Genomic DNA, 137,737 nt, shown 5'->3' with positions numbered 1-137,737 from the left:
CCATAAACTAAACTGGTGTATTCGGCCAAAGAACAAAAATTAAACTATACAAGAAAGGAAACTTGTGGATTACTGGGAGTTTCACCAAACTATATTCACTGTATATTACTCAAACCTAAATGCATTTGCATTCCGAAGTTAAAATGGAGGATATATAAAGGCTATTTGATTCTGACTCGATTTTAATTATATTTGTGCCTATATATGAAATCTTCAGGTTCTTTTGCAGCCGAGCTGGAACTTCCGGACCTTCATTCTTCCATCCAATGCAAGTGCCAAGACATCATATTCCTCCACATACCAGAGTTCAGATACAACTGCCTGAATGATGTTAAGAAGCACAATGTCATTGTTTCTATATCAAAATAAAAGGAAGACTGTCGAGGGTTGGTTCAAGAAAACAAAAAGACTTCTCAGAATATAATAACAGACCACAAATCCACGAATTTGATTGTTTAGGCGTGCAACTAGCTCATGGAAAAGTCGGAGTTCTTCTGAAGGCTCCTGTGCAGGACAGCAACAAATAGACCGAGCCTTTAGTACAAACAAGAACATATGCGTGCTACCTATCTTACTATGACCTGTGCGGACTTAATGAGGATCACAAGAACAATAATAACAAGTCTTCCTTAAACATGTGAACAGACTTAATAAAAGAGGCAAAAGTAAAGCCATTAAGCAAACCACATATCAGCATCAGACTGCAACTATAGTGCAATCTTATATGAAAAGGTGTCTATTTCCTAAAGGATCATGAACCCATTTTTAGCCATCACACTTAAAAGTAAATGGAATACTTGAAAGGTACATGATATGCAAGAAAAGTCTACAGATGCTTACTGCGGGTGAATCTTTGGGGTGGCCCAGAAGCCTTGCAAAGGACGTGTGAAGAATAGCAGCATCATACTGCAGCAGGAAATGACAGCAAATTAGTAAGTGCCACGAACATTAGTAGTTTCAATAGCTGCTGTTAGCATATCATATACTCCTTCTCCATATTGCTGTTGATGTAAAGGAAAAGAAACCATTGATATGGAGCTAAGCAAGAATATGACACAAGGCATTAAAGACACCAATACATTTAAATAGATTTTAACATGCAAATTCAGCAAATTCCTGATGGGAATGTCTCACAGTCTCTAGTCATCTTGATTCAAATTAACAGAATGTGTCCATCACCACCAGAATTTCTAATTCCAAGAAAAAAGAAACCCCCAGCTAGCAGTAGAGGTGGCACCCAAGATTTTACTTCTCTCAACATTTCAAGGGCGGAGGTGCTGCAGGAATTCCATATGCAAAAAATGCAAGAAGAAGAAAAAGATGCCATAAAAGCTACAGGAGAAAGCGAGGTTAAGCAACATTTTGATGCATTTACAAGACTTAAGGCTGATTTGACCATAAAGATCCTGATATCCAGAAGTTTGCTCAACACCTCAAGCTATTGGAACTCTCCAGGAGGTTGCTTATTTCTCTTACAGTAGAAATAAGAAATGGTTCTTACAAGTTGCTTTTCTGGGGCATGTGGAAGTGCGGTTCTCAACTTAGCACGAATTGTTATGGGATCAGGTCCAGAGATCACCTACAATGCAAAAAAATAAAAATTGCAGGGTATTAACACTTCCATATATTAAGCTTCAGGATTATTTTTCAACCTTTCCTAGTAGATGCTATGTTCAAAAACATTGCAGAAATAGTGGCACTCAAATATGAGATCTATGCATATACTTGGTAAAATGAAGACTACTATGCAATTACAGAAAGAAATCGTCACAACATAAAAAGGAAGAAAAATAGAGATCAAATTTTCAAGCTTAGCTTGAATGGCAGATAAAGCTTTGCAAATTAATTAAAGAAATTTGGACCAAAGGATAAGCAGATCATTAAGCAGAATAAAGTCATTTTCTTTTTGGTTTCATAGGTTTTGGTTGTCAACCGCATCTCTACTTTCTAGGATAGAAATTTTAAAGGCTTAAGCTGAGATTCAGCAATACAGAATGTCGCTCCGGCTCCATACTTTTGCAAATGATAACCCATGATGAATGCATGCAGCTATGCAACTAAGAATATATGATATGCAAATCCAAGTGATTTCAATATTGTCAGACATGTCCCAGATGCAGGGAAGAAGCATTCCCCTTCTTTGATGAGTTTTTTTGTCATAGAAAAACAGCTAGACTTCAGAAGATCAAGATACATTTAGATTTAGCAACAAAAAGTTTCAAATAAAATCCTTATGTCTGGTATGATCATAATGCTCAAAAAGTCATCAAGGAAGCAGAAAAAAATGAAAACAATAAAAAGAGAAAGAAAGTGACCTGCCAACATCCAAGAAGCACACCAGTCGAAGTCAAAACCACTCTATCCAAAACAATTTCCAAGGGACAGAGGCCCTCAGCCACAGATCCAACAGCACTGGCTTCAGCTTCAACCTGACAAAATAAAAGAGGAATCAAGATCATTGATACTCCAACAAGGAATCAAAAGGCACATGGAATGAGCCCAATGAGCAAGTTACCTCATCTTCAGTTGCAGGAACAGGCCCAATATGATGTGAGGCATGGAACATGCTAAAATGGTACACACTAGAGTTCTGAAACCAAATCGCTAATCAAAACACATGTAAGCATGGCAACAAGTAAGCAAATTTAGAAGGGTGATTTTCATTTTAACTGAACTACTAACTCAAAATTTCAAAAATATCATTAACATCAATGAGTAGGCTGAACAATTTTTTACCTTTATCAAAGTACGGGCTAAATATACGTTTCACAGCCTCCCTGCGACCAGCCAAGCAGAAAACATCATATTTTCATCAACTAAGTAAAACAAAACAACTAACTAAAAATTTCCAAAAATGCCCCTCCTGGCCTAGAGACATAACATAGGAACACAATCAACTGGAGTAAAACCAACAGAGATTTGTAAATAAATCGTTGAAAGATCAATATAATCAACAATATTAAGCATGCACTCTAAGCGATTAAAGCTGCACAAATCTCCTAAAAGGACTCAATTTTTTTGACAATCTATCTACCATGGACGTTACTTACTGCCTCCCAACAACCCCTACTCCCCCTCACTCTCTCAGAAAGTAAACCAGTAATCCTCTTTTGCAAATCAAGTACTTGAGTTAGTCATGTAAGAGACTATGTTAGATCATTTCTATCCGAAAACAAGTACGGTTATATGAGTTATATTTCTAATTTGCAAATAATCTAACCAGTGAAACTGCAGAATTATAATAGATTGTAGTTTTAATGTAACATATCTAACCAGATAAATGATACAAAACTGTTCCAGAAATAATCAAATTATCTAGTTAAGCTCATTAAGTCCTGAATTTTATACTTCTTAGTTCGTAGAAGAGCCCACCCATGGTAACAACTTGGTTTATAACTAAGCAAATTACGCGGCATGAAAGGAACTTTGCTAAAATAATTGCAGAGGACCAAAAAAAGACAAGGTGATGAGTAATTGAATACCATAGGTAAGCAATTATTGTCAAAAATGAATGCCATGCGAGAGGAACTATACCAAAAAATGTAAAAATGCATCATAAGTAAGCAGATGCTCTGCTACGTGCCAAGTGCTCACAGGGACCAGGATTAACCATCTAGTGGATTTTAGCTAAGAAGTAATTGGTAAAGGGTGAAAAAGTCCAAATATTTGAGCTAAGCCACTTGGGCCACAACCATGTTCTTCCATCACTTTTTTCCCCCACAATCGTAAAGGACTGATAAGCTCATATACACCAGCCTTCTCTGACACTAGAAGTGCTTGATGTTTTCTTCTTATTGCTGAAACAAAGGATGAAGCAATTTCCTTAACACAAAAAGATACTGCAAATTGCCAAAAGCCCATTTTATCAGCCACGTCTCACATGCCTTTGTCTTTCTCTTCCAGCTGCCCCATCCCCTCTTTCATTTTTATTTCTATCTATATATATATATTGTTTAATTGAATGGCTAAATCTTTCTTCTTCTTCTTTTTTTGTGCCAATTCATTGCCTTGGATTGCTTCTTTGTTAAACGATGAGTTACGTCCTAATTAGACACTTCGAATCGCAATTAGTTAATCAAACGTTAATATAGTAAACCAGAAAAAGGCATAAGAAGCTAATAAAAAAAGACTTACGAAATACGCACTGAGTATTCTGAGCTTAAATACAAAACATTAGCCCGCACAGGAGGATTTGCCGCCTGTGCATACAAAAGGCAAGCCTTGGTTTCACTTCTCAAGAGAACAGAAAGATTGTTATCAAATCAATTAAACTTCAAATAAACTTACCTTAAGTACCGGTGTTACAGACCCATCTTTCAAGGTGAAAATATCTGAAAGTGACAATGACTGAGATGTTTGGCCATGTTTAAGGAAAGAAGGTCCATTATCATCCAAATCCCTTGCCATTTTATCATAAAGTTTTGATCTTTGTTCCATATTTGAAAGAGAATCTGATACAAGTATTTGCCAACTTGTTAGTACTCTTCCACTGTCCTTGCTGACCATAGATTTAATAACAATCAAATTCAGGTTAAGCAAAAAACAAAAAAGATGGTAATTTTATCTATGTACTTATTTATCGAGTTTTGATTGATCAATAGAAGATAATAAAGCAATGATCTCTAATTTAAGAAAACAATAATAACAAAGAATGTATAGGAAATTAATTATACCTGAAGAAGAAGAAGGGTAATTCTGGGAAGGCGAATTCTTGAGAGCAAGTTGGAGGATTGAGATGGAAATGATGACGCAAAAAGACCAGATTAAAGTTACAGTCTTTGAATGGCTCCACCAATTCTTAAGCATTCTTGTCGTTCCCATTAATTGGGCGATAGTATCATGCTTCTAAAACCACCACCACACCAGGGCAACACCACAATTCAATGTTGATGTGATTCAAGAAGCAGGTCTCAGTGACAGACAGTGACAGACTAACAGACTGAGGTCAAGTTTGGGCCTGGTCTGAAAATAGAACTCTATTGTTTAATTAAAAACTTGATTAGGCCATGTACCTTATTGGGCTTTCAAGTAGCTTCACCCAACTCTGTTGTTGGATTTTTCTATTATCATTGTTGTAATCAGGCAATGTTAGCATGAGCATTATTATAATTTTTTCTAATGTTTAAGATTTAATTGAATCAAATAGGCAGTAACAAGTGCATCAATAAATACCAACCAAATCAACCCTTCAAATTAAATATAAATATATATATATATATATATATATAGAATAATTTAATGGTGAAACCATATTGAGTAACATATAAAATATTTTTGTGCTTCTCCTTCAGCCGACTCTTTAGTATTAAAAAGAAAGAAGAAATATATTCTAAGTCTTTCTGTATGGCATTTCAAAAAAAGGAAGAAAGAAAGAAAAAGTAGGATATGGTAGTAGGCTCCTCCTCCATGTTTGGGTGGGAGGTTCCCAAGATAATGGTGTATGAGGTAGCAGAAGACAGTTAATTAGTTATGCATACAAATCATATTCCTACGTAATTATAGCCCACCTTTCATATACAGTAGTAGTAGTAGTTCACCACATGATGACGTTGATTAATTCTGGAGGATTTTTTTTTTTTTTTTTTTTTGTAAAATCAGAAAAATAAAATAATTGGTACCGACATCACACATGCACTCTTTACTAAACTTTACCCACCCCTTTTCATTTCATTTTGGTTTACTTCACTGTTCACTAGCATACATCATGTGTACTGCCATTGACATGTCTCAGACACAGGAGGCTCTTTGCTACGAATATTTTCATACCTTATTTGTTATCTCCACTTTCAAATTTAAGAGAAATGAGATGCACCGTGCAATTTCATAATCTTATTTAAATATTTGGATCCAACTGAATGAATGTAATATTCTTGCTGTTTATCTTCTTTTTCTTTAATAACATCTGATGGTGAGTAAGATCCCTGCTATTATCGAAGTTCCAAAGGAAAAAATGGTTTAATTAGCAGCTGAGGAGCCAAAAGAAAAAGAAAAAGAAAAGAAAAAGAAAATCTGAAATGAAGTTATTACTGTAAAAGATTCTTTAACTCATCTTGCAGACGCTACTCAGTTGGCCTGCTGCATGTATTGTGTTGGGTTAGGGTTGGGGGAAGGACTTTGACCCAGCTACTATTTATAAAATGTGGGACACCCTCCCCGCCAGACCAGTAATTGTATGAAAGAGGAGCCCTTTGCTTTGCTTGGTTTAAATGTTGCAATCATGATAGCAGGATATCTCATTTTCCATGCTTCTCTCATTTCTTAACACATTTCACTTTTCCAACTCACCTAATAAATGTCTCATATATCAGACTTTTTTTTTTTAAATCCCTTATGATGAATCTCTGACTCTTTATTTGCACATTTATTAAAAATAAAAATGAAAATATTTCATCAAAGGTCTGGATATCTCACCCTGCATTATTACACAACCACTAGAAAGAGAGACCATTGAGAAGAGAGGGAAAAAAGAAAAAGTTTAACCATCAATAAATCATAAATTAGAATATTGGATCACTAAGAACTAGTGACCCAATGGCTTAGAAGCGAAGCAATACTAATGTGCGAGTCGAAGGGGTGCACCCGAAGTTACAAACACAAAACATTTGGGAAGGGTTGTGGAGGAGGAGGTGGGTCAATACCCACTCTCATACATGCTAACAACCAACCTGCAGGCTAAACGCCAGAAGGCAGGCACATGTTTGTGTTATGCAACAACATAATCATCAAATCAAAGAAGGGATTAAGAGATTTTATGGGCCCGAATTCTAATCAGTATCAGAACTTAAAAGAAAAGTGGGAATTAAGAGATTTTATGGACCAATTTGTATTAGAATCTATTAGCTAGAGACTTAACACCTAATTAGAAATCTTTTGTTTCTTAAGCAGATGCCGACTTGTTTTGTTCACTATCTATAAGAGAAAAAAACAATTGGATTTAGATGGTCTAATCATTGTATTTTTTCTTTTAGGGATATAAGATTCTATGTTTTTGGAGGGCCCATTTGGCTCTACAAAATGGCTCATGTCCATGTGCAATTTGAGTGTACGAATGGAAGAGAGGATAGTGGTTTCTATTAAGCCATGATGGATTTTGACACCATTTGCCCACACACACATCGAAGATCAATAAATGCCAAAACATGTGCTATTCAATTGGATTAATGTCCTATACTCCATTGCTTTCAAGTTAGAACATCAAATTTCATAAACTTTTCTTAAGTTAATTGGTCTAAACTAGTATAGTTTAGTATTTCTAATTCAAAATATGAGCATATAGTAAAACCTTTTAAGCTTTGAGAACTCTAAGGTTATATTCTAAGGATTATTATTAGTTTAAGACTTACTAAGCTAATTATTATATATCCATATTAATGATTTTGTTTTCAAGTAATTTTATTATGAATTCTTCAACTAGGAAAAGAAAAAAAGAAAACCTAATTAAAGAGACTGAAGAGGAGATTCACAATAACAGTAGACAGGAGATTTATTTGTATTGCTTGATGCTTAAAAATGTAGAGTTTTTAATAATTCCCTTTATTTGATTAAAAACTCGATTTTCATATGATTAGAGATGCAAATATTAATTTCTAAAACTTTAGCTGTAAACATTGATTTTAATATATAAATATAAGATGTTAAGGTTCAAATGTTGCTGCTTCCCCTAATTAAAGAAATACGCTGCATTATTATTTTAAAAGAAAAAAAGTTATAGGAGACTAATCAACCCTTTTAATCACATTGTAAAACTAAAGGAAATGCAACAAACTAATTTATCAGCTGAAGAATATGCTATATGATTTCAATTATCTTCAATCAAACAGTAGTTCCTTCTTTTCTAATAATAAACAGTCAATAACTTTTCTATTGCACTGTTGCTATTCCTTCGCTTTCTTCATCATCTTTGACCGGTAGCTTCCCTAATGACATAACCCTTCACCACTAACCCAGCAGATTCCAGTCTGCTGAATGCTATTTCAAAGAAAGTTAAAGGATTCATCTCCTATAAGGATATATATATATATATAATAAGAACCATATATATTCATTAACTTATTAGGAAGCTGTTTACATCAATTAATCTTCACTAGACCATTTCCCGTTTGGTGTTGCTTCTTACAAGTTTGGAGTCTATACATACTTCTGCAATGCAATATAGGATATTTCTTGTACAAACGACATGGCCACATGAAATTGATGTTTTATCTTAAGCATGTACACCGCAATTCTCTCTCATTTGTGCTTTAAAAAAAAAAAATAAAAGGACCCCCCAGAAAAACTAATGAATCCCCATCCCCCCATTATGCCATACTTGTCATAAAAAAACTAGAAAAAAATTTTAAAAAAAAAAAAAAAAAAAAAAAGAGAGAAAAGTGCATGGCTGGATTGGTGCTGGCTTGGCATTATAAGAATTGCAAGAGTACACTGTGACGAGCCCTAAACCAAAATTACATTACAAGTAGTGTTGCAAGAATGTACCATATGAAACCCTAAACCGAAAAATGAAAAGCGGGCAGTAATTGATAGGTTAGCAACCTTAGTTAGGACCCATAGCAACAAACACCAGTTTCTCCATTAGAAAGGGGAAAGGAAAAGAAAAGAAAAGAGAAGAGAACTCAAATTGCCAACTGTAAGAAAGAAAGAAAGAAAGAGAGAAAGAGAAAAGGGGACGAAAGAAACAGATAGATATAATAGAAGGGAGACAGTAACAACTTATAAGGGATGGTATAATATGAATCGAAGTGAAAAGGAAAAAAACACTCAAGATTCCACAAAAATGTTTATTTCTCAGTAGCCTAGCTAAGACCCAATCATTCAATGTGCCCATCAAGAAAAAATGGCCCCACCAAAACATACGGGTCAGATTAATTTAAATGAATGGTGGGTCCAATCTATCTATCTCTCTCTCGCTCTTGTAGTAGGGTCACTAACACCCACCACCGATCTCTATGGTGCCAGCAAAACAAACTACTCTTTCCTTTTCTTTTTTTTTCCTCTCTTTGATACATTCTTTCTTGCTTTCTCTCTTTCTTTCCATTCATCTCTATAATATAAAAGAGAGAGAGAGAAAAGAAGAAGAAAGGAAAGAGAGAGAAAGAGGAATGATCCACCTGTTTGTCAGTGACATTGTACATTGGTTTGGGCAATAACCAGCATCTGGGTCCCACCACCTGAGCCAACACCTGGAACTGATAAGGGTTTGGGTCCCACTCTCTTATTAACCCTTCCCCTTCCCCTTGCCATCTCTCTCCCCCTTGAGATTCATGGCAGTGATTTTAGAATCAGAATGAATGTGAATAAAATTAAATAATTAATATAAAAATACTGCATTGCAGTAACACTGTTTTATCTCTTTCACTACACTACCTTTATAGCCTTTTCACCACCACCTCACAGTCCAGTCCACAAGAAAAGAGATAGAAAATTCAATTGCCAGTTTGATAGGAGACTTAGCATATATATAAAATTAATCCAGTTTCTCCAACACAATTAAAGCATTTAAGTATATGCATATATATATATATATATATATTAGCAGCTTTAGCCCTATAAATAAATAAATAAAGTTAATAAAAGAAAGAAAGAAAGAAAGAAAGAAAAGTTGCACAAACAATGATGATGATGGGATATTGTGTATAGTAAGACTAATTATAATTTATCAAAACCAGCCAATACCCATGTTAAAATAATATTGTCATCTCATCTCTCGATCAAACCCTAAAAATCCCATATTAATCACACAAAAAAATTTCTTTGGAATAATTAAAGATTAAGAAAAGAAAAGGAAAACAAAACTCAAATCCAAGAACAAATCAAACCTCACGTGTGTTACACATCAAACTACACAAGTGGGGGATGATGATGATGATGATGATAATACTGTTGCAGCCGCTCCGTGCTAATGATCACGACGATGCTTGATTTATGAGTGATGACTTGTTGTATCATGTCGATCATCTCCAGCGCAGCCGCCGCCACCGCCGTGGTGCGAGTGAGACCCACTTGCCTGTGAGTCTGACATAGCAGAAGGCCGATAAGGATTTAATCCGGCAAGCATATTTAAATGGCCTTCACTCATACTATTTCCACCACCACTACCAATACTAGTAGAACCACCCAGTTGCTGCCCTGGCAACAAGGCAACAGGAGCAGGAAAATTCATAAAATGCAAACCGCTGGACGTAGTGCTTCTATACAAAGCACTATTATTGACAGAAGGAAATGTCCATATAGGGTCTCCACTCATAACTTGATTATTAGGATTAGCTAGCATCCAAAAATTAGCCGGAATCTGACTATGGCTAGCAGCTGGAATTGCTCCCGTGCTTGATTGCAGCAAATAACTACCCATCTGATGTTGCTGCGATGATAAATCTTGCTCGCTCCTTCTTTTCCTGCTTAAACTCTCTTCAGTCTCTGTCGATAACTCTAATGAAGAAGTATCTCGCAGTTCTTGCTTTGCTTGAAGCACTGCATTTAAGTTACTAGATTGGAAATTTAGAAATGTTGGTGCTGGTGAAGTGTCTAGCCCAATTCCGGGGAACAAACTTCTTCTTTGTTGCATAGAAAAGTTTGGATTAAAGCTTGCTGACCTTAACTGAGAAGGGACTGACATGCTTGAACCTGAGCTACGTAGAGATATGTTTAAAGAAGTGAAATTTGCTGGGATAGTACCTGTCCCTGTAGCTGCGATCACTGCTGGTTCAGCTTGTTGAAGTAGCCATTCAATGGTTTCACCATCTGATTTGTGACCAAGTTCTCTAGTTAACTGGAAAACCCTAGCAGCACAAAGAGCAGGCATGCGAATTCTACGCCCACGTCCATCCACTTTCGTGTGTCTATCTTTAGTCGATGTTCGCTTTGGGGGTGGTTTCTTGGATGGCTCTGGAGCAATTTGGAGACCTGAAGAAGAAGAACGGTTTAGGGCAGTATTATTGGCGGTGTTATTATTGCTATTTTTGCTGTTATTGTTGTTTGGTTCATTGGAGATTGGGAGAGCAGAAGGGTAAGGAGAGGAGGAGGAGCAAGGCTCATCTTCTTTCTTTTCAAGTAATTGAAATGGGAAAGTTGGGCGGTGGTGGTGATGGTGGTGGTGGTGGTGGAGCTGATGATCATCTCCTCCTTCCATGATGGCATGAAAATATGTGGTTTCTCTAATGGCTTAATTTCTTCTTGTTTTTGTACGATTATTATTAATACTATTTGTTGGGTTTTTCCCCCTATTTTTAGAGATGAAAGAATGAAAGATTTTAGTTTAATATGTTCTGTGTGGGTCTTGTTTGTGTATAGAGTTAGAGAGCTATAGGGAGAGAGAGAGAAGCAGTATCCTCTTTCTTTTTATGGAGTTTTTGTTTTTGGGTGCCTGCCTGGACTGGAATTCTCTTGAGAATTGATGTTAAGAGAGAGAGAGAGAGAGAGAGGATAAGGAGGAGGAGAAGAGGGCAAGGCAAGCTTTAAGCAACAAAGATAATGAGTGGGAATTATATGAGTATACCTTTAAAAAGCAAAATTTTTTTAGAAAAAGAAATAGCTTTGTTGATGTGCTGGAGACGGAGAATACCTTTTTTTTTATATATAATTATTTTTCCTCTTAAATAAAAAAATATTTTGAAGGAAATAAAAATCAATAAATTATTTTCGTTTCAAAAGATTTAAGAGAAATGATAACAAAACTAAGAGGGGTTATTTAAATAATAAAAAAGAAAAATGAAAATTGTGGTTGGACAGACCCTTTGGTTCAGAGTCCACGTGAGGTGCTCTTTTTATCATTCAATCCATAAAGACAATGGTGGCCGAGAGTGGGACCCAATCCCAAGTCAAAAAATTGAGAGACTTAGAAAGGAAAGATTATAAAAACCGGGTCCCATCTCCATTCAAGTAATCATTTCATATTTTGCCTTTAGGCTTTAGCCCTTTGCCTTTGTTCTGCACCTTTGTTGGGGGACTTTGGGATTCCTCTCTCTCTCTCTCTCTCTCTCTTTCCTTTCCATTTGTCCCTTCGGTTATTTCTTTTCTTTTTATACATAACCATTAGGGTTAGGGTTTCTGATCACTTGCATTTTTTTTTCTTTTTTGGTTTTAATTAGCATTGCCCAATATTACTGTAATCATTCCTTTTAATTTATTCCATAATAACATCAAATAATATCATCATTTGTTACTCATTATAAAACCCATAAACTCCGCCTTAATAATAATATTACAGTAGATTGTAGCAAAAGAAATGGTCACTCAAGCTACCCTTAATCGGCTATGTATAACAATTATATACATTTATTATTTCATATACCGAGTAATGTGCTAGAGCACATCAAAGTGGCTTGGCTAAAATGGATGAAAAAATTAATTATTAAGTATCTTTAATTATTTGCCAGCTATTTTATATGACAATACACCGTTAGTTATCAATTATTTTTCTCAACACTATTTTGATTTTATTATAATTAGCATGAGTATAAAGGAGCACAAAAGAGAAAAATAAAAAGAGAGAGCACAGTTGGTATATTTTAATTAAACTTGCCAAGGCCAAGCTTGTATTTATTGATCATAATTAATCATTTCAATTAATTTTTAATACCACAACTCATGATTATGTTTAGTACTCTTGCTAATTAAGTTTTCCAACTAGTTAGATATGGTGATTAATTAAATTGCAGTATTCATTTGATTAAGAATTCCACAGGGCTAAATTAAACATATTAATTCCACTGCCAGACTGACTAATTAAATGTAATTCCTTGTAGTCAATATTTGCTTCTGTGCTCAATTATTGGTGTCAGTATATTAGTTTACATGAATTTTTTTAAAAATTTTTCTTTTACTGTCCACTTTCACAAACTTTTTTGCGTTGAATTTACTTACATTTTACATTCATATGATAGAGAGAGAGAGAGAGAGATTCACCAAGTATTGGAAGGCAGAAGCCCTACTCAAAGTGTAGCTAGATGTTAACAGCCCCCATAAAATAATACCAAAAAGGCAAAATAAATTTTGCTACTAAATGAAACAGCAAGAAACTAATGTTGCAGACGAAGAATGAGCAGAGATTTTTTGAAGGTTTATATGATATATACGTGCGTGTTTGGATAGTTAAGAGCCCACCCGTAGTCGCCATAGAAGCTATTGAGGACCACTCAGCAGTGTATATATATATATATGATCTTCCAAAAACAACGTTTATCAACGACAAATATACATGTAACTATTTATAGTCTTATTCTGAGTAGGCTACTGGTTTTGCTCCAGTCAATCTTACTCTTTTTCTCCGGTCCATTTCTCTTTAATTCTGCTCTTTTTTTTTTTTTCTATTTGCGTTGGGGTGGAGGGTGATTTTGTACCCCAATGGACCACTAATTAATATCTTTTCTCTTATTGCAATTCGTGATAGTTGCTGGTCTATTTTAATTCTCTTAGTAATTAGCTTCCACCTCGATTCCAATTCATATATAATCTCATGTACTGCACAAAGTGCTTAGATTATAATTGGCGAAGTTGGTCATGAAATTGGAAAACCAATCAAGAAAGAAGAAAGAAATATATCAATGGGGCATCTCTTTCTCTGGTCACATGACATTGCATGTAACCAGCATATTGTTTTGGATTTTAGCAATTTGACTTTTAGGTATGTATTATTGATGCTAATTTAGATGATTTTGAGGTGATATTTCCTACATTTTGGAGACATGTATACATGGATGGCAGCAGCAAAAGAATGGATCAGAGTAGCATTAAGGAATCTATACATTCGTATCAAGTTAATTAATTATTTCTCAAACACTAAACTTCACGTAGCTAGTGCCTAATTCTGGGTTTAATTTTTTTTTTTTTTTCCATTATCTAAATTTGGAAAGTTATCAATTATGATTTTACGATTGCCATTTGCCAACTAATTTAGTTAATGACCTAACTGAATTGGATCTATTCATTATGTAAATTGTAGTCCAGCTATTCAACAGATAGAAAAACAAAAATGGTCTTGTAGTAATAAGTGGTCAAAATCAGTAAAGATTTAACCTATGTGCCCTGGTTTAACTTATCGTCATCTGATTACTACTCTGTCCCAAATAATTGATGGGCTATGATGCCACATTAAAACATTTTCCCTTTACAATACAGGTTTGGCCACCATTAGACGTGGTTATTAAATATATAATAGCAGAATTACATGCACATATTATTTTAAAATTAGATAATTAATATATAATAAATTACTTAGTATTAGTAAATTTGTATTATTAGTTATCAATATAATAATATAAGTAAACTCATATATTTAAGAGAAAAGACTCAAATTTGCCCCTAACGTATAACCACTAGTGCAAATTGGCCCTCCAAGTTTGTCTTAGCCAGTTGCACATAATATCTCGCCAAACGGAGTTCTTAAGCCCCTCTTTAGAACAGAGCTGAAGAACGGAAGATCGTTAAATGCAACTCCCCTTCAAAATGTCCGCCAATTCCTCAAACTGCCACTGTTACTGCCGTCACCAAAAGCTACTTTCCTGAATGCAAACCAATTGAAAAAACTTCATATACTATACACAAACAATGTCTCCATAAAAAGATCTCCACCTTCACTAACATTGTCTACGACGACAACAAACAACGATCTCAAAGACCGAGTAATATCATGTCTAAACAAGCTCTCAGACCGCGACACGCTCCTATTGGCGACAACAGAACTCGAAACCATCGCTAAAACTCTGGCAACACTCGATGCATTCTCCTCATTCCTCACATGCATTTACAACATTGATTCTTTCTGTCAGCTGTTTAACCTCAGTTAAAATCTGTTCTCTAGTTGAGAACTTACAGAATCTGCAGTTCACTTCTTTGTCTGTATAGAGATCTAAAAACCCTGATTCAACTTTCATTGTTGGCTCTGGACAGGGAATTTTGTTCCCATTAACGGGTTTGAGAAAATCCATCAAATCTGCAATCCATTCGAGACGCGTAACTGTGCCTCTCCAGGCAATGGTGATATCACGGTGGCCTAAACATTTAGTCATTTCGTTGTTAGAAATGGCGACGTATCCAATCCAGTTAGCTTTGTTGCTCCACATTTTAGACCACTGTGATCGCTTGAAGAAATTAGGGAGGATGATATTATTTATAGCGTAGAGGTATCTAGTGACTTCATAGCCATGATGTGTCAATACCCAGTGACTCGAAAAACCTACATCGAATGAATCTGCAACTGCCGCAGTATTTGGAATAAGGGTCGTAATCAAAAGCGTCATAGCAAGCTTTTTGTAGCAAAATTTTCATGAAGGACATTTTGAAGGGAAAGGAGATTGATATCTTTCAAACAGCTGATGGAAGGAGTGTAGCAGGGGATTTTACTTACATTAGGGTTAATTGAAATCAATTGGTTAATTTAGGATTCCTTATTTTCTATGAAAGGGAAAGTGATGAAAGAGAAGGGGAGATGGTGATGCAGAGTTTACCATTTGCCACCTCAGTTGCATTTAATGGAAGTTTCTTCCGTTCTTCAGCTCCATTCTAAAGAGGGGCTTAAGAACTCCATTTGGAGAGATATTGTGTGCAACTGGCTAAAAGAAAACTTGGATAGTCAATCTGCACCGGTGGTTATACGTTAGAGGCAAATTTGAGACTTTTTCCTATATTTAATCCATAAAATAATTTTTTAAACATATGCTCTTTTATTTGATGTAACAGGATGATCTAGCTAATTAATTTCGAAATCATCATGATAATTTGTTGTTTTCTAAATCATATAGAAAGGAGGGTCTAGCTAATTAATTTCCAAATCATCATGATAGTGTGTTGTTTTCCAATACAGAAAGGAGACGCATTAAAATCTAGAACAAGAGTGTCTAAAGTTGAGCATTACATCTGTCTTAAAATCAAAACTTGTTACGAACACAGAAATTCAGAAGGGCTCGTCTAATTTCTCAAGCCGTTGCGAAATCACCAAGCTGTAAGAATCCAATTAAATAGGCAAATAATGCTCTTAGAAAACCATTACATAATCAGCTTTCGTTTTTCTGAAGAAATGGATCTAGACCACATGATTCTAAAAGTTGTAGCTTTTGATCATACTAATGGCTATTACGAAATAGAATTACTGTAAAGGCTTTGAAATTTTTCTTAATTAATATCCTGTATCATGCTTACGAGAGGGTAATCAACATCAGAATTGCAAATCCAGTGATTAAGATATCTATAAAAAATAGAGCTCCTTAAGTGCCATCTGTTTGTATCTTTAAATCGTAGCTTTGAGATAGTTGCATTTCTTATATTCATTGCATATGGTTTTTTAAATGGATTGATGGGACTCGCACCGTAGCTTTAACATGTGTATATTCCAGCAACTTTTAGAAAAGATGAACAACTTCTTTTAGTAAGTAATTAAGCTAATTAAAAACTTAAACAAAACCAGTTAAGCATATTAGAATGTATCTATCATTGAATTTCATTCTCTTTTTAATTAGTTAGAATAATTACACCCCTAAATCAACAAGGCACTGCATAATCTGAACACAATAAGGTCTCAAGTGTGTTTGGTTGCCAGGATTATCGGAATAAGCCACGGCACAAATTTCTCTAATTTTGTGTTTAGCATATACACAATGACATAATCAAATAGAGCCTTTGTTCTATTCCAACTGTAGTTTTTGGGTTATTTCTTTAAGAGCGATGGATAAATCTCTTCCATCTCTAGTGCCAAATTTTCTCTGTATATTTCACATAAAATTAATTAAAATAATTTATATTTTCGTAAAATACAATATTAAAATTAATAAAGTATTAAAAAAAATAGTATCTTAATATTTCATTCATCACTTTTAGATAAATTATTTCAAAAATAACTGGAAAATTTTATATGAACAATACAAAGAGTCTTTCAAGAACACAATCAATTTTTATAATTATCAAATTAAATTAATTGCATGTTTTCAGGCATCGATTGGCACCTTCACAAGCTTTCTTTTCATTTTAATTATCTTTTTCTTCTACTAAATGTCCATCTATAGCAAAACAGTTAAGGACAGATTATGATGAAGCTTAGGTCATTTTCACTTTATCTCATCACTGCTGCTTTCTTTTATCTTTTTTCTTCTTTTGTTTTTTATTAAAAAAGAAACTTTCATTGGCACGTGTGATTAAATGGCAAAAGAAAAATTAAAATAAAACCCTTTTATTTATTATTTAGTAAAGATAGAGGCCATGCATAGAATTTGGGCAGAGCCTCACATGATGTATGTAGCCTTCAACAAGATATTCTGGCCCTTATCAGCATTCAGCCGTGCTAGAGTACTTTTATAAAACAAAAATTAATTAATAAAACTTATCATATATCTATAATATAAAAGAAAATATCATTATTTCTTGCCCATATAAATTGTAAACTGTATGTGGGCCAAAATAAAAAAGAACTATACATATAGCCACATGACAACCTCAAAAGAAAATAAAAATGATATAACTAGTTATTATAATAACAAAATCACAATACAATGTAATAGAAATTGGAGTTATATGAAGCCCTAAAAATATTATTATTTTTGTAATTATATATATATATAGATATAAAAGTCTATTCACTATACTTATCAATGATTATAGTTTTTGATTTTCTTTTTTATATATATTCTTAATTGGGAGAGTGTGTGTGTCTTCAGTTGGGCTAACTAGAATCCATAAGTGAGGCAGCAAAGAAAAACCCTATTCATAGATAGAGATGTGGCCAATTTTCTATCTTTGTAATGGGGAGGAGGGGGTTGGATATTGTGAGGACCAACTCATAGTTTTCTGTTGGATTGTCCTACATGACAGCATTGTGGACCTTCTGGTGCCCATGAAATGTGGACGAGATATTAGCAGCTGCTTCCTTTTTTTGAGACCACATGCCTTTGCCACTTATGCATGGCTACTTGAAGAAGACAGTTTACCAATCTTGTTTATCTTCTCCCCCTTATTAATATCTCTGTTGGAGATTGATTTGCCAGCTTTCCGGTTGCTTCAGTATACAGTGTTTTCCTATATCCCAGCTTTCTTTTAACTATCTAAATAGATTGCCATATTTAGTTGATCCCATGTTCCTTCTCGCAATTTTCTTTTTCAATTTTCTTTATAATAGTTTTTTTTTTTTTTAAGTATTAATTAATTTTGTTCAATTCTAATCTACCTGATAATATGACTATTGATACAGTTCGGTCCGACACTCTCGATTCCTATGGATTTCTACTTCGCTAGCTACGTTGCGTACTGTTACACCATTAATGGAGTCCATTCTAGTTTGTCTAAGAATGTCTGGTGGTACTAGCACAGTAGCACTTGCCTCAGATCATAAGAGTCATGGGTCGCAATTGCTAGCTTGATATTTAATAGCTCTCGAGTAGCTAGCTGCATATCTTTTTAGATTTATGGTGTGACCCATCAGCTTTTATTTAATAATTTTCTTGTCTATGAGCTTTGATTTTATAGTTCCTTTACTCTGAATTGCTTGATTTCAGACACTGAACTATAATTCAGCCTGATGACAAATTAATTCCTATATCTAAGCTTAGATCGCATGACAATATATGAGTCTTAGCCTGACCCAGAGCAGACCTCAAAATCTTTTCAGGAATTAATACTCCTTTGGGCTGACTGAATTATATATGTTCAAGACTCAAATCCATTTTCACTTACATGCTAACTTTAAAGGTTAATATATGGTCAACCAAAGCCCAAAACAAAATCATCCTGTGTTTAACCCTTAATTTAGAGAATTCCTTCACTTAATTGATAAAGTAAAAACATTGGAGCTGCCCCTCTTTTATAGTTGACTATAATTTTAAATGATCAACTGAGATTAGAACTCGAAATCTTTCTCAATTAATTAATAATAAATATCATAAGTAAAACCCTACTAAACAAATCTCATGTTTCTTTTTCTTTGACTGTCTTTTTATTGATCTATAATAATTAAAAAAAAAAAAAGAATTGTAGGATTGTTTTGTAGCAATACAGTCCAAGCTCCAAAAGAATAAAAAGATGTAAGGCTACTAAAAGGAAGAATTAGACAGTTGGAATCTTTCCATTACTACTGAAAAATTTTAGAACAGGAAGTTGGGTCACATCAATTTCCCTGTTATACCATTTAGATATCAATTCACAGGCTTTACTTTCATGAAAATCCCTGTTAAAACAATTTCTGCCTCCAATCAAAAAAAGAAAAAGGAAAAAGAAAAGAAAAGAAAAGAAAATCTATCCCCACTTACAATTCTTATACAAAGATATCCATTATCTAAGATCCACCCAATTGAGGGTAAGCCCCACTTGAATCATGTAATCACGTGAACAGCACACCTTAAAATATTGTTATGTTGTTTAAGCATTTGCATATATAATAAGTCAATTAGTCATTCTCAATTGTGTCGTCTAACATGTGATGTGGGAGTTATCTTTTTTGTAAGAAAATAAAATTCGATTGAGGGTACTCCAAGTTGTTAGGATGATGTAATATATTCGCTTCATACATTCCTATTTCTGGTTCCAATCATTTTGTACCAATGCATTATGTTTTACTCTCTAATTCCATACTATACATATATATATATTGCTACTTTGTGGTCCATTTCCAATGGAGCTAAAAGAAAAAAAGAAGAGAAGAGAGGTACTCACAAAAACCGATTGATTTTTTTGAAGCATTTCATGTTTCACTGGTAATAAGTTATTCAATATTTTGAAAAAAATTTGAAATTCGAAACTGCCCGTTATCTACATTAATCTTTCTAGAGTGATAAAAACTAGAATCATGATACTTACTTTAAAATAATTTCATAATTGAATTCTAATTTTAATTCTTAAATCTAGATTACAGATGTTAATTATTTGAATATAAAAATATTATGAACTCATAAAATTTTATAAGAAAGTGTTAGAAATAAATTATTATTAAGAGTAATAAATTAAGTTTGGTGTAAAAGTGTTACCCAGAAGAATATAAGTTCTTGCATAAGCAAAATGACAAAAAGGAAATCTATTCTTTTGAGGGGAAAACAAAATCTTTTTTTTTTTTCCTATGCATATATCATATTTAATCACATAATTTTTGGTACGATAAATATAAATACATACACACACAGAGACTAAGATGAAAGCAATGCAACTCCTGCCATGGATGCTGATTGCTCAGAGGATACAAGAAAACAACAATTTCTCTTTCCTTTGGAATCTTTGCTACCAAACATATGCGTTTCATGCAAAATTTTATAACCTTTTCTTTTTTACATGTGTTTGTATATATCTTCCATGGCCACTTTTACATTTTGATGACATCAAATTTTCATTTTTAACTCTATTCTGTCTCACAAGAGAATTAAGATTCCATTTTCTATTTAACAGCATTCAGCTACATTCAAAATTTTAGTATATAAAAAAGACTATAAATAGATTAAACTATCTAATTGTAAGTCGTTTTTTCCTCTTGGGATTTAGAATTTATTTCATTTTCGACTTAAAAATGAAATGTACGGTGAACGATAAATAATTAAATAATTCATACATAAAAAGGGTCCGTCTCTTTTAAACATGATTTTGTTTGCATTCTAAAATAGATAGAAATAAACTTCAATCCTACCCTCAAATTTATTTGATTTTATTGTGGATTCAAGTGATTGACTTAGCCAAGAAATAGAAACATAATAGGATAAAAGTAGAATAAGATGCCCTCCAATCCAAGTGGGTAAAGTCAGTACTATTTATCTACTTATTTATTTATGTAATATTTCTTTTTCGGTTTCGTTGTCCACAATGAGACAAACCACATTCGTCATTTGAGTATCTTATCCATAAAAATCTTACACACAGCCAATCACAACACTCCAACTAAAGCTTGAAAGTGACCTTCAATTCCATATTTTTTTCCCATATCTTAATTAATTCTACATCACGACAAAGTAGTTAATAATTTTGGACTGTTTTCAATTTTCTAGGGATCAAATTGAAAATAATTTCAGCTGAGTCTCCCATAAAGTCAAGGCGCTCCCATTAATTGGATATCTATGCTTTTAGTTTAATAGTACAAATATTAAAGAATTTTATATTTGACTTTTATGCATGTATGTATTGTCTTCTTTTTATGGTTAAATGCTTCATTGCATATTTATCATTTTTTTATAATTATTTTTATTTATAAAAATTATTTATCACTTTTATATAATTTATAAAAATATAAACCGATAATAAATTATATAATAATATATAATCATTTTAAAATTTTTTATTTTATTTTTATCACTTGAACTAAACTTCAAATGTTTTATATGAATATTTCAATTTAACTTATAAATGCATGTATTTGATTTTATTTTTATATATATAAATGTAACACTGACAGCGTGATAAAAGAAAGTATCAGTAGCAGAACAGTAAAATATAACTTGCACAACTCTCGGGCTTAAAGAGTAATTAAAGGAATCCAATTATTATGGCCTAAAATAGTAATGAACGTCCACTCCAAAATTATATGTAAGGTTCGCTGGGGTTTAATCCCAAATGGATGAGGTTAGGACATTAATTGTCCATAATTTAACCAAAGAAAAAGGAAAAGAAAGCACAAACTCCACTTGGTACTTCTCTCTGATGCTTCCAGTATTTGATTGAAGACAAACTCTAATTCTACACCTCATTTACTCTCTTCTTTTTCCTTTTTCCCTTTTGTTTATTCCAATTTCACTAATTCTTTTCAAAATGCTGTCTTCCTTTTTCACACCACTATATTCATACATATTTTTCTTTCTTTCTTAAAACCCAAAAAAAAAAAATATAAAAAAACCCTATTTTGCGTTTCCTTTATCTCAGACATTACATTTCTTTTTTTCTTTTTTCCTTTTTGTTTTTAACATTTTAACTCTGAAGATTACTTGTATATGCATTTCCTTGTTGATGGTATCTCAATCAACTTTCCTTTTTTTTTTTTTTTTAAAAAAAAAAAGAATTTTGTTTTTAAGATAATAATGACTTTTTTTTCTTTTTCTTTATTCAATCTTCAAGAAATAAAATGAAAAAGAATAGCACATGTAATGTTTAGACTTTAAAGACATACCTTTTAGCAACAGATGTCATTAACAGGTACACAGCATTATCAATATGGTTGGATTCTAACTTCTGATTTTGTTATGGCTCGTGCAAAAGCTGCCACTTAGGTACACACATCTAATCCAACTAAAAACAACATGCTCACATTACATTCATTAATTTCAGCAACTCTCTCTCTCTCTCTCTATATATATATATATATATATATTATCCTCTTCCTAATTTTCTCTTTTCTGTTGACATGATGAGTTTTGTTTACCCTTTTATTTATTTATTTATTCATTTATTTACTTTCTTGATTTTATTAGTTAATAGAAGAAAGAAAGCATCCGGTGGCAATATTTATTTACATTCTATTAAAAATATGGGATTATTTATTGCTGATTTTTCTTAAGAAAAGAAAAAGAAAAAGAAACGGCTATTTCAGCTATCTTCACTTTCAGTTTCACTTTTATTATAGAAACGGATATGGAAGGAACTTAAAAATAATAATAAAATGAAAAACTTAAATTTCAGGCTTTCAGCATTAATTTAAGAAAAATCAACAGACATGTCCTTGGTTTTGTAAACCAAATTCAGGGAAGATATCAGATATGAACAGCAGGTTGACATTACATATGCATGGCCCCTTGAAGACAATGGGGGACGGGTAGCTGATCTTTTCAATTACATCGTATGGTTCCTCCTTGTAAATCTCTTTTATATGTATATTATATAATTTGCCTGAGATTACGATATTTAGCATCCAAGCAAATTTAATTCATAACATTTTATTTCCGGCTACAATTTTCTTTTTATTAGTAATACTATTCTAAGAGAGTTATCATTATTAAATTGAGTTTGCATTTAATAAGGTCGACCTTTATAGACTGTAACTTGTAATTACATTAATGGAGTATTCATACTTTTAAATATTTAATGTGATTAATTAATTTCACTTGTTCGTTTAAATGACTCATGACATTATATTAACTTCAGCTTCCTATGGCAGCACTCACTTTCTCTACCATTTCCGCAAGAACACATGCAGAAAATGGATCCTTTCCTCCTTTTCATTTCCATCGTGTTCATCTTTTCTTTTACTTGCAAATACTACCAAAAGCTTAAATACAAGCTCCCTCCAGGCCCATTTCCATGGCCAGTACTAGGAAACTTACCCAACATTGAACCAGACGTATCCAAATGTCTTGACAACTGGTCACAAACTTATGGCCGGATTATATCAATTTGGGTTGGTTCAACACTTAACGTTGTCGTTTCATCCTCAGAGTTGGCAGAAGAAGTGCTCAAAGACAAGGACCAGGTACTAGCTCATAGGCCCAGAAATAAAGCAGTCAGTATAATGTCCAGAAACGGCAAAGGCATTTTATGGGCTGACTATGGTCCTCAATATGCCAGGCTAAGAAAAATTTGTATGCTCGAGCTCTTCTCTCAGAAGGGTACTGAAGCTTTTAGACCTATTAGAGAAGGTGAAGTTAGAGCAATGATTGAATCCATCTATAAAGACTCTACTTGTCTTGATAACAAGCAAGACGACAATTTGTTTCTCAGAAAGTATTTGAATCCAGTAGTCTTAAATAGCGTTAGTATGTTAGTATTAGGCAGCCGATTTCTGACTAGAGAAGGTGTAACGAACGAACTAGGCTCTGAATTTAAAGCAATCTTTGGTGATGAAATGAAGCTTGCAACTTCTCTTACCCCAGCTGAGCATATATGGTGGCTGAACTGGATCTTTCGTTTTCGAAACAAGGCGTTTTCAGGACTTCTGGCTCGTAGAGACAGCCTCATTCGAGCAATAATGGAGGAGCATAAGAAGGTTTGTGATGCTAAGCAGCATCTTGTTGATTCACTTCTCAATTTGCAAGAGACATCTAATGGAATTTGCGATGAGGACATTACAGGATTACTTTGGGATGTGACAACCGCAGGCATGGAGACTAGTACTGTAGTTGTTGAATACACCATGGCTCAGCTTGTCAAGAATCCAAGGTTACAGTTGAAAGCACAAGAAGAACTTGACCATGTAATTGGAAACAAACGGGTTATGTCTGAATCAGACATCTCAAACCTCCCTTACCTCCGATGCGTAGTGAAGGAAGCGCTAAGATTGCACCCTCCAGCTCCATTTCTACAACCGCACAAGGCAAATGCCGATGTCAAGATTGGCGGATACGACATTCCTGAAGGAACAAACATTCACGTTAATGTAAGAGCTATAGGACGTGATCCTGAAATTTGGAAAGACTCACTAGAGTTTAAACCTGAAAGATTCTTGGAGGAAGACGTTGAAATGAAAGGTTATGATTTTCGATTGTTGCCATTTGGTGCAGGGAGGCGTATGTGCCCTGCTGCCCAGCTTGGTATCAATTTGGCGACGTCCATGATTGGTCATTTGTTGCATCATTTCAACTGGAGCTTGCCTGATGCCGTAGTGCCTGAAGAGATCGACTTATCCGCGATACCAGGATCACCAAGTTTCTTAAAAACCCCACTACAAGTAGTGCCTACATTGAGATTGCCAGCCCACTTATACAAACATGAGAGTTATGATGCCAAGTAATTTTTGCTTAACTTTCGATATCCATAGATCGTGTGTGTATTTATTCGAAGGTAATCCTGAATTTGTAATAAGTAGCTTTATTCTCATAAATTTTTCATCCTACTTTGCAAATTAAATGTAGCCTGATTCTTAAATTTAACTTTAGAGCATTAACTATTTGACTAGTAGTACAGTAGTAGTATGCTCACCTCAAAATGCAGGATATTAGAGTAAACCTTTTGAGCATCCTATTCTTTTTTTTTTTCTTTCTTTTTTTCCCTTTCAAAAGATAAAAAAATCATAACAGCTCAATCTGAACTATCACCCTCTTATACCGGAATCTTTTTTCTTTCCTACAAGACAAGTATACAAAACCCAAATAGTGTATGTTCTAGAGTTCTACGCTGGATTTGTTTATAAGTTGGTTCAGATTTCTGAATTTTGGCATGGATTGACTGCGGACACTGCCTGATCGGGAGAATATGATACAGAAACAACAAACTAACTATTGACTTGTATAGTTAAAGATCAAATTCCATCATTTTCTGTTTATGTCTATCAGATTCCATTGCAAAATTAACCCAAAAAGAAAGGAATACTGCGCAATCAAGTGTCTCTCTGTCTTTCTTATTTTCTTCTGTCTTTTTCAGCTTGTTTTACCAAGCAAAGCTTATCAAAGAGATTAAAAGAAATACCCAACAAGCTAAGTAATTAATCAACTGCAGTTTCACTCCTGTCTAATTGTTGATTGCATAATGAGTTATGTGGATCACATCCTCAGGTCTTGAAGGTGGATGGCTCTTGTTTCTCATTCTCAGCTCCTGATACTCCTTGAATAAGAAACCTCTGTACTTGGGTAGCTCTCCAATCTCTTTAGTAAACTTTGGCAATGGCTCAACCCACTTATCTCCTTGCAAGTTGTAGAAGAATGCATAAGAGTATCGACTCTTTCCTTCAGGTCTCACCACTCTGTGGGTTGCACTTTTAAATTTGTTGTTGCTCAACACCTTTCACCATAAACATCCAAGGTCTCAGATTATTTGAGATAAATAATAATGTAAGTAGAAGAAGAACAGAAAAAAAGAAACAGAAGATCAGAGAATGGAAGCAGGAAACCAAACAATTGAGTTTAACTGGTAACCTAGTGGAGAGAATCAGAGTTCGACTCAGTCATGTCATCTCTTAAAAATTACTGAAGTAAAAAAAAAAAAAGAAAAAAAAAAGAGCAAAACAAAATATTATTACCTGGATAATGTCACCAACATTTACTACTATACTGTTCTCTGTAGGTGCTACAGGAATCCATTCTCCATTTTTCCGAACTTGTAATCCTGCAGCTTCATCCTGGAACACGAAAGTGAGACAGTTTCCATCTTCATGGTCTGTTAGTCCGTTGTTTTCACTTTTAGTGGCAGGAAAATAGCGCAAAGCTACCAGGAAATCCCAGGACCTATCATGGTTGAATGCTTTGAGGAAATTGTGGGGGAGACCAAGACACTCATTTATGATGCTCTCTATAAGCGAACCCGTCTTGGTCAAGTAAGAGAAGAATCCTTCAAGGACCTCCCTAGCATTATCAAAGGGATAGTTACCATTAATTTTAGATTCAAGGTGCGCAGATAAGTTCATCCAAAAATTAATTGATCTAACTGTATGTCAACCCACATTAAGCAATTTTCCAATAATCAAGTGTCTGCCTTGAAGTCTCCAACATCTCAAAATGAATAAAAGAAAATACCTGAATCCAGGAGGGTTTGGAGGGTAGACATTGAAGCCTGACCCCGGGGGGAAGACCAAAACGTATTCATTCTTGTCAGGGGAGTGTTCTGGCTGCTTGCTATAACCAGCGGGAAGGGGCGCACCTGATTCAGGACTGTACTTGCGCTTTTCCTCATAAGAAAAATCAAAAAATTCCTTCGAGAGCTTGAGGGCTTGTTTCATCAATTCAAGGGGAACACCATGGTTTTCAATTTGGAAGAATCCATACTCAGAGCAAGCTTGGCTGATTGTTTCCATGGCTTTTTTCTTGCCATCTTTATCGTCTTCTTTGAAGAAAGGTGAGAGATCAACAGTGGGAATGCTCCAGTTGGCCATTTTTCTTGTTTAAACAGATCCTCCGACAGCTCTGCAGCCAGGCTATATTTGGTATAATATTATGAACCAGATTCAATTATCTTATTTGGTTATATCATCAAAACATTATATTATTTTATTAAGTTATAACAAAAAAAATTGATTATAGCAAAAGAATACATAATACGATACAATTTTTATTTGTATTTTAATATTTAAAAAATAATATTAAATTATTGATATTTAAAATATTACCGGTAGCTAAAATCCAATTATTGATCACTAAAATATAGTTGATGGTGATTGAAAATATTTAAATAATTAAGAATGTAATTAGGAAGAGTTTTTTAATTGGTATGAAATGAAAGGATGTAATCACCAGTTGAGCTTCTATCTTACCCTAAAAAATAATTAAGGTTTCCAAGATTCGAGACTTAAATATATTTCTAATTAAGCTTTTGATAATCCAGCTCACATCTGATTTTAACGGATAAAAATAATATTGGTGATGGTTCAAATTTGGCTTGTCCAAATCAACTAATTTCAAATACTTTTTCCTGCAATGTGATAGCATCATCTCAACAACATATAATCGTAAACCCATTCACTAATTCAAAATTACTTAAAAAAAGAACATACATTATTGGTAAAATGATCAGGGAAAAAAGATACAAAAATGACCAGCTTAGATGCAATCAACATTATAGCACCTTAAGTTGGAAAACGATTTGTGGGAAAACAGGACAATATGTTACTTAGAAAATGAACTGAAAGCAAAGAGCTGTTCCGAAGGTGACCAAACGTTTTTGCAAAGGGAAACTACTCGTTGAATGTACCACAAGCATATATTTCAAAGAAAATGGCAGAACAGACGGGGAATCATAAATCATAATGCTATACAAGTAATTTCTAATGCGGTCACAGATGAACCAATAATCTTATGAAGAAAGAACCCAAGTGACTTCTAAACAAAATTCTCAATCTGCTGCTAATAATCTGAATTTAAAACTGACAACAGAAAATATATTTTCCAAAATAGATTGTCCAGACTTTACACCATGTACTCATGTAGTGTAATTCTACCCTTTTTTTTATCAAAGATAAAACTAAGAGATGTAAACATTAAAGTCCATAAAATAATCATCTAGAAGACAGCATATCAGGGAGGAAACCATAACAGTAACCAACAGAAGAACAAAAAAAAGGCCTTGACTGGATAAGAAAACAAGTCAGAAAACCATGGACTGGACATATAATACCAGTCAGTTACCTACACGGCAGAGAAAGCTATCATAAGAGGTTAAGATTGGTTCTTCTCCCTATCACCTGCTGATACTCAAAAACCCTTAAGAGACCACTTTACACAAGCTATTACCAAAAAAGAGAATATCTGACACAAATAAACAGACATTAAAGGAGTACTCAATTGTCTGCATCACCATCTTCTTCTTCTTCATCTTCGTCGTCATCTTGCTCGTCCTCATCCTCTTCAGAGTCATCACCCTCCTTATCCTGCAACCAGGAACAAGTCCGAAAATCAGATATCAGTTAATTTGCCCTTCTTCAAGCTCCTTAAATATGCCAGGAATAATCAGCTTATCCAAATTTTAAGTTAGCCTCTACATCACTATAATGTCAAAAGCAATTATCATCAAGTAGTTTTGGACATGTATGGTTTTTGCATTGCAGTGAATCACTCGAGTCAATAAGTTAACATCCTATGCTAAGACTTGGGATGTACAACATCTATGGAGTCCAATGACCCTTATTATGGGAGTTTTAGCAGGATAGAAAAAATAAAGGATAATAGTGAATCAATGACATGAGAAAAGATAAGAAATGGAAGGTTAAACGAGTTCCTACATTTGGACGTTCCGAGGAATAAGAAAGGATAATAAGTATTAAGGTTATAATACAAAAGGATATATTTGACGTTAATGGAAGGAATACTCTTATTCCCTCAATTTTGAAAGAGGAGAGGGGGTGGGTGGGTTGGTTTCAAGGGATAACTATTTCTTCTTATCCTTTCTTTTCCCACCTCATTAAACTCCAAAACAAAAGGATGCTTTGTATCCCTTGGGCTTATCCTGTCATATATCTCCCTATTCCTCAATTCAAACTAAGCATTAGTGATAACGTCAATGTTCATGTTTAACTTATGTTTTAAAAAACAGAATTCAGGACAAAAGAAAAAAAAAAGCTCATCCAGAAAGACAATAGCACAGTAGCACATCCTCCAAAAGTTATCGCAATCAACTGATGCTGCCTATTGCCAGTAATAGTAACTACAGTCAATATGTACACACCTCCAAAGATGCACAACCAGGACAAAATGTCATAGAACAACTCAAGCCTCCAATCATGTATCAGATACACCAGCTGTATCTACCCTACTTTGCCTCCCTAGTATAGTTCATCTTAATGAAAGCAGGAAATCATTAACTTTCAACTCTTAAATCCAACTTCAAGAAACCAACCAAGATTAATGTCATTGTGCACCAAATTGAATTGTAATGCATATATTCCATATAGTATATTTAGATGAACTATGGAATGAACAGTATAGAATCATAGATGGGAGAAACACCTATAGGCATGTAATGAAACAATATTAATAAACTGTAATGACAGCAATATAATTACCCCTTCTTCATCGCCCTCAAAGTCCTCTTCATCAGGATCCTCCTACATTGAAGAATATGAGAGCTGAATATTGCTGCCAAATTACTTTAGTAAGAAAGAAAAATAGAGAAAAAACACAATAGATACATTACATTATTAAAATAAGAGAGTGGATTGGGCCATATTTCTTCCTTGATGATCTCTGCAATCTGCAAATGTTTTATCAATGAACAGCTTCGATGAGAAAAAGAAGATCAAGAAGAAAAGACGTGCAAATAGGACTGGATAAAGCTATAAACATAAAACAAATAGATAGAACGTACTTCATCCTGTATGTCCTCAATCATCTCTTTTTGCTCGGTACTACAAAACCAGGAGAAGAAGCTGCATTCGAGGAAGTATCTATAAGATGACGACAGACCTAACTTTTGTATACAAGCTCAAATTTAAATGTTTTCCAATGCTACGCTAGGTAATAATAAAATGTCACAAGGTGGTCAAAACCAGGAAGTTTTTTTTTTTTTTTAATGTTTAGAACATCCTACAAGCATAATCCGCATTTAAATTTGATTGGGGAAAGAAGAGACGCAGATAAAGAAATATATGAATAGCATATTATTGAAGAAGTACCAGCATATTACCACTATCATAAAAACGTACTGACACTGGAATAATATGATATTTCAAAAAGGAAAAAAGAAGATGAAATAAGAAGACTGAAAACACATTAGAACAAAAAAATACAGCTTCAAAAGATTTTAACAATTGAAAATAAAAAAGATAAGTGGTCAAGAGAACCAACCTTTCCTCAATCAAAGGTCTCTTGTTCCCTTTCTTTTCATGAGTAACTCCATTAGCTATGCCCTTCACATTTTCAAAGTAAGATTAAACAGAATACGCAAAACAAAACAAACAATTCAGAACTGTGAAGCATAACAAAACATAAAGACATACCATGCCTTGTTTCCATTTAATTGGTGTTGCAGTAATTTCTGTTGTTCCTTCATCAAGGAATGTGAAACTCTTTGTAAGCTTTGTATCCTCAAAATAAGGGTTGGGTTCAAAGTTCTGAATAGAATAGGAAAAAGTTTGTAGCCAACCGTTATTCCAATTGTTAGTATCCAGAAATTTTTTATGGAAATAAAATAAAATCAGTTTCTCATGAAACAAGCCCAACACAGGAGAATAAACTCACAAACGTTATAGAATAACCCGATTTCACATCTTTAAAGTCCTCCACCTCCAGGGAGCTTAAATATTTGAATATCTATTAAGAAAAGAAAGCAAAACGGAGAAGGAATTATTACAAACTTAAGCATCCAACTTAAACAATTTGAATTGAGTGATGACAGTGGGTAAATCAGTTTTAAAGTTTATCCAAAAAGTTAAACAAAGAATAAGGAGGGGGTTGTGTCACAGAACCACAGAAACTAAGGGGAAAAACTGGAGGTCAAAGTATGAATTTAAGTGCATAGAGTAATACTCAGTTTATTAGAAACAAAACCCAAACCTTTTGATCCTCCTCACTTAAAATAGCATTAAGAGCAGGATGACTTAGAAACTGCAAAAGAAGCAAAATGACTCAATTTGCTAATAGGAGCCATGAACATGATATTAACCATCATATTAAAAGCCGCATTAAAGAAGAAGATTAAAATGAATCACTAACAGCAGTTAACCAGAAGTCAGGAATTGATTTGATGATCTCATTTCGCTTATCATAAACTGGCTTGCGTATTTCATTGTACTTCTGCTCTACTTCCAAGACCTTATCACTTGCCTCTTCATTGATCTGGAAACATAGATAAAATAACACAATAACCAGTACCTATGAGCAACAGTGTCATACAAGTGTGTGTTTGTATGCCTACACAAGACATACAAATACTGTTTCAACAACATGGTACGTTAGCAAATATATACTGCAAAAAGCTATCATCTTGCGTAAGAAATCAAATGATATACTAAGAATACGGCAAGCTCTCATCTCCCATGTAACTTAATTAATAACTAGAATAAAGTCCAGTAGCATCTAACTGCACACCAATTCAGAAGTTTAGTTTTTTTCAACATCTTGCATTTCAGCCTGCTTCAATTCAAATCAATTAACGGTCTTCAAAAAAGAAGATTCATATCCAAAATTCAGTAAATTTACATAAATTTAACTTCCAATATTCACGTGTGAACAGAAAAAGAAAAGCGCAAAAACACAACAAAAAGAAAACATATCCTAACACATAAAAATCAACAGAAAATATAAAGATATAACCTTTTCGAGATCTTCTTGGATCTCTTGAAGCTTCTCGATAGAGAGAACAAGTGCTTCATCAATTTGATTGTTTTCCTCTTCTCCTTTCTCTGTTGCTGATGCTACCTTCATCTTCTTCCCCTTGTCTGCAACCATTTTGTTTTTAACGCTAACCTAACCCGTTTTCTGTTTTTTGGAGGGAGGGAGGGATTGGCTAAAACCCTAGTACTTCAGCCCTCTGTCTCTTTTATTTGGTGATAGGAGAGGGAGGGAGAGAGAGAAATGTGTGTAAGCGTGGCAACAAAAGGGTTAGGGTTTTGGGAGTTTGCACCCAGTATATAGAAGTATTAAGATGGATTATTTATGTACCCAACCATTCTGCGACGCGTGGTAAAACAAGGGTGTTTTAGGTATTCAAAATACTGAATAGGGGTAGTTTAAGGATTTCATGGGTAGATTTCACCTAACGGGGTTTTGTGTAGTACCTCTGTCTGTTAACTATTGTTTGTGTTTAGATATTTTCTACGGCAAAGCCGGCAATCAAGCACCAGAAAAATCAAATTACTTCCTTTTACGAAATAAATAAGTCAAAATTCTTTAATTCTTTTTTGTTTTCCCTTTTTCATTTAATGTTAAACAGAGAATCATATAAATTAGTAAACTTTTGATGTATGATTAATGTGTTAAATACTTTTGATTTATGATTATTTTTGGAATGTTACATAATCTAACTAATTTTTCAAAAAATATAAATAAATAATTTAACTCGGTAAGTTTACTTGTAATATAGATTATAATACTAATAAAAATAAGTAAATACATAGATATTGTATTTTAATTCTTAATGTATAAATAATTATACAATAGTACGAAATATATGGCTACTAAAGAATCATTTATCAAAATAACTAAAAGTTACTCGTTACTGTTCCCAAGATTTTTCCATTTTTAAGGAAATTAGAAAAAGGAATATTCAGAAAATAAAAACTTAGAAGGGAGCCTTCAAAATTATAGCTAAACAGAAAATTGAAGGATAGTAAGAATAGTAACTGGGAGGGAAATCCTGCACTAACAATATTTAAATTTGAGTCCGATTAATATAAATATCATATTAATATATTTTAAATCCATTTAAAAAAATATATTTATTATCTAAATTTATTTGAATTTATATAAAAATACTAGTATACTATTCAAATTTGATAAAAATATATTTAATATATATAGTTATTAAATAAATTTTATAGATATTTAAATATATATATTAAATATTTATTTATATAAATAATTAAATAATTAAATAAATATTTATTTATTAATTCGTTTATTATAATTAAATTTTATAATATATTTTAATAAAAATAATAAAAAATTACAAACTCTAAATTATATAGTTTTAGAGTTTTTATATATATATATATATCATTCAAATGGTTATGGGATACTTAATTTAGATTTTCTGACTCATATCTATTTAAAAGTTATTTAAATAATAGATATCGAATAACTAAAACTTAATCTCAAATATGTTTTAAATTTATTTATGTTGTGTTAGGTTTTCGTCGGCCCAATTCGCATTTTCTAAAGGGCAGGATATAGATGTTTAAAACATTTTTGGGCTTGCGCTTGTGAAGGAGCGCAAAAAAAAGCAATAATTATTGAGCTTGAAGGCCTAATCATAAATCCGGAATGCATGTTGGCCCGGAGTCTATAACGTACTAGAATGGCCTCTATAAAGCAAAAGGAGTTTTCATCCCTAAAATGGATGGGCTAAGAGTTCTTTTTTTCTCTTTAATGGAGGCAAATGAAATTACAAAGGAGAGAAGAACAATTGCTTTTCTTTATCACGAGCCAACACCTAAGAACAAAATGAAAAATGAATATACTGAATAAATATTAGTAATATCTATATCATGTAAAACACTGGCTGTTGATGAACACAAGGATTGGGGAGTCTCTGGTAGCACATTGATTGATTCTGAAATCATTTCCTACAAGGACTGCTTGAGGAACCAATCATCATGCCGATGATGGCCATGTACCCTTAGGCACCAGACAAAGATCTAGAATTAGTGGTTGGTTGGTATCAAAATTGATTTTGGTTCCAATCTTCCAAATTAGCACGAGACGGATTCAGACAAGAAGAAGCTTCAGTTTAAGAAAACTGCAAAGCATTATTGAATTCTGCAACATCTTTAGACAGTCGAGCCTTTAGGAGAGATTATGCAGGATTATACACGAAAGATCCTTTTTTGGCTCTCTCTTTAGCCCTATGTCTCTTATCCCTAGAAGGTCTTCCTCCACTAGCAGGAATTTTCTGAGAAAAAAAAATTTTAACTTTATTTCTGGCTTTCTAAAGTCCTCATAAAGTGGATTAATTTTCTTTCAAATCCTCCACTATACTTGCGCAGCAAAATCTGAATTATGTCCCTGGAAGTTGATGAGCTAGAAGACCCAAAAAGAAAAACGTCCTGCCAAATTGATAATGAAAGAAAAGGTGCAACAACATCTATGGCAAAGTTCTGAAATACTTGGTTTTGATGGGAGGAGGGATCTAATTACTCAAGCATTTCTAAATAAAATAATTAATTTTGCTCCAAATATTGCGATTTTTATGAGTGTTTATATTTTTTTGAATTAAATAAAAAAAATATTAGATTTATCTTTTTATTGACATTTTTTTTAGAAATTTTCAATTAGTTAAACACGTTGAATTATAAATTATTTATTTATAATAATATTTTAATATATGATATAATAAAATTGATGGGTATATATACACAATAACTGACTATAATAATTTTAGTAATTAACCGAGTCCACAAAAAAGTTTTTTTTTTTTCTTTCAGTGTTTGGATCAATGATTTAAATTGCTAAAAGATTCACATATAGGAAGCATTAAAGGCATGCCTGTTCCAAAGTGGTCCTTGACAAGTAGTCAAATTAAATGTGCACAGCTTCAGTTTTATTATCAATCTATCTCCGAATTGGTCCCTTTACAGACATTCCATTTGCTACTCCTTGTGGCTTGAGTTATTACAATCACAGCTAGAGGAGAGGATTTTCATTTCTTTTTTCTTTTTTTGCCCCCTGGATGGATTGTGATGGGCAACCTCTCCCTCTGCTATGCATTAATGGCATATCTGCCTCCATTTCCTAGCATTCCTTTCTCATCACATCATTCACATGGTTGCCTGACTTCCAAATCTATCGGTTTCTTTCAGTATAATTATTTTGGTCTCATAAACCATTTGTACGTACTACTTTTTACTGTTTTATGGGATTTGCTCAAGTCGACCGGGTAAATAGGTGTTTGCCAGATATCTAAATTCTAACCTAAATGGGTTGAGCATGTCAATGGAAGACATTCCTAATATGATTCTATTATTGGAATTTGCTACCGTATCTGTAGTTTGAATCCCAATAGAAATAGAGCAAATCTTAAATGCACAGTACAAATGTCGACTCCTTGACTGTCTAAACGTGTGGTGTCTTTTGCAATCAACATTTGGAAAGCAAGTTGTTTTCTCTGCATAATTTATGTCTTCCCTACACCAGTGTTGTGGTGGATGGTATGTTATCATCTCTTGGTTCACAATTTACCTGGGGACTCTATATTTCACAATAAATAGAAAAATAATATATATATATAAATGTCTTATAGTTTGTTATTAGATAATTAAAATTGATTTGTGTTTAAGTTAAATATAAATTTAAAATTATATATATATATGAGTATCTTACATTTTAATTTGTAATATATAATGAGTATATCGCAACAATATTTATATAAATGACAAAATATTATTTCACTTGTTGGATTAAATTTTTCTTTTTTAAATTCTAGTAGAGAATAGGTGATTCCGAGTGATGAAATAATCTTATTCTAATTTTCAGAATTATTTCTATGAACTATATACCAATAATAGTAATTAGTCATTTTCGTGGCTATACACACTTTATTTTTTCACCAACCAAACTAGCTTAAAATAACAAATGTATAGCCTATTTGTCGGTTTGACTGTGCCACCCACCACCAATCACAAATAAAATTCACTTGAAAACAAATAAAAACAATTACTTGCACTAGATAAAAGTGTTTTGAAGGGAAGCTTAATACAGACAGGATTCCTTGAAATAGATATTTGAATTGAGTTCCTGTCTATCAAAATTTCATTTAAATATTTAAACTAAATCGATTTAAATTCATATTCAAAAACAATTTTATAGACTGTAAACTCATTACAAACCGACAATTAAACATCCAGTTTAAGATATTTTCTATATGTCTGTTTTTTGAAAAAGCATAACTAAATGTGGAAATGATGTTTAAAGATTAAAGGTGGATTCGTTTATAAAATTAGAGCAGAAAGAGGTAAAAGTTAAGGATTGGAGTGGAATCCAAATGTAGGTTGCTTTAGTGTACATGTCCATATTGTAGGGACCTTTTGTTCTAAGTTTAATGGAGATACATGCCAACCCCAACTCTTAGATTTGTAGTTTCTAAAGTGAGGCAAAGGTGGCTACATAAATTTTATTCTGGTTAAGTATTTATAAAGAGAAGGTCCAAAAACATGGAAGACCCCCTCTAGTTATAAAATCAAGAGAGCAAGAATAAATTCTTTGGAAGTGGAAAAACGAATTGGGGTTTGGACAAGGGTGGTCAAATGTGTGTGGTTTACTTAACTTGTGTCTTCAATGTCCAACCAACATACCCAAATCAAGATTCACTTTCCATGTTTCTATGCTGATCTGCCTTTGCCAGACATAATTTGTGGATAAAAAAGCTTGTGATTTGCTCAATCACTGAACAGAAGAATCAGGGGCTTTTGAGTTAAATAACATTATCATAACATACAGTTACCAAGAAAAAGAATTTTATTTCTTATTTGGGATGAAAAAGAAGAACAATTATCAGCTAATCTCACCCAGGAAAATATTTCATACATGCACTAAGAGTACTGTGGCGAAGGGGAGAGCTCTTCCTTGGTAAAATAATAATAATACTAATAATAATAATGATAATAATAATAATAATAATAATAACAACAAGAGCAAGCAGCAATCAAGGGAAGTCAAAATCTTTCACCTTAGAATCACCTGGTAACTTCATTACTTGCATGGCGTCTAATGACCTTCTATGCTGATGATGCAAGCGAGGCTTACCTTTTTCATTTCTCCTATATCCAGTTTCAGCAACTTCCACTGCTTTATGATTCTTGCAACCCAGTAGACTATTTGGGCGGCGGATTCTCGGCGTTGATGTCAAACCAGTCCTATCTGCAGGTTTCCGTTCGTCGTAATCAGAGACAAAAGAGAAATCAGCAGCACTGGCGGTTACAACACTCCACTCTATGCTGGTTTCACTAGGCTCATACCGGCTTGCCGGAGTCATACAGCCCGACATACCATCAGAAGTTTGCTTACTGAATATTGGTTGTGTACTGCAGGAAATGTTCTCTATCTCGAAAAGATCAGAACTAACATCACTTTCTCCATCTTCATATATCTGGCTGCTAGCAGAATTTGATGGCAGGTTTTGTGCCTTAGGAAATGGAATAGCATCCCAAGTTAGAACAGAAAGTTTCCTCTCCAAGTTTGTTGCTATCTCTTCCTTCTTTATCGTATGCGAACCAAAAACCTCCAGTGATTTCCTGGGGTCTTCTTCCAGGAACTTCAGTTTCTGCAGGTTTTGAATTTGTAAGTTCTGCACTCCAGAATTTACTGTTGGTAGTACAAGGTAGTCTTCTCTTTTTGGACCAATATTCTTCTTTTCAAAACTTGGGCTGCGAAACTGATCATCTTTCGCTAATCTTGATTGAGGCTGTTTTCTTCCATCTGACATGCCAGCGACTTGAGGTCCTTTATGAGTAGCATTTGTATCAATAAAAACAGATTTGTCATCAGAGCAAGATCCATGACAAGCAAAACCAGGAAAGAACCATCTTTCATTAACTTTCTTTTGGCCGGTATGAGCTAAGTTTCTCCTGGTACTTGGCAATAAAGCAGTTTGGCTATTCCAACTTGATTCAGAACTTACACTTGGAGTTCCCAACCTGCCTTTTGATTTCATCCGGTGAAGATCAACTGATCGGTTCTCTATCGGATGCTCGTGGGCAAATTTATTGCCTCCGTTATCATGAATGCTTCGTGGGGTTTGATCATCTTCAATTCTCATGTTAAAATATTTCTCAGCACCAAAGACGCTGATTTCGCCCTCTTCAGCCTTAGGCTTCTCCAAGTTAATTGGGATAGTGGAAATTTCTTGGTTTAAGGTTATGTCAGGTTGAGGAAATTGAATCGACTCTGTCAGCTTGACAACAAAGTTCTGTTGAGCTGAAGTGAGATAAGAAAATGAAGCATCACGAAGATCAGTATTCCTGCTTTGGCCATCCATAGCTCCAGGACACGTTAGTTGAGGAAGAAAATCAAGGAGAAGCTATAAAATTCTATTAAAAGTAAAGAAGCATGGAAACAGGAATATGTAACTTGAGAATTACTTATGATAGAGAGCACAAACTATATATATATATAAACAATTTCTTGACATCTTCAAGAGACCAAATGAGTCGAGACAAGCTTAAAAAGGGAGGAGATAGTGTTTTGAAACTGATATAACAGAGTTCGGATTTGAAGGAAAGTAGGGCAATTATACATTACAGAGAGAGAATTTGTGGTGGGGTATCTATATGTATATATATTAAACATACATCACTGTGTGCACCAATACCAACTTATAGATAATAATAAAATAGCTAGTATATGGTTAATGGCCAAGGTGGCATGCGTCGGTTGGAGATTAGCATTCTAATCTAGAACTAACATGCCTTTTTTATTTCTTCAAATTACTCAGTATGCGCCGGATAGAACTCTGGACAGTAATAAAACATAATTATATATTTAAGACTAAAATTTGAAATCTTAATTAAATCCATTTTATTTATATGAACCTTGAATTAGAATGCATTTCTTCAATTCTATACTTTGAATTTCTTAGGTCTAAGAGGATTATGGAAAACCCATTATAAAAATAAGCTTATTCCTAAGAATGAATTTTTAATGTACACCTTGGCATAAAGAGTGCCATAACCGATGTGCACTGTAATTACAAAAAAATTTGGACAAATTTTTTTAAAGAGGGGTCGCCTTTCTTGCGGAATTAGGTGAGGTGTACTTAGTACTGCAGCTCATTTATTGATATTGTCGTGGAATGCTTATGCCATAATCTTTGAGATTATTGGAATTGTTACGAGCTAACAGCCAGTTTAATGCAGATTAATTTGCAAGGAGAGGCAACAATCTGCAGACATTAGCCACATTACCTTACGATCCCCACACACACTGTATGGGCACCAACGCAGTTGATAACTGGCTTTCCAATGAGTGGGACACTGTATAAGGGTCCAGTCAGTATCATTGTAAATGGCAACAGAATTAACAAAGGATATAAATATCTGAGAGAAGTTGTAATTCTCATTAGTGGCTTAAAATGTACCGTATTGGCATATATACTCCAACTCCAAGGTACTTACTGCAACTGTGTCAGCTTAGCTCAGAGCCTATGAGAATGAAGAGCGAATGTCGGAATTAAAGGAATGAGATTTAAACAATTTCTGGTTTCTGGTAAATTTTTAGAATAACAACACTTTAATACGTTTATTATGGAATTAAAAAATTACCAATGAGGCAATTTCCACTTAACTATTTAAAAAAAGAAAAGAAAAAAAAAAGAAGATCATCTCCAATACCGCTTCTTTTTTACTAGCATCACAAAAATCGCCAGGAATAAAAAACCATGGCATAAATCAAAAAATTAGATACACAAAATGAGCGGTTGGTCAGGTTGAGAGCTAAAAATCCACAACCAAAAAATGGCAGAAAAAGAAAAAGAAACAAACAAACCAATTTCAGGAAATTCAAATCCATAAAATTTCTGTTTAACACGGGGATATAAGAAAATGAGAGTACATAATAGCTACACGTTTAAATCATAATGAAACTGAAACCGAATAATTATAAATGAGCTTAAAAACAAATTTCTAAGGGAGCTCAGAGAGAAAAAGAGAAGGCTTCTTAATTATGCTCCAAATAATTATAGATATGTATCATGTAAACCTCAAAATTTCTTTACAGACAGACTGCAACAGGAGGCAGAGAAACCAACACTGGGCTCCATCTATGCCTGAGACTGAAGTTAAACATGAATGTCCACGAATTAAAGCAAGAGGAAAAGAACAAAATTTGGAATAGAAAGGACTGCAAGATCCGCAATGCCATGAGATCTTGCGAGCATGAATGACCTACCTGTATCCTATATCTAAATCAAAAGAACACGAACTGCACAAGCCACAGTTAATGGCTTTTGCTAATCCGCAATTGGCCCATGGGTGAGGAAAATAATTTGTTGGGTCTGAATCAAGAAAAGAAAAAAAAAAAAAAAGAAAGAAAAGAAAGTAGCATTTCCTGATAGTATCAGTATGCAGTTTTAGCAGTGTCTTTCCTGTTCACAGTGAGGAAGTGCTGTTGTTATCTCCAGCGACCCAATACCGTTTGACAGCAAACAACACCTTTTCTGGGACAAGTGGACCATCCTCATGATCCACCATTTTCGTATTCCATCTCATTCCTCCAACAATTCTCTTCACCTTGATCAGCACATCCACTTGATCCCGGAATATGACTGTACCTTCTGGCCTTAATATACGATCCATTTCCAAAAGAATATCTTCCATATTGCACCTGTATTGTAACATATCAATGCAGTAAGCTAAGTGCAGGTGCCCTCGCAACAAGCTATACTCGAACTACAGGCTAGGCAAATCTGAACCAGTAAGTAAATCCTTTAAATGAGGCCAACGTCATTCCAAGTAAACGGTATGTTGTAATCTTCCAAAAATTATGCCCATTAATACTGGTATTTAGATGTTAACTTCAATCTCAAACAGGTGATCAAGTTCCTTATAATTCAGTGGTCATAGTATTTTCCTGTAGTTTTAAGAGGTCAATGTCCCAAATAGGAAGCTCTATTTTATCAGACAGAGTAAGAAGCAACAGTATGAAGACTTACTTATCCTTATACAAGCTGAAAACACCATTTGCATGAATAAGGTCATATGTTCTCGGGTATGTGGAGAAGGCTTCACACCTGGTAAAATATAGAAAAACATAATATAAACAAATGATATCATCACAGATGTGGTCTATCAGAGCCCCACAGTTAATTTGAACTAAGAGATCAATAAGAGCCATCTCAATTGATTTTAAGCCATCCTTTTTTCAATTGCAGTTGCAAAGAGAATTGGAATGAGAAAAACTCTTCCTTTTAGCTATAAAAAGGCATTACCTTCACTTTCTTATTAATGTGTACTATGATATAATGGCAATTTAAATTGCATAAAAATCAGAAAAGCCTCAACGGGGATTATCCTTCCTCAAGCTACCAAGACAAAAATTAGGCATGTATTGATGTAGTGCGTACTTCATATATGAAGGTTGTTTTTCTCATGGCAAAATTCTTTATCGTGATGAAGAACATAGGCAAGCTGGCTGCTAAAAGTCCAGCACCATTAAGTTGATTTATCTCAGATTTGAACTTCAATTCTTGCTTATCTAGCTACAAATTTTCGCAATACCTATCATCAATATTACGATGACAAATTCTCCTTTTCTTTTTCGCTTCCTTATCTTATGTCCCCAACCTTTTTTAATGGCCAGGATAAGAACACAATAAGTAAACTTTGCATCACATGCTTCATCTATCATTTTATAATTTTGCCTTATATGCAATTCACATTTGCACATAAATACATACTTAAGGTTATGGCTGATTCAATCTTATTCCCTCACTTGAAAACTTTGTCCAACAAAATATTAGCTGAAAATTGAAAAGTCAAAGACAGAAGAGAGAAAGAGAGAGATCTTCCACAAAATTACCAGTCATGATATATGCCGATCAAACCACGCTCATATATAACACCCAAAGTATCTTTTTCAGCTATTGTAGGCATAACATTCATAACCCATAATTTTGGAGATTCAAGAGCAGCAGCAAAACCTCCCATTCCAGCATTCATATCCATGACATTGCGATACCTTCCTGAATCAAGGATTTTGTTTATCCTCTTATAAGCATTTACATGCTTCTTCCACAGACGGTTGTCATCCAGGAATGTTTCAACAGATACTCCAGGAATGGAGCCACTAGATATTCTGAATGGAACAGCATTAAGTCTTTCACGAAATGTTAGCCATGGTGCACCAGCAAATTCATTCGGCCCATTTGTCTTGAGATAGGGAGTTACACAAGCCTCCATTTTCTTATACCTGTACATGACGAAGGAGTGCTATAAAACATATCAAAACTACACCATATTTTGTTGACATGAAAAAATCTAATCCGGAGTGCACCAACTTCTGGAGTACTTTAGTACATAATATCCCTTAAAAAGCAACGGGCAATGCTATAATTAGAATTAACGGGAAAAAACCCACAAGTGAAGGAAATAATGATTTCAAGATCAGAAGGCATATTTCTACCAGAAGTGAAATAAAATTTGAAAAATAAACAATCAATTAGTTTCTAAGTATATATTCAACCTATCAGCTAAAAGCAAGAAAAAGTTACAACATGGCATACCAGACATCATCCGGATTTGTGGATTGGCACATTTTAGGTTGACGATCTTGCTCACGGCATACATCAGAATTTATTCTTTTCTGCCAGATGGCTATTTCACCCATCTCATGTTTCTTTTCCCAGCAGAGAAGTTTGGCAATTTCTTCAATTTTTCTCTGTTCCTCCTCAAGTTCCTCCTTGGGACGCTGCCATGCTTGATAATTGTTTCTCCAGTTGATGGGAGGACCAGAAAGCACCCAATAACCACCAGGTCTAAGAACACGATCAACTTCCATCATATACATTCCATCTGAAGAAACATGTCCAGTAAAGATGTCACCAATGATTCTCATCCCCAATATTCTACAGTACAATATTCAAATGAAACAAAACCAATATTTTTTAGACCATTGATTCCATTAAAGAAGTTGAAAGTCGTTTATCAAGAGTTTTCTTGGCACAAGTTATTTTAGCATTGGCAGAATAATATTTTGGATTCTCTGAGGCTTTCTGAAACTAACTTCTTAGAACTCCTGAGTTTGCAAGGCAGCTTAACAAAGAGATATGTAGATTGCATTTAACTGCTTATATAGGCCCCATTAAACTGAATGATGAGCCAACACCAAGATATCCTGTATAGGCACTCAGATAGCCAGTCATCATTTAAAACTATATTATACTAAAAATAAAAATTGAAGTAGACCCTCACCATTAGAACCCCATGGAATCAAGCAACGAGAACAGTGAGCCATATCAAATGCTCTAGAAGGATAAGGCAGCTTGATAGTTCCAAGAACACCAATAACAGCTGGAACACCTCTCTCCAATGCAAATTGAACTTGTGCTTCATGAGAGTCTCTTGGAGCAAATGACATGGCCAAAACATTCTTCTTGGTAAGATATGCACCCCAACTTGCAACCTAAGCACAAGGAAATTAATGAAATGAAATACAAAACATTACAGAAACCAAACAAACATCCACACTGATAATTAGGCAAGCATAAAGACCAGGAAATAATTGCAGTGCCTTCAAGGGAGGACAAGTTTGGTTGTGTAGCGTAATGCACCTTACAAGAAAATAACAACCTATTGCATAATTACTTACCCCACATCCGGTATCTAACGCAGTTCTAACCAGACCATTGTCCATGGGAATCACAGCAGCAAGTTGATTGATATAGGTATCTGCCCCTTGGGGAAATTGTGTTCCTCCACCAGGGAATCTAAACACATTACCCTCATACTGTATCCAATTCTGAGCAGCCTTTTCAACTGTCAAGCTCTTGTAAGGTGCATTTGCATAGGGTACATAGTCACGACTCTTTGGCCATGGAAAAGGATTTGCATACCCTTTAGGTGCTGGAATAAGACAATGCAGCTTCTCTTCATCAGGAGGACAATGCCGTTCCCTATAGTTCATATTATCTCGAGGAAATGTCATCGCCCTCATTTGATCTTGGCAAGGAGTGTAGTCAGCAAACTTATCATCACACGGCTTAAACTCCTTCACTTCTGCTCCGGAACCATCAACTATCCCAGCATCACCGCTTGTCTGATAATTCAAGTTATTAAGAATGCTACAATGTGTCTGTTTGGTGATCTCAAGAGCAATGCTATCACCCTTTCCAAAACCACTTCGCTGCCATGCGCCCAATACATAGAAGAAACAACATAAACCGACTACAATAAAAATTGAGAAAGAACTCCTGGTTTTATGGTCTCCTGAGTTCCCTTTTGTCGCCATGATGCATCTGAAACCATCAAATTGCAATATATAGTTATACAAACATAAAATTCAAAAATCCCGAGTAACAAATTTATGCGAAGTACACAAGAAAAAAGATGATGGGAATTAAAATGCAATTCGAGTGCAATCAATAAAAACAGAGAAAAATTATAGAGGACATGCCAGCCTCAATAAAAACGACATAATCTCAGCAATAAAAGCAAAAACAATTAAATGATGGAAAGGTCGAAACTTTCTATTAATATGAGCAAATTTCGCATGATGTGAATCATTTGATCATGATAATTGAATAAACTGACTGATCTGCATTAATTAAGGAAGCATTATTACATCAATTAAAAACCAAGAAAATAACTACTTTCTATATATTAAAAAAAAATGAAATCAACATTTAGATTATAATATAGCGTCAAAAAGGGTAATGAAACAGAACTGTTTAAAGGCTGGAAAAAGAAAAAGAAAAAAGAAAAACAGATTCAAAACTGAATCAATCAGACTGAGAAAGAAAGAAAGAAAGAAACTTCTTACAGGCGAAGAAATCGAGAAAGTTGGGGGGTCCAAACTTAATCAGATCAAATCATGGTTTGATTTTAGAGGGAGAGAGAGAGAGTGTATGTGTGTGAAAATGGAAGAGAGAGGGTAATGTATAATTTGGATAGGCAGAATAGAATCGTAGGGAAGGAGAAACTACGTAAGAATGCACACGGCGGGAAGTGGTTAAAGTTGTTCGATGCGTTCAGAGTAGACTTCACCAGTTTTGTTAGATTGTGTTCTGTCCAATCAGAACCCGCCACCTCATCTCCCAATGCTGTTTGTCTTTCTAGGAGAAAAGTTTTGTCTGTCCAATTTTATTTCTTTTTAGAACATAACTATTTCGGATCCTCATCGAATTAATTAAGGTTAAACTTTATCGAAATTAACTACGGGAAATAATAAGTGCTAAACTCAACACATAATTTTGCTTTTGTCTAATATCCATACTTTATCCACAGAATCTGTTTTGTCTGTTATGCTTTCTGTAAATATTTCTTTTGATTTTAATGATTTTTCAATTTGATTGTTAAATAATAATAAAAAAATAAAGTATATGCTGGATTCTGGTATTATCATACCCTACTTGTCTAAGGATGGCTAGCAAGCTGGGATTAAATCTGAATGAATATTTATCAGGTTTATTACATTTGTATCAAAAGATAAAATATAGTATTAAATTATATTTTATAAGAACCATTTACATTCATTATAAGAACAGAATTACTATATACTGTTCCCCCTACATTTATTTAGATATAAAATAGTATAATTTGGTGGTTCAAATGAAATTAATCTAATTTAAATTATTAGTATGCAAACGCTCTTATTTAATAATTCATAGAGTATTGAAAAATGTGCATTGTTGAGAGTGGGATTTGAACCCACGCCCTTTCGGACCAGAACCTTAATCTGGCGCCTTAGACCAACTCGGCCATCCCAACACTGTCGGTACAATGGCTTTCTGAATCTTCTTGGCTGCTTCAACTCTTATGGGTCTCTATATTGCCTATGGCAAGAATCCGATACATTCATGGCTTCTTGGAGTGCTATACTGCGCCAATTTGATTTACAAAACTACCCTTTTAAAGTCATCTCTTTATTCAAAGCCATGCAAAGAGGGAAACCAAATGACCCGGTTAGTGATCCTTTTGTATATGCTTCTTTAATAAAAGCTTGTAATAAGGTGTTAGGAGCTAATGAAGGGAAATCTATACATTGTCATGTTATGAGGCTTGGATTGCATTGTAACGTCAATATTTTAAATAGTTTGATCTATTTTTACATGAGTTCCAATAGGTTAATGAGCTATGCTTGTCAGTTGTTCAATAAAAGTCCTGAGAGAACAATTGTTACCGTCAATTGTATGGTTTCTGGATTTTTGAAGAATAAGAAGTTTGATAAGGGTTTGTGCTTATTCAATGAAGTTCTTGTTGGCAAATTTGGTCTGTGTTTGCAGCCAAATTTTGTTACTTTGATGGTTTTGATTTCTGGGTGCGTTGAAAGTGGGAGATTCAACATCGGGACTTTGCTGCACTCTTATTGTTGCAAAACAGGTTTAGATTTGATAACTGAGGTGTGTAATACACTTATTGATTTCTATTTTGAATATGGGCATGCTGACAATGCAGTAAAATTGTTTAACGCAATGGCTGAGAAGGACTTGGTTTCATGGAATACCATGATTGCAGGATATGCTAGGAGTAATAATTGTAGGAAAGCTTTATCTTCTTTTAGAGAAATGCGGTACAGGGATATAGAATATGATACAATATCATTTGTTAACTTGATTTTGGCTTGTGCTTATGGTGGAGACCTTGACATAGGGAAGGCGGCTCATGGGTATATAATAACAAGTGGACAAGAGACACCAGTTTCTCTTGGGACTGTGCTTATAAACATGTATTCCAGATGTGGTTTGATCGAGTTTGCAAGGAAAGTTTTTGATGAGCTGCCGGATATGAATATTGCATCATGGAATTCAATGATACACGGATACGTTGAAAATGGGCTTCACAGGGATGCTTTGTGGCTCTTCAATAAAATGAAATATAGAAAGGTAAAGCCAGATGAAGTAACGATGCTCGGACTTATCTCTGCTTGCCGGAATTCTGGAGAACTGTCTCATGGAACTGATGTTCATTCATATATAGAGAGTAATCATAATCTCAATGGGAATCATGTTCTGCAAAATGCTCTTATTGACATGTATGCAAAATGCGGGAACATGGCTCGAGCTAAATCTGTCTTTGATAATATGTCCAGAAAGGATGTAATCTCATGGACATCAATAATAGTGGGTCATGCCATCAATGGAGAGGGAGAAGAAGCCCTTTGTGCTTTTAGGCAAATGTGTGAAGAGAAAGTTGAGCCTAACTCTGTTACATTCATTGGTGTACTGTTAGCATGTGATCACTCAGGTCTAGTTGAAGTAGGTCAAAACTTATATGATACTATGTGCAAGGTTTACAATATTGAGCCACAGATTGAGCACTATGGTTGCATGGTTGACATGTTTGCACGAGCAGGAATGCTAGAGGAGGCCAATGAGTTTGTAAGGAAAATGTCACTAGAACCAAATGCAGTTCTTCGGAGGATGATGATTAATGCTTGCAGAGTACATGGTATTGTTGCTCTGGGGTTAAGTTTGGTTAGTAGCCTAGGAAAAGCAAAGAAGTTGGATAGTACTGAAGATCATGTTATATCTTCTAACATTTTTGCCCAAGCAGGAAGATGGGATGATGTTCTTTATGAAAGGAGCAAAATACTAGTTCTGAAAGCTTCAAAAAGTACAGGGAAAAGCTCTGTTTCAGATTTAACAGATTGAGTGTCAGGGGATTACAACACAGGCATTGAGTTCGGCTATGTATATATGATGTTCTTCTCGGTAAAATCCGATGAAAAACCCTCTAAGACGCAGTGGATATCGGTGCAACCATCATACTCTTCGAAGTGGTATACCTATGTACACCTAAGCTGAAATGATGTTTTTGAAAGATATTCCTGAATGGGATTAGGAACTCGATAGAGTCGTTGGGGACTTGGAACATAATACAACCCAAGCTGAATCTTGGCAGTTGAAATTTAATCAATGCAAATCTGATCGATTGGTTGGCCACCACGAAGGAATATAGTATGTTTATTGCTGAAGAAACTAATGCTCAGCTTTCAGGCTGGTATTAACAGGTTTCCTCTGCCCAGTCGGTTCACTATGTCCCCTCTCCGCTAACCATTAATGTACATTGAATTTTCAGGAAAAGAAAAAGAGAAATTATGAACTCTGGACAACCAAATGAATTTTCGTTCACATGCATGCAGATATTCTAGGTCAATAATTACAGAATTTATGTTCCTTGTCTGTATAATGATTTCATATGTACATCAATGTAACGACATACTTCGTAACACTGATAATTCATAACAAACAAGGCCTCGGTAAATGAAATAAAAAGTTATTTGGCAATAGTTTGTTAATTGCAATTACTGTTGTGGCAAAGCATATTTCGAGAACAACCTTCTCTTCATAGTTGTAAAAAACAAGAACATCTTGCAGTGTTTCTCCCTGGCTGTCTAGGCGCCTACCAAGTAACAAATAGGGACCCGTACATCTAAGCAAGCAGGCGATCTTTTGTACAAAGAAACAACCGCTGGTCTGTTGACCAATCCATTGTCATCTTCCAAAAGCTACCTGTTCAGTGCTGGACCTTGCCAAGGCTGCCAATTCTTGAAGCTGTTTCCAACTTGTAGTCAATCATAAAGTATTTCAATGCATCTTTATCATGCTGCACCCTCCCAGTAACTTCCAAGCATAAACCATTTGGACGGCCATTGTCTGTCTGCTTGGCCTTAACTGGCTTTTTAGTAGGTCCAGGATCCATGAAGATGGGTTGTATTTTGAGAGTTGGGTTCGGTTTAATTCGGTCCACCTCTCTCTCCTTTTCATCTGGTGGCCTTAATATTCTGTTTTCTAACTCTAGTTCTGAAACTTCATCTTGATTTACCAAGACCTGCAAAACATATAATCCCGTAAATTATGAGAATGAAGATGCTAATGGAGGAAAGAGGGTAAAAGTATAATTTCCAGCAAAATAAAAATAAAAATAAAATCTATGTGGCATAACAGTATGAAAGCAGTGAATAATTAAGAACAGACCATGTGATGTAGCTTCTTAAGATCCAGAATTATAAAGATTGTGGAGGAAAAAGATACGAAGAACTGCTCATGCATCTTTCAAGTGAACGAGGAATGAAATGAAGAAGGGATGTTGGTAACTGAATGGTTTGTGTCTATTAAATCTTTATAGTATTAAGGCACCCAATAATTCAAAGTCAACCTCACATGCAGAAAATCCATGACCAGCTGGGGCGTTGTGCATTTAAAACAAAATGAAAACTTGATATTGATTTCTAGTTCACCATATATAAAGGTGGTGTATCCGATGTTCAATACAACTGCAAAGTTAAAAATTGCAAAAACTTGGAGGAAAAAATGCTTGAAACATGCCAGATATAATTAATAAAGGAAAAGTCATACAACATTCAAGAAATTCATGCAGCAACAAGAAGACATTGAACAACATAATGACATTAGGTAAGGAATTAATACCTTGCGCCCAACCAAATCAAAAGTCACAATTACTCTATTTCGCTTAGCTTTTTCAGCTTCTTCTATCTCCTTTTGTTTTCTCCTTAAGAGTTCCTTTTCCTGGAAGAACAGTTTTTTTTTTTTTCAAGTAGAAAAGAAAAAGAACAAGTGAACTCGGCTACGTGTATAAACAGTGAGATAACAAACATCATGCTTAATCAACTTAATTACCTCCTTTGACAGCCAGCTGTTGCCCTCAATCTCATAGTAATCACTCTGATCATCAATGACAGTTGTACGAGCTGCAGCGTTCCGGTCATACTCAACAAGCCTTTTCGCAAAAGCTTCAGCTGCTGCTTCAGCGTCTGATATGGGTTCCAAACTTCCTTCAAGACCAGCATAACTGCTCCCTTCCTTTAGCACAAGAGCACCACAGAAACTGCATGGTCCTTCTCCTTCCTGTTCACAAACTATCTTGCCACAAGATAAACAATTGCTCACCGGTCTGTGTCGACGGGCTTGGCATGAACATGGTTTCCCTTGTTGGAAAACAATTGACCCCTTGGCAGCCTCTGCAAGTGAAACGACTTTTCCAGTTTTCTTCTTTTTCGAATTACCTTGGATCCCCTTTTGGCTTGACCCACTTGCTTCAACTTTGTTTCCTTGATTGGTCGAAGTGGAGCTATTGTTCTTTTTTGGTTCTGCCAGATAACTGGGAACTAGAGTATCTTTAGGTGATTTAACTGGTTTCTTTGTTCCACCTACAGAACCATTGTCCGCTGACGGTTTGACATAAGTATGGAACTTTGAAGTTTGAACAGCTGCTATGCTGCTTCCAGGATCTGAGTAACCTCTACGCCGTAAATATTCCTCAGTTACACTTTTGACTGCTTCCTGCCCAATAATATTCTGCAAACAGAGATTAAAAAAGATTCGTGAAACTTCCAAGAAATACGAAAACATTCTGCTGGAATGGCTAAGAAAAGGATAGTGCTGAAAATCAACTCCACTATCAGACATATCCTGAAAGTCAACTCCATATCAGCATAACCCTGAACCAAGAATTCCATCAATGCAAGATTTTCATTGTTGATGCATTCATAAAGTGCATATATAGTCAATAGCCATCTATCACTATCAACTCCAGCAGTGATGAAATCTGCATTTGTGATACAAAGTAACTTTAACAGAGACAGCCACTTCGTCAGGCACATCAGAGGAATTCCATGAAAACAGAGAGAAAGAAAGTGAACTGAATTTCATCCCCAGTGCATTTTATCAAAATCACACAAACATGAAACGGAAAAAATCAGTGTTATACTTATATCATGTCACAGAAGCTTCTACATCCTATTTCTCATTAACACACAAGTAAAAATGAAAAAGACCCAGATCTTACATCTAACAAGCTTCACAAATAGCGTCTGATTCATTTATAGAAGCTACATATAGAAGTACTTGAAAAGATCACTCTCTACATTCAATATTATAGTACCTGACAAGCAAGCTTAACTGGTATCTTATAAGGACAGCATACCTCAAGTAGCAACGATTAGTTGTACATAAACACATCAAGCAAGCAGCAACAGCTGTCGCATGCCGAAAAACCTTATTATCCTATAAAATTTACACTAACCCTATCAACTGTTCAATAATAACTACTAGATCCCTAATACAACACTTGAAAAAAAAATGAACTGGCTATTCAAAATCCTCTTTTTTCCCATCACCATGACAATGATACCCATTGTTATAATATGAATCAACCTAACTTAATTAATATTAAAAAAGGAAAAAAAAGAAGAAGAGAATTCCATTAACAAGATACAAAAAAGAATCTAGAGAGAAAGAGAGAGAGAGTACATCAAGATACTCTTTAGCATCAAGAGGCTGAGCGAGTTCGCAATACGAGACTAAACCCGATATTATTTCCCTATCCAAATCCAAACCCGTTTCTATTCTCTTGCATAAATCAAGCAGGGCATTCTCTAGCCACTGTCCTGCCGTCTCCATTTTCGCTCTTTCTTTATTTCACAACTCCTTTTTTTTTTTTTTTTTTCTTTTGGGGCTATATAGCAACGTTTGACAATTTCTTAATTCCCATTTTTTAGCGGGTCCTACTTTGCTGTGACATGGCATGATCTGAGCCGTTACTGTACCACACTTTACTAAAATTCACTCCAGACTAAACGCTTCACCATTTGCCGTCCAAAACCCTAATGTTAATCCCTTGTCCCCATTTCTGTCAATTCGGGTTTAAAGAGCAACATTACAGGTAATTCATTTCGGTTTAATCTGTTTTCTTCTCCTGCTCACTATTTTGGTTGCTTCCCTTTCTTTTTCCTTTTTGAGTGAATTTTTTTTTAAACTTGATAAACTGTCTTTCTTTTTGGGCTTGTAGGATAATTGAAGCTCGCAGAATGCGAAAAGAAGTTACGTTGATTAAAGAATCAACTGAATTTTGATGTAACAATGATTGAGTTTTTTTTTTTTTTAAATTAATTTGTTGGGATGAACTCTATTTTGCTACCTAAACATGTAGCTGCTGTACTAAAGTACCAAAAGGACCCACTCAAAGCACTTTCAATTTTCAATTCTGTGAAAAAAGAAGATGGGTTCAAGCACACATTTTTAACGTACAAGCGTATGATTGAGAAACTTGGGTTTCATGGTGAATTCGATGCAATGGAGCGTGTCCTCATGGAGATGAGGCTGAATGTAGATAATAGTCTGTTGGAAGGAGTGTATGTTTCAGCCATGAGAAATTATGGAAGGAAAGGGAAAGTTCAAGAAGCTGTTGATGTGTTTGAAAGGATGGATTTTTATAATTGTGAGCCATCGATTTTTTCTTATAATGCAATTATGAATATATTGGTCGAGTATGGATATTTTAATCAAGCTCATAAAGTGTATTTAAGAATGAAACATGAAGGAATTGCTCCTGATGTTTGTACATTTACAATTAGGATAAAGTCATTTTGTAGGACAAAAAGGCCTCTTGCAGCTTTAAGGCTTCTTAATAACATGCCTTCCCAGGGATGCGAGCTCAACGCGGTTGTGTATTGTACTGTGATTAGTGGATTTTATGAAGAGAATTATCAAGTTGAGGCTTATGAATTGTTTAATAAGATGCTTCGTCTGGGTATATTTCCTCATATTGCTACTTTTAATAAGCTTATGCATATTCTTTGTAAGAAGGGGCATCTCCAAGAAGGTGAAAAACTGCTCAACAAGGTGCTGAAGAATGGAGTATGTCCAAATTTATTTACCTTTAATATCTTCATCCAAGGGCTTTGCAGAAAAGGTGTGCTTGAAGGCGCTGTAAGTTTGTTGGACAGTGTCACTAGAGAAGGCCTAGCTCCTGATGTTGTCACATTTAATACATTAATATCTGGATTGTGCAAGAACTCTAAGGTTGTAGAAGCGGAGAATTACCTGCATAAAATGGTGAATAAAGGATTAGAGCCTGATGACTTCACATACAACACTATAATTTATGGATATAGTAAAGTGGGTAAGATACAGGATGCTTCTAGGATTCTGAAAGATGCAAAATTCAAAGGATTTGTCCCTGATGAGTTCACATATTGCTCGCTAATTATTGGGGTATGCCAGGATGGTGACATAGATCATGCCCTGGCTCTTTTTGAGGAGGCATTGGGGAAAGGATTAAAGCCTAGCATTGTTCTATATAACACACTTATTAAAGGGTTGTCTCAGCAGGGACTTGTTTTGAAAGCATTGCAGCTGATGAATGATATGTCAAAAGAAGGTATGAGCCCTGATATATGGACTTATAATTTAGTTATAAATGGTTTGTGCAAGATGGGTTGTGTCTCTGATGCCAACAATTTACTGAATGCTGCTATTGCCAAAGGATATCTTCCAGACATTTTTACATTCAATACATTAATTGATGGTTACTGTAAACGATTGAAAATGGATAATGCAATTGGGATTCTAGATAGCATGTGGAGCCACGGAGTCACTCCTGATGTAATCACATATAACTCTATATTGAATGGTTTGTGCAAGGCTGCAAAACCTGAAGATGTTATGGAAACCTTCAAAATGATAATGGAGAAAGGGTGTTTACCTAACATAATTACGTATAATATACTTATAGAGAGCCTATGTAAAGCTCGGAAGGTGACTGAGGCTCTAGACTTGCTGGAAGAAATAAGAAACAGGGGACTGATTCCAGATCCTGTTAGTTTTGGCACAGTGATAAGTGGTTTTTGCAATAATGGGGATTTGGATGAAGCCTACCAGCTATTTAGAAGAATGGAACAACAATATAGGATTTGTCACACAGTAGCTACCTACAATATCATGATCAATGCTTTCTCTGAAAAGCTAGACATGGATATGGCACAGAAACTTTTTCATGAGATGGGAGATAAAGGCTGTGACCCAGACAGTTACACATACCGTGTCATGATTGATGGCTTCTGTAAAATGGGAAATGTTAATTCTGGATATGATTTTCTTCTGAAAGAGATTGAGATAGGATTTGTTCCTTCCTTGACAACATTTGGGCGGGTAATTAACTGTCTTTGCGTGCAGCATAGAGTTCACGAAGCAGTTGGTATTGTCCATCTTATGGTGCGCACTGGTGTTGTTCCTGAGGCTGTGGTTACAATCTTTGATGCTGATAAAAAGGCGGTTGCAGCACCAAAGATAATTGTAGAAGACTTGTTGAAGAAAAGCCATATAACATATTATGCATACGAACTTCTTTATGATGGAATTAGAAATAAAAAGCTGCAAAAGAATAAAGCTTCCAAGGAGGTGTTAACATGACTCATGAAAGAGTGGATATCACATTCTTGATTTCAGAGTTGGAATTTTATACATTTGATTTTGATGAAAGTCAAACAAGCAACCCAACTGACATATTTCAAGTACAAAGTACTTAGCAGCTTCAATGGAAGTTAATTATTTTCCGCAGAAAACGATGTTAGTGCCGTCTCACTTTTCCTTTTTGTGAATATCTATTATGTTATGTTGTATATTTTTGTTTTGTCTATATAGTTTTTCCAGATGTTGCAGGATGAATATGGGGATAATTAAACACAGCCTATGGAATGTCTAGTCCTTCATAAGTGGCATGATACAGGTGACTGCAAGAACTGTTGTCACCTGGTGGACCATGAAGATGCTCTTCACTCAAGCCTCAGAAACTATTTGCAGAATTAAATGTCCTAAATTGTGATTCAGTCATGTTTAGGTAAGGAAGAAAGTTTCATAGAGGGTTTCTCTGTACTCGTGATAGATCCTCTCTGTAATTCAGATGCAGTTAGGCATGCTATTGAAAATAGTGGCCTTATGGTGCTTGTGTTATTCAATCGAATGTAGGAACATAGACTAGGAGTTAATCATCACTAAATTTGAATTTTTGATTATGCGTTCATAAAAAGCTTTGATCGGCCCATACATGCAGGAACACACGGATACGTTTAGAGACGCAGATGATTCCTATGTCAAGTATGGTCGATGATTTATATGTTGACATTTTATGAACTTTGTATTTGTTATCAGGAGGTAGATAATCTCAAATGTGATTGAAGGCAAAGGAGTACTTGCAGGTGTCACAAGCAAAACAATATTTTCAATTTCAGAAGTGTCATCACCTTTAATGGCCATCATTTTTGGTTTATTGGCTGGTAAATGTGGAGAGAGAGAGAGAGAGAGAGAGAGAGAGAGAGAACCAAGGAGCTTTGATGTGGTAAAAATGTTTTCCCAGATCAATTGCAGGTGGGGGCAAGAAGGCTTTTCCACTTTTAGGCAATCCATGGTTTTTAGAACAGATGCAAGCATTTTTGCCTGTGCAGTGTGCAATAAGGCACTGTTAATGCTGTAATTTCAATATTATGAAAGTTTCACGCAGGACAAGTCTCTTATATTTTCTTGAACTGATAGTTTGCTAGAACAGGTATTAAAAAGCCATTCTGAAAATCACCATCAATGTTTTGCCTTTGAACCATTTGGTGAACTCTTTCTTTTTATGAGCTGTAAACTATTAAAAGAAATTTTGGATTCAGTGCAAGCATTATGCACAAGAGGATGAAGAAGCTCTTACACCGGAGTAATGTATTCAAACATAAGAACACATAAACTCTGAAGTAGTTGGGGTCAACCTTTTAAATCATAAATATATCCGTATTTCATTTCCTTCACATGGAAATTCTCATTATCTATGCTGCACCCTTCACTCATTGAAATTCCATCTTTCTATCCAGCAATTGTACGCCACCGCTTCCTCCATTTTGCAGTTTAAGGTCTAGGAACGGTGTAGGTGGTGTCTGTTGATATCTTAAGGTCATGCAATTATGCCACCTCCACTCCAAGAGCATGAACAATCAAATCCTGTGAAGACAGAAGCAGAGCTGGTAAAAATCCTACAATTTACTCCTCTGGATTTCATCTAACAACATGGTGAGAGAGAGATAGAATTAATTATTTTAAAGAAGATAAACCCAGTAAGAACATATATATGAAAGTGTTTCACTTTTAAGTTAACTTCTACAAATTTCCTTCAGAAAGTTCGAGCCAAGGGAAATAACTTGCATTACAACCAAGAAGACCAGCAACTAAATCAACATATCTATCATAAGACAGATTATGTCATTAAAATTGTGTTGTGTGTATAATACAAAATAAATTATGTTTATTGTGCGTTTAGTATAAAGGTATAAACTCCTATTTACTAATTAGATTATCCAATCCCACCAGTTACGCTAATATCTCCAATGATATCAGCTAACCTTCTGCACGTAGTACAATGTCCACTGTGGAATTCTTGCACATCTTCAAGGTAGGCGAAGAAGAAAGAACATCTGCCTGAATAATGTGCAACTATATGAGAATCATACCTCCAATTACTCATAAAAATTCAAACAATTATTGACCGACTTTTATGTATATGAAAAGACATGACTTACAGAATTGCATAGTTATGGCAGGTAGCATCCACCAAAGTTGCTTCTGAGAATATCCCGTCATCAGTTGCGTCCAGACCATCTTCCTTAAACAATGGGACGCATCCAATAAACCAAATAACTGATGCGTTTGACAGGCAGATTTTCCTGATTTAGCATAAAGTTTAACCGTTATGTTCCTGTGTTGTTGACTAGTTATCCATGGGTAAATGGTAATTTATGTCAAGTCAGAGAAATCTTCCCAATTAAATGAGATAATACGTTTCAATTTTTTCTAATGCAAAATTATTAATAGTAATACCCAAAGCTTCTCTTAATAACAGTCAACAGCAACTCATCAGGACGGGAGTCAAGCAGCTGGAAGTCCAAGTGAGAATTCAAGGCAAAGCTAGCAAGCCAATGTGCACGAGTTAGCCACCGAAATCCATGAACACAATGCGCAGACCAGTCCCAGAACAAGAGAATATGAATTCCTTTAACAATTTCTTTGGTAGAGTTATGAGCTTCACTTCTTCTGCAAGCACAATCTACTGCAATAGCCGAATACATTTCAAGAGTGAATTCCTAAAGTCGAGGTTCCAAGACATGTCAAGGCCCCTAAAAGCACCCCAAAGCTCTGCATTAAGAGGGGAGGAGCTACCAATTCTGAAAGCAAGTCCTTTCAACCAGCAGCCATTAGCATCAGAATTTGTTCCTTTGCTGAAGTTCTCTATTCTTGGGGCTGTGCCCCCCTTTTTCTTACCAAAAGAAAAAAAATTTGGTCTGATGCAGTTTTAGTATCAAATATCAATTATATAGATGCAGCTTTTGGAAAAAAAAAAAAACTTGAAACCTTATAATGCAGTAAACTGAAAAATTGAGGACTAGTAGGAAAAAAATTTCTCAAGGAGAATTCCATATTTTAGTTTTTATCTTCTAAATTCTAATGAAATGGGGTTAATGCGTGAGAACCTTCAAGGACAAAAAACCCAAAACATCTACCACAACTTATCAAAGGATTTACTATTTCACATGAAACTCCAGGCAGCTTCTTTCCTAACTCCAGTTCCTGACATTAAGCTTCTAATCTGTACGACCCCTTCCCACTGGCCTGCATCTGCAAAAATATTTGATAACAGGACATAAGCTCCATCATCATTTGGGTTTAGTTCCATAACCTTTTTGGCTGCTATCTTCCCAAGCTCAATATCTCCATGTAATTTGCAAGCAGCAAGCAGTGTTGCCCACACTAGAGCATCAGGATCAATAGGCATACCTCTAATAAACTTTTCAGCCTCTTTCAATCTACCTGAGCGACCAAGTAGATCAACCATACAAGCATAATGACGGTTATTGGGTTCAAGGCCAAAGTCTTTGGTCATTGAGTTAAAATGGAAATAGCCTTCTTCAACCAGATTGGCATGGCTACAGGCAGATAAAACTCCAACAAAAGTCACTGAATCAGGTCTAATTCCTTCTCTCCTCATTTGCTCATATATTTTTAAAGCCTCCACTCCTTTTCCATGCTGAGCACAGCTAGCAATCATAGTTGTCCAGCTTATCAAGTCGGCGTCATCAATCTGATTAAATGCTTTCCAGCAATCTTCAATGCTTCCACATTTGGAGTATACTGTAACAAGTGAACTTCCAACAGAAACATCTGAATCTAACCCCAGTTTCACCAGATGGGCATGAAGTTGAGTTCCAAAATCCAACCTGTTTAATCCTGCAATGGCACCAAGAACAGATGAAACAGCGAAGGAGTCTATTGTGAAATTAGAGATCAACATTTCATGGAACAGTAACAGTGCCTCTTCAAGCCATCCATTTTGTGCATATCCTGAAACCAAAGAAGAACATGAAACCTGATCTTTTACTGCAAGCAAGTCAAACATTTTCCTTGCTGATTCCAGAGCACCACATTTTGAATACATATTAACAAGTGCACCACCAACTAATGCTTCATCGCCCAGCCTAGCACGATAAGCATAGCCGTGAATTTCCTTACCTTTCTGCAAGGAATGAATACTAGAAGCTGCGCTTAAAATTGCAGAGAAAGTTGTTTGATCAGGTTTACTTCTTTCCGTTAGCATTTTTCTTAAAAGCTCAAAAGCTTGATATGCATGGCCATGCTCTGTGAACCCACTAATCATTGATGTCCATGAAATATTGTCTTTGACAGGAATCTGCTCAAAGACTTTGTAAGAGTCCCCTATACTACCACACTTTGAGTACATTGTAAAAAGAGAACTACCAACAGAAAGATCAAGGACGAACCCAGTTTTAAGAATGTAGCAATGGATTTCCCTCCCTAAGTATAAGGAATCTATAACACTTAAGACACTAGAAAGACAAAACTTGTCTGGTCTCAGACCCTGCTGTAGCAGTTTTAGCAACAAATCAATCGCACTTTGAGAGTCCTGATTTTTAGCAAATGAAGAAATCATGATGGTCCAAATTCCTGGGTTCTTTACGCCTTCCATTTCTCTGAACACCATCTCTGACGAAGAAATTGCATGTAATTTTGCATACATATTAATTAAAGCAGCCCCTACCACTGGATCCAAATAATATCCAGTTTTCAATATCCAGCAATGGATTTGTATCGCTTCTTTAATAAAATGTGGTTTTGCACATGCACTAATTACAGTAGTAACAGTAAACTTGTTTGTTTCTTCCTTCATCTTCCTCATTTCTTTGAAAAATTTGAGGGCAGAGATAGAATCATCCCTTTTAATGAAACCAGATACTATGGCTGTCCATGAAACTACATTGCGAACTGGCATCCGAGAGAATTCCTTTACAGCATCAACAATATCCCCACATTTAGCATACATATTAACTATAGCAGTGCCTACAAAGATATCCTTTGCACAACATTTAATCACCCACCCTTGAATTCCTTTTCCAAGTTCAACTTCTTCAAGAGAAGCACAAGCAGTCAAAATACTTGAGAAAGTAAAACTATTAGGCACCACAAATCTTCGAGACATTTGGTAAAAAATATCCAAAGCAATCCAATATTCACCACTCTTAACAGCCCCAGAGATGATAGAGTTCCAACAAACCACATTCTCACATGATACATCATAAAACACCCTTAAAGCATCACCAAACCTACCATTTCTTGCAAGAAGATCTATCATTCCTGCCCGAACATGACCATTTGAATAGAACCCATTTTTTGTGGCCAGCGAATACACCTGCTCGCCTAAGTTAGGAGTCTCTAAAGCAGCACAAGCAGAAAGGACGCAACCGTAGGTAATATCATTAGGATCAAAACCAGAAAAATGCATCATAGAAAAGAATCTCCAAGAATCCTCGAACAAAGAATTACGATTATAACCGGAAATTATAACATTCCAAGAAATAACGTTTTTATTAGGAATTGTATCGAACACTTTCAAGGCATAAAACAAAGCACCAGATTTACAGTACCAATCAAGTAAAGAATTAGCAACAACAGTATTAGAGTTAAACAAAGCTGTTTTAATTAAATGGGTATGAATAACTTTGGTTTCTTCAACAGTGTGATCGGCGGATTTTATGTAGTTAGTGAAGAAGTGAAAAGGGTCAAGAAAAGAAGGTGGTTCTTCTTGTTCATACTTGATGGGTTTAGTAAATGATGAGTTTTGGAATATGGGCAGTGAAGATATAAATTTGGAAAATGAGATTGGAATTATCTTGGTCTGGAGGTTTTGATTGATCAGAAAATACATTTGGTTGGGTTTGTATAGAGGGAGAATCGTGTACAAAGCATTTCAAGTAACAGATTTTCAAAAGGCATGGGAATGCTAATCGAAAATTTATAATTCCGAGTTGACAAGCAACTTGTCAAGATGGCCGAGTTGGTCTAAGGCGCCAGTTTCAGGTACTGGTCCGAAAGGGCATGGGTTCGAATCCCATTCTTGACACTGGTTTTTCTCCCTTTCCATGTTTTTTTTTTTTGGATTCCTTAAGTTGGGCTTAATTTCCGAAACCATTTTGTTTTTTCTTTTCATATTCTATTACTTAGCATCTTTTAAGAAAAAATTTGCAAGTCAAAGTTGACTAAATCATCCAATGAAATCAGACAAGTTGGCAATTCTTGATTTAATCAGTACATGAGGTAATGAAATCAGACAAGTCGGCAATTCTTGATCTAATCAGTACATGAGATAGTAGTGCGGACAACATCATGTGAAGCTCAGTGAGTAGTTGACCTCATCCATTGTTGACAGCATAAAAAGAAATCTGTGGCTTATTGAGCAAGAAGTTATTGGATCCATTGCTTGGTCATGATCAATGGATCTTATCCCCACTGCATTAAAAACAGTAAATCTGATGTAATTGCATATGCAGATGCAGATGCCTGTTGCTCGTTTGAGAAGGACTGCCTATTAATATATAATTGATCACTAAGACCATGAATTTTATTTAGCCATTTGTTGTATAATCTATTATGTATTAAGCCATAGTTGATAATCATATATTTAAAATTAATGAATGTAAATTATTTATCGATTAGACGTTTGGTGGCTATAATTGCCATTAACAAGCTTGACGAGCAAGTTGGGGATGGCAATTGAAACTCTTTATATAGCTTCCATATTCAAGTACAAAAGATCCAAGCCAACTCTTTTGAGAGAAAGATATGGGAGAAGAAAACAAAGTGACACTTCATGGAACATGGGGAAGCCCTTTCACTAAAAGGGTGGAACTGGCCCTTAAGCTTAAGGGTATAACCTTTAACTATGTGGAGGAAGATTTGAGGAACAAAAGCCAGTTGCTTCTTCATTATAATCCTGTTCACAAGAAAGTCCCTGTACTTGTTCACAATGGAAGGCCAATTGCAGAATCATTTGTCATCATTGAATACATTGATGAAACTTGGAAAAGTGGCCCTAAACTCCTGCCTGAGGATCCCTATGGAAGAGCGAAAGTTCGCTTCTGGGCCAACTACATCCAGCAAAAGGTAAGTGTAATGCTTTTTGTAGCAGAAAAATATTGGTCTGTGATTCTTTTTCTTTCTTAGATTAACACAAAAACTAAAACTTACGAATTTGTATAATCGTAGTTGTTTGATACGATGTTCTTGGTAATTACAACCAATGGAGAAGCACAAGATAAAGCAGGCAAGGAAGTGATGGAGAATCTAAAGGTGCTTGAAAACGGAATGAAAGATTTCCTTCAAGATGGTATTCCTACAATCAATAGTGAGAATGTGGGGCTAGTGGATATTATAATGTGTTCATTGTTTAGCCCCCATAAAGCACAGGAAGAAGTCCTTGGTGTGAAGATTATAGACCCAGATAAGACTCCATTGATATTCTCCTGGATTACATCTATAAACGAGTTACCTGCAGTGAAAGAAATAACCCCTCCTCATGAGAAGCTGGTGGAGCTTCTTCAGTTTTTAAGACAAAAATATGGTCAGCCATCCACTGCTTGACCTTTTGCTGACATGATGTGCCTGCAATTATTGAATTTTTATGTAATGTAGCTCCATCTTTAAGGCATATAGTTTCACTGGAGCTAAAATAAAATAGTAGGCTGGATGAATGCTGTCAACTTTATTAACTGTAACATGTTAACCTTCTGGCAATAAATATATGGTTGATTATGGAATTCTTCCTTGATGAAGTTTCGGTGAATTAGATTATCTCTTGGACACCCCTGCACAAAAGGTCACAAAGAAGATCAGATAGAAGTATCAGAGATGCTACTGATGTACTTGCACATTATGATGATTAAGGTTATTCCTTATGTTCTTATGAACAAATATGAGAATGTCGAAAATAGCAACGAAAGTAAACTAGGAGAAATCCTACTAACATGATGAAAGTCAATCGAATCAAAGCAAGAGAGAGCTACACTAATACAATTGGAAGTAGCAGTATGTAAGAAATAGTGGACGACACAACATTAAGATAAATATTCAAACAATTCATAAAGAGGCAAGCATTTCTCAGAAAAGAGACAAAAGAAGAAACAATGTGATTTACAATTGAAGAGAAAAGAGAAAGACAGAAAGAAGAAATATGAATAAGGGAAGTAAGAGAGGGATGAGAGAGGATAATGAATTAAATCAAAGGGTAATCTTGTTATAATAAAAAATAATCTCATAAATTTAGAAACTCATTAAATTTTTTTTTAATCAAATTTCATAGAATTTAATTTAGTAACTAATTGTAAAAGATTTGAATTAGAATTTCAGGTATTTATACTAAACACGTAAGAAATAAATTTTATAAAAACGTTTGAAATTCATTTATACCAAATAGAATGTTAATAATTTTTCCTAGGAAATTTGCAATACACCTATACAGTTAACCTGCGAGGAGGATTCTATTTTTTGGTGCATACAAATGAAATCAAAGACTAAGCTGAACTAGCTCAAAAATGGGGTACATTTTCTACTTCAACAATTTTCTTGAGAAAATTGGGCTATATATTAAACTATACATCATGCTTTTTCTTGGATTGCTACAAGGTGCTGCCTGCTTACTTTATCATGATCATCACTTCTTGGCCAAGGATATGGCGAATAATAAAAATATAATCTCTAGCCTAAAGTCATAAAACCACTTTTGACAAGCAAATGAAAATATATTTAATTAAAAAGAAAAAGGAAAAGAACTGAGACATTGTGCAACTACATAATTTAAAGGTTCTGCTCTCATGTACAGCTACAAGTACTAACAACACACTTTAGGAAGAGAGTTATGGAAGAAGAAAACTCAGTGAAGCTGCATGGAATGTGGGCAAGCACTTATGTTAAGAGGGTTGAGTTAGCCCTCAAAGCTAAAGGTATACCTTATGAATATATAGAAGAAGATTTGAGCAACTAGAGCCAATTGCCCCTCAAATACAGCCCAGTTCACAAGAAGGTCCCTGTACTTGTCCATGATGGAAAACCATTGGCTGAATCATCTGTCATACTTGAATATATTGATGAAACATGGAAGCAACTTCCTAGACTCTTTCCTGATGATCCTTATAATAGATCTCGAGTTCGCTTTTGGGCAGGTTTCATCCAACAACAGGTCAAAGATTTTTATTATTTTTCTTCTTGATCATCTTCTTTATATATATTGATTTATTAATCTTATAATAAATATATGTCAAAATCTAATGCTGTTATATCTGATACTTGCGTGATACCGTGGTTATAATTATTTTGAAGGTATCGGGCGAGCGGTCACAACTGATGAAGAAGCACAAGAGAAAGCTGTTGAGGAATTGCTTGAGAAGATGAACATATTTAAAGAGGAAATGAAGAAATTGTTTCCTGATGGGGATCCAGTTATCAATCAAGTTAAGGATTTAGGACTCTTAGACATTCTAATGAATGCAACTTTTAGCCCTTATAAAGCACAAGAAAAAGTGATTGGTAAAACAATTCTAGACTCACAAAGGAACCCTTTGATCTTTTCATGGGTAGCCACCACGAGTTAAGTGCCATTGGTGAAAGAAATGTTACCTCCTCGTGACAAGCTTGTTGGACTGCTTCACTTTATTAGGAACACTACTTTTAAATCTTCTTCTGCTTACTGAAATGATTCTCCTTTGATTTGGTTTGTTCGCCGAATCAGATGAGGAAGTCAAATGCCCGAAGTAGAATCTATCGTTGCAAGAGTTTGTTGGTTTATTTCATGTCATTATTGTTCGAGGCCTTCTGAATTGCCAATTTGATAATTGGTTCTTTATTATTTGCAATTGATAACCGGATATCATTAGTCAGTCTATTTCACCCTAGAAAGACGGGTTAATTAAGTATTTGATATTCATAATGTCTGCGACTCTAAGAAAATGTCTTTTAAGAGGACTCTAATCATAGAGTCTAACCCGATCTAAAACTCTAAAGATGAATAAGGGTACAAATTCTAATACAATTAGGACCTACAAATATGGAATTCTCTTCTAAATGGATTAGAAGACCTTCAACATCTATATAAGGAATGAAAACGTCAAACATCAGGTATGTAAATTGGTAAATCTTAGATTCTCCGCAGTAGTAATAGTAGATGTATCAGTTGTAATTTTCTGTTGTTTCGGGTCTCGCCTAATTCTTTTGGCAGACCGATTCAATTGTGTAACATTTAATGTTAAGATAATTTATGGCTTTAATAATATTAATTTAAGATGAGATTTGATTGAGTTAGTGAGTGTCAGGTTTACTACGGGATTCGGTGGCCTTATGCCTACCCATTCCCTAATGCCGGTCACGGGTCCACAGAGTGGGTTGTGACAAAGTTGGTACCAGAGCTTAGGTTTAGATTTCCTTCGACCTAAGTTAATATTTTTCTTGGTACTGCGGAGCTAGGATCAAGTCTGTCTTGTTGTTTTCATTGACTCCAGTGTCTCAGCCTTCACTGTTAGGGAGTCAGTCTTTCCTTCCTCGTAAGTTTGTCTTTGGTGCTATGTTGAGAATGAGCTTTGTAGCGATGGGAAGATCCGAAGCGTGGTAGAATCGTGCCGTTTTTATCAAGTGATTAGTGCAGTCCGCCTTTAGAAGCTTTGATTGTTATTTCGATAATGGGCACCGCAGTCAGTTTTAGTGTAAAGCGTGGTTGCAGTCATGTTATGGACTGCCTCGTAATCGCTTCAGGCATCGCCTTAGAGAGTAGTGCCGAAGTTAGTGCGTGGGAAGTCGAGCAGATGTTAAAGCTTTATGGTTGAGTTTTGTGGTTGAAAGAAGCTTAAGAAAGGTGGTGGAAGTGTTTTCGGACGCTCAGAATTCAGAGAAACTTAAGCGAATATTATTTATTTTTCTAAGTAGAACAAGTATTTTAAAATACAGTATTGCGCCCAGTCCCGTAAGAATGCATTATGGCATTTCACTGTTAGGCATGCATAAATTCATTTTAGGACATGCATCATACATCGCGCATTGCAACCCTTGGTGATAGGGGCATCATCACCCTGATGCGCGATATTGTAGAATTTTATATAAAGAAATGGCTAGAGGTTTTACGATTTTATAAAAAAGTATATTTCCAAGATAATAAAGCTATCTGTGAGGATTATAAAGTAAATAAATAAGTAAATTTTTCAAAGTAAATTGTGATAGCTTGGAAATTCTCTGGATGACGAGCTGAGTTGTTGTGAGAGTAAGTCTGTGGCGCTGTAGGCCCCATGTTGGATTACAAAGGAGGTTTCTGGATTTCAGTTAAAGAGGAATCTTGTGTTAGGATAGCATGGTTTGTATCGGTTATGGAAACCAGATGGATTGTATGTCGTGGATGATGTGATGTGGATGTTAAGAATTTTCTGCGCGTGTAAGGACATGTCATTAGGAAGGAAGTTGGTGAGTGGATTTTTGGCAGGATCAGAGTTGGCCCTTCTTGTGTGGAACCTTTGGTTTTGTCGGCAGTTTGGTGAGCTGGTGTGCAAGTTGGACTTGCCGCTAAATAATGTTCTCTGAGGTCAAATCTAGTGGTTCGTAGGTCTGAGTTGAGGAAGTGTATTTTCAATCCTTGCTCGTGTTAGACCCTCAGTATATGGAAGTAAGTGAAGATTTGGTTTCCGAGGAGCCGTAAATCAGGATCACCAGTTTTGCTAAAGGGTTTTGTCGATGGGTCTTATGGTTGAGTTTATTTCTCCCGAGGAAAGTCCCCGAGAAGTCGAGCTGGAGATGAGAGATCCCTATTTTCTTTAGTTTCAGTCTTAGAGTGTAGCCCCTTTTTCCTTTAAAAATTCGAGGACGAATTTTTTTTAAGGGGGGAGAATGTAATACTCGAAATTTTTTATATATTTAATAATGAGTTTTTATTTAAGATAATTTTAGCTTTATTTTTATTTGGTTTAATTTGAAATGATTTAATGTAATTTTAATATTAGTCAATTAAATGAATTATTTTTCTATACCCAATTAGTTTGAAATTAATTAAGTAAATTATTTGAGAAATGATTATATTTTGGTTATTCAAATTTTTCCTAAATACATATTTATATAAGTAAAATTATATATTAGAAAATTTTGGAAGAAATTGTAAAGGATGTTTTTATAAAAGAATTTTGGGAAAATTGGTATTTTAATTAACTAGTGGTATTAAAATTTAAGTTGAAAAATAATTAGTAAATTGGTTATTTAATTTAATTGTGTGTTAGGACTAAATTGAAAATTTATTTTGAAATAAGGATTAAAAGTATAATTTTATTTTTATGGGTTTTAATGTAAATTTGTGAGTTTGGTATTTTCCTAAATAAATATGTCGGTCAGGGATATTTTTGTAATTATGTATTTTTCATAATTCTAATTTGGCACAAATTAAATAGTTAGAGGCTTAATTGAAAGACTAAAGAAAAGTTTAGGGGTTATTTGAAAATTCTGCAGGATGATATTGTAAGTGATTAAGAAAGTTCAGGGACCAAATTGTAATAAGAAAAAAGTCAGGGGCCTAATGTTGATATAGAAAAGAAAGAAAATCGAGAAGGAAAAGAAGAGGAAGAGAAAGGAATCGGGAGGAAGCTTAGGGACGTCGGCTTCCATGGCAGATGGGGGAGGCGCTCGTCTGGGGCTCATGAGTCGACCGGCCGGCACGATGGTAGATGGCGATGGGCGGCGTGGCGGCCGAATCAGTGGAGGACGATCGCAGCTTCTCACCGCTGTAGAAGGAGTTTCCAGCGACCATTTCGGGCGATTCCAGTCTCAAAATGACCAGTGAGGTGCAAGCCTTCTTTTCCGGCCTTATCGTTGTGGGATTGCCGGAAAAGAAAGTTGCAACGAAGGGAAGTTTTCGTCAACAGCTTGGTTTTTAAGCTTTTCTGGCCATCTCCGAATAGGCTTGGCTGGTCAGAGCTCATTAACGGACTCTCCTAAGCTCAAGCTTCGCATTGGCACCGGTTTCGTGGCGATCGGGCTTCGTTTGTAAATCGACGGCCGAGATCGTTCGCAAAACTCTCCGGACGATCGGGTGTCAGATCGGAAAATCAGAAGCGGGGATCGTCGCCAGCGTGTCGTTTCGAGTCCGATGGTGAGTTCGGATCGTCGATCGGACTCCGGCGGCTGGAGGCGAGTCGACCGAGCGATCGAGCGTCTCGATAATTTTCTCTGGCCGTTGATCTTGGAAATTCTTTGATTTAGAATTGTGCTTATTGTTTTATATTGAGTATTTAATATTTGTGAGTCAAAAATAATTGTCTGTCAGTTTACCTGCCTCGTATTTTGTGCTGTGTGGCGGAGTCGGGAAATAGTGAAGTATGGGGACCCGACTCCCGTTGTCTGGATTGTTGGATATTTGTAGTGTTTTTCTGGCAGGTCCTGGACCCGTTTTTATAGGGGGTAATGTCCGTGTTGTAGGGAAGGTTCTGCCAGATTTTCGGTAGAATTCTCCCGAGTCGAGATTCTTAGACAGTCAGTCCTAGGAATCTAGACCTAGGGTCAATTGTAATTGTTCAACATATTGATAAATTGTTTTCCGTGATTAGATGATCTGCCTGTTCGGCTCGCTCCAACCGATGCACCGGAGCAGAGCTAGGAGGTCGCCCAAAACCTGTGAGTTAAAGTCATTTAATCATTACACTATTTCTAAGTCTGATTTTAATATGCTATTTTAGAATTTGTACTTAATATGATTATTAGTATCGCAAAATAAATAATTTTACTTGATTATTAATTATTGAAAATAATATAAATATTATTATTAGTAACGTTATAATAATACATATATTATTATTTTTTTCGACACAAATTGCACGTTGCCTTATCCTAATTTTTTAATTTTTATTTCGATATGTGTTGAATGATTTCATTAGACAATGATATTTATTAAATGGACATAAGATTATTATGGATTTGTTTGCTCTGATTGAGCATTGCTCTCTGGGCTGAGTTCAATTGATTGTCGGAGTTAAGGTCCCTGATCGAGCAACGCTCTCTGGGCGCCGGCTTATTTGGAATTCAAGTGTTCAGGCTGGAGGTAAGGACCCTGATCGAGCTTGCTCTCTGGGCGCCAGACCTGTTGGATTAAGAGAGCCGAAAGGCTACTAGAATTTGGAGTTAGGGTTCTACTGAGCCACTCGTCTCGTAAAAGTAAAAATATATTTTATTTATTTATTTATTTATTATGGTATGATTATAATATGAGTTGTATTTACGTGCATGGTTTGATATACTGATTCGAATAATTAATATTTTCTGTGAAGACTGCAATAGTCTCTAGATTACTTGATTTTAACTCACTCTCGAGACTAACAGTCTCAATTTATTTTTTTCGGATCGTGATTAGTTTTCCGCGACTCTTATTCAAGAATCACCTTCATCATCGGATGATGTATTTGATTTGGTATGTAAATTGGTAAATCTTAGATTCTCCGCAGTAGTAATAGTAGATGTATCAGCTGTAATTTTCTATAGTTTCGAGTCTCGCCTAATTCTTTCGGCAGACCGATTCAATTGTGTAACATTTAATGTTAAGATAATTTATGGCTTTAATAATATTAATTTGAGATGAGATTTGATTGAGTTAGTGAGTGTCAAGCTTACTACGGGATTCGGTGGCCTTACGCCTACTCATTCCCTAGTGCCGGTCACGAGTCCACAGAGTGGGTCGTGACATTAGCTACCCTTATACAAATTATTGATTTTATCATCAGAGTGAGTGGTCGGGTAACCCCGTCACCCCTCTGGTGCTTTTTAATCTTTGCTTACAGGTACTCTAAAAATCGAAATCAGCATTTGAAAATCTTTGTTGATAGATCGGCTCAACCGACCGAGTTATCAGCAATAATATTTTACTAAATAAATTTTTTTTTTCTCATGCAAGATCCAATCAGCTTAATCTTTTCTTAGCATGTTTAGAAATCTAAACAATTTTATTGAAAGTAAGTAATCTATAAGTTAACACACACATATAAGCAACTACATGCAAACTAACCCAAAAGAAAGAACTGGAAAAAAAAAATCAATTAAATTCCGGCACCGCTGCTCAAACTGTATTTGGAAGTGATGGGTAAAAATTCTTTTAAGAAAAGTAATTTTTTTAAGAAATTTTTTCAACTTTAAAATCTGTTAAATTGGTAATTTTTTAAAAAACCTAATTTGATAAAACTAATTTATGAAAAATGAAAAAATTAATCTATTATCTAAACTTGTTTTTTTAACCCATCAATATTTAGGTAAAAGGTACAAAATGACGGCATTAAGTCCTTTTTTTTCTTAATTAAATCCATTAACTTTTATAAAAGGTCTAACTAAGTATTTATCTTTTTTTTTGGCCAATTAAACTAATTAACTTTTATAAAATATCCAATTAACTCCTAATACTAACAGCATCCAGAATGTCATTAAATGTAAGAGTCTCATTATTTTGAGAGTATGAATAATAATCATTCTAAATATTCTAAAGTCACACTTATATCACATGAATAATAGAAAGCCATTTCTTTTTTTTTATTTAACTTACATCATATTTCTTACAACTATAAAATCTTTTTTCAGGATTGGTCTCACTCCATGAAGTGTGCATTTTTGTGGTTTTATTGATGAGATGTAATTTAGCTCAATAACTTACATTCATCTTTTATTTACAAATGAACGTGATGAAAAAAGATAAAAATGTTGTTGTCATTTCATATGAGAAAAAAATCATTATTCTTTTTTGTAAATTAGACTTTATAAATATTAATTGTATAAAAAAAGTGACTCTTTTGATATAAGCGCGACTTTAAAATATCCAGAGCTATTATTATTCGCGCTCTCAAAATAATGAGACCCTTACACTTAACAGTATTTTGGACGTTGGTAGCATTATAAATTAATTGAAATTTTTATAAAAATTAATAGGTTTAATTGAGTTAAGAAATAGAATTATAAATGTTAATGAATTTAATTAAGTTAAAGAAGATTAATTAGGTTTTTATAATAAGTAAAATGCCCAATATTTATAAACATGCCTTTCGAAATTAGCACATCAACTTGGCCAGACATCTTTTTTGCTAAAATTTCTATGGCATGCAGTAATACTGATTTAATAAAATTTCTTTTCCACCATTTGTTTATTTATCTATATGAAACCATAAACCATAAATAACTAACTGTAAACTGACAAATAACTATAATGAACAGCTCTTATTCACTATCCCTCTCTCTATTGAAGAATTGCAAGAATGTTGCTTCTCTCAAGCAATTCCACGCCAATGTACTTAAAATCGGACTCCAAAATGACCTTTTACTGATTGGAAAACTACTCCTCCACTGCACTATTGTACTCTCTGATTCTATAGACTACGCTTTGAGCCTCTTTCGCGACACTCCAAATCCAGATGTCTTCATGTACAATACCCTTATTCGAGGCCTTGCTGAATCCGATAGTCCACAAAAGTCAATTGCTACATTCCTTGAACTGAGAAAGGAATCAGCTTTATCTCCTGATAGCTTCTCCTTTGCTTTTGTTCTGAAGGCGGCTGCGTATTTAAGGTCCTTGAGAGGTGGGATTCAGTTGCATTGTCAAGCTTGGAAGTATGGATTAAATGCCCATCTTTTTGTTGGGACAACTTTGATTAGTATGTATGGAGAATGCGGGTGTGTTGGTTATGCAAGGCAGGTGTTTGGTGAAATGCATGAGCCAAATGTCATTGCGTGGAATGCTGTGATTGCTGCTTGTTTTAGGGGTGGGGATGTGAAGGAAGCGGGGAAGATGTTTAGTTTGATGGTATTTAGGGATTTGACTTCGTGGAATGTGATGCTGGCTGGCTATGTGAAAATTGGGGAATTGCAGCTTGCAAGGGAAATGTTTTTGGAAATGGCGGTGAAGGATGATGTATCATGGAGTACTATGATTGTTGGGTTTGCTCATAATGGGTGTTTTGATGAGGCCTTTGGGTATTTCAGGGAGTTGTTGAGGAAGGGGACTAGACCGAATGAAGTGAGCTTGACTGGGGTGCTTTCAGCATGTGCGCAGGCAGGGGCCTTTGAGTTTGGGAAAATATTACATGGGTTCATTGAGAAAGCTGGTCTTTTGTGGATTATATCAGTCAATAATGCATTACTCGATACCTACTCCAAGTGTGGGAATTTAGGTATGGCTCAACTTGTCTTTGAACGTATGCCAGAGAAAAAGAGCATCATTTCTTGGACTTCAATGATGGCGTGCCTTGCAATGCATGGTCTTGGAGAAGAAGCAATAAAGCTTTTCCATGAGATGGAAGAGTATGGAACTAGGCCTGATGAGATCACCTTTATCTTGCTTTTGTATGCTTGTAGTCATGCTGGACTGGTTGAACAGGGATGTCACTATTATAATAAGATGAGGGATGTGTACAATATAATACCCGCCATTGAGCATTATGGTTGCATGGTTGATCTATATGGTCGAGCTGGTCAGCTGCAGAAGGCCTATGAATTTGTATCTCAAATGCCAATTCCGCCTAATGATATTATTTGGAGGACACTTCTTGGGGCTTGTAGCATTCATGGGAATGTCAAATTGGCCGAGCAGGTAAAGGATAGGCTTTGCGAGCTCGATCCAAACAACTCCAGTGACCATGTTCTGTTGTCAAATATTTATGCAGTTGCTGGGAAATGGAAGGATGTTGCTGCTGTGAGAAGATCAATGAGTGACCAGAAAATCAAGAAAACTCCTGGTTGGAGCATGATTGAAGTTGACAAAATATTGTACACTTTTGTGGCTGGTGCAAAACAAGAAAAGATCACTGAAGAGGCATATGAGAAGCTAAAAAAGATCATTTTGAGGCTTAGAATTGAAAGAGGTTATTTTCCAGAAGTTGGAAGTGTTTTGCACGACATACAAGTGGAAGAAAAAGAAGATTCTGTATCTATGCACAGTGAAAAGCTTGCTGTAGCTTTTGGTATATCAAGATTGGTCCAAGGAAAGACCATAAGAGTAGTTAAAAATTTGAGGGTTTGCAGGGACTGTCATACAGTGATGAAGCTGATTTCTCAGGTTTACAAATTGGAGATTGTGATCAGAGATAGAAGTCGCTTTCACTCCTTCAGGGATGGCTCCTGTTCATGCAAAGATTATTGGTAACTATCAAGTTGTAACGATGAAGTAATTTAACTAGTAAAGCTCCAAAGCTTTGGGGAGGACAGTAATTTCATGAAATAGGAGCAAGAAAACTCTTAAAACCCAAAATTAGATGGAACAATTAAAGCAATACGGACTAAAGAAGGAGTGATAAACTTAAGGTCAGTGGTATAAAGGCTACATGGATTGAAGATTGAACTATCATGTAAAAGATGAAATATCTAAAAGCGAATTTGTCGATCCAATCATTTAATGAGGAGCCTGTGGATTATGGCCAAGGAACCAAATGGGTGACGTTATGATATGTAAGAATGATCCAACTCTTAGCAGCTAGAACTGTGAAACTGTTATCCAATTAGTATGTGGATTCTTGTTCGACTAACAGGTACTACTTCACTGATTTGTGAAGATGGATGGGGTTCTTTATCACTACTCAGAGTGTTCGACTAGTTGATTGATCTTAATTGCTTGGATTTTGATTTTTGTTTTCTTGACAATGTGAAGCGACTAGCTTTTCCTTGCAAGTATGCACATTGGATCTTTGACCTGCTAACGACCTAGCTACAAATGAAGCCGGACAGTGTATAATAACAGTAGGTCATTTGTTAGCTATCCTCTTTGACATGCTATTTTTGGATTTTAAGCCTGGAGTGTGTTAGGTGCTGCAGGAAACATTCTGATGATGCTTATGGGAGATCCTGTGCAGAGGATTAATAAAAGAGAATCAGGAGCTTGGAAAGGTTGTTTTGCATCTGATCGACCTTTGTACTTCCATCAGGCTGCTAGATAATGGGATACTACATCAGCTTAGATCTTGCATAGAAGTAGCCGGTGAAGTTGTTACTGGTGTTGTTTATTTATTGTTGTCTCTGTTGTCACTTTTTCATAGAGTTGAAATGGATTTAGAATTACCTGAGGGGAGGAGTTGGAATTTATAGCTCATCTATATATATAGGATAAGTTTTTCCATGAGAATAAAAAAATGATACATTCACAAAAATATTAATTAATAAATTTTATAAAAGAACTAAATATGATTTTAAATGCTAACAATGAATATGGTATTTATGACTCATTTAAATATAAGATTATTATATAGTATAATTATTATAGCTAATAAAAATTAATAAAATAGTAAAAGAATAGAAATTTTTAATTTTGGATCATAAAAATAGTTAAAAGAAATTTGTGACATATTGAAGAACTTATTATCTAATATAATAAATAAAAAAAGTTTCAATCTATATATATGTGATATCAAAAAATAACAATAATAAAAGATAAATAGCAAAAAATTAACATTTTTATTTATTAAAAATAATTATTATTTTGAACATATAAAAATTTATTAGTATGATGAAATAAATAAATAAAAACTAAACTTGATAAGTATATATATTGTTCATCTATATTTATTTTAGTATATAAAAATGTATTGCATGATTTTTATAAAAGATTAATATAGATATAAATAAAAATATATATATTAAATTACATATTATATATAAAATAAAATTTTTAAATATAAAATATATAAACTAGTCATATAATAATATGAGTAAAGTGCTTCAATTTATGATTATACAAATGCTTAAAAGAATGGACCAACTCAATATTGTCGTCCTCGGTAACAGACAGACATGCATGAACCATTTCATAAAATACGTGTCTAAGATATTGATGATTCTTTTTCAAATTCGAGCAAACAATGAAAGTAATGTTATTTTTAAAATACTTTTTTATGAGTGACGGTTAAAGAAGGTAAAAGAGAATATAGTTATAAAAATTGAATCTCAAACACACCCCACATCAAGTTAGCCAGAAATCATACGCTGATATGCAAAATCCGTCCATTCTATAATTTTTCCATGTTAGTTTTCTGAGAGAAAATGGTTTGAATGGCGTTTGTGGAAATTCAATTGAGATTCAGACAACTTTATGTTATAAATGGATATTTAGGGATGAGGATGAGAACTAGCCTAAAATCTGGGGACGTGAATGCAGATTATCCTCAATAGGTAAAAATATCGGTAGACTCTGTCTATGGCTCTGCTTCAGTGTACGTCAGCAGTTAACAGTTCACAATTCTCTTCTTTGTTACTTAGATCCTAAGAGCCTAACACACACACACACACCATCACCACCCAAAAAAAGAAAAACAAAGAAACAAAGGAACAGTAATGGCTTTCTCTGCTGCATTCTTTTTCTCCTCGTCTTCTTATTCACCATGTTTCACTCTTTCTTGCAAAAGCAAAACCTGGAATAGACAATTTCTCTCCCTAAAGCAACAACCCACTTTGGTTAAAGCTTCTTCTACCTCTCTTGATTATTCCGCTGTCTCTTTATCTGATAAAACATCATTCCCATTAAAGGTTAGTTCAATAAAGAAACTGTCTTTTCTATCGTAATTCTATTATATGTTACTTGAATTTTGTCTTTAAGAGATGGGGTATTTGTCATGATAGTTTAATTTAGTTAAAGGGTCATTTGTGAATTGAAATTTTATAGGACTGTGTTATGGAACTTAGTGGAGAAATTGTTGTATTCTTTTATTGGAAATAACCTTATAGAACGATAGTGGGATATAGATCAGTGAATAAAGTGAAAGAAATTCTGTCTTTAGCAGCAAAGAATTTGGTCTTATAATTGGAATTTGGATGGAACTGGAACTCATTATCTTCAGTACTTCGGAATAATTAGAGCCTTAGCTGTCTATATTTGCTTTCGTTGCGCTTTTTATCATCAAATTGGCATGTTTTTGGTCCCATAGTGTTCTGTGTGTAACATGTGGATTAGCCTGATACTCCTTTGATTTCTCAATGCTTTCTCATTATACAATGCCAGCCTCTATAATTGGGCTCTAGTGTAGGTCTGGCACGTGTGCTTACCATATATGAATGTTGGTATTCTATTTCAATAAGCAAAACTTTTGTATGCCTGCTGTCTATAATTTCAGTTGAATCTTCGCAAAAAAATAGCTTTATTAGGAGTTCATGCAGATCAATATGCTTGGTTCCCCAAGTGGGCAATCTTAAATCGTCCCAAAACCTTATTGCATGTGATTTATTTATATAAAAACTGTTTTCCTTCTAAATGAAGTTATATTTGATGGTTTACTTGTGAGTTCTGGGTTTTCTGAAGGTGATCCCTTCAAATTACTGTATGGGCTTAGAAGTTGTAAACATGGTTTTCTATTTTTACCTATCAATCATTACATAGTTCACACTCTATCATGCCTATTTATTACTTTTATATGTGCCACTTTAAAAATAAGAACACAAGCTACTAGAAACAGGATAGGTATAACTGGCACTAGAAATGAGGCTTATAACTTAATGTGGTCATGTCAGTCTCTCCCTCTTGCTAGATATGTATGCTAAGATTTTCATCAAGGAAAGAGCTGTTTTTCTTTTCTTTTTTTCTTTTTTATTTGCTGGTGTTAAGTCTAGCTTCTACCAATTATTTTGGGCCCTGTCCTTCTTTTTCCCTGCTTATAAGCACTTAAATTCTTTTTGACAAATAAGACTTGTGCATAACTGGTAATTTCATTGTCTAATTCTCAGATGAGCTTTTCATTTTTCCAGAATTGTTCATTATGGTATACGTTGAGCTAAATAGCTTTTGTTTCTCTCACTATTAATCTCTTTGGGTTCAGTCAAGTAACTGGGAATGGAAATTTATGGAAAACTCCATCAACATCTATTATGAAGAACATAAAAAAGAGAGGTCTGATCCACCTAAAAAAATCCTTATGATACCAACGATTTCTGATGTTAGCACGGTTGAAGAATGGAGATTGGTGGCCAGAGACATTATTCAACGAGATGGCAAACTTAATTGGCAGGCTATGATTGTTGATTGGCCTGGTTTGGGTTATTCTGACAGGCCAAAAATGGATTACAATGCTGATATCATGGAGAATTTTCTAGTTGACTTCATAAATGCACCGGATGGCCCATTGCAGCACACGGGTGGTAAGTACATCTATCACTTAATTGTTCTTTAGGATATAATTTAGCACCGTTACTCATTATTTTGATGGCTTATATCAACTAGACAGTTAGTGATAGCTAAACATATATTGGTTCTTTACTCATTCTTCTGATGGCTTATATCAAATGGACAGTTAGTGATAGCTTAAAATATCATGTTTTATTTATTATAAAAATAGTTTGATTTTCTTAAAATTTCTATATTTCGTTGCATCTAGTCCGGCCCTAACTACTGTGGCATTTGAGCTTAACAACCCAAACCCCAAACCCCAACCAAGAATGAGCAGAAGATGAAATGTAAATTAAATGCTTGCTATGCCAAAGGTCCTAGCTCTTGTGCTTCTCTTCATCGCTTGAAAATATTGATTAGGAAGTATATGTACCACTATTGTTCTCACCATCTCTGGGTCCCTTGGATTTTGAACATTTGGCATTCTTATTGTGATCTCTTCGATTTTATTGTAATTCTAACAGTTAGATTTTTTGTTGTTTAATCTATTCATTAGGATTAATCCTTACTGCAGGTTGCTCTTGTCATCTTTATGTCCGTGGCATTTTGTACTTGAGGCACACCGGTTCTGATGGCAGAATATTTGTTAATTTTTTTTACCTATAACTATAGGTGTTTTATATTATTGCTACCCCAAATTTAAATCTATTTCCCTCCTCACTTTTTAGGTGATTGTCATTTCACTCTTTTAAGTTATTTTTATTTTATATTTTGCCCCCCTAGCTTCATTTTCTGACTCTGCAATTGACTGGTTTTGATCTCTTTGATCTTATTTTTCTTCTAATAAAGTTGTAGGGGAGAATTTCTTGCTCTCAGGCACTTTGTACGGGTTCTTATGTGTAGTGGACTGAATTGTTATGAGCAGGTCAAAACAAATCTGAAAATTTTGAGTTCTCTTTCATCATCACTTCAATTAAAAGAAAGAACACATTTTCAACTTGAGTACAATCTTGCACATCAACATCTTTTCTTTCAGGATTCTGTAAATTTTTATTGGAAACTATTAGGGGAAAAGTATTTTAGCATATATGTTGCTGAAATATTTCTTCAAATGGTTCAGAAAATGATTTGGTGGTTTTTGGAGGGGGGCATGCTGCAACTATATTAGTTCGTGCTGTAAAAAAGGGTTTAGTGAAGCCAACAGCTATTGCTGCTGTTGCACCAACTTGGGCTGGTCCTCTTCCTATCGTGTTCGGTCGAGATTCTAGCATGGAGACAAGGTATCATGACTTGCACTACCATATTCTTAAATGTGAACATCTTGTTTAGTTGCTGCATACAAATAAAAGATACAAGTGAAAAATTGATGTAATTGGGGCTGCAGCAAGAGAATACTGCCACCTGTAAAGCCATGGCTATCCATTCTCTCCAAGTATTTACAAATGTTATATATGATCACCTGATGTCGGTATCAGTCTGTACTCAATTAAGTTACAAGCTTCATTTATTTATTTATTCTTTTATAGTCAATTGAATGGTAATTTCTGAATTTCTATGTCTTGCCATTTATATTTTTCCTGTGACTGGGAGTTTTTTTACCACAGAATGTCACTGGTCCTCCCCCGATATATATGGTGCTCGTAGCTTTCATATTGATAATGACAGCTTCTTCTTGATGACCTACATAGATTTTTCCATCAGACACTGAAGTACTTGCAAGTTATCTGCATTTTTGTTGTTTAATGAACCACAATAAACTCATCTCTCTTATTCCACTTTACATGAGCTTGACAGGTATGGGATGCTTAGGGGCACCTTAAGAGCCCCTGCTGTGGGTTGGATGCTGTATAAAATGCTTGTCAGCAATGAGAAGGCAATTCAATCCCAGTACAAATCTCATGTCTATGCAAATCCCGAGAATGTGACTCCAAGGATTGTTGAAAGTAGATATGCACTAACAAAACGGAAGGGCGCTCGTTATGCACCTGCTGCTTTCTTGACAGGTCTCATTGACCCAATCAAGTCACGAGAAGAGTTTCTTGAGCTCTTTGCGGATTTGGACGGAAAGCTACAGGCGCTTGTTATTTCAAGTGAAGGAAGTCCAAAGAGGTCCAAAGCAGAAATGGAAGCACTCAGGGGAGCCAAAGGGGTGAGCAAATTTGTTGAGGTTCCAGGTGCTCTTCTGCCACAAGAAGAGTATCCTACTATGGTTGCTGAGGAGCTTTATCGTTTTTTACAAGAAAACTTTGAATAATTGATGTTTTTCATGCTTATAAACTCCAATTTACCCCAATTATTTTACTGAGTTTTGATAAGATTGCAACCCTCTTGGGATTTCTACTTTAAACATCATATGTTACTTCTTGTACAGATCTTTATGGGAGCTGGCCATACCCCTAAGTCCTTACCTTAACTGCAAGGAGAAGGATGCCAAAGGCAGGCCTAGATCTATAGTATATTAAAAATAGCTTTATTTTGCAATTTATTTTCTCATGGTTTAAAATTTTTTCATGAGCAATTCCATTGAACGGTAGTGCTTTGTCTTCTGTGACTCAGAAAATTGTTAAAATATAGAATATCAATTGCTTATGAGGTAACTATTTTCTTATTCTAGTTACAGCGATGTAAATGAATCAAGCTTTATGATCTATTCGAAACTCATTTCAATATAAGATCATTCGAATTTGTTAATATAGGCTTTTTAGTGTCAATAAATCAAGCTCAGGCTTGTTAATATTTGGTTTAAAATTTGCGACTTGCTCGCTCATAGATTAATGAGCCTATTTATAAACTAATTTAGTAATGAATTTGTTAATAGGCTTCTAAAGGATGTAAAATATATTTTATAAATAATTATTATTTAATTTATATATATATATATATATATATATATAAAATAAAATAATTATAATATAGAAAATATATTCTTTTTAATTACTAAGAATCTATAATTATTCTTACTTAACTCAATTATATCTAAATATTTAAGAAAAGTTATTTTTAAAGTAGAAATTAGAATTTAAATTTTATCTATAAAAGATTTCTAATTTTAAATACTATAAATATCAATATCATAATTATCTAACTATTTATTATAACTTAAAAATAATAATGGTTTATTATAAATTTGAAAAGAAATAATTGTATGAGATTAGTTTAAAATTAGTTATTATTAATTATTTTTAATAAGAATAATATTTTAAATTTTAAATCAACAATCAATTGATAAAATAAAAAATTTGTACAATAAATTTTATTATAACGATCCAGAATCAGGTCACATGATATATTGCCCGCTTTGGATTCCACTGGCCTCACAGTTTTGTTCTTTTGGCGGGTTCAAAAACTTCTCAGGATTTTAATTTTAGAGTTCTTATAACTTTACAGCCAAACAATCAAAAGGCTCCTTGTATGATTTAGTTCTAACTATTTACATATATGTATCAACCATTTCCGCTCTATTTTGATGTGTAATTCGATCAATTGATGTACTCCCGTACTTTAAAGTGCTGTCATCCTAAAATTCTATCAGAAGCCGCTTCTTGTTCAGGCATCTTATTTTTACCCGGCATTCACTTTCTACCTTCGTTGGACCGCTTTTCTAGACCAGAATGTCACACTTATGTAATTAGTAATCGGTAGAATTCAATTGTTAATTTTTAAATTTTACTAAACGAGCTATACTGTTGAGCGGTAGTTGTAATCAATGGCACAAAAATGTTAAACCAAACACTTTCAAAAAATGGACAAACACAACTCAATAACTCGTAGTAGGTTAGTTGTAAAGAGAAGAAACAAGAAATTAAAATACAAGCAGTACTCATTCATTTAGGCCATCATGTAGTAGTGGTTATGGTATATTTTGTTTAATTTTATTTTATTTCATTTCATTTCATTTAAGTAATTCAAATATAATTTAATTGTTTTAATAAGAAGGAATTGACGTTTTATATTTTTTTAATTTATTTTATTTATTTATTTATAAAATGACCAAATTATAACATAAATAAAATTGGATAACTAAATAGAATAAAATAGAAATTTAATGAGCAATGTAAAATTTAGTGTATATATATATATATATAAGACTTACACAAAACGACAAGAGTAAAGACTTAATTCATAGAGTTGGGAAGTGTCACCTGCCAACAACCCTGATGCAATATTGAAGTGGCAAAGACAATTCGCAACGCTGTAATGTGTTAGCGCAGCTGCCACACTGTCCTGACACAACAATATTTAAGGGGCAAAGGAATCAATTTATAAAGCAGTAAAGGTTGTGCTACGATAGTCCTAGCCTGTCTTAATATAGGTACGGTACCATACACTTGTCTCTGATCGGGACAACCCCATACAGGCATATCACATATTTATCTTTCCAATCTAAGCAAGCTAAAGCCTTCCTTAAATCTCTGGTGGCTAATACTTAGATACACAGTTCTTTCAAAGCAACTCATAACTAGCTGTGTATTTGTGAACATGTGAATTATTATTATTTTAATTTTAAAATTAAATTTATAAATATAATTTAATAATTTTTAATATTTAATATTAATTTATAATACTTTTTTAAAAAATAGCAAACTATTATATGAATATCCCTTTTAGATTATTTTTTAAATTTAAAATTTTTATTAGTATAATAATATAAAAATATTTTCAAATTAATTATTAATTAATTTTAATATTAGATGGATTAATACTATCAATATAATTAATATTACTATTTTTTAAAATTAAAAATTTATTATGTAATTAAAAATTAATTTTTATTGAATATAATATAAAAAATATTGAAATAAAATTTTTAAAATTAGAGTTATTATCTAATTAGAAACTAATATATTAATTAATATAATCTTAAAATATAATTAATATACTATTTTTTATTATAGAACTAATATTATTATCTGATTAAAAAATTATTTATTAATTAATATTCTATTTTTTAGAATTAAAGTCCGTATTTAATTAGAAATATAACTAATTAATCAAAAAAACTATAAAATTACATATAAGTTTGAAACCCATGTGTAAAATGTAGTACACATGTCAAAACAAAAATTATATGTGTTAAAAATTAAGCACAAATATCAAAAAAATTTAGACCTCAGAAGTTAATCTATATATAGACTAGTCATTTACCCGTGCGTTGCACGGTCATTATTATTATTATTTCGATTATAAAATCAAGTTTATAAATACAATTTGTTAAATTTTTTAATATTTAATATTAATTTATAATATTTTAAAAAAGAACAATAAAATAACAAATTTCTCAATCTTAGTACTTGCAAGTGTACGAGCCGAATGCTAGTATGGGCAAGTTCGCCATGAGGTCAATCTCACAAGGAACTGTAGAGCATATACTATAAAAATCAACTATCGCACAAAAACGTTAAAAATAAATCTAAACACTCTAAGCCAATGTTTTAAGAATATTTTAAGGTGTATAAAAGAAATTAAATAAATTAGAAAATAAATATGCAAATGGAATGATTAATGTAAACTATATGATAAAATAGTATTTAGTCAAACCAATACTTAGTAATCCCCTTATTTTTCCTTAAGTCCAAATCTAATAAATGAGATGGTGATGTATAATTTTCCTGAGTCACTCAAACTAATGATACAACTTAAGTTTCTTATACCAACATAGATTAAAGTAAAAATGATGTCTCTAATACATTTAACCTAAAAAATTTCATAACAAATATTATTATTATTAAATTGATATAATGGTTAACCATCAATAATAAATAAAACTAATGAAGTTATGAAGGTAAAAGAAATTATTCATTAAATTCATAAATAAATAAGGTTCATACATAAATAAAAAGTCAAACTAAATATTTATAAAAATAGGCCCGATATATTTAATGCAATGGTCATTGTAATTAAATAGAAAGACATAAAAGATAATATAAAAAGTAAAGGCTCTTTTAAAATTCAGAAATTCTTCAAGGTATATAGATGATTGATCTTCACTCTCCACTTCTTGAAAAGCTTCTTAGATCCCAAAGAGTAATGTAAAAACTAACTAAGTGTTTGTAGAAGATAAATTGTAGAGAATTTGCAGAGAGAATAATGATAGACAAGTATAGACTCAACTCCTCTTGCTTAACTGATTTTTACTACTTGTAGAAATTCTTTTTGCAAAGTTCTTCTCTGAGCACAACACTTCTATTGTTATCCTCTTAACTATCCTAAATAAAATAAATAACTTTAAAAGTAAACGCCACTACTTACATAATAACTAATTTTATTTTTCATGTGGACCTTGTATTTTTTGGCTATGCCTGAAAAATTTACAGTCCACGAGTCTTTATTATGAGCGTTAGGAGCGTCAGTCCACTTTTAAGCTCATTTATGTATATTTAGTTCATCTTCTCCCTTTTTGGCTATTAACATCTGAAATTAGATAATAAAACTAAAGTAAGATAATAGATACATATTTCTACATATTATGTATATAAAACATACCAATAAATCATTAAAATATCTTATATATATATATATATATATATATATATATATATAATATGAACTATTACTAATTACTTTTAAATGTTGTTAGTTTTTTTTTTTAATTTTTGAATTTTATTAATATTTTATATTAAATATTTTTTAATTAATTATAATACTATATAAATTAATGCTATTACTATAATTAATATTGCTTTTTTAGAATTAAGAATTATTATATAATTAAAAATATTAAATTATTAGTGAATATAATATTTAAAACTACTATTTTATATAATTAGAATTATTATCGAATTAAAAAATTAATTTATTTATTAATATAATATTAAAATATAATTAATATATTTTTTATACAATAGTCATTATCTAATTAAATAGTCATTATCTAATTAGAAAACTGATCATAATTTAATTAAGAAATTAATTTATTATTAATAAGTTATTTTTTAGAAATAAATTTAAATTAGGAATGTAACTTATTAATCAATAAATTAATAGAAAAAACTATAAAATTACACATAAATTTGATTTTTATGTGTCAAAATAAAAACATATCAAAATTATATCAAAAATTAAATATATATATTAAAAAAATTTAAATTTCAGAAATATACATATAGATTTCGGACTAATCATTTTTATGTATACACATTGAAACACTATCTGTTTTAATACCTATTTAAATCGTGAATCTTACTACGGAAAGAAATATAACCAAGCTATTACATCCATTTCCATGCCAAAATGAAAGATTATTAGAAATTTACGCCACTCATATGTAACAGCGGTCTTAAAAGAAACTTTGGTTAAAATAGATATTATGTGATATCCTTTAATACGGTTAGAAATTTAAGATCATTACAAATTCTGGTTATAAAAAGAAACCAATCTTATGACATAATATCCTTAATGTGGTCCTGTTTAAAATATTAAATTTAATAAATGGCAATATATATATATATATATATATATAGGAAAACCTTTTGCCACTCGTACTTTATATAAGAATAATTTCTATATATTAAAAAGCTGTAGTTCCCATTTGAGTCAATTATAAATAAAAATAAACTCTTTATGGTAAAAAGTTATAAATTTTTTAAATCTTGTCTTAAAAAATATTTTTTATATAATAATATTTGTATATATAACTTTAAAATATATATATATAATGTTATATTTTATCTTACTATAGTATTATTTTGTCTCTTCAATCTTATTTGTATAACATAATAAGATATTTGTGTATCTTATTTCTGGTTTTATCATTTCATCAGCAAAATTAAGTATTAAGTCTAAGGAAAAAATTTATTACTCAAATCTTCATTACATTAATAACCTCTCCATAGTCATAATTTTATTTGGTCCCGAGTATATATCTATAGAGAGATTTTACTGGATAACTTCAATCTATACAACCATGTGCTATCAATTATGTACAATGTACAATGCCTTCCCCGTAGTTACAATAAGTTATATTCGTACAATTGTATTGCTCATAAACAATATATGTACATAGGATTCAATATGTCCTGTGTATTTTTTTATTACTAAAACTGTATTAATCAATCAGCTGATCAAGATTGTGTGTTTATTTTCTTGTGATTTGCATTTTTATTTAAGAAATTAATATAATACTTGAGACCTAGCTCAAGTGGCAAGAACATTTGCTCTTCAATAAAAAATTTTAAGTTTGAATTATTTTTTTTACATTAAATGAGTTTTTACTTTTATAGCGAATATAAAGAATTATTATTCCTATTGCATTGACCTTTCATCTTGGAAAGTTAAAAGATTTAATCTCTAACTATAACCAGATTTATGGTATATATTTTCTTGTGCCTTTCTACACTTCTTTAGGTCAGTGGATTGAGAAGTTTCAAAAACACAAAGTGGTAGAATTAATTTTTGAATTACTATAATGAAAGCTTGCCTGAGCTTAAGATAAAATTTGTAATTAGTACAAGAAATAATGGAATTGAAGTTAGATAAAACTGACTTATGAATTAATTAGTTAAATTCATGATTGCTGGAATTCCTTGATTTCGTGTTTTTAAAGCCACTGCAATTGCATTAATCTCTTTCTTACTGCTTCAGCCATTCTTTTGGCGATGTGGAAGGCCCGAAATTGCGTAATTAGAGATTTTAGTTTGTATGCACTAGATTATGAATATATTCTCATAATGGAAATTGTTAAATTACGCCAAGCTAAAATAATATATTTTAGCTATAATTTTTTAAAATTACTTTTAAACTGGAGTAAATCGACAAACTTTTAAAAAAAAAATGGTTTTTTTCTAAAACTATTAGAATCTACAAATAGCTTCGGTCTCAAAAGTGGTTCCGCCCCTGGGCACGATTCAAGCTATTAATGGCGTTTTGGTTCCTCCTTGGCCCTCAGATATTATCATCGATGTTATCACTCAATTATCCTCTAGTAACTTAGATTTTTTTGTTTTATTTTTGTTGGTAGAACTTGTTACCGCTCGATCTGTGGGGCTGTAACCGGCACTAGAGAATAGGTAAGTTTAAAGCCACTAAAACTCGTAGTAAGCTTGATTAATCGACAATTCAAATATACATAGATATACATACTATTAAACCAGCCCAACATGTCATTCACAAATCTCCAACTAGATACTAACAATATTTCATAACTTGTTACAGGCCAAATCCAAATATAATATGTCAGGTACACTACTGCGGAGAGTCTAGAATTTTAAATATTTCAAAATATAAAAGTACGAATTAATTATAATAAGCCCAAAGAAGAAGAAGAAAGTCGAACTGTCAACCGAAAGACGACGGAGAATCTAACTGTCACCTGAAAGACTTAAAATTAAGACAGTTAGCCTCGAGAGTGAGTTAAAATCATATAATCCTATAACAAATACAGTCTCCTCAATAAATAATTAAATGTTGATGGGACGAATGCCTTAGCAGAATTCTAATCCCAATACTAGCAACATTTCGGCTCTTTTATTCCAATAGGTTTGGCACCAAGAGAACGAAGCTCAACCAGAGTCTTCAAATCCAGTCTAGTGACTTGATCCTCAGATAAGCCGGCGTTCAGAGGACAATGCTCGACCAGGGACCTTCCTCCAGCAGTCAAATTTTCAGAGCCGAGAGAGTTATACTCTACCAGTGCAAAATCTAAAAATAACCTTTTACTACCTGTCTCTAATTAATACCGATGTGCAGATGGTCCTGATGTAACCCCATAGGTGGCATATTCTACTGCTGCCTTATTACAAAATTTCAATCAAAGAATCAATAATAATTATTCAATAACATATTAAAAATTAAGGTTGAATAGCCTCGAGTGTAGCAAATATGAAAATTATGTGTAATAATAATAATAATAATAATAATAATAAACATGATAGCAAAAATAATGACAATAATAATATTAATGATGATAATAACAAAAATAAATTTACTAATAATAATGCTAATAATATTCATAATAATAATCAATCAAATAAAATTACTCATAACAACGATCATAATAATTATTAATCAATTAATATCACATTTAATTTAGACATGACAAATGTACACTTGATTATATGATTTTAACTCACAGTTCTACCGCGCTCTGCAGTCTACTCCTACGCCTCGAGTGGAGCTGACTCGACGGACGGATTATCTATTTACGAAAATAAGCATTTAATATGATATTCTTAAATTTTTCTAGGCCTAGACTCTTAGATTAGACTGCCTAAGAGATTCTGACTCAGAAATTCTACTAAAAATTCGGCAGAACTTCCTCTAAAATATGAACGCTTACCCCCATATAACGGGTCCAGAACCTGCTAGAAACACTTCAAATATTTCGCAATTAATTAATGTGATTCAGGCCACTAAAACTGTATTCATTTTTCCTGACTTTGCAACACACCACATATCACAATTAATTACAGATGGTCTGTCATTAACATTTATTTCAAAACAAACCCACACAAAAAATTTCTGGTAATTAAATAAATCAAATACAACCAAATCTGTCACGACCCCACCCGTGGGCCCGTGACCGGCACTAGGGAATGGGTAGGCTTAAGGCCACCGAAACCCGTAGTAAGCCTGACACTCACTGATTTAAACAAATCTCATCTCAAATTAATATTATTAAAGTCACAATTTATCTTAATAGTTACACTTTACAAAATTACTTCGGTCTACCAGAAAAACTAGGCGAGACCCGAAGCTCAGAAAATTTACAACTGATACATCTACTATTTACTACTGCGGAGAATCTAAGATTTACCATTTTACATACCAAATCAAATACTTCACCCGATGATGAAGGAGTCGGGTTACTTGAATAAGAGTCGCGAGAGAACTAGGTCACGAATCAAAAACAACATAAATGGAGACCGGTCACCTTAGAGTGAGTTAAAATCATATATCTAAAACAGTTTCAAATATCTCAATGTCACATTCATTTAATTTTAAAATAATTAGTAAATCACGCGAACCATACGTGTCATGCCATGCTTAAACAAAATTTATTCCACATGCAACGGGATGAGTACTTGATGAGAACTCTAATCCCAACTCTAAAATCTCGATTATTTCAACACTTATGTCTAAACTAACCTCAACTCTAACATCTCAAACCTCTCATTCCAACAGATCGGGGCCCAGAGAGCAAAGCTCGACCAGGACCTTACCTCCGATCCGGTCACTTAACTCTCGGCCTTAGCCTTTTGGCTCTCTTATCCAATAAGATCGGGCGCCCCGAGAGCAAAGCTCGACCAGGGACCTTACCTCCAGTCTGGTCACTTAAATATCCAAATAAGAAATCTAGTAGCCATTCGGCTCTCTTAATCCAATAAGACTGGCGCCCCGAGAGCAATGCTCGACCAGGGACCTTACCTCCAGTCTGGTCACTTAAATATCCAAATAAGCCGGCGCCCCGAGAGCAATGCTCGACCAGGGACCTTTACTCCGGCAACCACAAATCACTAAGCCCAGAGAGCGATGCTCGACCAGGGCAGGTCCTAATCTTTCTTTCTCAAAATTTTTACCTCTTTACCCTTTTCCTATCTCTCTCATATTATATTGGACACTCATCCAACTCCTATGTTCTACTGCCATCCCATCCTGAGTCATCATGCAATATTAAAATTGGTAATAAGGGAAAAATATATTTAAATAGTAATTAAGAGCATCATGCAAATGATAATAATAATAATTAAATAAAAAATTAAAATTGCAAATAAATGTTCACAGTAGCAAATCAAATTTTATGCATGACACGTGCGTAAACGATATATGACTTTAACTCACAGATTTGGCGACCTCCTAGCTCAGCTTAGGTGCCTCGGTAGGAGCGAGCCGGGCAGATGATCATCTAATCACGGAAAATAATTTATCAAAACGATGAAACAATTACAATAGACCCTAGGTCTAGACTCCTAGAACTAACTGTCTAAGAATCTCGACTTGGGAACTACCGAAAATTCCGCAGAACCTCCTCTACAACACGAACATTACCCCCCGTAAAAACGGGTCCAGGACCTGCCAGAAAAACACTCCAAATAACCAACAATTAAAACAACGGGAGTCGGGTCCCCAAACTTCACTATTTTCCGACTCCGCCACACAGCACAAAAACACGACTATGGCAGGCCAATCGATGACAAATATTTATGACTCACAAATATCATCAAGTACACAATATAAACCATAGACACAAATTAAACCAAGGATTTCTAAAATTAACGGGCCAAAGAAATTTACCGAGACGTTCGATCGCTCGGCCGACTCTCCACCACGGAGTCCGATCGACGATCCGAACACACCACCGGACTACAACGGCGTGACGATCCCTTCCGATTTTCCGATCCGACACCCGATCATCCGGAGATTTGCGGACGATCTCGACCGTCGATTCGCAAACGAAGCCCGATCGCCACGAAACTGCCATCGCGAAGCTTGAGCCGAGAGTCGGGATACATCCTCCGATCATCCATCCTCATGGAGTCACGAAAAGCCCAAAATGCCTACCGCCACCATTTTCTCTCTCCACCGTGAATCTCCGATTCCGGCCACCACTGTCGACACCGCCGCCAAAACAAAGCCGAGGGCCGAGAGGAGTCGATCGGCACCAAAATCGACCACCGACGGAACGCCGACGGCAAGAAGCTTCACCATCTTCCTCCTGCTCTGTCATTGGCTGGCCGCTGCGCAGCCACGGCCACCAGCCGCCCGACGACGCACGCCACCGCAGCCTCCTCCTTCTTCTCTCTCTCTCTCTCTCTTCCTCTCTTCCTTCCCCGACTTCCATTCCTTTCAATATCGACATTTGACCCTTGAACTTTTCCTTATTACAATTTCGTCCCTCAACTTTCTTAATTACTTACAATTTCATCCATTAGAATTCCAATTTAACCCCCAAACTTCTTTTTAGCCTTTCAATTAAGCCCCTAACTATTTAATTTGGGCCAAATCCGAATTATTGAAAATACACAATTACAAAAATACCCCTGACATATTTATTTACAAAAATACCAAGCTCACAAATTTCCATTAAAACCCCATAAAAATAACATTATACTTTCAATCCTTATTCCAAAATAAATTTCCAATTAAATCCTACACACAATTAAATTAAATAATCAATTTCCAACTTAAAATTTAATACTACTAATCAATTATAATACCAATTTTCTCAAAATTCTTTTATAAAAACATCCCTTATAATTTCTTCCAAAATTTTTCAATATATAATTTTACTTATATAAATATGCATTTGGAAAAATTTTGAATAACCAAAATATAATCATTTCAAATTAAACCCAATAATAATGAAGCTAAAATTAACTTAAATAAAAACTCATTATTAAATATATAAAAATTCCGGGTGTTACATTCTCCCCCCCCTAAAAAAAAAAATTCGACCTCGAATTTTAAAAGAAAAGGGGCTACACTCTAAGACTGAAACTAATTAGGAACCTCTCAACTCCAACCCGGCCTTCAGAGAACTTTCCTGTGAAACTAAACTAAACCACAAGACTCATCAAGAAACCCTTAAATAAAACGAACTGAAAATCCACGATCCTCACTTACTACTTCTCGGAAACCAAATCTTCACTTAAATTCACACACTGAGGATCCAACACGAGCAAAGGATCGAAAATATACTTCCTCAACTCAGACTTACAAACAACTGGATTTGACCTCAGAGAACATTACTAATACTTGGCGGCAAGTCCAACTTACATGCCACCTCACCAACCTGCCGACAAAACCAAGGGTCTCCATAACCTTATTTTCTTACCGAGTCACATCACTTATGACATAACATCCATCTGATCGCATCAACCGACATAACCCATGCCATCCTGACACAAGATTCCTCCTTGACTGAAATCCAAAAGCCTCCCTTATAATCTAACATGGGGCCTACAGCTCCACAGACTTACTCTCTCAGCAACTCAACTCGTCATCCAGAGAATTCTCAAGCTAACACTATTTACTTTGAAAAAATTTACTTATTTATTTACTTTATAATCATCACTGATAAAAACTTTATTATCTTGAAAAATACTTTTACAAAATCGTAAAATCTCTAGCCATTTTTCTTTATATAAAATTCTACAATATCGCCAGGGTGATGATGCCCCTATCACCAAGGGTTGCAATGCACAATGTATGATGCATGTCCTAAAATGAATTTATGTATGCCTAACGTTGAAATGCCATATGCATTCTTACGGATCAAGTAATATTGTATTTTAAAACACTTGTTCTACTTAGAAAAATAGATAATGTTCGCTTAAGTTTCTCTGGATTATGAGCGTCCGAAAATACTCCTGCTACCTTTCTTAAGCTTCTTACAATCACCAAAACTCAACCATAGAGCTCTGACATCTACTCGACTTCCCAGGCACTACTTTGGCTACTCAATAAGACGATGCGATGCGATGTGAGACAATCCATGACACGATTGCAACCACGCTCTACACTAAAACTGACTGCGGTGCCCACCATCGAAACAACAATCAAAGCTTCTAAAGGCGGACTGCACTAATCACTTGAAGAAACAGCACGAGTCTACCACGCTCTGGATCTTCCCATCGCTACAAGCTCATTCTCATGACAAAGACCAAAGACAAGCTTACAAGAAAGGAAAGACCGACTCTCACTAAGGTCAAACACCTGAGTCAATGAAAACAACAAGATGTGACATGATCCTAACTCCGGTGCCAAGAAAAATCTTAACTTAGGTCAAGGAAATCTAAACCTAAGCTCGATACTAACTTTGTCACGACCCCACCTTGGGCCCGTGACCGACTAGGAATGGGTAGGCTTAAGGCCACCGAAACCCGTAGTAAGCCCGACACTCAACGATTTAAACAAATCTCATCTCAAATTAATATTATTAAAGTCACAATTTATCTTAATAGTTACACTTTACAAAATTACTTGGTCTACCGGAAAAACTAGGCGAGACCCGGGAAGCTCGGAAAATTTACAACCGATACATCTACTATTTACTACTCACGGAGAATCTAAGATTTACCATTTTACATACCAAATCAAATACTTCACCCGATGATGAAGGAGTCGGTTGAATAAGAGTCGCGAGAGAACTAAATACGAATCCGAAAAACAACATAAATGGAGACCGGTCTAGAGTGAGTTAAAATCATATATCTAAAACAGTTTCAAATATCTCAATGTCACATTCATTTAATTTTAAAACAATTAGTAAATCACGCGAACCATACGTGTCATGCCATGCTTAAACAAAATTTATTCCACATGCAACGGGACAGTACTTCAGTGAGAACTCTAATCCCAACTCTAAAATCTCGATTATTTCAACACTTATGTCTAAACTAACCTCAACTCTAACATCTCAAACCTCTCATTCCAACAGATCGGGGCCCAGAGAGCAAAGCTCGACCGTGGACCTTACCTCCGATCCGGCCACTTAACTCCTCGGCCTTAGCCTTTTGGCTCTCTTATCCAATAAGATCGCTCGAGAGCAAGCTCGACCAGGGACCTTACCTCCACCGGTCACTTAAATATCCAAATAAGAAATCTAGTAGCCATTCGGCTCTCTTAATCCAATAAGACCGGGCGCCCCGAGAGCAATGCTCGACCAGGACCTTACCTCCACCGGTCACTTAAATATCCAAATAAGCCGCCTGAGAGCAATGCTCGACCAGGGACCTTACTCCCAAGAACCACAAATCACTAAGCCCGAGAGCGATGCTCGACCGTAAGGTAGTCCTAATCTTTCTTTCTCAAAATTTTTACCTCTTTACCCTTTTCCTATCTCTCTCATATTATATTGGACACTCATCCAACTCCTATGTTCTCTGCCATCCCATCCCGAGTCATCATGCAATATTAAAATTGGTAATAAGGGAAAATATATTTAAATAGTAATTAAGAGCATCATGCAAATGATAATAATAATAATTAAATAAAAATTAAAATTGCAAATAAATGTTCACAGAGCAAATCAAATTTTATGCATGACACGTGCGTAAACGATATATGACTTTAACTCATGATTTGGCGACCTCCTAGCTCGGCCTTAGGTGCCTCGGTAGGAGCGAGCCGAATGATGATCATCTAATCACGGAAAATAATTTATCAAAACGATGAAACAATTACAATAGACCCTAGGTCTAGACTCCTAGAACTAACTGTCTAAGAATCTCGACTTGGGAACTACCGAAAATTCGGCAGAACCTCCTCTACAACACGAACATTACCCCCCGTAAAAGCGGGTCCAGGACCCGCCGGAAAAACACTCCAAATAACCAACAATTAAAACAACGGAGTCGGGTCCCCAAACTTCACTATTTTCCGACTCGCCACACAAAGACAAAACACGACCATGGCAGCTAACCGATGACAAATATTTATGACTCACAAATATCATCAAGTACACAATATAAACCATAGACACAAATTAAACCAAGGATTTCTAAAATTAACGGGCCAAAGAAATTTACCGAGACGTTCGATCGCCGGCCGACTCCACCACGAGTCCGATCGACGATCCGAACACACCATCGACTCACAACGACGCTACCGATGACGATCCTCGCCCGATTTTCCGATCCGACACCCGATCATCCGGAGAGATTTGCGGACGATCTCGACCGTCGATTCGCAAACGAAGCCCGATCGCCACGAAACCAAGTGCCATCGCGAAGCTTGAGCCGAGGAGAGTCGGGATACATCCTCCGATCATCCATCCTCCGTCGGAGTCACGGAAAAGCCCAAAAATGTCGGCCGCCACCATTTTCTCTCTCCACCGTGAATCTCCGATTCCGGCCACCATCGACACCGCCGGCCAAAACAAAGCCGAGGCCGAGAGGAGTCGATCGGCACCAAAATCAGCTGACCACCGACGCCGGAACGCCAGACGGCGAAAGAAGCTTCGGCCATCTTCCTCCTAGCGAGCTGCTCCGTCGCCCCATTGGTGCATTGCCGCCGACGCCTGAGCCAGCCACCAAGACACTCTCCTTCTTCTCTCTCTCTCTCTCTCTTCCTCTCTTCCTTCCCCGACTTCCATTCCTTTCAATATCGACATTTGACCCTTGAACTTTTCCTTATTACAATTTCGTCCCTCAACTTTCTTAATTACTTACAATTTCATCCATTAGAATTCCAATTTAACCCCCAAACTTCTTTTTAGCCTTTCAATTAAGCCCCTAACTATTTAATTTGGGCCAAATCCGAATTATTGAAAATACACAATTACAAAAATACCCCTGACCGACATATTTATTTACAAAAATACCAAGCTCACAAATTTCCATTAAAACCCCATAAAAATAACATTATACTTTCAATCCTTATTCCAAAATAAATTTCCAATTAAATCCTACACACAATTAAATTAAATAATCAATTTCCAACTTAAAATTTAATACTACTAATCAATTATAATACCAATTTTCTCAAAATTCTTTTATAAAAACATCCCTTATAATTTCTTCCAAAATTTTTCAATATATAATTTTACTTATATAAATATGCATTTGGAAAAATTTTGAATAACCAAAATATAATCATTTCAAATTAAACCCAATAATAATGAAGCTAAAATTAACTTAAATAAAAACTCATTATTAAATATATAAAAATTCCGGGTGTTACAAAATCTACCACAAAATATAACAATAATTGATCATACAAATTAAATGGTAATATTTATATCTAAGTCACAATTAGTTGAATCTAATTAAATTAAATTATTTATAATTGATAATAAATAGTAGCAATATTTTTTAAAATTATAAAATAATTTTTAAGGTCTAAACAAAATGATACTGAACTGAGAATATAAAATTCTGCGCATTCGGAAAACACCAAGGTCCGAAAGCCAATACTACCAACTGTGCCACATTTTGAATTCGGAACCGCCTACGCGAAGCATGAGTTGCGAGGAGTCCAAAAATGTAAAAGCTTTTGCCGAGAGTTTAAAGAAATTCCAGGATGCATGACCTTTTGGGAAGTTCTCGAACCCGCCAAGGAGACAAAACTGTGAGGCTAGTGGGGGCCACTGCAAACAATATCTCATGTGATATGGTTCTTGTTGTTATAAATAGTATCAGAGAAGGACCCCTCTAGTTGATGTGTGGTTTGAGGATGAACCAAGCAGAAGCTGGTGGGCATGTGATAGTCTGGCCTAGAGAAGCGGTCCAATAAAGATGGGAAGTGGACGTTCGGGCAAGGATAGGATGCTTGGACAAGGAGCGACTTCTGGTAGGCTACTAGGATGGCAGCACTCTAATGTACGGGGGTACATGAATGAATCGAATTGTATATTGAAATAAGGCGAGGAATGGTTGGTAACATATATGTATATAGTTAGAACTAATGACATGAGGTGCCTTTTGGTTATTTGGCTGTGCAGTTATAGGAACTCCAAAGTTAAACATGCTTGGTTCGAGAACTTTCTAGGAGTTCCTAAACTCGCCAAAAGGATAAAATCGTGAGGCCAGTGGGGGCCAAAGCGGACAATATCTAATGTGGTCTGGTTCTGAATCGTTACAGGACTCCTAATTGGAGGCGGATATATTAGCCAAAAAAGCCTTATATTTGTGATGGTTTTTTTAAATATGGATACACAAATCCAACGATGGAGAGGACAAATGCTCATGTAATTCCTTTTTCTTTGGTGAATGAATGATTCCTATCTTTGATATAAAAAAGAAGAAGGAAAAATTTACAAGAATGCCTAAATATAAAGTTGCATAATTCTTATACCAACATTTGCAAAATCTTACAAAAATATGTTCCACAGCCAACAAATTACTTCTATACAACCCATGAAGAAAAAAGCGTGTTTTGTTCAGAAATAATATATCCAAAAGGTTAAATAATTGCAATAACTAATTCAAACAAAATCGCTATACCAAATCTCAAGAAATCAACTAGAAATTTTGAAAACAATTTGTAATAAACAATAGAAACGAGAGGATAAAAATTTCTATCGAATTCGAATATGAAACAGGTAATCTAATCTCATCCATCCAGTTTTTTGATTTCTTGTTGTTTTGAAAAAAAAAAACGCATTAAAATCCCTCAAAACAACTATATTTTATGATTTTCTTAACTACTTACATGTAGAATAAGATGATTAAAGAATTTAAATTCTTATATCTAAACATAAGTAATCAAAGCTTTTCTACAGAAAACTCAGAAAATTGTATATAATGAGTATATGGAGATATATTATAAGTATATCTTTTGAAATTTTATAAAAATAGATTCAAACTTGACAAGGTTGTCGCGTGCCTATCAAAAATAACCTAACTAGACCTTCTAACTATGTAGTCGGGTAAGCAAGGGTCGAATCCCTAGAGACTGAAGTAGTAAAAACTAGCTAATCTGGACTTTAATTAATACTAAGTAAGTAACCAAATCAATGATTGAGGGAGAATTAATAAGTCGAATTAATGGAATTAATAATAATGAGAATAAATTCAAGGATAAAAAGCACCTAGAGTTAAGTATCCCTCCTAGCACTATTAACGCAATGATAAGTTCCTACCCCAAACTAATTAAATAAATGTTCACAAGGAAAGGTTGTCATGACCCCACCCGTGGGCCCGTGACCGGCACTGGGGAATGGATAGGCTTAAGGCCACCGAAACCCGTAGTAAGCCTGACACTCACAGATTTAAACAAATCTCATCTCAAATAATATTATTAAAGCCACAATTTATCTTAATAGCTACATTCTACATAAATACTTCAGTCTGTCAAAAAAACTAGGCGAGACCTGAAACTCAGAAAAGTTATAACTGATACATCTACTATTACTACTGCGGAGAATCTAAGATTTACCAATTTACATACCAAATCAAATACATCACCCGATGATGAAGGAGTCGGGTTACTGAATAAGAATCGCGAGAGGACTAACAAAACGAAAAAGTAAAATGGATCACAGAGTGAGCTAAAATCATATATCTAAAACAGTTTCAAACATTTCAATATCACATTCATTTAATTTTAAAAATAATTAATAAATCACGTGAACCATACGTGTCATGTTAAGACATATGTGTCATGCCATGCTTAAACAAAAATTATTCCACATGCAATGGGACGGAGTACTTCAAAGATAACCCTAATCCCAACTCTAACATCTCGATTTATTTCAACACTTATGTCTCAACTAACCTCAACTCTAACATCTCAAACCTCTCATTCCAACAGATCGGCGCCCCAAAGAGCAAAGCTCGACCAGGGACCTTACCTGCACCGGCCACTTAACTCTCAAATTTTAGCCTTTCGGGCTCTCTTATCCAATAAGATCGGGCGCCTAGAGAGCATAGCTCGACCAGGGACCTTACCTCCACCGGTCACTTAAATTTCCAAATAAGCTCAGAGAGCAATGCTCGACCGTGGACCTTACTCCCAACCACACTCTACTAAGCCCAGAGCGATGCTCGCACTGTAAGGTGTCCTAATCTTTCTTTCTCAAAATTTTTACCTCTTTACCCTTTTCCTATCTCTCTCATATTATATTGGAACACTCATCCAACTCCTATGTTCTAGTCCCATCCCGGAGTCATCATGCAATATTAAAATTGGTGATAAAGGAAAAACATATTTAAATAGTAATTAAAAGCATCATGAAAATAATGATAATAATTAAATGAAAAATTAAAATTGCAAATGAATAATCACAGTAGCAAATCAAATTTTATGCATGACACGTGCATAAGCGATATATGACTTTAACTCACAGAATTGGGCCACCTCCTAGCTCTGCTCCGGTGCCTCGGTAGGAGCGAGCCGAACGAACTGAAAATCTAGTCACGGAAAACAATTTATCAAAACGATGAAACAATTACAATAGATCCTAGGTCTAGATTCCTAGGACTAACTGTCTAAGAATCTCGACTCAGGAACTACCGAAAATTCGGCAGAACCTCCCCTACAACACGAACATTACCCCCTGTAAAAACGGGTCCAGAACCTGCCAGAAAAACACTCCAAATATCCAAAAATTTAAACAACGGGAGTCGGGTCCCCAAACTTCACTATTTTCCGACTCCGCCACACAACACAAAATACGAGGCAGGCAAACTAACAGATAATTATTTATCACTCACAAATATCATCAAATACTCAAGTTCCCAATAAACACAAATTTAAAATCAAAGGATTTCTAAGATCAACAGCCAGAGAAAATTACCGAGACACTCGATCACTCGGTCGACTCGCCTCCGGCCGCCGGAGTCCGATCGAAGATCCGAACATACCATCGGACTCACAACGATGCGGCCGATGACGATCCCCGCTCCGATTTTTCGATCGACACCGATCATCCCGAGAATTTGCGGACGATCTCGACCGTCGATTTGCAAACGAAGTCCGATCGCCACGAAACCAGTTGCCATCGCGAAGCTTGAGCCGAGGAGAGTCGGGATACGCCCTCCGATCGTCCATCCTCCGGCCGGATCTCGCCGAAAAAACCCAAAAACGCCGGGCTGCCACCATTTTCTCTCTCCACCGGATCTTCCGCTTCACCATCGCCGACACCGCCAAAACAAAGCCGAGGGCCGAGAGGAGTCGATCGGCACCAAGATCAACACCGACATCGGAAGCCGCGGCCAAGGAAGCTTCCATCTTCCTCCTCATGAGAGCCGCCGCTGCCGCCGGTGCCGTCTGCTGACGCCGCAGCCGGCCACCTCAGACCCCTTGGCCGACGGCCCCGCCAGCCTTCCTCCGCTCCTTTCTCTCCCCCGACATCTCTCTTCCTCTCTTCTTCTTCCTCGACTTCCATTCCTTTCAATATCGACATTAGGCCCCCGAACTTTTCCTTATTACAACTTGGTCCCTCAACTTTCTTAATTACTTACAATTTCATCACGCAGAATTCCAATTTGACCCCCAACTTCTTTTATAAACATCATTTACAATTCTACCATAATTTTCCAATATATAATTGTACTTATATAAATGTGCATTTGGGAAAATTTTGAATAACTAAATAAAAATATAATTTATTCCTCAAATAATTTATTTAATTAACTCTTTAAAAATCAAACTAATTGGATATGGAAAAATAATTCATTATTAAACATATAAAAATTTGGGGTATTACAAAGGTAACCCTATAAAATACCATAGATCTCTACCGAGTATCAATGGCTTCCCTAATATGCAATCAAAACCTACTCCCGTGGAATCATGCAAATTAAAGACATTAAACTCAATACATTGACTTCCTAACAATCCATTCTACCTACTCCCGCGGAGAATTTCATATCCTTAATTGAAATATTCAAATCCGTCAAAACCTAACTCCCGTTGTGATAAAGACAATGGAATTATAATAATATTAATTATCCTTAATCTAGTATTGGAATATGCACAATCAATTAAGCAAGAGCAATTAAATAATTTATTTGGGAAATTAAAGAAACAAATCAGACATCAATCACGGCTAGGGTTCACTTAACCCTAGAATAGAAAACTACTCACTCATGATAGTTAAATAAATGAAATAGATTATAAAAGAAAATATAATTAATAAGAGCTTAGAAAGGAAAAGGAAAATATTTAGATTGATAAATGAATGATGAGGTCTTTGATAAATCTTCAAAACATAAAAAAAAGTAACATAATAGAGAAGGAAAACAAACTAAGGAGAAAAGGAGAAGGGGGCCCCCCCTTTTTAGGTTCTTTTCACAATCTATTTATATCATAAGATATCCAGGAGTTTGGCTAGGGTTTCACCTAAAAATTCGACTAGACAGGTGTCCAAAATGCGCTTTGCGATTCGATTGAGGGCGGAGTGGATTGTTTTTTTACTTTATCATTAGCCTTGAAAGCCAAGTCACGGAGTGGCCGCTGGGTAGCTTCCTTTGCTCGTTTCGCGATATAGTATCCTCATAGGCATGAGTATCTCTTTAACATCGTGCTTGACCATGAACGGCACTACAAACATCCTCGCCAACACCTAGCAACTCGAGTCAATTCCTACAAAAAATAAAACAAAATGAACCTGAGGAGAGAAATATCGAAAACAACGAATAATAGCTCTAAAAGATTAAATATGCGAAGATAACATGAAGAACAATGTGTATATATATATAGCATATAAAATGCATATATTATTGCATTATCAAAACTCATGTGTGTTATTAATATATAACCTATAAAGTACTTGTATTGACTATTATATTGATATAAATAATAAAAACAAAGAATAAATCAATAAAAGATTATGAAAAGAATTTTAAAATAAAATATAAAACAAGTTTTAAAAGTTACATTAAAGAGTATATAATGAATATACAATAAGTATATATTAGGAGAAAAAATAGTATACAGTAAAACGTATACCATGAGTATATAAAGATATTAAGATATATTATGAAATTGTAGAAAATAATATGTAAATAATTTTTTATTCATATATATATTACAAAATTTGTATATTGAGAATTAATGAATATATATATAGATATATAATATGTATATATTTACAATAAGTGTATAAAACAGATTTAAAGTAAATAGTAAAAGGTATATAATGAGTATATAATTAGTATATCTGAAGCATATTATACTGCTACTATTACTGATTATTGAAATAATCTTTTATATTTTTTTTTCATGTACAGGCATGAAAACAATATTTTTTTTAGAGTATAACAATTTAGTTTATGAAAAAATATTATATTGATCGAGCATGAAAGGTGCAGTCTTTATACTCATATAGAGAAGAAATGAATTAACTGGAATATTTGTAAAAATTGATCATAAAGTACCATACTTTTTGAAAAAACATATTAATTAAAACTAACACAGTAGTTAATTTCTTTGATTAAAATATATGTTATGTCGGTGCTTGAGATGGTACAGCATTGTCTTTATTTAAGTTTTGAGACCCATACCCCTTCTGTTTACGAATTAAAATCAGAGGCCACCCACCCGTATACAATATTTATTCTAGGTCACACATGACGCCTGAATGCTACCAATCATACAGCATTCTGCTGTGGCAATGCCTTCTCCAGACAAAGAAAAACAGTAAAATGTCACACCGTGGAGTTTAAATTCAAAAGTTTTTGTCGACAGTGACGACTCAGACTCCTAACTACTAAGTTATGATTTGTAAGATAATACTGTTCATAAAAACCAATGCCAGAGATACAGATCATGATGTCCATATATGTGTGGTGTACATTTCATTAGCAACTGTATTATGAATCTATTTTGCTCATGCACTTGCATCATCCAATAAATAAATCCATTTAGTAACTGTTTCAACGGATAGCTCTGAAATTGTACTTTTCATATTAAATATATCTAAATTTTAATCTGTAGAAAAATTGCTGAGATAAAAATAATTGACAGATGCAGAATGTAAATGTATATGTTAGCTGTGTATATGATTTTCAATACTTATAGAGATTCATCTTACAAAGTCCTTCTCTAAGTATAAAATTTTTAAAATTTATTTTTTACAATCTTTAACTATTTTAAATAAAATAAATTAATAATGATCCATAATTATAAAAAAATAATTAACTTCCCCTTTAACCTTGGATTATTCTGCTAGGCCTGTGAAAATAGTAATTCATACGTTTTTATTAATTCTGAGTTTTCGCAGTAGTATCTCTATTTAAGTCTATTTGTTAGAATTTAGCTTATATTTTTTCTTTTTAGTTAATGATATCTGAAATTGGATTATAAAGCTAAAGTAATGTAATAGATATATATTTCCACATATTATATATATAAAACATATAATTAAAGTACTAAAATACTCTAAATATATATATAAATAAGATGAACCTACCATAAACCTTACCTGAAATTAGACAATAAAGTTAAAGTGAGGTAATAAACACATATTTCCACATATTATGTATATCAAACATACTAATAAATCACTAAAACACCTTAAATATATATATATATAATATGTACCTATCAGTCAGAGCAAAGAATAAATGACTACATAATAATAATAATAATAATAATAATAATAATAATAATAATAGCTGTAGTAGTAGTAGCAGTAGTAATATTATAGAAAGTAGACGAAAACAAATTATGATAATTAAGAACCAAAATGAACAAGTATGGTGTAGCACAGGTCCTCAGGTTTGATTTAATAATAATAATAATATTATTATTATTATTATTATTATAGAAAGTAGACGAAAATAAATTATGATAATTAAGAATTAAAATGAACAAGCCTGGTGTAGCACAGGTTCTCAGGTTTGATTTTCATACCTTATCACCAACAATCTCCACTTATTGCGCTCAATTTCATAGCAAGATGACGCACTTAATTCCAGTCAGTCCCTACTAATTTAATAACTCAATAAAAAAATGGGATATTTACTGTGTCTCACTTGGTTCATTTGTACGATGGAAAATTGTTATTATTATTTTGATTATATAATTAAATTTATAAATATAATTTAATAAATGTTTTAGTATTTAATAATAATTTATAATACTTCAAAAAGAATAATAAATTAATTATTTTTATTTTTTAAAAATTTATTAATTTAAAAATTTATTAATTAATTTTAATATTATATAAATTAATATTATCTATATAATTGATATTATTATTTTTTAAATTATAAATTATTATATAATTAAAAAATTAATTTTTTAGGTTTGCCACCTTCAAGCCTAGAGAGCAAGTTTGAAAGCTAGGCCAGTTAGTTGAGAAGTAGGGATGTTCTCACCTGTCCTATCGCTATCAATAAGGGGGCCTTGTCCTGACCTTAGAGGAAGCAATGATTCGCGTTAGCATATCGATATCGCACAGATCAATTGCAAGGGGGATCTAGATTGAATAATACTGAAACTACTTCAACTTCAATGGATGAAGTTCTTGCTTGCCTGCCCTACCCTATCTCTAAAGCGGCCCGTCACTTCGTTCGTACCTTCTTGCTTGAACTACTTTATGTCCTTGTCGCTCGCCGCTAGCAGAAGCTAAACGCGCTTAAAAATATTATTTTTATAATTAGATATATAATTAATATGCTGTTGTTTAGAATAATTATTATCTAATTAGAAAAATTAATTATTATCTAATTAGAAAACTAATTGATTATTAGTATATTACTTTTTAGTATTAGAATTCGTGTTTAATTAAGAAGGTAACTTATTAATTAATAAATTAACAGAAAAATCACAAAAATACACATAAATTTTAATCTCATATATCAAAATAAGTACATATATCAATATACAAATTCTATATGTTAAGAATTAAGCACACATATAAAAAATAATTTAAGTTTCAGAAATTAAAATATGTATATAAATTAATTAACTAATAAATATTTTTAGAATAATATTTATAGAGCACTCAAAATTGTTATTTAAAAAGATACTTAAGATATTTTAAATATTTTTTTCTAAATATAATAAATAATTATTCTAATAAATGTTTTATAAACTTATTTATTATTATTTATTATTAAGGAATAACAATAAGAAAAAAAAAATGACAATGTGTGCTAATGAGAAGGAAAGTAAATCATGAAATCGTAATTCCAACTTGTGTGATATATTTTATTTTATTTTTATCTTATAATTTATTTGCCATTCTAATTCATCATGTGAGTTGAATTCATAATTTTATAATATAACTTTTTCTAAATATGAGATATAATATTTGGTGGAATAATTAAAGAATTTTTTATGCAATATTTGATTTGAATTATTTTTATTTATTAAAATATCTGTTGAAAACAAGTGGGACTTTAAAAGAAATTTTAATTAAATTTTGGAAGACGTTCTTCCTACTTAAATTTAGCAAGAAGCAATCAAAAATATGAGACATGCATGATCCTTTACGGGAAATTCTTATATAATTTTGGTGTATACATCACAACTTATATATCATGATTTGATCTGTGGGCCTGTGACCGGTATTAAGGAATGGATAAGCGTAAGGTCACAAAATTCCGTACTAAGTCTAACTATTAACTAACTCAAACAATTTACAATTCGGATTCTGTCCATTGGCACTTTTCCACAATTAACCTTAAATCATCAGATACTATATATTAACTTTGATCTGTCAGCATAATTGCAGTTCTGATTACGAATTAAAATCAAAGGCCCCCCACCCGTATACAATATTTATTCTAGGTCACACACGACGCCTGGATGCTACCAATTATACCCATTAACTGTTGTGCCAATGCCTTCCCCAGACAAATAAAAACAGTAAAATGACGACTCAGATTCCTAACTACTAAGTTGTGAATTTGTATGATAATACTGTTCATAAAACAGCAATGGCCAGAGATACAGATCATGATGTCCATATATGTGTGCTGTACATCTCATTAGCAACTGCATTATGAATCTATTTAGCTCTTGCCCTTGCATCATCCAATAAAATAAATCGAATTCTAACTCGGAATTTGTACTTTTCATATTAAATATATCTAAAATTTAAACCGTAGAGAATTGCAGATATATGAATAATTGTATGTGTATCTTAGTTGTGTATATGATTTCTAATATTTATAGAGATTCATCTTACAAATTAATTAATTCCCTCTTGAACCTTGAATTATTTTGCTAGGTCTGTAAAAATAGCAGTCCACGCGTCTTTATTAATTCTGAATTTTGGCAGTAATATCTCTATTTAAGTCCCTTTATTAGAATTTAGCTCATGTTTTTCCTTTTTAGTTAATGATATTTGAAATTGAATAATAAAGCTAAAATGATGTAATTTCCACATATTATATATATAAAATATACAATTAAAGTACTAAAATATTATATATATATATATATATATATGAACCTATCATAAACTTTATAAAAGGAATGTAAATATGATATTTTTTTTAAATATTAAAACATGTTTATCCTTTATTTTTTTTAATTCTAAATCATTTCTTAATTGTTATTAACCCTAAAATACCTAATGAATCATTTTCTTCATAAAATCGACTCTTCTTCCTTCATTTATTTATTCCTTCACCTCTCTAATCTCATTATAATATGCCACCATCTCAATATCAATCAAGAAATTTATAAGCTTTTTTCTTGAAAAATTTAAATTCAATCTATTTTATTTTTGGATACATTATGTTCGGAGTAAATTGTCTCTTTATTATTTTATTATTTGACATGTGATCTATAGATTAGTGAATTTTTATGGAACCGATAATGAAAATACGGTTTGAATAAATGGAAAATTATATAATTTAAAATGTTATTATATATTTAGAATGAAATAAGTTACGGGGATGAATTCCGACAGTCGTATAACCACTTAGCATGTTTAAGTTAGTTATTAAAGTGGGACTTTCCATTACTTGATAAATAGAGGTCCACGTGGGTGTTTCTTTAGGTCTTGTCCACGTGATTTCCTATTTACGCAAAAAAGGGCACATTTTCGTATTCTCTGATGTGGATATCGTGGATTGGAGAGGAATATGACGATCTCGTGACGTTTTAGTACCGAGAGGATCTCTTAGTTTTTAGTTCATCTTCTTATTATTGTATTATATGATAAAATAATATTTAATCAACGTTTAATAGTTCTTTTATTTTTGTTTTAGTCCAAATTTAATGAATATAACTGTGATGTATCTTTTTTTAAGGTCACTCAAACTAATGATGCAATCTAAATTTCTTATACCATTATAGATTGAAGTAAATATGATATTTCTAATATATTCAATATAAAATTTTTTATAATAAATATTATTATTAAATTAATATAATGGTCAACTAACAATAATAAATAAAACTAATAAAGTTATAAATGTAAAGAAATCATTCATTAACTCTATATAAATAAGGTTCATACTAAGTAAGAAGCTAAACTAAACACTTGTAGAAATTAACTTGACACATTTAATTCAATGGTCATTGTAATTAAATAGATGACATGAATATAAAGCAGAAAATGAAAACTCCCTCAAAATTCAGAAATTCTTCAAGGTATGAAGATGATTGATTATCACTCTCCATTTCTTTAAAAAACTTTTTTGATCTCCAAAGAATAATGCAAAAAACTAAACTAAAATGTTTGTGGAAGATGAACTCTAGAAAATTGCACAGAAAAAAATAATGGATAAGTGCAGACAGATTTCTCCTGTTGTATAATTGATCTCTACTACTTACAGAGATTCCTTTGTAGAGTCCTTCTTTAAGCACAATACCTCTAATAATTATTCTCTTAACTATTCTAAATAAAATAAATAATTTAAAAGTAATTATCCATAATTACATAATAACTAATTAATTTCCTTTGTGGGCCTTGTGTTTTTTCGGTTAGGACTAACAATAAACAGTTCACGCGTTTTTATTCTAAATCTCAATTGCGACAGTCCAATTTAAGCTCATATATATATCAATATTTAGTCCATATTTTTCCTTTTTTACTATTAACATCTAAAATTAGACAATAAAACTAAAGTGAGGTAGTAAACACATATTTCTACACATTATATATATAAAACATACTAATAAATCACTAAAACGCCTCAAATATATATATATATATATATATATATATATATATATAATATGAACCTATCACCTGTATATAGGTTTGGTGTATGTAAATGTACTTTATATTTTTTTTATTGATGTGTAGTTTAATAGACTGTGAATTACATAACAGAAAATAGCTGTCCCTTTACACTCATTGTAAAAGCAAAAACACACATTATATACAAAAAATGATTCAAATTTAAATTAATATTACAAATTTAAATTTATGCAAGACGCATAAATTATTATACTCTAAAATAACTCTATTATTACATTCTAATTTCTAATTTTATATTAAATACTACTAATAATTTTATTATTATATTTTTATTTCAATAATATGCTAGTATGAAAATACTATATATTAAAATTAAAAATAAACATAGACAAAAGTAATCTTATATTTCCCTAAAAATATAAAAAAACTTATTTTTATAATTTTTATCCTTTATTAATTTAATTCCAAACATCACCATTATAATTTAAATTTATAAAATGACTTGTAGACTTATATGTTATAAATTATAGGTTCATCATATGTATACCTGAGGTTTATAGATTGTAATCTAGAAATTCATAAATTAAATAAAAACATATTCATATGTTAAGATATATTCACTAGTAAAATTTAATGAATATACAGTTTATGTTTAATGAACCTGACACTAATAATAGATGAATATATACTTTATATGTAATGAACCTAAAAGTTATATTTAACAAATTTGATACTAATAATAGATGAATATACACCTTATAAATAATGAACCTGATGTTTATGTTTAATGAACATGAACTAATAACAGATGAATATACAATTTATAAGTAATAAACCTAAAATTTATGTTTAATGAATCCGACACTAATAATAGATGAATATACACTTTATAGATAATAAACCTAAAAATTATGTTATAATAGAGAAATAGTTTATAATAAAAGAAGAGAAAAGAGAAGAAGTAAAAGAGAAGAAGTAAGAGAAAAGAGAAGAAGTAAGTAAATAATTTAAACTTTTATTGAAAGAAGATTTTACAAAGAGAAAGTAGGGAAGATAGTTCAAGCATTCAAGTGATGCCTGCCTTCATCTAATTTACATCTATATATAATAAGAAGTAGGACACTATTCGGACTTCAAACAAGCTTGAGTCCGTTACATTATTACAAATAATTAAACTACTTTGTTAAAAAGAAAAGATTCTTGTCTGTCACTTTGTCCAATAATTACACCATTTCGTCAAAAAGAAAAGATTCTTGTCTGCCACTTTGTCCATTCTTATCATCTTCTTTTGTCCGTTTTCTTCCATTTGTAAAAAGGAAAAGATTCTTTGTCCATTTAGTCAAAAATAATGTCATAATTGTCGAGTCCATAGCAATCATCTTCATTTTGAGGAGTAAGACTTGGTCCACTAGTGCTTCCAGAGTCTTCATTGTCACTATCTCCAGAGACTTGTGACAAAGCTTGTTCCAAGGCTGCTTTGAATTCCTTCTTTGTTGTATTTTCAGATAATTTTGCTAAAATTTTACTTTTGTCCGATAAAAAGTTAAATTGTTCCATAGATTGGCTTGTGCCGGCTATCATGGGATTTTTTCCCGCAAAATGTTTCAAAACAGTTTCTTTATTGGCTTGAATGTCTTTGCAGTTTGTCCACCATTTGACACTATATTCTCGAACTAAGCAGGCAATAGAATTTACATTTGGAGAGGGTTTATAAGGTTTCACCTTGAATTGCCAAGAAAATATCCAAGGTAGGTTAAAAGTTTCAGAAAAAATAATCAATTTGTCATGTTTAAGAATGGGTAATTTTTCTTTAAAGATAGTAAATCCTTCCATAATTTTGGTAGGTAAAATTTCTGGGCATAGTCCAAAATATGTCCACCAATCAGAAAACCAATTGGGAAAGGTTTTTGAGTTGGTTTTGTGAAACATAAAGAACCAAGAATGGTTCCAATTTGAAGATAAAAGTATAGTACCGTGCTTTCTTGTAATCAAAATAATTGAAACAAGGAGGTGTAAAGGTAATGAAATTTTTTAGCAAAGATAAGGATTTCGGTTCCAGTCGGTTTAGGTAAGGACTTTCAAAATTCTGCATTTTGAATAGGAGATCTTTTCAGGAACGTCTTTATCAAAGGAATGTTCAATTTCTATTGAGTGAGTGTCCAAAAGGATAAGTTCGTAAAAGTTTTTTAATTTGTACGAACTTTCAGGAATGAAGAATTGTCCAGAGGGAAAAATGTGTTGGAATAATTGTTGGTAATTAGGATTTTCTAAATTTCCATTGAATATTTCGCCTTCAAGAATAGTTACAATTTGGTGTTGAGGTTTTGTGAAATATTTGGGTGGTTCGGTTTTAGAAGAACCCGGTTTTGTAACAGTTGTAAAAAGTTGGATGGTTTAGGTGGGGTAGAAGGAGTTTTGTCAAGTATTTCAAATCTGTTGGTAGAAATCAACGAAGATTGTCCAGACTTTTTAGCCGCAAAATCGGCTGGAGATAATTTTTTCTTTATGGGAGTGCCCATAAGAATTAGCTTGATTTATTTCCCTGCAAAAATTCTCTTGTCAAAAAATCAGGCAAAGAATTTGAAGAACCTTTAATATACTCAATATCAAAATCAAATATTCCTAATAGTGCTTGCCATCTGGCAAAAACTTGTTTTGAAATAAAATTTTTAACATCCTTTTCCAAAATATTTTTTGCAGCACTACAATCAATACGTAGTAAAAAATGTTTTCCAACTAAATCATCTTCAAATTTTGTAATACATAAAACAATTGATAAAAGCTCTTTTTTAATAGTAGAGTATTTGGATTGGGTTTCATTCCATGCTCCAGAGTGAAATCTAACCAAAGACTCTGTATTTTGATCAGGTAACCTCTGTTTGAGAATACCTCCAAAACCTAAATCAGAGGCATCTGTTTCTACTATGAGAAAGGCATTGGGATGTGGTATGGATAGACAAGGTAAATGACGAATTTTCTGTTTAATAGTTTGTACGACTCGAGTGTGTTCATGGGTCCAGGGTTTTGGATTTTTTCTAAGACGATTGAACAAAGGTTTACAGAGGATTCTAATATCCTTAAAGAAATCAGATACATAATTAAGGCATCCCAAAAATCTTTGAAGTTGATTTTTGTCCTTAATTTCATCGGGAAATTTGGAAGTAAATTCCAAAACTCTGAAATAGGTGAAACATTATTTTCAAAAATTTCATGTCCAAGAAATCTAATTTTGTTTGACATAGTTTCATTTTAGGTGCGAAACTACTAAACCATTTTGTTTAATTATATTGTAAAACTTATGTAAATGAGAAAAATGTTGTGCTAATGAATTTGAAAAGACTAACACATCATCAATGTAAACAATGGTAAATGATTGATGATCATGAAAATGTCATTCATAATTCTCCTGGAATTCAGACGGTGCATTTTTAATCCAAATGGCATGACATTCCATTCATAATGACCGAAAGGAACATTAAAACCAGTTTTATAACGATCCTTTTCATCTATTTGGATTTGCCAAAACCGGATTTCATGTCAAACTTAGAATAAATTTTTGAATCATAAAGTTTTTTCAACAAATCTCTTTGTTAGGTAAAGGGTATCTAATCCATTCTAAAACTTTATTTAAAGGTTTATAATTTATGACAAGTCCGGGTACACCACGTTCCTTCTCACCGCATTATAGACATAGAAAGCGGAAAACTCCAAGGAGAACTAGAATTACGAATTAACCCTTTTGTAATAATTCATCTATTTCTTTCTTACAATGATTTTCAAGTTCGTGTTCATATGTATAGCATGTGATTTTGTTGGTATGTTATTTTCAGAAAAATCTTTAACATAAGGTAAAGATATCACATGTTTTTTCCTATTCCAAAAAGCATTTGGGACAGGTGCACATAAGTCTTTAGTAAAGAGATTCTCGATATCTTTTATTTTGGCTTTTGTCACATTAAGGTCTAACTCTTCTTTAATCTTTAAAGATAAGATTTCTTTGTTTAAAAAAGCGATTTGTTTTTTCTTTTGACTAATAAGATTATTAAAAACGCAATTTTTCTTCAAAACATTTATGTCCTTTTCTTGCTCAGAGAAGATGAATTTAAAACAAATTTCTTTTCCTAATAATCTAGTTTTGATACCGTGTGTCAACTGTGAAAGGATAAAGTAATGCTAAAAACGGAGTTCCAAGAATAATAGTAGCAGATAGATTTTTTATTAGAATAAAAGAAGTGTAAAAACACAATCCATCATTACAAATTTTAACTTTAGAAAGTTTATAATTTATTTGCATTCTTGAACCATCGCGAAGATATGTAATTTTTCGGTTGTTTTTCAAAAACTCATAGGTACAATTCCTTCTTGTATACAATTTTGGTCTGCTCCAGAATCAACTAAAGCAATTGTCTCAATTTTAAAATCATTTATAAGAATTCTAACAAAAATAAACCATTTATGAAAATTTACTCTGGTAATATGAGCTAAAAATTCATTAATATGAGAATCATTCGTATTTTCAGAGGACACAGCAATATCTTTATTTTTCCTATTTAGTTCCAATTTTAAAATTCTTTCTTTGAAATCTAAATTTTCATTTTTTAAATTATTAATTTCTTGTTTTATATTTTTAATTTCTTCTTGTAAATCTTGAATATTAGGTGTAGAATTTCTAGAAGATTTTGAGTCAAATCTTTGAAAAATTTCTTTTAAGTTATAAGGAATAGGTTCAGATTTTTTAATTTCGTTATGCAAAACAATATCTCTTAATTTTAAAAAGTATTTTTCTCTATCAGAAGGGTCATTAATTTTGTCAACTAATTCAAAAAGATCAGAAAGGGTTTCTTTTGTTAAAACATTTAAAGTTGAATTACAACAAGGACTGTACAAATTCCGGGACCTTCACATGTTTCCAAAATCGGTGATTTGTAGAAGATGAATCACTTAGAATATTTAAATCATTTTCTTCAAAATCACTTAAATCAGAATTTTCGGGATCTCAGACCGGATAGTAAAAGATTAAGCATTTGATCTTTAAGTTTATCGGAGATGTCTAATTTATTAATCTTTTCTTTCATCCTACATTTGGGATTTAAAATGACCAACACGACCACATTTGTAATGTGAGCGGAGGACCTTTCTTTTATTATTTTTATTTTTATTTTGAGAAATATTTTTGGATGAAGAAGGTTTTTGAAAATTCAAGTATTTTTTCTATAATTTTTATTAGAAGATTTTCTTTCGGATATTTTTTAGTTTTTGAGGAAGGGGCTTGAATACGCTCATAGCCATATTGAAAATGTAAATCTCCTAACTCCTTTCTAGATTGTGAAAATTCATTTTTAATTTTGGCTTTTAATTTCAAATCAAGACACAAAGCTAAGCTCTTCATTATTAATAAAATTAATAATTTCTCCATAGGTTAAAGTATCATAAGGAATAGTATTTCCATAAAAATCTCTAATCCTTGTTCTAACTTTTTCAAATGAATAATTTAGGTAAACCAAAGAATAAATCTTTCTTTCCAAAAACTATGGTTACAATCGGTTCTAGAGAAAACTTTTGTTAAAAAGACATCTTTGTACCAACGAAAATCTTGAAGTTTAGGACAAGTTAGATTTGAAAGAATTTGAAGATCGAATTTGATATTGATTAGGTTCACCAACAAAACATTTTGTAATAGCAAAAGTAAAGTTGCAACAAACATCTTCTTCTTCAGTTTGAATAGATGTTTGATTTTCAGTTTTTATAACTATTTTCCTAGCATTTAAAATCCTTGATTTATCTTCTAAGGAGGTGTAATTATCCCACCATCCTTTTAATTGACTGAAGCGGGATATTAACATCCGAGCTATTTTTTTATCGATATTTACAGATCCGGCTCGCATTTAAGCATGTGCCATGGTCATTTCTTGTAACATATTTAAAATCCGATATTCGTATTGAGACCATCTAAGTTCCATTCATAAATGTGAATCTCCATCATATTTTGCTTGAGTAAAGCTAACTCTTTCCTCAAACAAGACATCCGGAGGAGTAGGTCTAGGATAATAATGTCTAGTCCTAGGTTTGTCAAAACCTTTATTATGGTATATTTTATTTATTTCAATTTTATCGTTAATGAATTGACTCTCTAAATTTTTAACTTCATTTTGTTCAAGATTATCGGAATTAAGTACACTAATGAAGGTTTATCTTTTAAGGACGACTAGCTAATTTTAAATTTATTTGGTTCAAAATATCATCTTTATCATTTAATTTAATTAATTGTTGTTCGTGAATCTCATGGGGTTGAAAAATAGGTTTCATAGGTATACCACCCGGCCTAGGTGCATGATTATTTAGGCTAGATGTCTCTATCCTATCAAGTTGTGAAGCAATTGTAAAAAGAATTTGATTTGTATAATTATTTTGATTTTGAACATTTCTAATATCTTTTAGTAAAGGGAGTTTGTCGTCATTCTCGGAGCTTATCCTTTTAAAGGGTGAAGCAATTATTTCCCCGATTATGAACATTTATTTTAACTTCTTCTAAAGGTGGATGAACGGGAAATAATTTGTTTATTTCCTACTAGTTGTATTCCAAGTTTTAGAAACTCTATCATTTGTAAAAATATTTTTAAAAGGAAATTCTATATCATTATTGTTACAATAAATTTCAAACCGGATAAAAAACGGAACATTTACCTTGTGAATTCAAATATTCATAAAATTTCTCTTGAATAGTCTCTCTCTCCCCCTTTGAAAATGATTTTGAAACCATAAAACTTTTTCACGATTTCTTATATGGTAATAATCGGATCGTAAAAAGGTTTATCTATTTCAAAAGGTGTAAAAATCATATTTAAAGTTGAAAAATTTTCCATAGTTGATCTAGAAGGTGACAAAACAGTTCATCGGAATTTTTATCTTGTTCTATATTAATGTAATCAGTGTAAAAGGTCGAGGAATCCTATTTTCAAAATCAACTCCTTGTAAATTTGTATTAGAATTTAGAAAACGTGTTGTGTGTGTGGAAGGTCTAGAATTTTCAAAAGTAGACAATCTAGATGAAGGTACAAAAGTAGGTGAAAACTCATTTGAATGTGAACCATTTGATTGCTCTAAAATTTGTGAAACTCTAGAATTATTTTCTATAGATTGAGGCTTATTTATTTCTTGTAAATCCCAAGTTCCGGCCATGATAATTCATTCCATTTTAGTCTTTTGGGGACTTGTATTTTAGAATGTAAAGGATTAGCTTCAAATAAAACCGTTTCATTTCTTGTTAAAGAATGTCTTGCTCTGGATCTATAGTTGTTGTCATTACTTTATAGTAGATCCTATAAATGATGTATTTATAGATCTAGAATTTTCGTGAAATTCATATTTTTGTTTTAACAGTTAAAATTAAAGTGTTCAAAATATTTGAATCAAATAATGAAATTGAAAATTTGGATAACAATTAAAATAGACAGGACCATTGGCTAAATTTGATTCGTACCATAGCCAAAAGTGAATTTGAAAATTCAAATGTCTTGCATCTCTTAAACAAAGGAAAATAGGTATGTCCAATCCAATTCTAAATAAAGGTTTAACAGCAATTTGAACCATGCCTATATGTAAAAATTTAAATTTCTTTTAATATGTTCATGCAATGCGGAAGACGAAAGTAAATGTAAATTTTCATGAGATTTATTTAAAGCAATAGTTTGTTCAGTTTGTTTAATAGAATAATTTTGTGCAAAATCAAAAGTTCCAATTCGATAAATGCTATTAACATTTTGTTTAGGGATGGACCAATTATGTAACTGATTTTCTATTTACTGAGATATTAGACCCTTGAGCGACAAGAAATTCTTGAATTTAAATCGGAAAGAGTAGAAGAAGAAGGAGAAACTATTTCTCGACTACTAAAACTCACAAACAATGATGTCATTACCAAAGACAATAAACAAGTAAATAATGTTTAGGATAGTGGGACTACCTACCGGGACCACCCTGACTGATAATTGGGAAGACGGGCTGACCAACGGAAAACCAGGCTGACCAACGCTACCTTAAACAATATCACGAGTTTAATAACTAGGCTCTGATACCATATGCGGAGCAGGATCGAATAATAGAGAAATAGTTTATAATAAAAGAAGAAAAAGAAAGAAGTAAAGAGAGAAGTAAGAAAAGAGAAGTCGAATAATAGAGAAATAGTTTATAATAAAAGAAGAGAAAAGAGAAGAAGTAAAAGAGAAGAAGTAAGAGAAAAGAGAAGAAGTAAGTAAATAATTTAAACTTTTATTGAAAGAAGATTTTACAAAGAGAAAGTAGGGAAGATAGTTCAAGCATTCAAGTGATGCCTTCTTCCTTCTAATGTACATCTATTTATAATAAGAAAATCTATACTATTCGGACTTCAAACATTTTTGAGTCCGTTACATTATTGAATTAACTTGTCAAAGAAAATAGTAGCCATTTTGTCCATTTTGCCAAAGAGAAGATTCTTTGTCCGCCACTTGTTCATATTTATCATCTTTGTTTTGTCCTTGTCCATTCTTCAAAAGATGCTTGTTTATCTTCTGTCATTTTGTCCATTTTAAAAGAGAAGATTCTTTGTCGCCATTTGTTCATTCTTATCAACTTTGTTTTGTCTTTCTTTGTCTACTTGTCCACTTATGAAAAAGGAAAGATTCCTTGCTTATTTAGTCAAAAAGAATGTCATAATTGTCGAGTCCATAACAATCATCTTCATTTTGAGGAGTAAAGCTAGGTCCACTAGTGCTTCCAGAGTCTTCATTGTCACTATCTCCGGAGACTTGTGACAAAGCTTGTTCCAAGGTCGCTTTGAATTCTTTCTTTGTTGTATTTCCAGACAATTTTGCTAAAATTTTACTTTTGTCCGATAAAAAGTTAAATTGTTCCATAGATTGGCTTGTGCCGGCTATCATGGGATTTTTTCCCGCAAAATGTTTCAAAATGTTTCTTTATTGGCTTGAATGTCTTCGCAGTTTGTCCACCATTCGACACTATATTCTCGAACCAAGCGGCAATAGAATTTACATTTGGAGAGGGTTTATAAGGTTTCACCTTGAATTGCCAAGAAAATATCCAAGGTAGGTTAAAAGTTTGGGAAAAAATAATCAATTTGTCATGTTTAAGAATGGGTAATTTTTCTTTAAAGATAGTAAATCCTTCCATAATTTTGGTAGGTAAAATTTCCGGGCATAGTCCAAAATATGTCCACCAATCGGGAAAACCAATTGGGAAAGGTTTTTGAGTTGGTTTTGTGAAACATAAAGAACCAACAATGGTTCCAATTTGAAGATAAAAGTATAATACCGGGCTTTCTTTGTAATCAAAATAATTGAAACAAGGAGGTGTAAAGGTAATGTGAAAATTTTGGCAAGATATAAGGATTTTGGTTCCGGTGTTAGGGTAAGGACTTTCAAAATTCTGCATTTTGAATAGGAGATCTTTTCAGAACGTCTTTATCAAAGGAATGTTCAATTTCTATTGAGTGAGTGTCCAAAAGGATAAGTTCGTAAAAGTTTTTAATTTGTATGAACTTTCAGGAATGAAGAATTGTCCAGAGGGAAAAATGTGTTGGAATAATTGTTGGTAATTAGGATTTTCTAAATTTCCATTGAATATTTCGCTTTCAAGAATAGTTACAATTTGGTGTTGAGGTTTTCAGGAAATATTTGGGTGGTTCTGGTTTTGAAGAACCCGGTTTTGTAACAGTTTGTAAAAAGTTGGATGGTTTAGGTGGGGTAGAAGGAGTTTTGTCAAGTATTTCAAATCATTGGTAGAAATCAATGAAGATTGTCCGACTTTTTAGCATAAAAATCTACCGGAGATAATTTTTCTTTATGGGAGTGCCCATAAGAATTAGCTTGATTTATTTCCTGCAAAAATTCTCTTGTCAAAAAATCGGGCAAAGAATTTGAAGAACCTTTAATATACTCAATATCAAAATCAAATATTCCTAATAGTGCTTGCCATCCGGCAAAACTTGTTTTGAAATAAAAATTTTAACATCCTTTTCTAAAATATTTTTTGCGACTACAATCAATACGTAGTAAAAATGTTTTCCAACTAAATCATCTTCAAATTTTGTAATACACAAAACAATTGATAAAAGCTCTTTTTAATAGTAGAGTATTTAGATTGGGTTTCATTCCATGCTCCAGAGTGAAATCTAACCAAAGACTCGCATTTTGATCAGTAACCTCTGTTTGAGAATACCTCCAAAACCTAAATCAGAGGCATCCGTTTCTACTATGAGAAAGGCATTGGGATGTGGTATGGATAGACAAGGTAAATGACGAATTTCTGTTTAATAGTTTGTACGACTCGAGTGTGTTCATGGGTCCAGGGGTTTTGGATTTTTTCTAAGACGATTGAACAAAGGTTTACAGAGGATTCTAATATCCTTAAAGAAATCGGATACATAATTAAGGCATCCCAAAATCTTTGAAGTTGATTTTTGTCCTTAATTTCATCAGGAAATTTGGAAGTAAATTCCAAAACTCTTGAAATAGGTGAAACATTATTTTCAAAAATTTCATGTCCAAGAAATCTAATTTTTGTTTGACATAGTTTCATTTTAGGTGCAGAAACTACTAAACCATTTTGTTTAATTATATTGTAAAACTTATGTAAATGAGAAAAATGTTGTGCTAATGAATTTGAAAAGACTAACACATCATCAATGTAAACAATGGTAAATGATTGATGATCATGAAAAATGTCATTCATAATTCTCTGGAATTCAGACGGTGCATTTTTTAATCCAAATGGCATGACATTCCATTCATAATGACCGAAAGGAACATTAAAACCAGTTTTATAACGATCCTTTTCATCTATTTGGATTTGCCAAAAACCAGATTTCATGTCAAACTTAGAATAAATTTTTGAATCATAAAGTTTTTTCAACAAATCTCTTTTGTTAGGTAAAGGGTATCTAATCCATTCTAAAACTTTATTTAAAGGTTTATAATTTATGACAAGTCTGGGTACACCACGTTCCTTCTCAGCTGCATTATAGACATAGAAAGCAGAGCAGCTCCAAGGAGAACTAGAATTACGAATTAACCCTTTTTGTAATAATTCATTTATTTCTTTCTTACAATGATTTTCAAGTTCTGTGTTCATATGTATAGCATGTGATTTTGTTGGTATGTTATTTTCAGAAAAATCTTTAACATAAGGTAAAGATATCACATGTTTTTTTCTATTTCAAAAAGCATTTGGGACAGGTGCACATAAGTCTTTAGTAAAGAGATTCTCGATATCTTTTATTTTGGCTTTTGTCACATCAAGGTCTAACTCTTCTTTAATCTTTAAAGATAAGATTTCTTTGTTTAAAAAAGCGATTTGTTTTTTCTTTTGACTAATAAGATTATTAAAAACGCAATTTTTCTTCAAAACATTTATGTCCTTTTCTTGCTCAGAGAAGATGAATTTAAAACAAATTTCTTTTATTCTAATAAAAAATCTATCTGCTACTGTTATTCTTGGAACTCCGTTTTTAGCATTACTTTATCCTTTCACAGTTGACACACACGGTCCCAAACGCAATAAAAGATATCGAGAATCTCTTTACTAAAGACTTATGTGCACCTGTCCCAAATGCTAAGTTTGACATGAAATCTGGTTTTTGGCAAATCCAAATAGATGAAAAGGATCGTTATAAAACTGGTTTTAATGTTCCTTTCGGTCATTATGAATGGAATGTCATGCCATTTGGATTAAAAATGCACCGTCCGAATTCCAGGAGAATTATGAATGACATTTTTCATGATCATCAATCATTTACCATTGTTTACATTGATGATGTGTTAGTCTTTTCAAATTCATTAGCACAACATTTTTCTCATTTACATAAGTTTTACAATATAATTAAACAAAATGGTTTAGTAGTTTCTGCACCTAAAATGAAACTATGTCAAACAAAAATTAGATTTCTTGGACATGAAATTTTGAAAATAATGTTTCACCTATTTCAAGAGTTTTGGAATTTACTTCCAAATTTCCCGATGAAATTAAGGACAAAAATCAACTTCAAAGATTTTTGGGATGCCTTAATTATGTATCCGATTTCTTTAAGGATATTAGAATCCTCCTGTAAACCTTTGTTCAATCGTCTTAGAAAAAATCCAAAACCCCGGACCCATGAACACACTCGAGTCGTACAAACTATTAAATGTGAAATTCGGCCATTTACCTTGTCTATCCATACCACATCCCAATGCCTTTCTCATAGTAGAAACAGATGCCTCTGATTTAGGTTTTGGAGGTATTCTCAAACAGAGGTTACTGATCAAAATGCGAGTCTTTGGTTAGATTTCACTCCTGGAGCATGGAATGAAACCCAATCTAAATACTCTACTATTAAAAAGAGCTTTTATCAATTGTTTTGTGTATTACAAAATTTGAAGATGATTTAGTTGGAAAACATTTTTTACTACGTATTGATTGTAGTAAAAAATATTTTGGAAAAGGATGTTAAAATTTTTATTTCAAAACAAGTTTTTGCCGGGATGGCAAGCACTATTAGGAATATTTGATTTTGATATTGAGTATATTAAAGGTTCTTCAAATTCTTTGCCCGATTTTTTGACAAGAGAATTTTTGCAGGGAAATAAATCAAGCTAATTCTTATGGGCACTCCCATAAAGAAAAAATTATCTCCGTACCGATTTTGCGGCTAAAAAGTCCTGGACAATCTTCATTGATTTCTACCAATGATTTGAAATACTTGACAAAACTCCTTCTACCCCACCTAAACCATCCAACTTTTTACAAATCATACAAAACCAGTTCTTCTAAACCGAACCACCCAAATATTTCACAAAACCTCAACACCAAATTGTAACTATTCTTGAAAGCGAAATATTCAATGGAAATTTAGAAAATCCTAATTACCAACAATTATTCCAACACATTTTTCCCTCCTGGACAATTCTTCATTCCCCGAAAGTTCATACAAATTAAAAAACTTTTACGAACTTATCCTTTTGGACACTCACTCAATAGAAATTGAACATTCCTTTGATAAAGACGTTCCTGAAAAGATCTCCTATTCAAAATGCAGAATTTTGAAAGTCCTTACCCTAACTGACTGGAACCAAAATCCTTATACTGCCAAAAAATTTTCTGTTACCTTTACACCTCCTTGTTTCAATTATTTTGATTACAAGAAAGCCTGGTATTATACTTTTTATCTTCGAAATTGGAACCATTGTTGGTTCTTTATGTTTCACAAAACCAACTCAAAAACCTTTCCTAATTGGTTTTCTGATTGGTGGACATATTTTGGACTATGCCCAGAAATTTTACCTACCAAAATTATGGAAGGATTTACTATCTTTAAAGAAAAATTACCCATTCTTAAACATGACAAATTGATTATTTTTTCTGAAACTTTTAACCTACCTTGGATATTTTCTTGGCAATTCAAGGTGAAACCTTATAAACCCTCTCCAAATGTAAATTCTATTGCCTGCTTAGTTCGAGAATATAGTGTCAAATGGTGGACAAACTGCAAAGACATTCAAGCCAATAAAGAAACTGTTTTGAAACATTTCATGGGAAAAAATCCCATGATAGCTGCGACAAGCTAATCTATGGAACAATTTAACTTTTATCTGGACAAAAGTAAAATTTTAGCAAAATTGTCCGGAAATACAACAAAGAAAGAATTCAAAGCAGCCTTGAATGTTTTGTCACAAGTCTCTGGAGATAGTGACAATGAAGACTCTGGAAGCACTAGTGGACCTAGCTTTACTCCTCAAAATGAAGATGATTGTTATGGACTCGACAATTATGACATTCTTTTTGACTAAATAAGCAAGGAATCTTTCCTTTTTCATAAGTGGACAAGTAGACAAAGAAAGACAAAACAAAGTTGATAAGAATGAACAAATGGCAGACAAAGAATCTTCTCTTTTTAAAATGGACAAAATGACAAGAAGATAAACAAGCATCTTTTGAAGAATGGACAAGGACAAAACAAAGATGATAAATATGAACAAGTGGCGGACAAAGAATCTTCTCTTTGGCAAAATGGACAAAATGGCTACTATTTTCTTTTGACAAGTTAATTCAATAATGTAACGGACTCAAAAATGTTTGAAGTCCGAATAGTATAGATTTTCTTATTATAAATAGATGTACATTAGAAGGAAGAAGGCATCACTTGAATGCTTGAACTATCTTCCTACTTTCTCTTTGTAAAATCTTCTTTCAATAAAAGTTTAAATTATTTACTTACTTTTCTTCTTCTTACTTCTTCTTTACTTCTTCTCTTTTTCTTCTTTTATTATAAACTATTTCTCTATTATTCGACTCTTTTTCTTTACTTCTTCTTTACTTCTTCTCTTCTTTCTTTATTATAAACTATTTCTCTATTATTCGATCCCGCTCGCATATGGTATCGTGAGCCTAGTTATTAAACTCGTGATATTGTTTGGTGTAGCGTGGTCACCTGGTTTTCGCTGGTCACCCTGCTTCAATTATCCACTGTGGTGGTCCCGAGGTAGTCCCACTATCCTAAACATTATTTACTTGTTTATTGTCTTTGGTAATGACATCATTGTTTCAGCTTTAGTAGTCGAAATAGTTTCTCCTTCTTCTTCTACTCTTTCCGATTTAAATTCGAAGAATTTACTCGCTCAAGGGTCTAATATCTCGGAAATAGAAAATCAGTTACATAATTGGTCCATCCCTAAACAAAATGTTAATAGCATTTATCGAATTGGAACTTTTGATTTTGCACAAAATTATTCTATTAAACAAACTGAACAAACTATTGCTTTAAATAAATCTCATGAAAATTTACATTTACTTTCGTCTTCGCATTGCATGAACATATTAAAAAGAAATTTAAATTTTTACATATAGGCATGGTTCAAATTGCCGTTAAACCTTTATTTAGAATTGGATTGGACATACCTATTTTCCTTTGTTTAAGAGATGCAAGACATTTGAATTTTTCAAATTCACTTTTGGCTATGGTCGAATCAAATTTAGCCAATGGTCCCGCTCTATTTTAATTGTTATCCAAATTTTTCAATTTCATTATTTGATTCAAATATTTTAGACACTTTAATTTTAACTCAAGTAAAACAAAAATATGGATTTTACTGAAAATTCTAGATCTATAGTCGCCATTTATAGGATCTACTATAAAGTAATGACAACAACTATAGATCCTAGAGCAAGACATTCTTTAACAAGAAATGAAACGGTTTTATTTGAAGCTAATCCTTTACATTCTAAAATACAAGTCCCCAAAAGACTAAAATGGAATGAATTATCATGGCCGCAGGAACTTGGGATTTACAAGAAATAAATAAGCCTCAATCTATAGAAAATAATTCTAGAGTTTCACAAATTTTAGAGCAATCAAATGGTTCTGTTCAAATGAGTTTTTCACCTACTTTTGTACCTTCATCTAGATTGTCTACTTTTGAAAATTCTAGACCTTCCACACACACAACACGTTTTCCAAATTCTAATACAAATTTACAAGGAGTTGATTTTGAAAATAGGATTCCTCAACCTTTTACACCGATTCTGTTAATATAGAACAAGATAAAAATTCGATGAACTGTTTTGTCACCTTCTAGATCAACTATGGAAAATTTTTCAACTTTAAATATGATTTTTACACCTTTTGAAATAGATAAACCTTTTTTACGATCCGATTATTACCATATAAGAAATCGTGAAAAAGTTTTATGGTTTCAAAATCATTTTTCAAAGGGGGAGAGAGAGACTATTCAAGAGAAATTTTATGAATATTTGAATTTTAAGGTAAATGTTCCGTTTTTATCCGGTTTGAAATTTATTGTAACAATAATGATATAGAATTTCCTTTTAAAAATATTTTTACAAATGATAGAGTTTCTAAAACTTGGAATACAACCGTAGGAAATAAACAAATTATTTCTGTTCATCCACCTTTAGAAGAAGTTAAAATAAATGTTCATAATCGGGGAAATAATTGCTTCACCCTTTAAAAGGATAAGCTCTGAGAATGACGACAAACTCCCTTTACTAAAAGATATTAGAAATGTTCAAAATCAAAATAATTATACAAATCAAATTCTTTTTACAATTGCTTCACAACTTGATAGGATAGAGACATCTAGCCTAAATAATCATGCACCTAGGCCGTGGTATACCTATGAAACCTATTTTTCAACCCCATGAGATTCCCCGAACAACAATTAATTAAATTAAATGATAAAGATGATATTTTGAACCAAATAAATTTAAAATTAGCTAGTCTGTCCTTAAAAGATAAACCTTCTGTTAGTGTACTTAATTCTGATAATCTTGAACAAAATGAAGTTAAAAATTTAGAGAGTCAATTCATTAACGATAAAATTGAAATAAATAAAATATACCATAATAAAGGTTTTGACAAACCTAGGACTAGACATTATTATCCTAGACCTACTCCTCCAGATGTCTTGTTTGAGGAAAGAGTTAGCTTTACTCAAGCAAAATATGATGGAGATTCGCTTATGAATGGAACTTAGATGGTCTGTCGAATATCGGATTTTAAATATGTTACAAGAATGACCATGGCTCGTACTTCATGCTGAGCCGATCCGTAAATAATCGATAAAAAATAGCTCGGATGTTAATATCCGGCTTCACCGGGTCAATTAAAAGGATGGTGGGATAATTACACCTCCTTAGAAGATAAATCAAGGATTTTAAATGCTAGGAAAATAGTTATAAAAACTGAAAATCAAACATCTATTCAAACTGAAGAAGATGTCTTTGTTAACTTTACTTTTGCTATTACAAAATGTTTTGTTGGTGAACCTAATCAATATCAAATTCGATCTTCCGAAATTCTTTCAAATCTAACTTGTCCTAAACTTCAAGATTTTCGTTGGTACAAAGATGTCTTTTTAACAAAAGTTTTCTAGAACCGATTGTAACCATAGTTTTTGGAAAGAAAGATTTATTGCTGGTTTACCTAAATTATTCATTTGAAAAGTTAGAACAAGGATTAGAGATTTTTATGGAAATACTATTCCTTATGATACTTTAACCTATGGAGAAATTATTAATTTTATTAATAATGAAGGCTTAGCTTTGTGTAATCGATTTGAAATTAAAAGCCAAAATTAAAAATGAATTTTCACAATCTAGAAAGGAGTTAGGAGATTTCACATTTTCAATATGGCTATGAACGTATTCAAGCCCCTTCCTCAAAAACTAAAAAATATCTGAAAAGAAAATCTTCTAATAAAAATTATAGAAAAAATACTTCGAATTTTCAAAAACCTTCTTCATCCAAAAATATTTCTCAAAATAAAAATAAAAATAATAAAAAGAAAGGTCCTCCTGTCATACATAAATGTGGTCGTGTTGGTCATTTTAAATCCCAATGTAGGATGAAAGAAAAGATTAATAAATTAGACATCTCCGATAAACTTAAAGATCAAATGCTTAATCTTTTACTATCTGATACAGATCCTGAAAATTCTGATTTAAGTGATTTTGAAGAAAATGATTTAAATATTCTAAGTGATTCATCTTCTACAAATACTGATTTTGAAACATGTGAAGGTCCTGGAATTTGTACAGGTCCTTGTTGTAATTCAACTTTAAATGTTTTAACAAAAGAAACCCTTCCGATCTTTTGAATTAGTTGACAAAATTAATGACCCTTCTGATAGAGAAAAATACTTTTTAAAATTAAGAGATATTGTTTTGCATAACGAAATTAAAAAATCTGAACCTATTCCTTATAACTTAAAAGAAATTTTTCAAAGATTTGACTCAAAATCTTCTAGAAATTCTACACCTAATATTCAAGATTTACAAGAAGAAATTAAAAATATAAAACAAGAAATTAATAATTTAAAAAATGAAAATTTAGATTTCAAAGAAAGAATTTTAAAATTGGAACTAAATAGGAAAAATAAAGATATTGCATGTCCTCCTAAAATACGAATGATTCTCATATTAATGAATTTTTAGCTCATATTACCAGAGTAAATTTTCATAAATGGTTTATTTTTGTTAGAATTCTTATAAATGATTTTAAAATTGAGACAATTGCTTTAGTTGATTCTGGAGCAGACCAAAATTGTATACAAGAAGGAATTGTACCTACAGAGTTTTTTGAAAAAACAACTGAAAAATTACATACTGCTGATGGTTCAAGAATGCAAATAAATTATAAACTTTCTAAAGTTAAAATTTGTAATGATGGATTGTGTTTTTACACTTCTTTTATTCTAATAAAAAATCTATCTGCTACTATTATTCTTGGAACTCCGTTTTTAGCATTACTTTATCCTTTCACAGTTGACACACACGGTATCAAAACTAGATTATTAGGAAAAGAAATTTGTTTTAAATTCATCTTCTCTGAGCAAGAAAAGGACATAAATGTTTTGAAGAAAAATTGCGTTTTTAATAATCTTATTAGTCAAAAGAAAAAACAAATCGCTTTTTTAAACAAAGAAATCTTATCTTTAAAGATTAAAGAAGAGTTAGACCTTAATGTGACAAAAGCCAAAATAAAAGATATCGAGAATCTCTTTACTAAAGACTTATGTGCACTGTCCCAAATGCTTTTGGAATAGGAAAAACATGTGATATCTTTACCTTATGTTAAAGATTTTTCCGAAAATAACATACCAACAAAATCACATGCTATACATATGAACACAGAACTTGAAAATCATTGTAAGAAAGAAATAGATGAATTATTACAAAAGGGTTAATTCGTAATTCTAGTTCTCCTTGGAGTACGCTTCCGCTTTCTATGTCTATAATGCAGTCCGAGAAGGAACGTGGTGTACCAGACTTGTCATAAATTATAAACCTTTAAATAAAGTTTTAGAATGGATTAGATACCCTTTACCTAACAAAAGAGATTTGTTGAAAAACTTTATGATTCAAAAATTTATTCTAAGTTTGACATGAAATCTGGTTTTTGGCAAATCCAAATAGATGAAAAGGATCGTTATAAAACTGGTTTTAATGTTCCTTTCGGTCATTATGAATGGAATGTCATGCCATTTGGATTAAAAAATGCACCGTCTGAATTCCGGTAGAATTATGAATGACATTTTCATGATCATCAATCATTTACCATTGTTTACATTGATGATGTGTTAGTCTTTTCAAATTCATTAGCACAACATTTTTCTCATTTACATAAGTTTTACAATATAATTAAACAAAATGGTTTAGTAGTTTCTGCACCTAAAATGAAACTATGTCAAACAAAAATTAGATTTCTTGGACATGAAATTTTTGAAAATAATGTTTCACCTATTTCAAGAGTTTTGGAATTTACTTCCAAATTTCCTGATGAAATTAAGGACAAAAATCAACTTCAAAGATTTTTGGGATGCCTTAATTATGTATCCGATTTCTTTAAGGATATTAGAATCCTCCTCAGAACCTTTGTTCAATCGTCTTAGAAAAAATCCAAAACCCTGGACCCATGAACACACTCGAGTCGCATAAACTATTAAACAGAAATTCGTCATTTACCTTGTCTATCCATACCACATCCCAATGCCTTTCTCATAGTAGAAACAGATGCCTCTGATTTAGGTTTTGGAGGTATTCTCAAACAGAGGTTACCCGATCAAAATGCGAGTCTTTGGTTAGATTTCACTCTGGAGCATGGAATGAAACCCAATCTAAATACTCTACTATTAAAAAGAGCTTTTATCAATTGTTTTGTGTATTACAAAATTTGAAGATGATTTAGTTGGAAAACATTTTTTACTACGTATTGATTGTAGTGTTTAAAAAATATTTTGGAAAAGGATGTTAAAATTTTTATTTCAAAACAAGTTTTGCCGGATGGCAAGCACTATTAGGAATATTTGATTTTGATATTGAGTATATTAAAGGTTCTTCAAATTCTTTGCCCGATTTTTGACAAGAGAATTTTTGCAGGAAATAAATCAAGCTAATTCTTATGGGCACTCCCATAAAGAAAAAATTATCTCCGTACCGATTTTGCGGGCTAAAAGTCCTGGACAATCTTCATTGATTTCTACCAATGATTTGAAATACTTGACAAAACTCCTTCTACCCCACCTAAACCATCCAACTTTTTACAAATCACATAAAACCAGTTCTTCTAAAACCGAACCACCCAAATATTTCACAAAACCTCAACACCAAATTGTAACTATTCTTGAAAGCGAAATATTCAATGGAAATTTAGAAAATCCTAATTACCAACAATTATTCCAACACATTTTTCCCTCTGGACAATTCTTCATTCCTGAAAGTTCATACAAATTAAAAAACTTTTACGAACTTATCCTTTTGGACACTCACTCAATAGAAATTGAACATTCCTTTGATAAAGACGTTCTGAAAAGATCTCCTATTCAAAATGCGAATTTTGAAAGTCCTTACCCTAACTGACCGGAACCAAAATCCTTATACCTCAAAAAATTTCTGTTACCTTTACACCTCCTTGTTTCAATTATTTTGATTACAAGAAAGCCTGGTATTATACTTTTTATCTTCGAAATTGGAACCATTGTTGGTTCTTTATGTTTCACAAAACCAACTCAAAAACCTTTCCTAATTGGTTTTCCGATTGGTGGACATATTTTGGACTATGCCCGGAAATTTTACCTACCAAAATTATGGAAGGATTTACTATCTTTAAAGAAAAATTACCCATTCTTAAACATGACAAATTGATTATTTTTTCCAAACTTTTAACCTACCTTGGATATTTTCTTGGCAATTCAAGGTGAAACCTTATAAACCCTCTCCAAATGTAAATTCTATTACCGCTTAGTTCGAGAATATAGTGTCAAATGGTGGACAAACTGCAAAGACATTCAAGCCAATAAAGCTGTTTTGAAACATTTTATGGAAAAAATCCCATGATAGCCGGCACAAGCCAATCTATGGAACAATTTAACTTTTTATCGGACAAAAGTAAAATTTTAGCAAAATTGTCTGGAAATACAACAAAGAAAGAATTCAAAGCAGCCTTGGAACAAGCTTTGTCACAAGTCTCTGGAGATAGTGACAATGAAGACTCTGGAAGCACTAGTGGACCTAGCTTTACTCCTCAAAATGAAGATGATTGTTATGGACTCGACAATTATGACATTCTTTTTGACTAAATAAGCAAGGAATCTTTCCTTTTTCATAAGTGGACAAGTAGACAAAGAAAGACAAAACAAAGTTGATAAGAATGAACAAATGGCAGACAAAGAATCTTCTCTTTTTAAAATGGACAAAATGACAAGAAGATAAACAAGCATCTTTTGAAGAATGGACAAGGACAAAACAAAGATGATAAATATGAACAAGTGGCGGACAAAGAATCTTCTCTTTGGCAAAATGGACAAAATGGCTACTATTTTCTTTTGACAAGTTAATTCAATAATGTAACGGACTCAAAAATGTTTGAAGTCCGAATAGTATAGATTTTCTTATTATAAATAGATGTACATTAGAAGGAAGAAGGCATCACTTGAATGCTTGAACTATCTTCCCTACTTTCTCTTTGTAAAATCTTCTTTCAATAAAAGTTTAAATTATTTACTTACTTCTTCTCTTTTCTCTTACTTCTTCTCTTTTACTTCTTCTCTTTTCTCTTCTTTTATTATAAACTATTTCTCTATTATTCGACTTCTCTTTTCTCTTACTTCTTCTCTTTTACTTCTTCTCTTTTCTCTTCTTTTATTATAAACTATTTCTCTATTATTCGATCCTGCTCCGCATATGGTATCAGAGCCTAGTTATTAAACTCGTGATATTGTTTAAGGTAGCGTTGGTCAGCCTGGTTTTCCGTTGGTCAGCCCGTCTTCCCAATTATCAGTCAGGGTGGTCCCGGTAGGTAGTCCCACTATCCTAAACATTATTTACTTGTTTATTGTCTTTGGTAATGACATCATTGTTTCGCAGTTTTAGTAGTCGAGAAATAGTTTCTCCTTCTTCTTCTTCTACTCTTTCTGATTTAAATTCTGAAGAATTTACTGTTCAAGGGTCTAATATCTCAGAAATAGAAAATCAGTTACATAATTGGTCCATCCCTAAACAAAATGTTAATAGCATTTATCGAATTGGAACTTTTGATTTTGCACAAAATTATTCTATTAAACAAACTGAACAAACTATTGCTTTAAATAAATCTCATGAAAATTTACATTTACTTTCGTCTTCTGCATTGCATGAACATATTAAAAAGAAATTTAAATTTTTACATATAGGCATGGTTCAAATTGCTGTTAAACCTTTATTTAGAATTGGATTGGACATACCTATTTTCCTTTGTTTAAGAGATGCAAGACATTTGAATTTTTCAAATTCACTTTTGGCTATGGCTGAATCAAATTTAGCCAATGGTCCCGCTCTATTTTAATTGTTATCCAAATTTTTCAATTTCATTATTTGATTCAAATATTTTAGACACTTTAATTTTAACTGTTAAAACAAAAAATATGGATTTTGCTGAAAATTCTAGATCTATAGCTGTCATTTATAGGATCTACTATAAAGTAATGACAACAACTATAGATCCTAGAGCAAGACATTCTTTAACAAGAAATGAAACGGTTTTATTTGAAGCTAATCCTTTACATTCTAAAATACAAGTCCCCAAAAGACTAAAATGGAATGAATTATCGCAAGCCGGAACTTGGGATTTACAAGAAATAAATAAGCCTCAATCTATAGAAAATAATTCTAGAGTTTCACAAATTTTAGAGCAATCAAATGGTTCTGTTCAAATGAGTTTTTCACCTACTTTTGTACCTTCATCTAGATTGTCTACTTTTGAAAATTCTAGACCTTCCACACACACAACACGTTTTCCAAATTCTAATACAAATTTACAAGGAGTTGATTTTGAAAATAGGATTCCTCAACCTTTTTACACTGATTCTGTTAATATAGAACAAGATAAAAATTCTGATGAACCTGTTTTGTCACCTTCTAGATCAACTATGGAAAATTTTTCAACTTTAAATATGATTTTTACACCTTTTGAAATAGATAAACCTTTTTTACGATCCGATTATTACCATATAAGAAATCGTGAAAAAGTTTTATGGTTTCAAAATCATTTTCAAAAGGGGGAGAGAGACTATTCAAGAGAAATTTTATGAATATTTGAATTACATTAAGGTAAATGTTCCGTTTTTTATCCGGTTTGAAATTTATTGTAACAATAATGATATAGAATTTCCTTTTAAAAATATTTTTACAAATGATAGAGTTTCTAAAACTTGGAATACAACCGTAGGAAATAAACAAATTATTTCGCTCATCCACCTTTAGAAGAAGTTAAAATAAATGTTCATAATCGGGAAATAATTGCTTCACCCTTTAAAAGGATAAGCTCCGAGAATGACGACAAACTCCCTTTACTAAAAGATATTAGAAATGTTCAAAATCAAAATAATTATACAAATCAAATTCTTTTTACAATTGCTTCACAACTTGATAGGATAGAGACATCTAGCCTAAATAATCATGCACCTAGGCCGGGGTGGTATACCTATGAAACCTATTTTCAACCCCATGAGATTCCCCGAACAACAATTAATTAAATTAAATGATAAAGATGATATTTTGAACCAAATAAATTTAAAATTAGCTAGTCCGTCCTTAAAAGATAAACCTTCACAGTGTACTTAATTCCGATAATCTTGAACAAAATGAAGTTAAAAATTTAGAGAGTCAATTCATTAACGATAAAATTGAAATAAATAAAATATACCATAATAAAGGTTTTGACAAACCTAGGACTAGACATTATTATCCTAGACCTACTCCTCCAGATGTCTTGTTTGAGGAAAGAGTTAGCTTTACTCAAGCAAAATATGATGGAGATTCTGTTTATGAATGGAACTTAGATGGTCTGTCTGAATATCAGATTTTAAATATGTTACAAGAGAATGACCATGGCTCAGCCTTGCATGAGCCGGATCTGTAAATAATATCGATAAAAAAATAGCTCGGATGTTAATATCCGGCTTCAATCGGGTCAATTAAAAGGATGGTGGGATAATTACACCTCCTTAGAAGATAAATCAAGGATTTTAAATGCTAGGAAAATAGTTATAAAACTGAAAATCAAACATCTATTCAAACTGAAGAAGAAGATGCTGTTGCAACTTTACTTTTTGCTATTACAAAATGTTTTGTTGGTGAACCTAATCAATATCAAATTCGATCTTCTGAAATTCTTTCAAATCTAACTTGTCCTAAACTTCAAGATTTTCGTTGGTACAAAGATGTCTTTTTAACAAAAGTTTTCTCTAGAACTGATTGTAACCATAGTTTTTGGAAAGAAAGATTTATTCTTTGGTTTACCTAAATTATTCACGAAAAGTTAGAACAAGGATTAGAGATTTTTATGGAAATACTATTCCTTATGATACTTTAACCTATGGAGAAATTATTAATTTTATTAATAATGAAGGCTTAGCTTTGTGTACTGATTTGAAATTAAAAGCCAAAATTAAAAATGAATTTTCACAATCTAGAAAGGAGTTAGGAGATTTCTGTTTTCAATATGGCTATGAACGTATTCAAGCCCCTTCCTCAAAAACTAAAAAATATCTGAAAAGAAAATCTTCTAATAAAAATTATAGAAAAAATACTTCGAATTTTCAAAAACCTTCTTCATCCAAAAATATTTCTCAAAATAAAAATAAAAATAATAAAAAGAAAGGTCCTCCTGTCTGTTACAAATGTGGTCGTGTTGGTCATTTTAAATCCCAATGTAGGATGAAAGAAAAGATTAATAAATTAGACATCTCTGATAAACTTAAAGATCAAATGCTTAATCTTTTACTATCTGATACAGATCCTGAAAATTCTGATTTAAGTGATTTTGAAGAAAATGATTTAAATATTCTAAGTGATTCATCTTCTACAAATACTGATTTTGAAACATGTGAAGGTCCTGGAATTTGTACAGGTCCTTGTTGTAATTCAACTTTAAATGTTTTAACAAAAGAAACCCTTTCTGATCTTTTTGAATTAGTTGACAAAATTAATGACCCTTCTGATAGAGAAAAATACTTTTTAAAATTAAGAGATATTGTTTTGCATAACGAAATTAAAAAATCTGAACCTATTCCTTATAACTTAAAAGAAATTTTTCAAAGATTTGACTCAAAATCTTCTAGAAATTCTACACCTAATATTCAAGATTTACAAGAAGAAATTAAAAATATAAAACAAGAAATTAATAATTTAAAAATGAAAATTTAGATTTCAAAGAAAGAATTTTAAAATTGGAACTAAATAGGAAAAATAAAGATATTGCATGTCCTCCGAAATACGAATGATTCTCATATTAATGAATTTTTAGCTCATATTACCGAGTAAATTTTCATAAATGGTTTATTTTTGTTAGAATTCTTATAAATGATTTTAAAATTGAGACAATTGCTTTAGTTGATTCCGGAGCGTGGACCAAAATTGTATACAAGAAGGAATTGTACCTACAGAGTTTTTTGAAAAAACAACTGAAAAATTACATACTGCTGATGGTTCAAGAATGCAAATAAATTATAAACTTTCTAAAGTTAAAATTTGTAATGATGGATTGTGTTTTTACACTTCTTTTATTCTAATAAAAAATCTATCTGCTACTATTATTCTTGGAACTCCGTTTTTAGCATTACTTTATCCTTTCACAGTTGACACACACGGTATCAAAACTAGATTATTAGGAAAAGAAATTTGTTTTAAATTCATCTTCTCTGAGCAAGAAAAGGACATAAATGTTTTGAAGAAAAATTGCGTTTTTAATAATCTTATTAGTCAAAAGAAAAAACAAATCGTTTTTTTAAACAAAGAAATCTTATCTTTAAAGATTAAAGAAGAGTTAGACCTTAATGTGACAAAAGCCAAAATAAAAGATATCGAGAATCTCTTTACTAAAGACTTATGTGCACCTGTCCCAAATGCTTTTTGGAATAGGAAAAAACATGTGATATCTTTACCTTATGTTAAAGATTTTTCTGAAAATAACATACCAACAAAATCACATGCTATACATATGAACACAGAACTTGAAAATCATTGTAAGAAAGAAATAGATGAATTATTACAAAAAGGGTTAATTCGTAATTCTAGTTCTCCTTGGAGCTGCTCTGCTTTCTATGTCTATAATGCAGCTGAGAAGGAACGTGGTGTACCCAGACTTGTCATAAATTATAAACCTTTAAATAAAGTTTTAGAATGGATTAGATACCCTTTACCTAACAAAAGAGATTTGTTGAAAAAACTTTATGATTCAAAAATTTATTCTAAGTTTGACATGAAATCCGGTTTTGGCAAATCCAAATAGATGAAAAGGATCGTTATAAAACTGGTTTTAATGTTCCTTTCGGTCATTATGAATGGAATGTCATGCCATTTGGATTAAAAAATGCAATTCCGGTGAGAATTATGAATGACATTTTCATGATCATCAATCATTTACCATTGTTTACATTGATGATGTGTTAGTCTTTTCAAATTCATTAGCACAACATTTTTCTCATTTACATAAGTTTTACAATATAATTAAACAAAATGGTTTAGTAGTTTCGCACCTAAAATGAAACTATGTCAAACAAAATTAGATTTCTTGGACATGAAATTTTTGAAAATAATGTTTCACCTATTTCAAGAGTTTTGGAATTTACTTCCAAATTTCCCCGATGAAATTAAGGACAAAAATCAACTTCAAAGATTTTGGGATGCCTTAATTATGTATCTGATTTCTTTAAGGATATTAGAATCCTCTGTAAACCTTTGTTCAATCGTCTTAGAAAAAATCCAAAACCCTGGACCCATGAACACACTCGAGTCGTACAAACTATTAAACAGAAAATTCGTCATTTACCTTGTCTATCCATACCACATCCCAATGCCTTTCTCATAGTAGAAACAGATGCCTCTGATTTAGGTTTTGGAGGTATTCTCAAACAGAGGTTACCTGATCAAAATACAGAGTCTTTGGTTAGATTTCACTCTGGAGCATGGAATGAAACCCAATCCAAATACTCTACTATTAAAAAAGAGCTTTTATCAATTGTTTTATGTATTACAAAATTTGAAGATGATTTAGTTGGAAAACATTTTTTACTACGTATTGATTGTAGTGCTGCAAAAAATATTTTGGAAAAGGATGTTAAAAATTTTATTTCAAAACAAGTTTTTGCCAGATGGCAAGCACTATTAGGAATATTTGATTTTGATATTGAGTATATTAAAGGTTCTTCAAATTCTTTGCCTGATTTTTTGACAAGAGAATTTTTGCAGGGAAATAAATCAAGCTAATTCTTATGGGCACTCCCATAAAGAAAAAATTATCTCCGGTACCGATTTCATGCGGGCTAAAAAGTCCTGGACAATCTTCGTTGATTTCTACCAACAGATTTGAAATACTTGACAAAACTCCTTCTACCCCACCTAAACCATCCAACTTTTTACAAACTGTTACAAAACCAGGTTCTTCTAAAACCGAACCACCCAAATATTTCACAAAACCTCAACACCAAATTGTAACTATTCTTGAAGGCGAAATATTCAATGGAAATTTAGAAAATCCTAATTACCAACAATTATTCCAACACATTTTTCCCTCCTGGACAATTCTTCATTCCCGAAAGTTCGTACAAATTAAAAAACTTTTACGAACTTATCCTTTTGGACACTCACTCAATAGAAATTGAACATTCCTTTGATAAAGACGTTCTGAAAAGATCTCCTATTCAAAATGCAGAATTTTGAAAGTCCTTACCCTAACCGACCGGAACCAAAATCCTTATACCGCTAAAAAAATTTCATACCTTTACACCTCCTTGTTTCAATTATTTTGATTACAAGAAAGCCCGGTACTATACTTTTTATCTTCAAATTGGAACCATTCTTGGTTCTTTATGTTTCACAAAACCAACTCAAAACCTTTCCCAATTGGTTTTCCGATTGGTGGACATATTTTGGACTATGCCCGGAAATTTTACCTACCAAAATTATGGAAGGATTTACTATCTTTAAAGAAAAATTACTCATTCTTAAACATGACAAATTGATTATTTTTTCCCAAACTTTTAACCTACCTTGGATATTTTCTTGGCAATTCAAGGTGAAACCTTATAAACCCTCTCCAAATGTAAATTCTATTACCGCTTAGCTCGAGAATATAGTGTCAAATGGTGGACAAACTGCAAAGACATTCAAGCCAATAAAGAAACTGTTTTGAAACATTTCATGGGAAAAAATCCCATGATAGCCATGACAAGCCAATCTATGGAACAATTTAACTTTTTATCTGGACAAAAGTAAAATTTTAGCAAAATTATCCTGGAAATACAACAAAGAAGGAATTCAAAGCGGCCTTGGAACAAGCTTTGTCACAAGTCTCCTGGAGATAGTGACAATGAAGACTCTGGAAGCACTAGTGGACCAAGTCTTACTCCTCAAAATGAAGATGATTGCTATGGACTCGACAATTATGACATTATTTTTGACTAAATGGACAAAGAATCTTTTCCTTTTACAAATGGAAGAAAACGGACAAAAGAAGATGATAAGAATGGACAAAGTGGCGACAAGAATCTTTTCTTTTTGACGAAATGGTGTAATTATTGGACAAAGTGGCAGACAAGAATCTTTTCTTTTTAACAAAGTAGTTTAATTATTTGTAATAATGTAACGGACTCAAGCTTGTTTGAAGTCCGAATAGTGTCCTACTTCTTATTATATATAGATGTAAATTAGATGAAGGCAGGCATCACTTGAATGCTTGAACTATCTTCCCTACTTTCTCTTTGTAAAATCTTCTTTCAATAAAAGTTTAAATTATTTACTTACTTCTTCTCTTTTCTCTTACTTCTTCTCTTTTACTTCTTCTCTTTTCTCTTCTTTTATTATAAACTATTTCTCTATTATTCGATCTATTCTTTCAATAAAAGTTTAAATTATTTACTTACTTCTTCTCTTTTCTCTTACTTCTTCTCTTTTCTCTTCTTTTATTATAAACTATTTCTCTATTATTCGATCCTGCTCCGCATATGATATGTAATGAACCTAAAAGTTATATTTAACAAATTTGATACTAATAATAGATGAATATACACCTTATAAATAATGAACCTGATGTTTATGTTTAATGAACATGAACTAATAACAGATGAATATACAATTTATAAGTAATAAACCTAAAATTTATGTTTAATGAATCCGACACTAATAATAGATGAATATACACTTTATAGATAATAAACCTAAAAATTATGTTTAATAAATCTAACATTAAATATTAACAGGTTCATTATCAACGAACTATAAATTCATTAAATATACATTTAAAGTTCATATAATATAATACATGCATAACTTGAAAAGTAGATTTATTACTAAAAATGATAATTATTAAAATATATATATATATATATATATATATATATAACTTAAATATCAACTGAATTTTCTTTTTTTCTTTCCTTTTTCTAAGAAATAAGAAAACTAATCCAATGCCAATCAGTCAAAGCAAAGAACAACCCACTATATAATAATAATAATAATAATAATAATAATAATAATAATAATAATAATAATATTAGTAGTAAAAATAATAGTAGTAATAACAATAATAATAATAGTTAATAGTAATATAGAAAGTAGATGAAAACAAATTATGATAATTAAGAACCAAGATGAACAAGTCCGTGTAGCAGAGGTCGTCAGGTTTGATTTTCATACCTTACCACCAGCAATCTCAATTTATTGCGCTCAATTTCATAGCAAGATGACGCACTTGATTCCAGTCGGTCCCCACTAATTTAATAACTCAATAAAAAGAAGGGGTATTCATTCGGGTCTCACATGGTTTTCTGTTTTTTTTATATGAATCTCTACCCACCTTATCAATTCACCAACTCTTTGAAAAAAATCTAAAATTGCCATACTAATTTTATTTAAAATTAATCTTTTATTCGTTCATAATTCTTGTTATTATTATTTTAATTATAAAATTAAATTTATAAATATAGTTTAATAATATTTTAAAAAATAATAACAAATTAACTGTTTTTTAATTTTATTAAAATTTTATTAATACAATAATATAAAAATTATCTTAGAAAAATTTATTAATTAATTTTAATATAATATAAATTAAAACTATCTATATAATTGATATTACTAATTTTTAAAATTATAAATTATTATGTAATTAAAAAATTAATTTATTAGTAAATATAATATTTAAAAATATTATTTTTATATTAGATCATTTATCTAATTAAATAGTTTATTAGTTAATATAATATTAGAATATAATTAATATGCTATTGTTTAGAATAATTATTATCTAATTAAAAAAACTAGATGGGATATTTGAAGGAGAGCTTTGTCACTTTCTCTAAAAAAATTCTCTCTAGCTGGAAGAATGAGTTGGATTCCCCCCCTCCTCCCTCGTTTCCGCCTACATATATTAAAAAGTGAACATCTTTCTTAGCGGTGGGTTCAGAAAAAAGATACGAAAGGTAATTTCACTATATATCATTATTTAATTAGAAAACTAATTTATTATTAATATATTATTTTTTAGAATTAGAATCCGTATTTAATTAGAAAAGTAACTTATTAATTAATAAATTAACAGAAAAACTACAAAAATACACATAGTTTTGAATCTCATAAGTACATATGTCAATATACAAATTCTATATATTAAAAATTAAGCACAAATATTGAAAAGAATTTAAATTTCAAAAATTAATATATATAAATTAATTAACTAATAAATATTTTCAGCATAATATTTATAGAGTACTCAAATTTTTTATTAAAAAAGATACTTAAGATATTTTAAATTATTTTTTTCTAAATATAATAAATAATTATTCCAATAAGTGTTTTATGAACTTATTTATTATTATTTATTATTAAAGAATAACAACATTCATACAAAGTATGGTTAAATGATTATAATAAGAAGAAAAAAATGACAAATGTGTGCTAATGAGAAGGAAAGTAAATCATGAAATCGTAATTCCAACTTGCGTTATATATTTTATTTTATTTTTATCTTATAATTTCTTTCCTATTTAAATTTAGCAAGAATCAAATTCAAAATATGAGACATGCATTATCCTAAATTCTTATATAATTTTAATGTATACATCACAACTTATAGAAAAATAACACATATATATAAATGCTTCACATTTTAATATTAAATGATAGACACATATTTTATTATCTAAAACTAATAAATATAGCATATATAGATAGAGATATACATCAAGTCTAAACAAAATTTTTTCATAATTTATATTACTTCTTTCATAAACTTATAGAAGCAAGCCCGTTGTATCGCATTTGTATGGTAACGTAAGGAGGCTTAGTTTCTTATTTTATTCAGAGAAAAGAACAAAACCCTAATACAAAGGTAAAATGCATCATTAAATCTCTAAACTTTATGTGTTTAGTTCAGTTAGTCCTCATACTTTACTTGTGTTTTGTGAAAGCTCGGAATCTATTTATTTCTGCGTACATCAAGTCCTTTTTCAACATCTATTAATAGACTGGAATTACGTGTTGTTTGGTATTTGCGGGCGATTAAGGGCCAACACAACAAATAGAAAGCTGGCTTGGAAAAAATTAGTTCATCTGGGACAATGAGCCAACTAAGACAACCAAACTTTTCTTACATCAATATAGTCACTTAAAAGAAACTCCAAGCTGCAACCAATTTTAAATGCAAAACTTCAAAATTCTCCCCCTTCTTCAAATGCAAAGCATCTTGTTTATATCATCCCAGCAAAAGAAACCACATAAATTTACTCAATGATGTACACTTTGAAATATTTTATTCCATAATTCTTCTTACTCCATAAAACCCACAATCAGCTGTCACCTACAGATGATAGTCAATTTCTTGGTGCACAGAAATTCCTTCGTAAGCCTCACTATTGATATGATCGCATCAGTCTCTTTAGCCTTTTTCTTTTTTGCATCGTGGTCGATAACAATAGCTGGTTTTGAGTTATGAAGAGAAATGGTGAAATAGTGAGGTATATTTAAAAGAATAACTCCAAAGTTAAATGAAATAAGTAATATTTCTTCCACCAGGTACATCCCTTTCACATGTAATTTCTAATGATTCAAATTATCCAATTGTGTCAAATATTTAACGGAAACATTATCAATTTCTACTGGCTAGTTAGAAGAAACACTTCATGCATATAAAATTAAAAGAATTTATTTAAGGTTGATATATATACTATATTTAATAACAAAATAGTATATATATATATATTTTATTAGAATTTATTCAAGGGTGATATATATACTATATTTAATAACAAAATAGTATATATATATATATATATATATATATATATATATATATATTATTCTTAATATTTAATATTTAATACGTATTTTATCAT

The 137,737-nt window shown here is 32.9% G+C and overlaps 14 protein-coding genes, 2 non-coding genes and 1 pseudogene across 22 annotated transcripts in view; 8 read left to right on the top strand and 9 right to left on the bottom strand.

Annotated features, from left to right (window-relative positions):
* The window catches only part of LOC8277404, a 5,015-nt gene extending 68 nt beyond the window's left edge, over positions 1-4,947 (bottom strand). Inside the window, exons 1-10 of one of the 2 annotated variants that reach the window (XM_002511516.3) lie at positions 4,674-4,947; positions 4,288-4,451; positions 4,135-4,199; positions 2,737-2,777; positions 2,516-2,604; positions 2,316-2,429; positions 1,502-1,579; positions 841-906; positions 433-504; positions 1-321 (exon numbers count right to left, since the gene is read on the bottom strand). The exon at positions 1-321 is cut by the window's left edge and continues 68 nt beyond it. In XM_002511516.3, the coding sequence (XP_002511562.1) occupies positions 214-321; positions 433-504; positions 841-906; positions 1,502-1,579; positions 2,316-2,429; positions 2,516-2,604; positions 2,737-2,777; positions 4,135-4,199; positions 4,288-4,451; positions 4,674-4,821 (945 nt within the window). In that variant the 5' untranslated portion in view covers positions 4,822-4,947 and the 3' untranslated portion in view covers positions 1-213. Of the gene's footprint in view, positions 322-432; positions 505-840; positions 907-1,501; positions 1,580-2,315; positions 2,430-2,515; positions 2,605-2,736; positions 2,778-4,134; positions 4,200-4,287; positions 4,499-4,673 lie in introns of both variants that reach the window. The other variant, XM_025159055.2, reaches the window with a different exon arrangement.
* Positions 4,948-9,728: 4,781 nt separating this feature from the next.
* On the bottom strand, positions 9,729-11,485 carry LOC8277405 (transcription factor TCP14). The gene has a single exon (XM_002511517.4). The coding sequence runs from the start codon at positions 11,123-11,125 to the stop codon at positions 9,920-9,922; it is 1,206 nt and encodes a 401-aa protein (XP_002511563.2). The 5' UTR covers positions 11,126-11,485; the 3' UTR covers positions 9,729-9,919.
* Positions 11,486-23,030: 11,545 nt separating this feature from the next.
* LOC8277408 (p-coumarate 3-hydroxylase) lies at positions 23,031-24,708 on the top strand. The gene has a single exon (XM_002511520.3). The coding sequence runs from the start codon at positions 23,069-23,071 to the stop codon at positions 24,602-24,604; it is 1,536 nt and encodes a 511-aa protein (XP_002511566.3). The 5' UTR covers positions 23,031-23,068; the 3' UTR covers positions 24,605-24,708.
* A 367-nt stretch (positions 24,709-25,075) lies between these two features.
* LOC8277409 (flavonol synthase/flavanone 3-hydroxylase) lies at positions 25,076-26,818 on the bottom strand. The gene is made up of 3 exons (XM_002511521.4): positions 26,322-26,818; positions 25,829-26,150; positions 25,076-25,590 (listed from the first exon to the last, which is right to left on the bottom strand). Exons 1-3 carry the CDS (start codon positions 26,675-26,677, stop codon positions 25,321-25,323), a joined length of 948 nt encoding a protein of 315 aa, XP_002511567.1. The 5' UTR covers positions 26,678-26,818; the 3' UTR covers positions 25,076-25,320.
* A 1,027-nt stretch (positions 26,819-27,845) lies between these two features.
* LOC8277410 (NAP1-related protein 2) lies at positions 27,846-31,846 on the bottom strand. The gene is made up of 10 exons (XM_015726573.3): positions 31,548-31,846; positions 30,948-31,070; positions 30,789-30,839; positions 30,474-30,545; positions 30,233-30,346; positions 30,081-30,142; positions 29,602-29,662; positions 29,431-29,487; positions 29,300-29,341; positions 27,846-28,168 (listed from the first exon to the last, which is right to left on the bottom strand). The coding sequence occupies exons 1-10, from the start codon at positions 31,680-31,682 to the stop codon at positions 28,079-28,081; spliced, it is 807 nt and encodes a 268-aa protein (XP_015582059.1). The 5' UTR covers positions 31,683-31,846; the 3' UTR covers positions 27,846-28,078.
* A 4,540-nt stretch (positions 31,847-36,386) lies between these two features.
* On the bottom strand, positions 36,387-38,234 carry LOC8277411 (protein PHYTOCHROME KINASE SUBSTRATE 3-like). The gene has a single exon (XM_015723748.3). It carries the CDS (start codon positions 37,921-37,923, stop codon positions 36,592-36,594), a length of 1,332 nt encoding a protein of 443 aa, XP_015579234.2. The 5' UTR covers positions 37,924-38,234; the 3' UTR covers positions 36,387-36,591.
* A 1,346-nt stretch (positions 38,235-39,580) lies between these two features.
* Positions 39,581-44,686, bottom strand: LOC8277412 (probable methyltransferase PMT2). Its single transcript, XM_002511524.4, has 7 exons — positions 44,418-44,686; positions 43,248-43,893; positions 42,851-43,061; positions 42,163-42,451; positions 41,460-41,849; positions 40,594-40,671; positions 39,581-40,265 (listed from the first exon to the last, which is right to left on the bottom strand). The coding sequence occupies exons 2-7, from the start codon at positions 43,884-43,886 to the stop codon at positions 40,031-40,033; spliced, it is 1,842 nt and encodes a 613-aa protein (XP_002511570.2). The 5' UTR covers positions 43,887-43,893; positions 44,418-44,686; the 3' UTR covers positions 39,581-40,030.
* Positions 44,687-45,283: 597 nt separating this feature from the next.
* On the bottom strand, positions 45,284-45,364 carry TRNAL-AAG. The gene has a single exon. It is a non-coding gene; the product is annotated as a tRNA-Leu (tRNA).
* On the top strand, positions 45,284-47,731 carry LOC107261738 (pentatricopeptide repeat-containing protein At4g33990). The gene has a single exon (XM_015722964.3). The coding sequence runs from the start codon at positions 45,454-45,456 to the stop codon at positions 47,245-47,247; it is 1,794 nt and encodes a 597-aa protein (XP_015578450.1). The 5' UTR covers positions 45,284-45,453; the 3' UTR covers positions 47,248-47,731.
* On the bottom strand, positions 47,702-51,049 carry LOC8277425. Its single transcript, XM_002511525.4, is given in 5 exon segments — positions 47,702-48,143; positions 48,146-48,427; positions 49,027-49,125; positions 49,237-49,914; positions 50,869-51,049. Coding segments are annotated over 5 exon segments (1,248 nt in total). The 5' UTR covers positions 51,019-51,049; the 3' UTR covers positions 47,702-48,104.
* Positions 51,050-51,147: 98 nt separating this feature from the next.
* Positions 51,148-54,894, top strand: LOC8277414 (putative pentatricopeptide repeat-containing protein At1g74580). 4 transcript variants are annotated; one of them, XR_007215573.1, is made up of 4 exons: positions 51,148-51,280; positions 51,407-53,964; positions 54,058-54,235; positions 54,547-54,894. XR_007215573.1 is itself a non-coding variant. In XM_048373186.1 (2 exons), the coding sequence occupies exon 2, from the start codon at positions 51,517-51,519 to the stop codon at positions 53,806-53,808; it is 2,292 nt and encodes a 763-aa protein (XP_048229143.1). In that variant the 5' UTR covers positions 51,148-51,280; positions 51,407-51,516; the 3' UTR covers positions 53,809-54,894. The 4 variants fall into 4 exon arrangements, 1 of the variants encoding a protein (XP_048229143.1); XR_007215572.1 differs by having other exon boundaries at positions 54,049-54,235; XR_007215571.1 differs by having other exon boundaries at positions 51,407-54,235.
* A 131-nt stretch (positions 54,895-55,025) lies between these two features.
* LOC8277415 (pentatricopeptide repeat-containing protein At1g74600, chloroplastic) lies at positions 55,026-60,051 on the bottom strand. Of its 3 annotated transcripts, XM_015723995.3 has the most exons (4): positions 56,248-60,051; positions 55,950-56,093; positions 55,773-55,848; positions 55,026-55,374 (listed from the first exon to the last, which is right to left on the bottom strand). In XM_015723995.3, the coding sequence occupies exon 1, from the start codon at positions 59,642-59,644 to the stop codon at positions 56,954-56,956; it is 2,691 nt and encodes an 896-aa protein (XP_015579481.1). In that variant the 5' UTR covers positions 59,645-60,051; the 3' UTR covers positions 55,026-55,374; positions 55,773-55,848; positions 55,950-56,093; positions 56,248-56,953. The 3 variants fall into 3 exon arrangements, with proteins under 3 accessions (XP_015579481.1, XP_015579478.1, XP_025014323.1); XM_015723992.3 differs by having other exon boundaries at positions 55,950-60,051; XM_025158555.2 differs by having other exon boundaries at positions 55,773-55,844; positions 55,950-60,051.
* TRNAL-CAG lies at positions 59,759-59,839 on the top strand. Its single transcript has one exon. It is a non-coding gene; the product is annotated as a tRNA-Leu (tRNA).
* Positions 60,052-60,451: 400 nt separating the features above from the next.
* LOC8277424 (glutathione S-transferase U9) lies at positions 60,452-61,532 on the top strand. Its single transcript, XM_002511528.4, has 2 exons — positions 60,452-60,879; positions 60,982-61,532. Exons 1-2 carry the CDS (start codon positions 60,559-60,561, stop codon positions 61,354-61,356), a joined length of 696 nt encoding a protein of 231 aa, XP_002511574.1. The 5' UTR covers positions 60,452-60,558; the 3' UTR covers positions 61,357-61,532.
* Positions 61,533-62,593: 1,061 nt separating this feature from the next.
* Positions 62,594-63,461, top strand: LOC8277417 (annotated as a pseudogene).
* A 6,424-nt stretch (positions 63,462-69,885) lies between these two features.
* Positions 69,886-72,812, top strand: LOC8277418 (pentatricopeptide repeat-containing protein At1g74630). The gene has a single exon (XM_015723997.2). The coding sequence runs from the start codon at positions 69,968-69,970 to the stop codon at positions 71,897-71,899; it is 1,932 nt and encodes a 643-aa protein (XP_015579483.1). The 5' UTR covers positions 69,886-69,967; the 3' UTR covers positions 71,900-72,812.
* Positions 72,813-73,824: 1,012 nt separating this feature from the next.
* LOC8277419 lies at positions 73,825-78,319 on the top strand. Its single transcript, XM_002511531.4, has 4 exons — positions 73,825-74,268; positions 75,552-75,870; positions 76,959-77,118; positions 77,633-78,319. Exons 1-4 carry the CDS (start codon positions 74,077-74,079, stop codon positions 78,090-78,092), a joined length of 1,131 nt encoding a protein of 376 aa, XP_002511577.2. The 5' UTR covers positions 73,825-74,076; the 3' UTR covers positions 78,093-78,319.
* The last annotated feature ends 59,418 nt before the right edge of the window (positions 78,320-137,737 follow it).

The sequence above is a fragment of the Ricinus communis genome, chromosome 4, assembly GCF_019578655.1.
Source record: "Ricinus communis isolate WT05 ecotype wild-type chromosome 4, ASM1957865v1, whole genome shotgun sequence".
NCBI classification, from domain to species: Eukaryota; Viridiplantae; Streptophyta; class Magnoliopsida; order Malpighiales; family Euphorbiaceae; genus Ricinus; species Ricinus communis.
This window is presented reverse-complemented; position numbering and strand designations above follow the sequence as displayed.

What these genes read in the sequence shown, in the direction of transcription:
- LOC8277405 (XM_002511517.4), bottom strand. Translation starts at nt 11,125, where the DNA reads ATGGAAGGAGGAGATGATCATCAGCTCCACCACCACCACCACCATCAC.
- LOC8277408 (XM_002511520.3), top strand. Translation starts at nt 23,069, where the DNA reads ATGCAGAAAATGGATCCTTTCCTCCTTTTCATTTCCATCGTGTTCATC.
- LOC8277409 (XM_002511521.4), bottom strand. Translation starts at nt 26,677, where the DNA reads ATGGCCAACTGGAGCATTCCCACTGTTGATCTCTCACCTTTCTTCAAA. An exon ending in CCAAACCCTCCTGGATTCAG is followed by an intron (nt 26,151 to 26,321) that starts GTATTTTCTTTT and finishes TGATAATGCTAG; the next exon opens with GGAGGTCCTTGAAGGATTCT. An exon ending in ATGTTGGTGACATTATCCAG is followed by an intron (nt 25,591 to 25,828) that starts GTAATAATATTT and finishes TTATGGTGAAAG; the next exon opens with GTGTTGAGCAACAACAAATT.
- LOC8277410 (XM_015726573.3), bottom strand. Translation starts at nt 31,682, where the DNA reads ATGGTTGCAGACAAGGGGAAGAAGATGAAGGTAGCATCAGCAACAGAG. An exon ending in TTAAATGGAAACAAGGCATG is followed by an intron (nt 30,143 to 30,232) that starts GTATGTCTTTAT and finishes GAAAATGTGAAG; the next exon opens with GGCATAGCTAATGGAGTTAC. An exon ending in AGACCTTTGATTGAGGAAAG is followed by an intron (nt 29,663 to 30,080) that starts GTTGGTTCTCTT and finishes CCTCGAATGCAG; the next exon opens with CTTCTTCTCCTGGTTTTGTA.
- LOC8277411 (XM_015723748.3), bottom strand. Translation starts at nt 37,923, where the DNA reads ATGGATGGCCAAAGCAGGAATACTGATCTTCGTGATGCTTCATTTTCT.
- LOC8277412 (XM_002511524.4), bottom strand. Translation starts at nt 43,886, where the DNA reads ATGGCGACAAAAGGGAACTCAGGAGACCATAAAACCAGGAGTTCTTTC. An exon ending in CGTTAGATACCGGATGTGGG is followed by an intron (nt 43,062 to 43,247) that starts GTAAGTAATTAT and finishes CCTTGTGCTTAG; the next exon opens with GTTGCAAGTTGGGGTGCATA. An exon ending in TTCAGCTTGTATAAGGATAA is followed by an intron (nt 40,266 to 40,593) that starts GTAAGTCTTCAT and finishes GTTACAATACAG; the next exon opens with GTGCAATATGGAAGATATTC.
- LOC107261738 (XM_015722964.3), top strand. Translation starts at nt 45,454, where the DNA reads ATGGCTTCTTGGAGTGCTATACTGCGCCAATTTGATTTACAAAACTAC.
- LOC8277414 (XM_048373186.1), top strand. Translation starts at nt 51,517, where the DNA reads ATGAACTCTATTTTGCTACCTAAACATGTAGCTGCTGTACTAAAGTAC.
- LOC8277415 (XM_015723992.3), bottom strand. Translation starts at nt 59,644, where the DNA reads ATGTATTTTCTGATCAATCAAAACCTCCAGACCAAGATAATTCCAATC.
- LOC8277424 (XM_002511528.4), top strand. Translation starts at nt 60,559, where the DNA reads ATGGGAGAAGAAAACAAAGTGACACTTCATGGAACATGGGGAAGCCCT. An exon ending in CCAACTACATCCAGCAAAAG is followed by an intron (nt 60,880 to 60,981) that starts GTAAGTGTAATG and finishes GTATAATCGTAG; the next exon opens with TTGTTTGATACGATGTTCTT.
- LOC8277418 (XM_015723997.2), top strand. Translation starts at nt 69,968, where the DNA reads ATGAACAGCTCTTATTCACTATCCCTCTCTCTATTGAAGAATTGCAAG.
- LOC8277419 (XM_002511531.4), top strand. Translation starts at nt 74,077, where the DNA reads ATGGCTTTCTCTGCTGCATTCTTTTTCTCCTCGTCTTCTTATTCACCA. An exon ending in AAACATCATTCCCATTAAAG is followed by an intron (nt 74,269 to 75,551) that starts GTTAGTTCAATA and finishes CTTTGGGTTCAG; the next exon opens with TCAAGTAACTGGGAATGGAA. An exon ending in CCCATTGCAGCACACGGGTG is followed by an intron (nt 75,871 to 76,958) that starts GTAAGTACATCT and finishes CAAATGGTTCAG; the next exon opens with AAAATGATTTGGTGGTTTTT.